The sequence below is a fragment of the Dendrobates tinctorius genome, unplaced genomic scaffold (assembly GCF_039654945.1).
Source record: "Dendrobates tinctorius isolate UK_male_01 unplaced genomic scaffold, ASM3965494v1 ptg000230l, whole genome shotgun sequence".
Lineage (NCBI taxonomy): Eukaryota > Metazoa > Chordata > Amphibia > Anura > Dendrobatidae > Dendrobates > Dendrobates tinctorius.
In genome coordinates, this window is record NW_027361897.1 from 12,441,363 (window position 1) to 12,556,357 (window position 114,995).

Sequence of the window (114,995 nt, forward strand, 5' to 3'; positions counted from 1 at the left end):
TTTTTAAACTATTTTTGTTACCTAAAATGTTCCATATTGTACACGTTTCTTATATTTTGATAATTGAATTTGGAATGGTTTTGTAACATCGAAAAAGGAGGATAAGAGAGATACCGGGTATTCAAGGCATAGCAAAGGGGATGCAGAGGAACCCTTCGGAGCCGGACTCTGGTGCCTGAAGGGTCCCAAAGATCCCTTTAGAACATAAATGAATGCATAGTTGGGGTCTCTGTTACAGATTGTTTTTCAGGGCTTTACGATACGCCTTTAAGTGATAGCAAAGAGACTGGTGGGCTGGCAGCTTTTGGCATGGAATGGAAACAGTCAATGGTCCTGTACATATGGTCACATGTTTATAACAGTAAAACATTATTGGAAATAAACCCGAAATGGGAAGAACCCATGAGGGTCTCAGTTCTGATGCAATAATTACACTTATGAGATTTTCTTGGTGATACAATGCAGACCCGATCATTCACAATAACTACACTACCCCTATAAAAAGGTTGTCCGGGTTTGGCCCAAAAGCCCGCAATCAATCTATGTGACTGCAGACTTATGAATCCTGTCAGCGCGTACGGCGCACACTGTCAGGATTCTCCGGTGCCGGGAGCAGGCAGTCATGTGACCGCTATTCTATGATATGCATACTCCTGGCCACATTCCAACTAGACGGGTGTGGCCTCACTCAATATAGTGTTTTGAGCAAAGCCTCACCTGTCTAGTCAGATTGTGGCTGGAAATATGCATATCACATTCTAGCGGTCACTTATCCACCTAATCTCTACGCCAGCGCTGGAGAATCGTGTCATCGCGCACGGGGGGCCCTGTTAGATTTCATAAGTCTGCAGTCACACAGAATGACTGCAGACTTTTGTGCCAATCTTGGACAACCACATAACTCAAGAGTTAAATGTCCTTTGGCCTATCTTGCCAACTCTCTTCTGTCTATGTGATACACAAAGCTTTGATATAACAGAGGTAATCTGGCCATACCTGGGTAAGACATCGTGGCATTTGTAGATGCCAAATCTTCAATGGCTTCTCCAAATAAAATGCTGAATCATTCTCTCTTATAATAGATTTTAAAGGGATTGTCCCACAATAAAATAATTATATTGTTATGGAATAAATAAAAAGAAACTCCTAGCGCCATTGTTGTTGTTTCACACTTGCTATTGCGCCCTCTGCTGTTCTTTAGATTCTCTTTCAGATCGGCCACCTAATGTGTCCTAAGCTGGTAAGAAAACAGCCATTTTAGTGCCCTGAGTCTTTATAGCTGGCCTGTACAACCCCTGCGGAGATCCAGTGGGTGACACTGAGATACTTGGCACACATGTTCACTGTCACTGATGTTCTGAAGTCAAGTATTTATCGTAATCCAAGTATAAGCCCCCTTATCTAGACATGTCAACATTTCTCTTTAATTATCTTACTTGAAAATTGTTTGCTTGATCTAACACTGCAATGTTATAATTAATTATGGGACAACTCCTTTAAAGGACCTCTGTCAATAGGATCAATCCTCCTAAGCCGCCTATATGGGGATGTAGATCATAGGAAGCTGAATAAAGTAATACCTTGATATCTGTGATTCAATGTCTTAATCCAGATAAATCAAGTTTTTTCATATGTAAATGAGCTGTTAAGATCTAGGGGCTAGACACTGATCTCCCTGAAAATCTGCCTCCAGAGCTTAGTTTAATTGAAAAGAGGTGTTACCAGTGTGAAGTAATGATTGACAGTTCACTCTCATAATCACACACAGCTCTGCAGTGAGATCAGAATTAACACAGTACAGCAGAAGTGAGCTTTGTCTCATTACAAATATTTGCAGCAGCACTATTATTCTTATAGTGCTGTCAGCTTTGCTACAGAGCTGTGCCTGATTATAACTAACACAGTACAGCAGAGATGAAAATTGTCTCATTTCAAACACATTTGCAGTGATGTCAGCTCTGCTATACTTCTTGCTCCCACCCCCATACTGGCAGACTGTAAGGTGGAAGCTGAAGCACTATGAGAGGATATCTGCAGTGCAAATGTATTAGAACAACAGAAGTGAACTTTGTCTCATCACAGTGTTAGCTCTGCTGTACTGTGTAAGTTCTGATCTCACTGTGGAGCTGCGTTTCACGAGAGCCAAATGTCAGTCATTACATGTCTCACACTCGTAACGCCCCCATTCATTTAAAATAATTTGCGGAGGAGATTATCAGGGAGATCTATGTTCAGTCCTTAGATAATTTGCATATGAGACAAACGTGTATTTTTCTGATATAAGACATTGGACCACAGATATCAGAGTATAAGTTTATTCAATTTTCTATTACCTGTATGCCCATCTAGACAGCTTAGGTGAGTTGATCCTACTGACAGATTCCCTTTAAAGGTTGATTAGGGGAAAAAAATTGAAATTGTAATAATATGGATTAGACTAAGGGGCATTGGGTATGATTTTATGTGATTTCAGTTTAAAATTAGGCTACTTTCACACATCCGATGTGTGGGGTCCGGCGGCGTGCGGCGAAAAGCCGGGCTGCCGGATCCGGCCTGCAGCCGTGACACCGGATGTGTGTGCGGCGAGAGATACAGCTCAGACATTATTTAAAGGAGCCGCAGGACGAGGTGGACAGAGGCAGCCGATGAGAGACAGCTGCTGAAAGGGAGGTGAGGGGAGGGGATGATAGGTGAGGATAGGAGAGGGGAGGGGAGGCTAGGGGAGAGGGGGGGTGGAGAGAGAGAGACATGGGGGGTTAACACTTAGTGTCCAGGCGAGAGAATATCTCTCTCTTGCCGGGCACTTGTGGGGTTAACATTCACAGAGTCCGGGCATGCGCTGTGGAAAAAGCCGGTCCGGCGCTGACAAAAAACGTTGCAGGGAACGTTTTTTGCAGATGCCGGACGGCTAATTTATGCCGTGTCCGGCAACAACCGGACACGATGCATAACCATCCAAAACAAGAGATAGGGGCACCACCGTCTATGAGTAGCACAGTAGGATCCAACCCAGCCCATTCAAAGAACAATACAAAACACAACCAAAGAACAGGGATGGGCTATGCAAGGGGGATCACCACAGACAATTGGTTGGCGTTTAAATAGACAGTATTTTATTTTTATTTAGACATGTATAAACCACACAAAAGATAAAAACATTAAAAAGTCACACATGTGACTTAGCAAACACATAACTGGCTCGCAATAGAGCCTTCACCCTAGAGGTATACTCCACAGAGGACCTGCCTGTATAAACAGCATACCAAAAGGTCCCTACATGGCCAATGATAATATTGTGTCTCTCCCTTTCTCTCCCTTTCAGATCAAGACTACATCTTATTTTAATTGCAGATCACGCTTTGTTATCTATGCGCTTATATGCCCGTGTCCAAAGGTTTACGTGGGTCAGACCTCTCAAGAATTGAGGAGGCGGATGCAGCAACACTTTTCAAATATCACTACGGCTAAAAAGGATCGAGAAAAGGGCAACACGCTTACATCAGTTGCCTCACATTACCTTGTGACACACAACTCACAATGGCATGGAACAAGAATTCTAGGATTGGAATCTGTGCAACCAGACATCAGGGGTGGTGACATCACATTGGAGCTCCTTAGACGAGAATCCAAATGGATCTTTAATTTGAACTCTTTAGCCCCTGTCGGCTTAAACGAAGATCTGTTATTCACAGGATTCTATAAGCAGAATTGACTTCTTCTTTCAAGAGTGTTACACTTGAGGACTGTCGGATTATTTGAAGTATTGGGTATTGCTCTACCTTTTGGTGTTCTTTTTTGGGGTGTTTTGTGTACCTCATGATTTTTTTCACACCTATATAAACAGCATACCAGCTTTGTTCATACATTTTCTTGTATTGTTGTATTTTAAGATTATTTTACCATCCATCGCCTCAGGTCACTTCTTGGTTACTCTTACATTGTGTACAATCCACCCTTTGTCCCCGGCTTTATCGGTGTACTTTGTGTAGTAGTGCCCTGGTTATCTGGATCACTGGGGTGCATCCCCTGCGCTGTGGACCCACCACAGGCCACTATACACTGCGACCATGCCTCTGTATCTATATCAACCTCCTATGGTTATGAGTTTTTTTGAGGCATTCAAAAACCAAAAATTTATCAAATGGAAACCAGTTCAGGAAATGTTCCATTTTGGTACGTTTTTATATGAGGTTTTCCAATCTTGAAGAGTTTTCAAAGAGTTTTTCTGTCTCAAGTGTGTGTTGCAGCTTTTGATTGGACAGTGCCTAGTTTGGAGAGTTTTTCATGCATTAAGTGTTTCTATGCAAACATTGTCTAAGAGTTCTTGATATAATTGTTGATTTGAAAGTGCAGATTTTTCAAAAATAACATTCTTCTGCTTGCAAACCTTGCAGGTCCATGGTGTGAATGGTGCAGAATGGCAGGAAATGAGTAGACCAACAGGTATCAGTCATCAGATCAAACAGGAGAGCAGGGCAACATTAAGAGAAAGTAGAGTTTTTAAGAACACCCAAAAAGTTGATGTTTTTGACCTGAAGAAGAATATGTCACCTGAAACATCTCATTACAGGCAGCAAAAAATGAAGCGTAGCCTCAGTTATATATACAATGATGACTACTCTATGGTCAAAGAATATAAGGTTGCTCAATTCTGAGGGGTAGTTTGCCGCATTGTAACATTTGCGGGAGAGGGTCCAGTTTTGCCATCATATCAATCTGAGCTTAGTACTTAGAAAACTCATGAAACTTAAGAGCAACAATGGGATGCAATATTCTTATTTTCTAGAGTACTTTTCTGCAAGACATTTATTTGCTATCCATTGTACCATTCTGATTGCCATTCCGTTTATTTGTGGTCTCTGTGTCCACATTGTCCTCAGGGTTTCCGCAAAATAGGACCCTCCACCACTTCTGTTTGAGTAAATTGATGTTGTACAGAATTGGATTTACTATTGAATTGCAAAATGTAAACAGCAGAATCCAGAAGAAAACCGTCTCCGATAAGATGAACTTCTTTGTTAGGTTATGAACAAGAAGCAAAAGGACAATTATAAATACGGGTGTCCACATGATAAAAAAAGAGATCATAAGAGTGAAGAGAGTTCTGAACAGTTTGTAGTCTCGCTGAGATACGCGGTACTGGTGGACTTCAGAATAAGCCGTACTGCTGATCATCCGCTCCCTGATATCCTTTGTGATCTTCAAAAAAATACAAAATTTATCAATTTGTTAATTGTAATATAAATGTATACAGTTCCATGGCAATATGGGCATCCATTCCCCTTTTAATTCATCCCATGATCATTAGTCACAGTGATAGTGTGACACAACAATGTCATGCAATCCCCAGGACAGCCAGCGCTGACAAACCAGGAACGGCGCCGACACAGCAGTTGAGTATAGGGATTATTTTTTTTCTGGGGAAAAACATAGGGATTGAGATGGGGCTGTCCAAGCAGTGGCCAACACCTTTACTCCAACTGCTTGGCGCAGAAAAGTGACTATACATTTGTCATGTGACCTCTTTTTGCCTCCTGCAGCTTCCTTCAAAAGAGACTGGCATTTCAGTCCTCCTGCCTGCATGATGGCCACCGCAATGGCTTAGGAAGCAACTGAGTCTAATTTTTGCCTCCATAGCACAGGAAAGGTAGAGGAGGTAAGGTTCAGGCTTACCACTATTCTCCCTTCTTGACTGTGTTGGTCATCTTGACTGCAGGAGAATTAGAACACTGGTGTTAGTGGAGGCAAAGGAAGGACACCAGTTAAGATGACTATACAAATTTAGCACAACATCTATGCTGATTTAAAGCAATTGAGCTGTCACTAAAGCAGGAGGAGGTGGCACTGGTTAGAGAATAGAGCCGAAGTGACGGAGGCTCCAGAATTACAAATAGGTCTTCAACCTCATCAATTCAGATGCTGATTTCTCAGTAATGGAGGACCAGACTGGCCATGTAACGTTATTGCTGGACTTGTCTTTGAAAGTATGCACATATAAATAGTTTTCAGTGTGAAATCTTGTTGACAGGTTTTCTTTAAGTGCTTTGCAATCTACTGTATAGAGAACATCTCCCGCTGCTCTAAAACATACACAATCTAATAGGCTTCCCAAAAAATTGCCCACTCTGATAGCATTTATGCATAAGCTTTATAACTTTAAATTTCCAAAAGTAGTTATAAATAAAAATATTAACAATTTCCTTACCTTGAAGATCTTTGTGTAGCTGACAATAATACTTAATCCTGGTATCAAGAAGTCCAAAAATATGAATGAAATATCCCATGCAATTTCTTCTGCAACTGTTGGCCAAATAAGAGTACAGACATGGACATCCTGATGGGCACAAAATAATATGAGAGAATTGTAGATCAAGTACTATTCTCATTAGGTTGTACAAGTGAACATACATAGGTTCTCTAATAATGGCAGCTTCGAATACATGTTTGATGGCCAAACCGTTATCAACATGACTTTTTTTCTAGATATACTATGACAATTGAGGTTTGCAAAGTGTAGCCATCATGCACAATTAGGGAAGGTGCAGACGACTGTTCATTCTCACATCTGAAAGAATCGGGTCAATTATGGGGTCATAGTGTGATCTGATTTGCTCAGATGAAGAGAAGACAGAGAAAAAAATGTCTCCATTCTGTCAATCCGTGGAAATCGGACTGTTCTCAGATGTCAGTCTCATGGTTTCCATGGACTCATTGACTTGCATGGTCAAGTGCAATCCAAATATCGGATCAGACTTGGGCATGCCGCGATTTTTTACTTAGACCGACTTGATCTGAGGAATAAAATCTGACATGTGCTCGGCCCCATATAATAGTCCAGTGATTGGTTGCAGCATTGTTGATGTGATTTCACCGCTGCCACTGGTAAGCAATCACCAGTGCTGAGGCATATACGTAGCACTGGACCGAGAAGGGAGAGTAGAGTCTGATTTTATTATATCTAATGCAGGCACGTAGATGGCGTGCAGAAGGGTGAAGCTGGAAAACCAATTTAAATAGTTAATGGCATTTTCCTTATAAATGTGGGTCCCATTTATCTCTAGACACCCATCCCGCCACATTCAGGTAGATAATGAATGGGAGGTGCCTGTGCTTGCACATGCCTCTCTCCATTCCGGGCATGCTTACCATAACTACTAAATATGTGTGTGCCCAAAATAGTTATAATAGGAATATTCTAATCTCTAAGATTGAAGAAGCATTGCTACTGGAGAAGAAAACGTTACGACACCAAGACACCATATATCAGCCTTGGGAGTGTTTATACAAAGCAGTGGTTGCTCTATATGGGTCACCTTGAGGACTTTCTTTCTAATCGACCATTTTTGATAGGTGAAAGTCAAACATAGGTCAAAGGTTTCAAACTAATTTTTAGAACCTAAAATGATCAAAAAAGTTTTCATTCTTGGTTACGTGACAAAAGATCTTACTTCAGTGAAAGCTACTAAGCAAACCCCATATTTATCTCTGTTTATGTTACTCTGGTCATTGTGGGCCTGGAGACCTACAAGAGGAGAATCACAAAGCCGATAATGAGTTTACAGGAAACCAGAGCTGAATAGCAGGCTGATTACCGGGAGCTGTGCGCTCAATGAGACTTGTGGTTACTGCGGACTACAGCTGTATTTCTTACTCTAAGATAATTAACCCACAATGTCCACAGAGCTTGTGACATATCATTTAGATACCAAAAATATAAGATATGAGTCATTTCAAGGTTCCCCCAAAAAAGTACCTAGTACTGGATTCCTCATTTTTATTTCTTGAAGTTGAAAGTGATTCAGAAATCTTATCCTAAAAAGAACCAGAGCTACCTAATCCTGCAGCCATACGTCCATGTGTCCCTGGCTCTAATGTACAAAATTAATGTGTAAAATGGTAATGGAAGCTGGAGCAGGTTCAGCTGAGACATCACCTACTGTAATTGGTGAATCGTGTATTATCAGGTGCTACCTGTCATTGTTATCCTGCCTCTGCTGATGAGGAGCCTGCTGAAAACTACAGGAAGTCCAAAGTGGCCCTAGTGGCCACAGTGAAAATTGCAAGATTATTATATGAGGTCATACTGTATATATATGTATATAGAAAGGTAATTGTCTATTCTTTGAATTAAGACCCCGATTCATTATTTGCGTTTTCTAAATCACTTTTCTTTTTTGTGTTGTGGTATTAGTTTTTTGCCTTTTTTTTGTAGCCAAATTCATCAAAAAAAAACAAAACACACAGTTCATGAATATTATGCAAAGTAAAAAATTGTCGTCTTTAATTGTTTTTCCAATTCTTCAGCGCAAAAGTCACACCTACTGCAAAATGGCACAAAAATCACACCCCAAATACCTGCTTATTCAAAAACACTGAAGAGGGGGGGGGACTGGAATATATTTGTGCCAAATTTTGTACAGGGATTTTGAACAAGTACACAGCAGCGAACAACAGCAGAGAATCATGATTAGGAGACCTGACATGAAAGCTGTAGAGCTGGTGATTTATAACTGCATCTCTTCAGAAGATGAAAGGGTGATAAGCAGCTAACTGCTGTATAGAAATCAGTGGGCAGGAGAGAACTGCTTGGGTTGTTAAGTGGTAACTCCACTCCTAGAATTTAGCTACTGTGCACTCTTGGCCAGGGTCTTGAAGGCCAAGCGCCATGGAAACAAGCTGTACACTATAAAAGATAAAAGCTCTCACTGCAAGAGAATGACAGTAAATAGAATAAGTAAGACAAAGACTAAGCCTATTTTAGTGCATAACATCAATCGTGCTAGAGAACCTTCGCTAAAAGCAATAGCAAAAAGTTGCAAATATGGCACGCAGCTTTTTTTTACTCAACTTTTTGCAGACAAAACATTATTGAAAATGCCTTGATACATTCCTCAAATTGAAGCATGGAGACTTCATAAAGCTTTGTTAACAAAGAGACTGGAACACAGAGAGACACAGTACAACAATCGTGAAAAAATACTCTGCTGTAAAAAAAATTCCAACAATGAAGAGCAAGTGCTAGTGAAAAGATGATAACAAAACAGGGTATTTAGTTCATACATTTTTTGCAAAAAATGTACGTTAAGCCGCTCCACCACCGCCAAGGTATACCCATCAGAGCAGTCCTATCCAATGTATTTAAAACCTGATCGTGTGAACAGTACCTATATGAGCAGGATTCAGAGAGGCAATGTCGGATGTGGGCTTGCTGTGTGAGATGGCTTTATAAGTGCATGGCTCACATGGGAGGGGTGGAAACCTCCCAAAGACTCGCAAAAGCAAGAAAACAATTGAATAAAAACGAACGCATGGGCCATGCACATGCAGTGAATCTTTGTTAACAAAGATTAGCAGAAAAACACAAATAAATGTCTAGACTAAAGTGAATCTCTAAAAGGTGATCTAGTTTTAGGGAAGTCTAGGCCACATCTAGGTCAATGACTAAGTTATTTTTTTTCCCCCAGACATAGAATAATTACATTCCTCAACACTGAAATTGCAATATTAAGAAGGAAAAGTAGTGAAATTATGAAATCACAGAATCGATAGACACGTTACTGTTATACAAATTATGAAAAAATAGAAGCAAAAGTTTAAAAATATCTTGATTTATTCAGTATGAGGGCCATGTGCAGAAATGTCCACACTTACAACCTTGGCTGCTATCAATGAGGTTATTATTGGTTGGCCGAAGTATATTCTGCTACGTTCAATGCACTTTAGCACAGAAATTATCAAGATCCGCTGCTGGCTGCTCCCTTTGCAATGGTCACCCAATAACGCCCCAGATGTGCTCAATGGGAGACAAGTCAGGAGACTCTGCGGGCCATGGTAGCACGTTTAGGCCACGCAGGCTGCTCACATGCCATGTTGAGAAACAACTCCTGGGACACTTTCACACTTCCTTGTGACACGTGGTCTCAAGACCAATCTCTGACTATCATTGTGTCCAAGACAAAATCAGGACTTATCGCTAAAGAGAATATACATCCATTCCAGCCTTCATTGCTGTCTTTCCCTGCACCATGATAGCCAATGTGAGGTCAATGGACACCTGTACATCTAGCTTGTAGCCAGTGTCATGTGAACGCCTTCTGATTGTGTGTAGACATTGTTTGATGCTTAAGGCTTTGTATGTGACGTCTAATTTCACTTGCTGTACAGAATAGATCACTATGCTCCATTCTTCGAATCTGACAAGTCCACGTGGACAACACCATGAAGAGGCCTCTATTTGGGAAGGTCACACCAGTCCTACTCCTGGGATTATGATGAAGGGTGGTTAAATGTATGGTAGCCAGACCCCTCTAGTCGTCATTCCAGGTACACTAACAGCTCGGTGTTACATTGATTATATCATGGAACCAGTGGTGCCACCATTTCTCCAGTTTTCCAGCATCTGTTTTTCAAAAAGGCAATGCCAAGCCACATGTAGGTCTCGCCTACATGGCCTTATTGTGCTACAATGACCTACAGAGTCTCCAGACTTGTCTATCTTGAAGCACATGTGGAATGTTATTGGTCGGCAATTGCAAGGGAAGCTGCCAACAGCGGATTTTGATGATTTGCCCAAGTGCATTTAGGGTGGCAGAACATTCCTCAAACAACCATTATTAACCTCAAGGATAGCAACCCCAGCATATTAGTGCGTGTGTTTCTGCTCATGGTGCTTATAGAGTCAATACCGAATAAATCAAGATGTTCTGAAAATTTTGATTCCATTTTTTCATTGATCGAGTGATTTTTATAATTCTATAACTTTTCCTACTTTAGGAATGATTTTAGAGAGCATCAGTCATCTGACAGCTAAATATTTTAGGGTAAACATTAGATTCCCTTTTTTAGGGATCAGTTGTGGTCCAGACACCTTCGAACCAACCTCATTATCAGGGAGAGGATACAATCCATGGCTGGTCAGATGCTTCCAAGTATCTAGGAGGGCTCAAGCAGACTCATTTTTATAGATGCCCCAATATAGAATATGAAGTATCAGATGTTTCTTAAAAGTGTCAGCAAGTTAGCAGAATTGTAGGTTCCAAGACAGGAAAGTCAGGATATAGATTTCAAGATAGGAGGATCCTTTCAACGTTTACAAAACATCTAATATCTCAGAATAAAATAAACTCAACAGCCAAATAGCAAGATGTAAAGTGTCTCAGTACAAACAGTAGATTGGAATTCAGTAATTTAGCAGCTTTTGTTGATTTGTGTACAGGAGGGTTGAAAAACATTTTGTTAAAAAAGATTTTTTAAAAATTAGGCTCATTAGAATTCTTTTCAACAGATCAGGTAGTCCTAGTAGCTACTTTCAATAATGTGAAAACCTCCTTAATGAGCTTTAATTAGTTCTGTGGCCAGATTCACTTAGAATGCGACATGTTCTATTAGTTATCGAACATTCCACAAATGATGTGTTAGGCAACCAGGAAGTGTGCACGGTAGGGAAAAGGGCCTTTTCTGTAATTGGTAGGAGTTAAAACAAAAACTAAGGCATGGTTGCCGGAGTCAGGAATGAAGGGTGAAGAACAGGAAGGAGGTGTCATTCAATGCACTGCTGAAGAAAGCTTGAGGTCAAGGTGAAATCAATAGTATTTAATTGTAGAAGTTTGCAGGTCTATGCATTTCAAGGCCTCACACGACCTCTTCATCAGGACAAAAACCTAAAACAGGTTATCCTGACATCATGTTTGATATTACACTTGCCACGAAAGGTCCAGGCAAACATATGCCGAAGAAGTATACCTTTTCAATAATGCTGGGTATGGAGAAAAAAGGACATCTCTATGGGATGTTTAGCTATGAAATGGACACAACAACATATGCTCCCTCAAAGGAATGTGCACAAGAGATCCAACCATTGCTCTTACCACCGTTCGACCCACCTTCCCTGTGTGTCCTCTGGCAATTTAATGCCTACATAAGAAAATATAACAATTTATGTGAAAGGGAAGTGTTTACTCTTTTGCTTTATGGCCTTTTCCCATGTGATATGACCTTTCAGGTGATTTATATAGAAGATGTTATCATGCTAAGTTAAAGAGAACTGATTAGAAGATACAACAGAAGCTCGGCACACAGTCCAGCTCTTCCGGCATGTGGGTAATGCCTGCAACTGTGAAATCTAAAGATCTGTGTGACGAATGTGGAAGAAAAATAACGCTAAAATAAACCCATTTTTCATGAGTCATTATTGAGAGCTTCTGGACCTGTAAATGGATTTATATGTCTTGTATGTGTACTGGGAGTGCAACTCCTTACTAAGCAAATAAACGTTCTGAAAAGGAGAACCCTCAAGCTGTGTGTGACTTGGCACCATGACAGAGTTTCGTGCATGTCGGTATCAGTGAATATGTCTTGTTTCCTGAAATCCGACATATTGGTAATCCAAGTGGCATGAAGAGCGCCAGCACTTACGGTAACTGTTTTAGGAATTTCATTAAGTTTACCGTCCACATCAGGGAAACTGCACAAAGGAGTAGAGTATCCCGTAGATGTGGCCACACACAACCCATATTGAAAGTTGAAAGGTGCCTACAATGAGATGATGTCATAGGATCCGTATTTAACTGATGAAAATGATGGAGTGGTGATGTAGAAGAAGAATTATAAACTCTAGGTACCCAGAACAGTATCCATCAGGTCTGTTTTATGGTAAAATCTGTAGAATCCAATGTTCTAGAGCTTGTCTTGTTTCTGACAAACCCTCTTACAATTAAAGTCATCAGAGAGATTGGCTGATCGCTGGAGATCTGACTTCAAGTAATCATGGGAATCTGCTACTGGTCATACATTAGATGATGATGATCATTCAAAATGGTGGAATATCAATACATGGGCAAGCTAGATCATCGAGAATCCACTAATGACCCTATGCAGCCCTTCGTAAGTCATAAAAAGTCCAGACCAGACAAAAATTCTGTGTGGATAGATCGTTCGGTGAGCATATACTATCACCGTTATCGGCAGCACATCTCCTGCTTACATGGTGCAATGTGCTATCGACAATGATGATTTTAATGCTGGCATGAACTATTCAATAACGCTTGTTTTTTGGGCGATTGCCTACATGTTTATACAATCTTATAATCAGGAACCAGAGTTCTGATGGTCTGAACAAGCTTTTACTGTCCCGCTACTTAGAGGCTCTTTGGAAAACAATTTTACTGCTTCAGTGCATCTAAAATGAACTGTGAAGTAACATCACAAATGGTATTGGAAAAAAAATGTTGCTTTTATGAATATCTATGGTCTCCGTGGTTATAGACTACATAACTCTTTGTGTAGGCTGATCCCACAGTCATTGTCATTCACACGCTCTGTTTTTCTCTCTCTATGTACAAGAAGGAAAAATTGCAGAAAGCACCAAGAATAAGTTTGTTTTATGAAGTTTAAGTAATAAATAATACATCACGGCCAAGACTTTCGGCTCAGTGGAGTGGCTTTTTTTCTGGAAGTACTTTAATGGCTCCCAAATTATTAGTTGGATAACATTACTGTATTTTATGCCCAACGTTAAGCTTTATCTCAACAGAACGTACTCCCCATTTGTTTCCGAATGAGGCCGTGATGCCCCCTATCTCCATTATTGTTTTCAGGGGCTATATCTGCATTAGACAGGATAGACTTTATTCCGTTATTATAATAGGCCAAAATAATAACAAATTAGGTATGTATAATGGTTGGACATACCATTCCAGCAACCTGTATAGGGGTCTAAGATGTAAGGGGGCTCGCCACCATCTGAAAAAGAGGTGGAATTTTGCATTGTGAGGAGCAATTGGACTGCAAAGGGCCCATATAAAGTTCTTGTACAGGGGTCTTCTACTGTCTGTCACCACTCCTGGTACGTATGCTGATGACTTTATTTTATTATAAGATCCTTCTTCTTCCTTAACCCGTGTTATTAACAGGATTTCAGGTTTACGCAAAAAGGGCAACATTTTCACTAATAGGAAAGGAGTAAAAGAATTGATAGCCCAGGTAAACTATGCGAAGTAATCTAGGCAGGAAGAATAATGTTTTCCTATGGAATAATACTATTACTCATCTCCAATGAACCATGCAGAGTATATGCATTTATCTGACTCTGTGTTTGTTTGGTCCTTGGTCGGATGTAATTCATGCATATATCTCGTCAAAACATGTCGATCTACGTTCTGTTTCCTGCATCATTTTACTATGAAAGTTTGTGGTCGATTATCCTGTAAACAGTCTTCAAAGTCCATTTCTTTCCATGCGTCCATCTGCTTGACTATTTTGACAGTTTAGTACTCTATGTGCAGCAGTGCCCTCAGTCCAGTCTATAAGATACATCTGTATTCTTTGTGATCTTTGGTCATTCCGGTCCATGTAGACATAATATACGTAGTACTTTACAGATGTGATGGCTGTACTCTAGTGCACATGTCTAGCAGACTCTCCTTATATAATGCTTAGTCAGTATTAGAGCTAGACTGTATACTGAAAAAACCATCCCAATACCGTTACATCAACCTAAATTGAACGTGCCAGCTGCTTCATGCTGCCCGACACATGGGCAGCAGGAATCAGAGACTGGCTCCTGCATTATGGTGACTTTCAGAGAAAACCAGCTGGAAGCTTGGCAGGGGACGAGATAGCATGTCCAAGAGGAAAGTCCCATTGATTTCTCCCTGTCCACTTAGTTAGACTGACAGCTCTCTCCCTAGGTGTGTATAGGAACAACACATTGCATGAGAGATCTGGGCATGGATTTTTGTGGGGAGGTTGTATTGATTTGCAGTTATCCACAACTGTCCACTTATCCACAAGTCCATAAAGTTCAACCTATAATCCAACACGTTGATCCAGAGGAAGGCAAAAAACCCATGAAGTAAATCCTAATTTAACCATCTTAGGGGAAAAATTCCTTGCAGACTTCACATCACCTTCTAAATCACATATAGAACGTATATATGCAAATTGCCTCTTCAGAGAGGAAGAGGACTAGAACTCTATAGCGCCACCTGTTTGCCTTGCAATATGACTTAGAATAAAAGCTAAATCAGAATCTCAATTAGCAGACAGTGTTTTGGTGTATTGCCTCTCAGCAGTGCAAAGCATGAGATCTGATTTGGCTAGGTGAGGCTCTGGACTGAGGTCTTAGGGGTTACGCTTCTTCTTTTGGAGAGTGACGTACCGGCCCTGGCATGCCAATGTAAGGAGGCTTATTCGCCATGTAATGCTCCTCTGGGAAATTATATTAAAATTGCCTCTTTAGAGAGAAAGAGGACTAAAACTCTATGGCGCCATCCATTGGAAACAGCAATCCTACAATGGCTGGTACGTCACTCTCCCTCTTAGATCTCAGTCCAGAGCCTTTAAGGCAAATCAGAGCTCATACTTTGCACTGACGATGGTCAATACCCTGAAACACTGTGTCTGCAAACTGATATTTTGATTTGGCTTTTATCCTAAGTCATATTGAAAGACTTGTTAATGGGTCGATAGTGACTTTAGGATTGCTGCTTCCAGCAGGTGGCGCTATAAAGTTCTAGTCCTCTTACTCTCTGAAGAGGCAATTTCCATATTTAATATCCTAGAGGAGCAATGTACGCCGAATAAACCTCCTTACATTGGCATGACAGGTCCAGTATGTCACTCTCCACAAGAAGAAATAATACCTATATGGAAGGTACTGTAAAAAAGGAACTATTTTTTTTCTATACCTTCATTACTGTCACGTGTCAGGTACATTTACTTATATGCAAATAGAAATGTCTTTTTGCCTTACGGTGGAACCAGATTTGTATATAGGTAACAGATCTTTACATATTGGTCTGGACATCTGAGTAGACATGTTACCAAAATGCAAACTTAGAAGACCGGCTCCTCATAACAAATGTGCTAATAGATTATGGTCAGTGGAAATCTAAGTAAAAACAGGGGTAGTACAGAGAAAATTTAGGAAAATCACATAATGCATATTGTGGAGACATCTAACATGTCTACTTCATACCACGCAAAGTGAAAACAACTTCTATAAATAGGAAGTAAACAAAAAGTCGCCTTCCAGAGTATGGATGTATAAGAAAAACAAAAATTCTAACCAAAAAATAGATGCATAATATACAAGTGCTTCTCACTAAATTAGATCATCAAAAAGTAAATTTATTTCAGTTCTCCAATCCAAAAAGTGAAACTCGTATATTATATAGAGCAGATCTGGGCAAAGTGTGGCCACGGGTCACATCCGGCCCTCTGGCTGTATATGTCCGGCCCGCGGACCGAGACAGCAGTGGGGCTGGAAGCCTGAGGTCCGCGGGCCGCACGATGCCCGCCCGCTCGCTGTCTCCCACAGTCAGCATTGGTGGAGGAGGGGCCTCTGGCCATTTCCTCCACCAATCAGCGTGTGAAACAGCTGATGCGATGACATCATCTCATCACTTCAGCTGTGTACCACCGGAGAGTCAGAGCTCCAGAGGCAAAAGCAGGGCACCTGGGAACGGGACCAAGGTGAGTATGTGGTATTTTTTTTCTTTCATGTGTATGAATATGTGGGTGACTATGGGGATTCTATGTGGGTGAATATGGGGATTCTATGGGGGTGAACATTGGGATTCTTTGGGGGTGACATGCAGCACATGGGGATTCTATGGGGGTGACATGCAGCACATGGGGATTCTATGGGGGTGACATGCAGCACATGGGGATTCTATGGGGGTGACATGCAGCACATGGGGAGGCTATGGGAAGGCTGTATACTGTCATGCAGTATATAGGGAGGCCATGTGGGGCTCATGCAATATATAGGGAGGCTGTGTGGGGCCTCATTCAGTATATGGAGAGACTGTAGGGCTCATGCTGTATATAAGAAGGCTGTGTGGGGCTCATGCAGTATATAGGGAGGCTATGTGAGGCTCATGCTGTATAAGGAGCTGTGGGGGGGTTTAAAGATATATAGGGGGTGCCAGCATACTTAATTCTGCTCAATATTAAGTGATACAATTAATATTAATAAATTAATATTGAGTAGAATTAATTTCAAGCTATTCGTTTGGCCCTCCACAACAGTCATGGTCCCTCATGTGGCCCCTCAGGAAAATTAATTGCCCACCCCTGATATAGAGTTCTTACAATCAGAGTGATCTATTTCGAGTGTTTATTTCTGTTAATGTTGATGAATGTTGCTTACAGCTAATGAAAACCCAAAAGTCATTATCTCAGTAAATTAGAAAACTTTATAACACCAGCTTGAAAAGTGATTTTAAAATCCGAAATGTTGGCCTACTGAAATGTATGTTCAGTAAATGCACTCAATACTTGGTCGGGTCTCCTTTTGCATCAATTACTGCATCAATGCGGCGTGGCAAGGAGGCGATCAGCCTGTGGCACTGCTGAGGGGTTATGGAAGCCCAGGTTGCTTTTATAGCAGCCTTCAGCTCGTCTGCATTGTTGGGTCTGGTGTCTCTCATCTTCCTCTTGACAATACCCCATAGATTCTCTGTCGGATTAAGGTCAGGCAAGTTTGCTGCCAATCAAGCACAGTGATACTGTTGTTTTTACACCAGGTATTGGTACTTTTTACAGTGTGGACAGGAATCAAGTCCTGCTGGAGAATCAAATTTACATCTCCAAAAAGTTTGTCGGCAGAGGGAAGCATGAAGTGCTCTAAAATTTCCTGGTAGACGGCTGCACTGAGTTTGGTCTTCACAAAACACAGTGGACCCATACTAGCAGATGACATGGCTCCCCAAACCATGACTGATTGTGGAAACTTCAAACTAGACCTCAAGCAGCTTGGATTGTGGCCTCTCCACTCTTCCTCCAGACTCTGGGACCTTGATTTCCAAATGAAAAGCAAAATTTACTTTCATCTGAGAACAACACCTTGGACCCCTGAGCAACAGTCCAGTTCTTTTTCTCCTTCGCCCAGGTAAGACGCTTCTGGCGTAGCCTATTGGTCATGAGTGGCTTGACACAAGGAATGTGACACTTGTAGCCCATGTCCTGGATACGTCTGTGTGTGGTGGCACTTGAAGCAATGCCTCCAGCAGCAGTCCACTCCTTGTGAATCTCCCCCACATTTTTAAATGGCCTTTCTTTAACAATCCTTTCAAGGCTGCGGTTATCCCGGTTGCTTGTGCAACTTTTTCTACCACACATTTTCCTTCCACTCAACTTTCCATTAATATGCTTGGATACAGCACTCTGAATAGCCGGCTTCTTTAGCAATGACCTTTTGTGGCTTACCCTCCTTGTGGAGTGTGTCACTGATTGCCTTCTGGACATCTGTCAAGTCAGCAGTCTTCCCCATGATTGTGGAGCTACTGAAACAGACTAAGCAACCTTTTTAAACGCTAAGGAAGCATTTGCAGGTGTTTCTTTGTTAATTATTCTAATCTACTGAGGTAATGACTTTTTGGTTTTCATTGGCTGTAAGCCATAATCATCAACATTAGCAGAAATAAACACTTGGAATAGATCACTCTGTGTGTAATGACTCTATATAATATATGAGTTTCACTTTTTGCACTGAAAAACTGAAATAAATTAACTTTTTGACGATATTCTAATTTAGTGAGAAGCACTTGTAATAGAAACTAACTTGTGAATTTTCCTTATGTGACAAGGTCAGGAGCAGTACAAATTCCAAAGAATTCCATCCGCAATAATTTTGTCATCCTTCATAATATGGGCCATTGTTGAGCCTTTCATTGCAGGATGATGTCTAATCTACTCTGCATAATGACCTTTCTACACATTCAGTTGGCCTCATTTTCTGGTGAATGCTGGTGCAATGTCTGTCCCAGGTAGGCTTTAAGATTGGAGGGATGGAGCAGAAACAACTAGGTACAACTTGTACCTACTTGAGATAGTCTAGCAATGGTGTCTATAAACTATACAAGTGCTGAGGGCCCCGTTACACATAGCAATCTCGCTAGCGAGATCGCTGCTGAGTCACAACTTTTGTGACACAACAGCGATCTCACCAGCGACATCGCTGTGTGTGACAGCGATCAGCGACCGGCCCCCCTGCCGGTATCGCTGACCTCTGCAAGAAACCTCTGGACATATTTTTCGTCGCTGATCTCCCGCTGGCCAGCACGCATCGATGCGTGTGACAGGCTGGAGACCAGCGATCAGCTGTAAAATAATGAAAAAAAATATTGTTGTTATTCTCACTTTTCGACGTCCCGCGCAGTCTTCCCGCCTCTCTCCACGCTCCCGGTCCCAGTAATCCATTGCAAGAATGACCGCAAGACTTCGCGATCCCGCGAGAACGGACGTCATGGCGGTAATTCTCGCAAAGGATTACTGGGACCGGAGCGTGGAGAGAGGCGGGAATGCTGCACAGGACATCGGAAGGTGAGAATAACAATATTTTTTTATTTTAATTCTATTTTTGACATGAATATGGCATCAGGGCTAACGAACACAGCGATGCCGCACGCGCGGCGTCGCTGTGCTAATCGCTGGTGAAGCTGTCTGTGTGACAGCTCAGCAGCTATCACATAGCGACTTACCAGCGATCCTGACACGTTGATATCGCTGTCGGGATCGCTGGTGAGTCGCTATGTGTGACTCCAGCTTGAGGGTACAGATCTATCTCAGATAAAAAAAATTATGGGAAGCTACAGTCAAAGTAAATAGATGGGAAGATTAAAGCCGTGCCAAAAACTACTGATGATAATGAATAGATTGTGATCGTCCAGGAATAAAAAAAAAAAGTTAAAGAGTTTTAACATAATTGAGTTTTGATCTGCAAGTGATTAAGATTCTAGTGGAAGAGAACTTTACATTTACGTGTAACAGGTCCATCAGTAAGAAGATCAGCCTGCCGGACCATACATTACCGAGACAAACTCGTTATAAGTCAAGCCACCCTACACTGCCAAAGTAATGGAGGTCAAAAACAGATTATGTCAATATGAGATACATGTAGTGAAAAGACAACAATTTGAACCAAAATCAAAGTCACATCGTACATTCTGGTGGTCACCTAAATAATAAATAGTGACATCAAAATAACAGGTTACTACACTGTCAACAGGTCCTACAACCTAAAAAAATTGTCATTCAACTGTACTGGTATTTGCAAATAAAAACAATAAGGTATTGCAGGAAACAATTTTGGGATAGTGTAACACAGGAATATGAAAACCTGATGGTCCTGAAATCTAAGGCTATAACCACAAAGATTTTTTTTTTCTTTTTAACAGATCTATATTAAAAATCTCTTAAAAATTCTCTTTAAAAATGCTTGTAAAAACTCTTCCTATTCCTTTCTATAGGAAATCCACTTTGCTATTTGTATGAGGTTTTTTTAACATTATTTTCCTGAAGAGCTTTTGAAAAAAAAACGCATATCACTCCTTTGAAGAAGATCCTGGAGGAATCCACTCCAAACTAGGCACCCTTCAGTGAAAAGGCTGCACAAAGTACGTCAGAAAAAAAACTCTCCCAAAATGTCTTCAGAAAAATAAAAACTCCCACAAAAATGACTGAAGCGGTTTCTGCTTGAAAATCTCATTGTTTTTTGAACACTTCAAAAAAACTGTCATCATAGTGAAAGTGTGGTAAGGATTAGGCTAGATTCGACTGAAGGTGGATTTGCCATTCAGGCATTCCTAAAAGCAATATGATATGAATTAATGGAGCTTTTAGTGGATTTTATGCGCTGCTTAACATGACACACAATCACTCGTACATCAAGAGATCGCTGCTTTATTCATATTCCAACGCATTTCAAAGTGAAAATCACTTCTTCAGGGTAAATCATCCCCTGAGGAAGAAGTGGTTTTCACTTTGAAACGCGTTGGGAATATGAATAAAGCAGCGATCTTTTGATGTACGAGTGATTGTGTGTCATGTTAAGCAGCGCATAAAATCCACTAAAAGCTCCATTAATTCATATGTTTCTGCGGTCACTGGTTTGACCTGTGGATGTGAGGCAGCTGACTGACAATTCCATGCACTATACCTCTCCTATACCAGGTGAGTAGAATTTTAGTACTGTTCGTACCCTGTTTATCACATAAGACCCTATTTGCGCTTTCTCCGTTCCTACAGTGTGGAATCAGTAAAAGCAATATGATGTCAGCCAACTGGACGCTGGTGGACGCCCAGATTTTTGGAAACAAAAAAAATGTAAAAATTAATCAACCTGATAATAGAGGAAAACTCAAGTATTTATATTAAACAGGTTTTCAAACCCATTCAATATTGAAGGCAGATCAAAAGGGGTATATACGGCTATCATATTATGATGAATATGGCAAGGTTATGAATTACTTTATGATCAGCGAGGATCCAAGTTCTTGCAACCCCACCAATCCTGAAAATAAAAGGGCTGCAGTCCTTGCAAGTCTTTCTTTCCAGGGTCCCACTGCCCAGAAAACCTGAAGCAAAGCTCTATTCAAGTACGATAAATGGGGCTGGATGCTATACCAGGCATAGTCCGGTGGCCGCTGTGTAGGAAAATCAGCGATGCATCCCATTCTTTTAAACCCATTCAATTCTGATTTTTTTTTTTTGTAAAGTCAAATATCTTAAGATTTTGTATTTTAAAAATGGAATAATCATTCTTAAGGTGACTTACCCTATTATTCACCTCCTGCGTTATTACTTTGAAGAAGAGACACATGGGTATGGCCGTCATGGCTGAGAAGACCCAAATGGTCAGAATTCCTACTGCCACCACCTTAACATTACAGGTGGTGGCCTGGGCCAGCTTCATGATACAGATCATCCTCTCCAGACTCACTGCAGACAGGGAAAGGAGGATAACACAACCACTGAGGCAGATGATATAAAAAAGTAGGTGGCAGAAGAAATCACCCAAGATCCAAACCTCCGTCCATCGAATGACCAAGATGAGCGGTATCATGCTGATGAACAGCAAGTCCGAACAGAAGAGGTTCAGAACAAAGCAATTGGCAGTTACCAGTTTCTTCTTTCTGACAAGCAAGACAATGGCGCTGACATTTACAAAGCATGAGAACATGAACACCACGGAGAGGAATATGGTCTCCAACACCTTCATCTGCAGGCTCTTGTCAAACTCGGAGTAAAAATTAAAAAAGGTGAAGTTGCAAATTTCTTCAGACTGACATGATACAATCATGTAGCCCATGATAGATCAGAGGCTAAGACTCACAATAAAAAAAATGATGCACATGAAGAGCGATTACATCCAGCGATGGTCAGGAGGTCTCAGGTATGAAGACCTTCCTATGTCCAAGGCATGGCTAAGGGATAAGGCAGCAGTGGAGTGATGAGCTCCTGCTCTGTGTGGCTTTCTTTAGTCCTCTGGTGCAGCCAGTCGTTTCTCTCTGTGATTTGTAACAAGGAAGTTGCACAGCATTCTTGTAAATATCCACCCATCTAAAACAAAGATGAAGGTGTCGTGGTTCTAGGATGTCTGCTCTCGTATTAGCAAATAATACCCGTGGTTTATAATGTCCTGAGCACAATTTCCACACTGTGACTGTCTCGTAAAAATTGCTTGCGTTCACAAGATAAGAAGATTCTGTGCTTCTATTTCTGATATTGTATCTGCACTTGTCCAATCCACTAACAAACGACTGCTTGGAGGGTTGTGCTTTTAGTAAATATTTTAGCAATTGTCCAAAAAATGAAAAAAATTAAAATTAGCCAACAAAGGCATAGACAAAATACGAATACTTCACCAGCACAAAGTTTACACCGAATTCAGTAGAGATCAGCCACATATCTCCCAACCCAAACTCAACCGCCCTGTAGGCATGTATGAGACTGTTCAGTTTGGGTCAGGAGACCCGCAAGCTAGACTAGACATCAGGGCTAATTCTTGCACTATGTTTCACGGATATCTAAATGTATTCATTATAGTTTTCAATAATTGTGTAAAGTTCACTCTTTTCAGCTGAGGAAGACCACCAATCAACATAATTGCTCATTGAGGGAACCATGAATGCCAACACGTACTCTGACACACTGAAGCAGCGCATGATCCCCTCCTCAGAAACCGGACCGTAGGGCAGTATTCCAACATGATAAATAAATAAACTGAGGGTAAAGGTCCTGGACTGGCCAAGTATGTCTCCAGACCCCTATTAAGCACTTGTGGGGCATCCTCAAATGGAAAGTGGAGGAGCGCAAGGTCTCTGACATCCAGCAACTCCATCATGTAGTCATGGAAGGATTCCAGTGGCACCCTGTGAAGCTCGAATGACCTCCATGCCCAAGACAGTGAAGGCAATGCTGGAAAGCAATGGTAGTCATACAAAATTTTGACACTTTGGGCACAATTTGGCATTTTCACTTAGAGGTGTATTGACTTTTGTTGCCAGTGGTTTAGACATTAATGGCTGTGTGTTGAGTTATATAGAGGGCACCAAATTTACTGACTACTTTACATTGTATCAAAGTGTCAGAGCTTCAGTGTTGTGCCATGAAAAAATATAGGCTACAGTTAGGTCCATATAAATTTGGACAGAGACAACATTTTTCTAATTTTGGTTCAAGACATTACCACAATGAATTTTAAACAAAACAATTCAGATGCTGTTGAAGTTCAGACTTTCAGCTTTCATTTGAGGGTATCCACATTAAAATTGGATGAAGGGTTTAGGAGTTTCAGCTCCTTAACATGTGCCACCCTGTCTTTAAAGGGACCAAAAGTAATTGGACAGATTAAATAATTGTAAATCAAATGTTCATTTCTAGTACTTCGTTGAAAACCCTTTGTTGACAATGACTGCCTGAAGTCTTGAACTCATGGACATCGCCAGACGCTGTGTTTCCTACTTTTTGATGCTACGCCAGGCCTTCACTGCGGTGGTTTTCAGTTGCTGTTTGTTTGTGGGCCTTTCTGTCTGAAGTTTAGTCTTTAACAAGTGAAATGCATGCTCAATTGGGTTGAGATCAGATGACTAACTTGGCCATTCAAGAATATTTCACTTCTTTGCTTTAATAAACTCCTGGGTTGCTTTGGCTTTATGTTTTGGGTCATTGTCCATCTGTAGTATGAAACGATGACCAATCAGTTTGGCTGCATTTGGCTGGATCTGAGCACACAGTATGGCTCTGAATACCTCAGAATTCATTCGGCTGCTTCTGTCCTGTGTCACATCATCAATAAACACTAGTGACCCAGTGCCACTGGCAGCCATGCATGCCCAAGCCATCACATTGCCTCCGCCGTGTTTTAAAGATGATGTGGTATGCTTTGGATCATGAGCTGTACCACGCCTTCGCCATACTTTTCTCTTTCCATCATTCTGGTGGAGGTTGATCTTGGTTTCATCTGTTCAAAGAATGTTCTTCCAGAACTGTGCTGGCTTTTTTTAGATGTTTTTTAGCAAAGTCCAGTCGAGCCTTTTTATTCTTGATGCTTATGAGTGACTTGCACTGTGCAGTGAACCCTCTGTATTTACTTTCATGCAGTCTTCTCTTTATGGTAGATTTGGATATTGATATGCCTACCTCCCGGAGAGTGTTGTTCAATTGGTTGGCTGTTGTGAAGGGGTTTCGCTTCACCATGGAGATTATTCTGCGATCATCCACCACTGTTGTCTTCCGTGGGCGTCCAGGTCTTTTTGCATTGATGAGTTCACCAGTGATTTCTTTCTTTCTCAGGATGTACCAAACTGTAGATTTTGCCACTCCTAATGTTGTAGCAATTTCTCGGATGGGTTTTTTCTGTTTTTGCAGCTTAAGGATGGCTTGTTTCATCTACATGGAGAGCTCCTTTGACCGCATGTTTCCTTCACAGCAAAACCTTCCAAATGCAAGCATCACACCTCAAATCAACTGCAGGCCTTTTATCAGCTTGAGAATGACATAACAAAGGGATTGCCCACACCTGTCCATGAAATAGCCTTGGAGTCAATTGTCCAATTACTTTTGGTCCCTTTAAAAACAGGGTGGCACATATTAAGGAGCTGAAACTCCTAAACCCTTCATCCAATGTTAATGTGGATAACCTCCTCAAATGAAAGCTGAAAGTCTGAACTTCAACTGCATCTGAATTGTTTTGTTTAAAATTCATTGTGGTAATGTCTAGAACCAAAATTAGAAAAATGTTGTCTCTGTCCAAATATATATGGACCTAACTGTATGTATATATCTGTATTACCAAGGAGTTGGTCTACCATATGAACTCATCACTTATTGACAGGACAGGGCCCTGCAGTGCCCATCTGAATGGAGCAATGGTCGAGAAGACAGATGGAAGTACATAGCCACGTACAGCGATGGTGCTGAATTGGGAACAGAGACTATAACTGACAACACATATCATGGTCAGAAAAAAAAGGTGGCACTCACCATCCGGTAAAATATTCCTGTATTTAGTCCATAACATGGGTACAGCGGGAGAGGAGCGGATATCTTCTGTGGACGATGGCAGTTTTGCGCTAGCTGCGCTTCAACGGGTCCTATGCTAACAGGAAATGACAGGGCATCCTGATATAGAGAATGAATCACTGGTGATTCAAACCAAATAGGTCTGGAACACTAAGTCACTCCTCCCAGCAAAACAGAAAAGAAATCACAGAAAATGAACCACAAAACATTTAAAAACATATGTGCCAATATACCTTTAAATAAAAACATATCATGGTCATTGGGGGAGTCCAGGATCGGCGCCATGCAATCACAGGGTCAGGAGAGAAGCTTGCATTCCAGACATCACTGTCCCGTACTAGGACAGTAAGTGTTAAACAAGTCAAAACAGCCATAAAAGCAGAATAATTGGTGATTAAAAAATCTGTGCTGATATAAAGTATAATTTGTGATAAAAAAAAAAAAATCACAGAATTACTTGGATGAGTAAAAGCATTTAAAGGTTATTTTCAAATTGGCTCATATCTTGGAATAATAATAAACTCCACAATTGGAGGTGTTAAAATAAAAATGTTCCTGTGCTGTGATAATCTTATAAATGTACCCCTGCTGTGTACTGTGTAATGGCTGTGTCTCACCGCACAGGGACATAGTCTGGTCATACCACAGCTCCTGGGCAGGGGAGGACGCAAAAGAGAGCATACAGACAGGACAGCGCGGGGATCACAGTTGATTCTTTTTGTGAGGCAAAACTATTCCCTGCTGGTTTTTAAACAATGTTTTACATCAAACTAAGAATACTTTGTGATCCCCTGCTGTAATGTCTGTAGTTTTTTTTTTTCCTCCCCTGCCCAGGAGATGTGCTATGTTCAGAACATAATCCTGTATGGTCAGACACAGCCATTACACAGTACACTGCAGGGGCACAGTTAGTCAGGGCAGGAGTCAGGTAACCCACACTCTGCTCTCCCTTTTATCCATGTGCTTTATTCCTATCCTCCTATGTTCTCTTGTAATCCACTTTCACCGACCAATCCCCCCTCCATCACGACTCATATTCATCAGCTCCTCTCTCTTTCCTTCTCCCATGTACAGCTCCCATGCACTTCTCACCTTCTTGAAAAACCTCAGCCCATCTTGCCCAAACACACTGCACAAACAATCTTCAAACAATTCCAAAAACTACTTGCTCTTTATCTTCCTGCTCCTACTAATTTCAAGGGACATCTCCCCCAACCCCGGTCCACCATCCCCCAACCTCAACCCCTACCCTACCTCACATCGAAACCTTAATAATATTACTAATATTATTTGCACTCCTTCATCTCCTTTTAATTGTACCCTTTGGAATCCACGGTCTGTATGCAACAAGCTTCCTTTCCTACACAATTACTTTCTGAAAAACTCTCTGAATCTGTTGGCCCTCACGGAAACCTGGATTCAGGATTCTGACACTGTCTCTCCTGCTGCCATTTCCCATGGAGGCTTACAATTCTCCCATTCCCCGAGACCGACAAACAGACCTGGTGGTGGAGTCGGCATACTCCTGTCCCCACAATGCTCTTTCCAGGTCATCCCCCCAGTTCCATCACTCTCATTCCCTTCTTTTGAAGTCCACACCATCAGGCTCTTTCGTCCCCTCTCCCTCAGAGTAGCGGTCATATACCGGCCCCCAGGCTCACCCACCCACTTCCTGGACCATTTCTCTGCCTGGCTGCCGCACTTCATGTCCTCAGAACTACCAACCCTTATCCTGGGAGACTTCAACATCCCCATTAACAGCCCCACTTCCACAACTGCATCCCAGCTTCTATCACTAACCACTTCTCTAGGACTCTCACAGCTCTCAACCTCTGAAACACACAAAGATGGTAACACCCTGGACCTGGTTTTCGCCCGGCTCTGCTCAATCTCCTACCTAGATAACGCACCGCTTCCCCTCTCTGACCACAACATTCTCTCCTTTACACTCACAAATCCTCGCTCACCCCAGCACCCTCCTACCTACCATTCAGTCCGAAATCTACAAGCCATTAACCCTCATACACTTTCAGACTCCCTACACTCATCATTGTCCCCAATCTCTTCTTTGTCCTGTCCTGATCTAGCTGTACATCACTTCAATGACACTCTTAGAAGCACCCTTGACCAAGTAGCTCCCCTCACCCTCAGAACCTCCAAACACAGAGTGAAACAGCCCTGGCTCACATCACAAACCCGATTTCTCCAGCGTTGCTCTAGGTGTGCTGAACGCTTATGGAGGAAAACACGCACACCAGAAAACTTCATACACTTCAAATTTATGTTAAGGACATTTAACTCTGCCCTTCACCTCGCCAAACAGACCTACTTCACCACCCTGATCTCCTCACTATCCAACAACCCCAAGAAACTTTTTGACCTTTCACTCCCTCCTCAGGCCAAAAGCACAAGCCCCTATCACAGACATTTGTGCTGATGACCTGGCCTCCCACTTTATAAAGAAAATAGACAATATCCGCCAGGAAATCCGCTCCCAATCACCAAGTTCAGTGACTCCCATCCCTCCCTGCATTTCCCCTGGCTCACTCTCCACATTCGATCCCATCACAGAAGTCGTCTCCAGGCTCCTCTCCTCTTCTCGCCCGACTACATGCACAACCAACCCCATTCCCTCACATCTCCTCCAGTCTCTCTCTCCAGTCGTCACAACTCACCTAACTACAATCTTTAATCTCTCCCTCTCCTCTGACATTTTCTGCTCCTCCTTCACTCTATCATTACTCCATTACTAAAGAAACCCACCCTTGAACCATCCTGCACAAACAACTACAGACCAGTCTCCAATCTCCCCTTCATCTCTAAACTCTTGGAGCGCCTGATATACTCCTGCCTCACCCGTTACCTCCACTCACTCCCTCCTAGACACTTCACAGTCCGGTTTCCGCCCCCTACATTCGACAGAAACTGCACTCAAAGTGACCAATGACCTTCTGACCGCAAAACGTAACAGTGACCACTCTCTGCTCATTCTTCTCGAACTTTCTGCAGCTTTCGACACTGTTGACCACCCTCTCCTACTCTCTAGGCTCCAGTCACAAGGCATTAAGGACACTGCTCTCTCCTGGTTCTCCTCCTATCTTTCTGACCGCTCCTTCAGTGTTCTGTTCTCTGGCTCCACTTCATCTCCTCTTCCTCTCACTGTCGGGTTACCTCAGGACTCAGTCCTTGGCCCCCATCTCTCTCTACACAGCCCCAATTGGACAGACCATCAGCAGATTTGGCTTTCAGTACCATCTTTATGCTGATGACACACAACTATACACATCATCCCCTGACCTTACCCCCGCTGTACTACAGAACGCCACTGACTGTCTGCAGTCTCCAACATCATGTCTGCTCTCTATCTGAAACTCAACCTCTCCAAAACTGAACTTCTTCTGCTCCCGCTATCTACTAACCTCCCTAAATCTGACATTTCCTTCTCCGTGGGTGGCACCATAATAACATCCCAACAGCAGGCGCGCTGTCTGGCTGTTATGTTTGACTCCGATCTCTCCTTCACCTCCCATATACAATCTCTTGCCTGCTCGTGCCGCTTACACCTAAAGAACATCTCTAGAATCCGCCCTTTTCTCACCATGGAAACAAAACCATCACTGTCGCCCTGATCCACTCCCGCCTGGACTACTGTAACGCTCTATTAATTGGCCTCCCCCTCACTCGACTCTCCCCTCTCCAGTCCATCCTTAATGCAGCAGCCAGGGTTGTCCATGTGGCTAATCGTTTCTCGGACGCGTCCACTCTTCGCCAGTCGTTACACTGGCTGCCCATTCATTACAGGATACATTTCAAAGTACTTGCTCTCACCCACAAAGCTATCCACAGTGCGGCACCCCCTTATATCTCCTCCCTCAATTCTGTCTATCGGCCTAACCGACCACTGCGCTCCGAAAATTACTTTCGACTAACCTCTGCCCTAATCCGTACCTCTCACTCCCGACTCCAAGACTTCTCCCGTGCTGCGCCAATCCTCTGGAATGCTCTACCCCAAGATATTAGGACCCATCTACAATTTGCATAGTTTTAGGCGCTCGCTCAAAACACATTTGTTCAGAGCGGCCTATCACATTCAGTAATCAAAGTCATTTTATGCTTGTGTGTGTGTAGTCCATTCACTATCTCCATCTATCCCCCACCCCCTGAAGATGGCTGGACCATCATTGTAAATACATCATTGTAAATACAAACCTGTGCTTTGTATCGCCCCCACCTCATTGTAGATTGTAAGCTCCCACTAGCAGGGTCGTCTTATTTCGCTTTAATTATTGTATTGTTAACGTTATTACTTATGACTGTTGTGTTTGAAACTGTTCAACTGTACAGCCCTACGGAATATGTTGGCGCTATATAAAGATTATTATTATTATCATTCTAAGATTATCTCAGCACAGGAACATTTTATTTAAAACACATCCAATTATGTAAATTACTATTATTCCAAGGTCTATTGATTAATATGAACTTTAGTTCTTGGGAAAACCCCTTTAAAGTCCAGATGCTGGTTAAAAGGAACCTGTCAGCAGGATTGTGCACAGTAACCTACAGACAGTGTCAGGTCGGCACCATTATACAGATTAAAATGATACCTTGGTTGATGAAATCCGTTTTGTGGTTGTTTAATCTTTATTTTCAGTTTTGAGTTAAAGATATGGCCATCCTCTGGAGTGGCCTGTCGGGGTGGGGGTCTTCATGTGGTGTTCTGCTTAGCTATTCATAATGCAGCCTGCTGACAGGTCACTGATCCCTCACTGAAGTGCCCCCTAGTTTACATAATGAATATACTGCATGTACATAATGGGAAAAAAAAACCCTTCTGCAGGCAGGTGCTAGCCGTGGCACCTGCGCTGCCGCATAATCGCATGTGTACTGTGTTAATAATAAAGGCGTTTGAGGTTATCCTGAAAGTATATAAAAGAAAAAAAAAATTCATTTGAAAATTGCACCGGCCGTACCTGTGCAGTAGCAGCTATTGGTGTACATAGAGGTGATCTGATAGCTGCTATTGTGCAGGCCCCTGCTGCACCATCTTGCTAGTGAATAAAAATTTCCTCCTCCAAGATGGTGCTGCCCGCACCTGCGCAATAGCACCTATTGGCGATCACCCATAGCTGCTATTGCACAGGCGGAGCCATCTTGGAGAATATTTTTTTTTCTCTAGCAAGATGGCGCCGCCGGAGTCTCAGCAATAGCAGCCATCAGATCACCTCTATATACACCGAAAGCTGTATATTTTTTTTTCAGTAAGTACATATAATATTCATTATGTAAACTAGGGTGCAGGTCAGTGAGGGATCAATGATCTGTCAGCACTCTGCATTGTGAATAGCTAATCAAAGCACCACATGAAAACCCCCCACAACAGGCCACCCCAGAGCACGTGCATAACATTAACTAAAAACTGAAAATAGAATTAGACTTACCGGTAATTCGGTTTCTAGTAAACCACCATGACAGCACACCTGGAGGATGATCCCCTTTCCTAATAGGAACAGGAAATGGCAAAGAGGTTAAATAACCCCTCCCAAATCCTCCCCCTCAGTGTTATTATAAAGGACCACAGGAGAAGGAATGCTTCAAATTATATTTATTCTCTTTAAAGAACTTAAATTAAGCAAAGGGAGGGATTACTCCTGCTGTCGTGGTGGGTTACTAGAAACCAAATTATCGGTAAGTCTAATACTATTTTCTCTAGTAACCATCCATGAAAGCACACCTGGAGCAGTACCCAAGAGTAATATTTAGGGAGGGGTTATAGCTTGAAGGACTTTTCTTCCGAAGGCCAAGTCCTCTTTTGACATCAGGTCTAGCCTGTAATGTTTATAAAATGTGTTGACCGAGGACCAGGTAGCGGCTCTGCATATCTGCTTGATGGAAGCACTGTCTTTCTCAGCCCAGGAGACAGATGTTGCTCTCGTAGAGTGAGCTGTAAATTTCTCTGGTGGTGGAAGGCCCTGTACATGATATGCCTCCAAGATTGCTCTCTTGATCCAGTTGGCAATTGTGGATCTGGAAGTCTTCTTCCCCTTTTTTGGACCTTGAAGGTGAATGAACAGGTTTTGATCCTTCCTAATTTTCTCTGTCACCTGGAGATAATGGAGCACAGTTCTTCGAACATCCAAGGTGTGGAATTGTTCCTCCTTTTTATCTTTCAGTTCTTGAAAAGAGAGAATAATCTCTTGAGACTTGTGAAACTGAGACGACTTTAGGAAGAAATGACGGATCCAATAGAAGAATAAGACTGTCCTGTAAGATTTTCATGTAGGGATCACTGATAGAGAAAGCCTGCATTTCAGCCACTCTCCTGGCTGCTACCAGGAATGTTGTTTTCCAGGACAGTCTGTTTACGTCTATTGATGATAGGGGCTCAAAAGGTGGTAGTGGGAGCCCCTTCAAGACCACATTGAGGTCCCAGGATGGAACCAAGCTCAAAGTCGTTAGACATATGCGTGATGCTGCTGTCATAAACCTTCTAATCCATCGGTGATTGGCTAATGCTTTGTCAAAGTATGAGCTTAGGGCCGCCACCTGGACTTTGAGGGTGCTAGGTCAGAGCCCTTTCTCTATCCCTTCCTGCAGAAAATTCAGAATCCGGGCTAAGTTCAGCTGGTGTGGGTTAGGTCGTTCTGTTGCACTCCATGCAATAAATGTTTTCCATATTTTTTAGTAAATGGAGTTGGTCACTGCCTTTCAGCTTTTCTGCAGCATCTTAATGACCCTCTCTGATAATACTCTGGTCTTCAAGATTGAGAATTCAGAAGCCAGGCCTTCAGATGCAACCTCTCGGGATCCGGATGAAATATTGGTCCCTGATACAGAAGGTTCTAGACCTAGGGTAATTCTATCGGTCATTCTACCCTTCGATTGACAAGTGTCCCGAACCAGCTTCTTTTGGGCAAGAATGGAGCCACCAAGATTACCTTGACCCTTTCCCTCATTTTTTGTAGAACTTTTAGAAGAATTGTAGTGGAGGGAAGGCATAAGCCAATCTGAATGTCCATGGGTGGGCCAACGCATCTACCCCTAGGCAGGGGGGGGGAATCGGCTGGGTTTAGTGGATAATATTGATCCACTTTTGTGTTCTGAGCATTTGCAAATAGGTCCACCTTCTGGTCAATAACTGAAACACCTCGGTGTCTAGACTCCCCCCCAGGATGGATCCTTGTCCTACTCAGAAAGTTGGCCTGTATGTTTACCACACCCTTTATGTGCAGAGCGGGCAGGCAGAGATGTACTTCTGCCCAAGAAAATATTCTGGTCGATATTGCCTTCAAATCCTCATGTCTTCCCTGATGGCGAAGGTGGTGGGCAACTGTTGTCATGTTGTCTGAATATATTTTCACGTGGGTACCCTGAACTAAGTTTACGGCGGTCTTGAGAACTTACTCTACGGCCTTGAGTTCCCTGAATCGGAGGACATTGGCTTATCTTGTTTGACCAGGACCCCTGTAATACATGTTGGGATACCATGGCTTCCCATCATTTCCCGCTGGTGTCTACTTTATAGTGACTGCTGGGTCTTGTGTCCAGGGAACCCCTCTGCTTAAATTCTCTTTATTTAGCCACCATGTCATTGAGAATTTTACACAAAGTGGTATCCGGATCTTCCTGTCAAAGGACTCTGGGGAACCATCCCAGTTTGCCAGGATATGGGTTTGAAGTGTCCTGGTGTGCGCTTGCGCCCATGCTACCATCTGGATACAGGATGTCATCGATCTGAGAACTGACATGGCCCATCTTAATGATACCATCTCCTTGCTCTGTAATATCATTATCTTTGCTTTTAGTAAGATCTGTTTCGGTTTGGGCAGGCAGGACATCTGGTTGTGTGAGTCTAATAGGACTCCTAGGAATGTCTTTGTTATTGCAGGAACCAGGTCTGATTTCTTGAGTTTCACTATCTAGCCTAGAGACGATAAGATTTGGGTTGTCATCTGTAGGTGTTCTTGTAGCATGGGTATCAAAGGAGCCACCAAGAGGTCGTCAAGGTATGGGACTATGCATATGTGCTGGCTTCTTATGTAAGCCATGACCTCTGACATGATCTTTGTGAAAATCCTTGGGGCTGAAGATAGTCCAAACGGGAGGACATTGAATTGATAATGATCTGTGTTCCCTTTTGCGATTGCGAACCTTAGGAATCTTCGATAGGTTGGATGGATCGGAATGTGATAATATGCAACTTGTAGGTCTATCGTCACCATAACGAAATCCTGCCGAATCTGAGGTACGGTTGACTTGACGGATTCCATCTTGAATCTTCTGTATGCTACATATTGATTCAATGGTTTTAGATTTATTATCCAGTAAGACCCGTTAGGTTTTTTATGAGGAACAAGTTTGAGTAATGTCCCCTGTTCCTTTCTCTTTCTGGGACCCTGGAGACTACCCCTGTGACTAATAGGTCTTTGACTGCCACGATCAGGGTGGACTAAAGGTCCCGTTACATTTAGCGATGCACCAGCGATGCCGACGATACGACCCGGTTAGGATCGCTGGTGCATAAATGGTTGCTAGTGAGCTGCCAAACAGGCAGATCTCACCAACGATGCAGCAGCGGTCGGCGGTCATCACTTACCTGTCACACGCAGCGAGGGTGACGTCTTCCGTCCATTGAGTCGCTCGTCGGCGCCACCAGGAAGCCGACGACGAGAAATGGACCATCTCGTTCTCGCGCGATCAGCGATATCCAGCGGGGAGCCGGGTTGAAGATAAGTGTCACAGGTAGTGAGTTCGCTACCGATATCGCTGTTGCATCACAAAATCGGTGACGCTTTAGAGAGATCACTAGCGATATCGCTATGTGTGAAGGGGGCTTAACTCTGGAGGAGAGCTGCTTTGTCTTTATTGTCTTTTGAGGATATGAGAATCTCTATCTTTATTCCTTCCCAGACTGCTTTTAGAGTCCATTGATCTGAGCAGATCTTGTGCCACTGCAAAAAGAAGTTTGAAATGCAACCTCCCACCGTGATGGCGTCATTGCTTCTTTTGTCTTTGGGAGTGGGGAAGAAAAAGATTCTTGGCTTTTCCCTTTCGGTAGCTCCAGCACCCAGACTTGCCCTTCCCCTTATACTGAGGTGTATGCTTTTGTTGTGAGCGGAAGGGTAATTTCCTAGTGTTCCTAGGTTCTGGTAAGGTCTTTTTATCTGAAGCCTTTTCCAACAGTTCATCGAGGGCAGGACCAAACATGTATCTGCCCTTGAAGGGGATAGAACACAGCTTCATTTTTAAAGTCATGTCCCGCTCCAGGATCTCAGACAGAGTGCTCTTTTCACAGCATTTGATAATCCTGATGATCTTGCTGCCATTCTCACAGATTCCGCAGAGGCAACTGGCTGCCTTCTGGAGCAGAGGCAGAGAAGCTATGATGTCCTCTATCGGGGTGTCTGTGGCCAGGTGTTCCTCCAGCTGCCCCAGCCAACGGTACATCGATCGGGCCACACAAGTAGATACGGCATTGATATTCAACAAGGATGCTGAGGTTTCCCATGACTTCCTCAGTAGCCCATCCATCTTGCATTCCAGAGGATCCTTCAACTGTGAGGCATCCTCAAATGGTAGTGTGGTTTTCTTAGCTACCCTAGCAATCTGGAAGTCGACTTTCGGAATTTCTGACCAGCATGATGCCGTCTCATCGTCTACAGGGAATCTGTTCTTCATTTCTGCTGGAATGGTCAGTCTCTTCTCTGGGGATTCCCACTCTTATAGGACTAGAACATGGATATTATAAAAGGGGAATACTTGTTTCTTCTTAGAACGTAGCTCCCCAAACATTTCTTCCTGTACTGTCTGGGCAGTCTTCTCAATTTCCATGGTCTTCCTCACTGCAGTGAGGAGTTCCTCTATATCCCCTGAGATGTAATATCTCTCCTGTTGGGAGACCTCTGGGTCCAGGAATAATTCGCCTTCTTCCAGAGGCTCGTCTGGAATCGACGCTTCATCCAGAGAGTCACCATTCCCTTCTTCCTCTAGATTAAGCTTCCTCTTTTTAGCTTATGGATATGGCACTGGGAGAGGAAGTGGGTTGGGAAAAGGCAGCCAGGGAGGTTTTAATCTCCTGTTAGATTAAGCCCCTAATTTCTTCCATCATGGCTGGTTGTTCTTCCCTGAGTACCTTCTCCGTGCACTCCTAGCATTTTTTTTTTTATGTGAAGAGGCCAATTTTTTGTATAGACTGCACATCTTCTCCATAAAGTCTGAGACTTGCTTCCTGGTGCAGGTTCCTTGTCCCCCTACAAGAAAGGGGAGAAGGAACCGTAAGATTCTAAACCTGCACACAGGGAATGGACACCCAGTGCAAGAGTACTTTCTGGGATCGGGAGGGTGCTGGGATCTGCAGATGCAGAGCTAGAGGAACCTAACATCCCCATGCTGTTTCTCCACACAATGGTCCTACCTTAGATGTCTTCCTTGTCCAGGGCTCTTATATGGGGAACCAGACCCAGTACCTGCCCTCCGATTAGAAGACCTCCTAATTCCGAAGTCCAGGTGTGGGGGTGGGGGGGGGATATGGCCCGCCAACACCATCTGCGCTGTAATACCGATATGTGTTCCAGCATGGAAAGCAAAAGATCTTTTCCTCGTGGTGAAGCTGGCCGGCGTGTGATGTCATTCTGCCGCTGGCTTCAGACCCGGAATTTGGCTCACGTGAGCACCCTACTGCAAAACACCGGAGGAGAGAGGCTGGAGAGCTCCAAGAGGCCTCCAGAAGAATACCCCCAGACCTTGCTCGAAGGTGCGGAATGGGGGGGGTCCGAGTCCAAGTGGAGACAGGAGCAGCGCTCGGGGAGGAGAGGTAAGTCTGCTCCCCGGTCAGTTTTTTTCCCCCCCGATGACCGCTGCCGGCACAGTACACCAAGGATGATACCTTCATCCCTAGTAGGGACAGGAAAGAACACGGAGGGGGAAGTGGAGGGGCTATTAAACCTCTTTGTAATTTCCTGACCCTATTAGGAAAGGGGAACATCCTCCAGGTGTGCTATCGTGGGGGGTTACTAGAGAAAATAAAGATTAAACAACAACCACAAGATGGATCTCATCAACCAAGGTGTCATTTTAATCAGTATAACAGCGCCGACGTGACACTGTCTGTAAGTTACTGAGCACAATCCTGCTGACAGGTTCCCCTTAAGGGAGATTGAGATTAAACACAACTGGTAACGTAACAGTAGCTGGGATGTTAGAAGTTATATCCTCTCCTGGAATATAACTACTGAGCCCACTGGCTCTATCCATGGAAACCAGCTGCATACTATGTAAGATCTCTATGAAGTTCTCATTATAGGACAATGATAGAAAGAGATCGTCAATTGCAAACTTGCTTATTTTCATGTGCTCTTCTTGATTAAAGCAAATTAGTAACTGGAGAATACCTCTGTAAAGAGTTACAAAGTGGCATGCCGGTTGTGAAAAACTGTCATAAAAGGCCAAAACTGGATATATTTGTGACCACCACACAAAGACATCACCATTAGATAAACTTTATTATATCCCATTTCTCATAGCCTCAATCTCTATTCTACAGTTCAGAGCAATGAATACAGTTCAGAGCAATGAATACTACTAGCACAGAAATTAAAATACAGCAAAAAAAAAAAAAAAAAAAAGACAACTGAAAAATAAAAGTGCAATTTTATAAGTTAAGCAGACAGTTTATCATATTACATATATCAAAGACGAATATATCGACTGAAATCAGTGCATCAGAAGAGAAACTTGTACTTTCAAGCCTGGCTGTTATAAATGGGTTTGCTTTATTAGGTCTTAGTGCAAAATGGCAGCCGGGCCTTATTTATGTCAGTTCAATTAACCCCAGATTTGCCAAGGCAGATCAACCAGTGTAGACTGTACATTTAAAAAAAAAAAAAAAACTGTTGCAATATTACAACGAATGATGTTGATGACCAACCCAAGCTGGATAATCTCAACAGTACAACATGTGATGCAATGCATGAATGGCCATGACCTATTGGTAAGATCTTCGTGACTGCAGGTGTAACATATACATCAAATAAAAATACACCACACGTAATTTTATAATTTTATAAAAAGGAGTGTATAAGAGATGAACCCTCCATCATACGTTGGTCAGGTCAGTTGTAACAGTAGAATTTCTTCAGCTGGTGCAGAAATCGATGTGTGCCAGGAGCTCCCGATGCTGGCTGGTGGGGTACATCACGCGACATCTGGGGCACTCTAGGAAGCTTTCATCCAAGAGACCTTTATGTTTGGGTGATGGCTGCTTGTCTCGCAGGGTCAGCTTGTCATTGAAGTCAGAAGGAAAGGTGCAGGATGAGTCCACAAAATAGATGTCCCTTTTCTGTCGGTTAGAGATCACACATTTTAGCATTGCATGCAAGACATTTGTTTATTGCTACCGTTTGGACTGTAAAGGCTCATATTCAGATGTCCATGTACATCGGTCCGAGATCAGGAATCAATGCATGGACTGGCCACAGCTCCCCGACCTGAGTGAGACAGCCACATAGAAATACATGAAGCGGTGACGTCCGGGTCAGGAGACCCGCGGCCAGTCCATGCATCAGCAGAGCAATCTTTGACCATCTGAATGAGTCCTTAGAATGACATTTTACACCTATAAATCTCAACCCACTGTGTTGGCAGAAACAAACATTGACAGAGAACCTATAAAGGAGTTATCGTATTTTTCAGACTATAAGTTACATTTTTTAATAAGAAAAAAATCTTGTTAAAAAGTGTGTGCGCTTTAGAATGCGGAGGCAGCTTCCAGTGATGGAGGAGACCGCCGACACTGTGTCCTTCCTGATCACATAGAGCAGCCCACTCTTCTCCTGCGCTGCACTGATCTACGTGATTGGTGCAGAGCAAGAGATGAAGCTACTGGGAATGAATGGAAGCTGCAGGACCTTCTGCACGAGTAATCCCCAGACATTTCAGGTCATATTCCGGAAAAAACGTCTACCGGTAAGTAACCTTGTTTTCTCTTCACTCAAGAACGCACACCTGAAAGATTTATGGAGAAATTAAAACTCCTCAGGGAAGGACCACAGATTGCAGCATGCTTCTACCATAGGTTAAGTCAGTGGAGGAGAATAGATCCAGTCAGTAGTGCTTAAAGAAAGTAGAGAGTGTGAGGACCAGGTTGCAGCCTTACATATCTGATCAATAGATACCTCAGCTTTCTCTGCACAGGAGCCTGCAACAGTTCTGGTGGAGTGAGCCTTGAAGCCCTCAGGAACCGGAGCACCATTAGCAGAGTAGACTAGACTAATGGAATCCTTGATCCACCTTATGCTCCTTTCTGCTACCCTTAGGGGTATGTGCACATGCTGCGGATTCTGCTGGGGATCCGCAGCGGATGTGGCCCTGCGGATCCGCAGAAGAATCTGCTGCTTTGTACAGTACCATTATAACCTATAGAAAATGGAAACCGCAGTGCACACGGTGCAGAATTTTCCGCACGGTTTTTGCTGCGGTTTCCAATCCGCAGAAAGAATTTACATGTCATTCTTTTCTGCGGATTCCGTTGCGGTTTGCCATCTCCTCCATTGTAGAGTTGATAAACCGCAGGGCAAACCCGCAGGCTAATCCACAGGTCTTCTGACCTGCGGATTTTGCAAAATCCGCACGGAAAAATCCGCAGCGTGTGCACATAGCCTAAAGGCTACAAACAAGGACTGGATTTTCCTCCAATGACTAGTTTATAGACATATACTCTAACCGGGTTTTTCTTCTGAATTCCTAGGATTATTACAGAAGGAGGGCGGGACAATCTCTCGACGACTATGAAATTTTAAGGATACTTTGGGAAGGTAGGCCTGATCAGGTCTTCATATAATCCTGTCCTCATATACCCGCGTATAAGTAGGATTTAATGAAAGGGCCTTGATATCACTCACCCTATGGGCCAAGGTTAGTTCTACCAATATAATTGTTTTTACGGTAAGATAAGCAACCATTCATTCCTGTAAGGCTGTGTGCCCACGATCGGGAAGTAGCAGCGCTTTGGACGCAGAGTATTTTCGCAGGTAAATCCGCATGTGTTCACTGAACCAATGCAGATTTACCACATTCAATACATTCTATTGATTGTATTTCTGTTGTGGAGATAAGAGTCTCTGCAAGAGAAATTGACATTCTGCGATCCTCATGTGATCCGCAGGCACACATACACACATAGTGGACATGGATTTCTAGAATTCTCATCCACTAAGCTGTAACATCTGGCCGCATAAATATGCAGCTTCAAAACTGTAGCAATTTATGATCGTGGGCACGTACACTAAAGGTTCGAATGGATCCTTGGTCAATGCCTCTTGAACTAAATTTAGATCCAATGGAGGAGCCCTTGGAATTGGGACCAGTCTGGATCTGACACAGGATTTTCTAAACCTCTATATCAATTTATTAGCTGCAAGATAGCAATTGTATAATATGCCTAAGGCTGAAACCTGAACCTTGAAGGTACTAGTAGCTAAGTTTAGCGCAAACCCCCTCTGCAGAAACTCTAGGCTGGAACTGACTGGAGCCTCTTCTTCCCCAAATATTTCCCTGAAAACTCCCCAAAAAATTCCACACCCTGCAGTAAATTTTTGTTATAGGTTTTTCACTCTTCAATAAAGTGGAAACTGACCCTGCAGAAAAACCTTTCCGACTCAACATTGCCCTCTCAAATTCCATGCTGTTCGATGGAAGCCAGCCATTCACTTGAGAGTGGCATACTGGACTTTGAGTGAGAAGGTCTGGGATCTCCGGCAGGATCCATGGATCTGACACGGACATTCTCAATAGGGAAAACTATGGTCTTTTTGGCCAGAATGGAGCAATCAAAGTCACCTTTACCTGATTCTCCCTGATCTTCTTCAAGACTGCTGGGATCATAACTGTTGGAGAAAAGGCATATGCAATCCTGAAGTTTCAAGGGTTCTGAAGGGCATAAACCGTATAAGGGTTTCCCTTGGGTGTAGCGAACAGAACATTTCTCCTTTTATGTTCCATTATTTCTGGCAATCCCTACAAGTGAACTAGAGCTAAAACTAGAACTTTACATACACCATATAAAAAGACACATTTGCATGTTTTTCTCAATATCTGACATGAAATCAGAATAAACCTTTCCCTTTTTAGATTCATTAGGATTACCATAATTTGTCAAATGCCAGAATAATGAAAGAGAATGTTTTAAGGCATTTTTATCACTTACTGCAAAGTCAAAGGTTTATACATTTCATTAGTATTTGGTAGCATTGCCCTTCAACTGAACGACTTGGGTCAAACGTTTGGGATATCCATCCACAAGCTTCTCACAATAGTTGGTCAAAATTAGTGCCCGCTGGAGGTGAGGGGTGACGATAATCTACAAACATCAGTTGCTAGAATGCTCTTTATTGCTAGGAAACTAATAGCGTATCACTGGATCTCGGCTAAAGTCCCCACACGGAAAGAAAATGTAAATAAGCTTAACCTTACATTGTGCAGAGAGAAGGCCATTTATCTTACATGAAGAAGGCCGGCGATGTTTGAAAAAATCTGGGCAGGATGGCTGAACATTCCAGGTTTGTCATCTGTAAATGTGTTATCGTAACATGTTCATGATACTCTGAATATGATTTATGATCATACTATGCGCCTTAGGATGTATGCCTTATCTATGTATGCTTTGCATCTATTTTGGTATAACTTAGCATTGGACCAGGGAACGGGATGGGGGGGTGGTAGGTAATGTGGTAAGGAATGTGGGGTACTTTGAAATAAGTGATGTTATGTTTTAAAAATTTCAATAAAAAATATCTGATTAAAAAAAAAAAAAAAATTAGTGCCCGTTCTTCCTGACAAAACTGGAGTAACTGATCCAGGTTTGTAAGTTGCCTTGCTCACACCAGCCTCTTCAGCTTTACCCATAAATTTTCAATAGGACTGAGATCAGGACTTTGTGATGGCCACTCCAAAACATTGACTCTGTTATCCTTAAGCCACTGTGTTACCATTTTGGCAGTATGCTTCAGGTCATTGTTCATTTGGAAGACCCATTTCCGCCCAAGCTTTAACTTCCTGGCTGGCTGATATCTTGAGATGTTGCTTGAGTATTGCCACATAATCTTCGTTTCTCATGATGCCATCTATTTTATGAAGTGCACCAGTCCCTCCTGCAGCAAAACAACCCCACAACATGATGCTGCCACCCCCGTGTTTCACAGTTGGGATGATGTTCTTAGGCTTCTAAGCGTATCCCTTTTTCTTCCAAACGTAACAATGGTCAATATGCCCAAAAAGTAAAATTTTAGTTTCATCAGACCACAGGACATGTCTCCAAAAATTAAGGTTTTTGTTCCTGTGTGCATTAATCTGGTTTTTAAAGGTTTCTTTTGTAGTAATGGCTTCTTCTTGGCAGAGTAAGCTTTCAGCCCATGTTGATACAGTACTCATTTCACTGTGGATATTGACACAATCTCACCAGCTTCCGCCATCATCTTCACAAGGTCTATTGCTTTAGTCCTTGGGTTGATATGCACAGGTTGGACCAAAGCATGCTCATCTGTGGGACACAGCACCCATCTCCTTCCTGAGCAGTATGATAGCTGGACATTCCCATCTTGTTTGTACTTGTACATAGTTGTTGGCACAAATGAACGAGGGACCTTCAGGCATCTTGAAATTGTACCCAAGAATGAGCCAGACCTGTGCAAGTCCACAATTCTCTTCCTGATATCTTGGCTGATTTCTTTAAACTTTCCCATGATGCTACACAAAGATGCAGTGTGTTCCAGGTGTGCATTAAAATACATCCACAGGTGTGTCTCTAACTCAGATGTCGCCAAAAAAACAGACTCATCCAAACACATGACATCATCAAATGGGCTGACCAAAATTGTTTAAAGGCATAGTAATCTTAGTGTATGTAAACTTTTGACTTAGCAGTAAGTAATAAAAATGCCTTAAAACATTCTCTCGCTCATTCTGGCATTTGGCAAATATTAAAAATTATAGTAATCCTGGGCATCTCTGGTTGACCCACGGAACCTGGGGGCCCTCCTTCCACTGACTAAGCACTCCCTGTCTAATTGGCTTCAGATTCACTCCTCCACTCAGACACACATCCCTGCATTGCCTCTGGAGGCACCTTTAGAACTTCTGGAGGTGTTATCAGAGGACCTTGACCTGTACCATTGGAAGATAGGCGGGATCACGGTATTAAGCGATATAGTTGAAGATTGCACTCTTACCTTTTGCCCAGTTGAAAAACAGGTTTGGCTTGACCTTTAAAGACCATTTCTCATATCTCCGGGTACAATATATTTTAAAGAAATATCTAATCTTCCCATATAGGGTTAATAGTGATATTATTAGGACCCTCTCATCTTCCTCATCCCTAGATATGGGCTTGAGACCCCTTTATGATTCCTTGGGACATAAGAGCAGATTGGTAAAATCTATACCCTTCATATCTTGGGGAAAAAGACCTTGGTAAAGCCATACCTGACCAGGACTGGTTAAGAGCAATTAAATTGGCAGGACGGACGTTTAGATGTGCGTCCCACTTTGAATCACACTTGAAGCTGATACTCCGCTGGTATTTTACTCCCGTGAAGTGCCATTCCATGTTTCCCCAACACCTCACACCTATGTTGGCGAAACTAATCAGGTGGGGTCCTTATATCATATATTTTGGGATTGTCCACTTATAACTTCTCTGTGGGATCACGCCTTTAGGCTGTGTGCACACGATGCGGATATCCAGCGGATCCGCAGCGGATTTTTCCGGGCAGAAACGCTGCATATCCGCATTGTGATTTACAGTAGCATTTAAATCAATGAAAAAAAAAAAACCGCTGGGCAGACACTGCGGATTTTTCCGCGCGGTTTTCCTGCGGTACAAAATCCGCAGCATGCTACTTTTGTGCGGATTTCCACCTCCCCAGTCTCCAAATCCGCAGGGGGAAATCCGCAGTGGAAAACCGCACAAAAAACGCAAGAAAACCGCATTAAAAAAGGAAGAAATCCGCAGGAAAAATGCAGGTCATTTGACCTGCGGATTTCTTCAATTCTGCACGGAAAAATCCGCAGGGCAAAAAAGTATGTCTGCATTCAGCCTTAGACTTATTTCACTGGTAGTTGGAAAGACCGTCCAGCCGACTCCCGAGGTGGCGCTCCTCCTGTTAAACATACATGCATTCCCCCCGTGCTCTAGAGTGGTAACGGCTCATTGTGTTAACGACAAGACTCCTATTAGCTAAACAGTGGAAAAAAGATGTTATTCCTAAGAAAGAGGCCATAGCTCAAGCAGTTAATAATACCACGGTTTTTTTTTTTTAAAAATGCTAGCCCACAAAAATAACGCCTTACAGAAGTTCACCAGGGATTGGCAGGCTTGGGAAGCCACACAGTTAGCGAGTCACAATTGAACCAGTCAAATAAAGGTTGGGGAAGGGCCCTGGGTGGAAGAGGGTTAAGACCGGAGCTCTTTGTTTATACTGCAATGGTTGCATAATCACACATTTATATTACTTTGACCTGTGTTGTACATTTGTGATAATGTTGTATTATAGTATTTTCAATAAAAAACGAATTTAAAAAAAAAAATTATAGTAATCCTAATTGACCTAAAATGGGAAAGGTTTACTATGATTTCATGTCAGATGATAAAGACATGCATATGTGCCATTTTATATAATGTATGTAAACTTCTGGTTTCAACTATCTGCTGAAACACCTGGGAGCGTAAGGTCCTTTCCCATTATGTCAGTCTGTTGCGGCTTAGGAAGTCTGGCTTGGTGTTCTCTGTCCCCTTTATGTGAATTGCTTTTAGGGACAAACTGTGTTGCTCTGCTATCCCTGGTGCTATCCCTCGTGGTTGATATATACACCACCGTATCCAGACTGTCTGACATCATGAAGGTGGCGACCAAGGAGGGGAGAAAGCCCTTTACCGCTCTTTCTACTGCCCACAACTCCTTCAGGTTTGACCCCTCTCGAAGAGTGACCAAGAACCCTGAATTGTCTGACCCTTCAGGTGTGCCCCCAACCTGAATTGCTTGCATCTGTTGTGATCAAGTCGCTCACCGACTTCATTCATTGGACGCCTGATGCTAGGTTTGCCCTGTCTCTCCACCGTAAGGCTGTGTGCACACGCTGCGGATTTTGCTGCGGTTCCGCAGCGGTTTTGGCCGCTGCGGACCCGCAGCAGTTTTTGCTGCGGTGTACAGTACAATGATTCCCTATGGGAATCAAAAACCGCAGTGCAGACGGTGCGGAATTTTCCGCGCGGATTAGCTGCGGTTTTCAATCCGCAGAAAGAATTGACATGTCAATTCTTTCTGCGGATTCCCCTGCGGTTTGCCATCTCCTCCATTGAGGAGACGAAAAACCGCAGGGCCAAACCGCAGAGCAATCCGCAGGTAAAACCGCAGGTATTTTGACCTGCGGATTTTACAAAATCCGCGCGGAAGAATCCGCACCTAATCCGCAGCGTGTGCACACAGCCTAAGAGGGAATTTCTGGCTTCTAAAGAAAGTTTTTCCTTTCCTTCTAAATGCCCTGATAGCAACCTTTGTGCAGGTAATTTCCCACTTAAGCTGTCTCGTGTGGAGCTGGGCCCACATCACCACTGGCATGCAGGATGTTAGAGTTGCCAATAGGGACATTGTCTTTCTTAGGGTCATCTTTAAAACTTCCATTGCTGCCAAGGCAAGGGCCATTGCCTTGTCCATTTTCTTCTCAGGTAAAAGACAAGCTTGAAGCTCAGAGTTTAGAATGAGGCCCAGGAATGACTGTATTTTTATTGGATTTAGCTTTTACTTGTGAGTGCTTATAATGAAGCCAAGATCATCTAAGATGACTCTTACATCTTCCAGTTGTGTTGCAGTGCTCCTCTGACTTCCCCATGATCAGGAAGTCATCTAGGTAAGGAACTATAATGGTGATCCAGATGCCAAGGTAGGCAGTCATCAACTATTACCTTTGTGAAGATCCTTGGAAGCCACAGACAAACCAAATGGAAGAGCTATGATTTGTTAAGGTCTCATTTCTCCCTGTATATACAGTTAGGTCCATACATATTTGGACAGAGACAACATTTTTCTAATTTTGGTTCTAGACATTACCACAATGAATTTTAAACAAAACAATTCAGATGCAGTTGAAGTTCAGACTTTCAGCTTTCATTTGAGGGTATCCACATTAAAATTAGATGAAGGGTTTAGGAGTTTCAGCTCCTTAATATGTGCCACCCTGTTTTTAAAGGGACCAAAAGTAATTGGACAATTGACTCCAAGGCTATTTCATGGACAGGCGTGGGCAATCCCTTCGCTATGTCATTCTCAATTAAGCAGATAAAGGCCTGGAGTTGATTTGAGGTGTGGTGCTTGCATTTGGAAGGTTTTGCTGTGAAGGAAACATGCGGTCAAAGGAGCTCTCCATGCAGGTGAAACAAGCCATCCTTAAGCTAGAATCAAAAGGCTAGACTGGACTTTGCTAAAAAATCCTCTAAAAAAGCCAGCACAGTTCAGGAAGAACATTCTTTGGACAGATGAAACCAAGATCAACCTCTACCAGAATGATGGAAAGAGAAAAGTATGGCGAAGGCGTGGTACAGCTCATGATCCAAAAGCATACCACATCATCTGTAAAACACGGCGGAGGCAGTGTGATGGCTTGGGCATGCATAGCTGCCAGTGGCACTGGGTCACTAGTGTTTATTGATGATGTGACACAGGACAGAAGCAGCCGAATGAATTCTAAGGTATTCAGAGCCATACTGTGTGCTCAGATCCAGCCAAATGCAGCCAAACTGATTGTCAATCTGTAGTATGAAACGACGACCAATGACCCAAAACATAAAGCCAAAGCAACCCAGGAGTTTATTAAAGCAAAGAAGTGAAATATTCTTGAATGGCCAAGTCAGTCACCTGATCTCAACCCAATTGAGCATGCATTTCACTTGTTAAAGACTAAACTTCAGACAGAAAGGCCCACAAACAAACAGCAACTGAAAACCACCGCAGTGAAGGCCTGGCGTAGCATCAAAAAGGAGAAACACAGCGTCTGGTGATGGCCATGAGTTCAAGACTTCAGGCAGTCATTGCCAACAAAGGGTTTTCAACCAAGTACTAGAAATGAACATTTTATTTACAATTATTTAATCTGTCCAATTACTTTTGGTCCCTTTAAAGACAGGGTGGCACATGTCAAGGAGCTGAAACTCCTAAACCCTTCATCCAATTTTAATGTGGATACCCTGAAATGAAAGCTGGAAATCTGAACTTCAACTGCATCTGAATTGTTTTGTGTAAAATTCATTGTGGTAATGTCTAGACCCAAAATAAGAAAAATGTTGTCTCTGTCCAAATATATATGGACCTAACTGTATAAAGCAACTCAAGTATACTTGATGGTTTAGATGAATCTGGATGTAAAAATCAGCATCCTTTAGGTCTATAACCACCATGAAACAATTGTGAAATAGTAGCTTTCTAGCCATGCTTATCAATTCCATTTTGAAGGTCTAATGTTTTATCCATCGGTTTAGGCTATTCAGATTGATGATGGTTTTGAATGAAGAGTTTAAAAAAATAAATAAATAAATAAAAAAAAAAAGGGGGGGGGGGGGGAATAAAATCCCCTTCCCTTTTCCTTATCAAGCCATAGACATCTGTCTCTAGGGCTATGTGTTTTTCTGATGACGTCCTGGGGGTGTCCAGATGAGTTAGTTGATCATCTATTTTTAAACCTATTAGGTCCCGAATCCAGCTGCTGGAAAACATGTTCTCTCAAGCCTGGATGAAGAGCGAAAGCCTTCCCCCTACTTGTGGCCTGGAGTCATTGAGAAGATTTCTTAGGCTAGTTTCACACTAGCGTTTTTGCCTGCAGCGCACAGCGCTGCTAAGCCCCGCCCCCTGCCGTGCTCCCTCCGGTCATCTCCGCCTAGTGTCGCACATCGTTGCATGCGATCTGCACACCCTATCTTTAGCATAGGGTGCGCAGACCGTGCGCTGGGCGTGCGTTAGTAGGATTTTGCGTGCTCTGTGCCCTTTTGACAGTGCTCAGAGCGCACCAAAATGCAACATGGTGCGTTCGGCTCACATCGGCGCACCGTCAAAAGGGCGCAGCGCACGCAAAATCCTAATAGCGTACGGCCAGCGCACAGTCTGCGCACCCTATGCTAAAGATAGGGTGTGCAGATCGTATGCAACGATGTGCGACACTAGGCGGAGATGTCCGGAGGGGGCGGGGCTTAGCAGCGCCGTGTGCTGCGGGCCAAAACGCTAGTGTGAAACTAGCCTTAGTTCCTGAAGAGGGACCTCCAAACGTAAATATGGGTTCTTTACTACTCCTGAACTCCCACTTTCTTCTCTCTCCCGAAGGATTCCTCTATTATATCTTTTCCCCCCAAAGGGAATGTTTTCTCTTATCTGCTGTGGAAAAAAAAAAAACGGGAAAGTCCTTTTATCACTGGCTTTTTTTTAAATATCATACAATTTCTGCCCAAACAAGAATTGGCCATAGTACAGGATAGAGCCCAGTTTGTTTTTAGACAGAAGGTCCCTGGACAGCCTTTAAGCCACAACACCTGTCAAGCCGCATTAGACAAGCCAGCAGAACTACCTGCTATCCTTACAGAATATGCTGATTTATCTGCTAGAAACGCTGTGACTCCTGGTAATGGCAGGTTATTCAAAATCGCTCAAAAGTACAACTCGTCCCGCAAAAAACAAGCCCTCACATGTCCATATTGACAGAAAAAAAAATATTATATTATATAATATGTAATGTATATAATATATATGTCCTTGATGTTTGCTAAATGCCATGAAAATTGCTGCAAAACTCTGTATGTGAATCCAGTCTCGACAAGATCTACATACCGTATATACTCGAATATAAGCAGAGATTTTTCAGCCTATTTTTTTGGGCGGAAAGCCCAGCCCCCCCCCGGCTTATACTCGAGTCATATGCCAGGGGGTCGGTGGGGGTGTCAGGTCATCCTTACCCCCTCCTGATGCGTCTCAGCAGCCGACCCCGTTTCTCCACGGTCTCCCTTCCTTCCTTCAGCAGTCACATGGCACCGCTCATTAAACTCATGAATATGCGCAAATTCATGGAGTTTAATGAGCGGTACCACATGACCGCTTAAGGCAGGAAGGGAGAACAGGGCTGCGGAGACCGTGCCAGGGCGGGGTAAGTATAGGCTATATTCACCTGTCCCCGGTCCATCGCTGCTTGCTGCTGTCTGATGTGTCCTCTGTCACTGACATTCAGACAGCAGAGTGCGCGGTGACGTGGTTAGTGTGCACCGTGCCCTCTGCTGCCTGAACATCACTGACAGATGATGTGGCAGATAGCGGTGAGCAGCGGTGGACCCAGGACAGATGAATATCTCAGGTGCCGGGTCCAGCGACATCTGCACCTGGCCCCCAGCGACGGAGAGGTGAGTAGGTCATTTTTTTTTTATTTATTTGAAGCAGCATATGGGGGCATAATATATGGAGCATCTTATGGGGTATAATATATGGAGCATCTTATGGGGGCATAATATATGGAGCATCTTATGGGGGCAGCATATGGGAGCATAATCTATGGAGCACATATGGGGGTATAATCTATGGAGCAGCATATGGGGGAATAATCTATGGAGCATCTTATGAGGCCATAACCTTTATGGAGCAGCATATGGGGCATATTATTCTATGGAGCATCTTATGGGGCCATTATTAACCTTTGTGCAGCATCATTTGGGGTGTATTTTGTATGGAGCATCGTATGGGGCCATCATGAACTGTATGAACCATTATATGGGGCTCCTGATTCAATATGGCTATTCAAAAACATTTATCCTACTGATGTCTCAATTAAATTTACTTTGATTGGTATCTATTATTTTTTAAATTTACCAGTAGCTGCTGCATTTCCCACCCTAGGCTTATACTTGAGTCAATAAGTTTTCCCAGTTTTTTGTGGCAAAACTAGGGGGGTTCGGCTTATACTCGAGTATATACGGTACTCCTAGCATATACAATAGTGTTCAAAATAAGTGTGTTCCAAAAACTTGAGTTAATCACAAAATCTTTACACTAGTTTTTAGCTCCAGCATTGGGAACATTGCACACTTTTTCAATTCAAAACATGATGAGAAATGTAGATAAAGTTTTTAACCACTTTACAGAAAAAAATGAACCTTGTTCTGTTCTAAAAAAAAAAAAAAAAATAGCAGTGTCTTTACAAACTGACAATATATACTATTTTTATGACGATTTATAATTTCTTTGAATCACTAACCTAATATTTAGTTGTTACCCACAGTTTTTTTAGAACTGCTTCACATCTATGTTGCACAGAGTCAACCAACTTCTGGCAGCTGTCATCTGTTATTCCAGTCCAGGATGCTTACACTACATCCCACAATATTTTGACATTTGTTGGCTTTACCTCAGAAACGGCATTTTTGATGTCACCCCACAAGTGTTCTATAGGATTAAGGTCTGGGGATTGGGCTGCTCACTTCATTACCTCAATTTTGTTGGACTCGAACAAAGATTCCGCTCATTTACTGGTGTGTTTAGGGTCATTGTCTTGTTGAAACTCCCATTTCAAGGGCATATCCTCTTCAGCGTAAGGCAACATGACCTCTTCAAGTATTTTAATATATGCAAACTAGTCCATGATCCCTGGTATGTGGTAAATAGGACCGGCTTATAGTAAGAGAAACATGCCCATATCATGATTCTTGCACCACCATGCTTCACTGTCTTCAGAGTGTACTGTGGCTTGAATGCAGAGTTTAGGGGTCTGTTATGATTGGGTCACCGAGGAGGAGAGCAGGCCCAGGATAAGCCACAAAAAAACAGAGAGGTTGGTAACTAAGGAGATTGCAGACCCCTGATCCTATCCACACAACTAGCAGTAGCCGTGTAGCGTACCTACGATGATCCTAGACGCCTCGGCACAGCCGGAGAGCTAAGTAAGCCTAAAGCAAGAAAGGGGAAATCTAAACTGCCCCAGAGCAGACCCCAAATGAATAGATAGCTCCAAACATATATTGTCGGTGAGACAAGATGAAAACACAAATGCAGGCAGGAAAATAGACTGAGCAAATGATGGGGCCCACACTGACTAGACAGGCCAGGAAACGAAAGACGCTGTCTGCAATCACGCAAAAAACCCTGCAAAAAGTCCAACACGTCTGATGCAAAAAACACTGAAGTCGCACGACTTCGCCCACTATATCAGCACTCTGGTATATTCTGAAAGCAGAGCAAAAAGAGGCCAATCTAATAAGGGACAAAAACAAACTGGCACAAGCAGTAACATATGGACGGTGATTCAACACAGCCCCAGCCAGAGCTGGCTGATCCGCACAAAACTGAGATAGACAAAACCAGATCAAATGCAAACAGAATAGCAAATGAACACTTAGCTGAACATGCAGGGGACTGAGCTGGAAACATCAGACCTCAGGAGGCAAGAAGAAAATCACCAGCAGGGTTAGAGGGAGTCGGCTGTCTTAAATCCCAATCTGAAACCCTAGATCTCCAATCAACGTCCTCATTATCAGGTGGCAAGCCTCTGTTAATCAGATCAGCTCCATTACCTCCAGTAACCATCAGAGGGAGCCCAGAAAGCGAATTCACAACAGGGGTCCGTCTGACGCACTGTCTGTGGCCCTTGAATCCAAAAAGAACAATTTTAGTTTCATCAGTCCAAAAATGTTTCTCCATTTCTCTTTAAGCCAGTTGATGTGTTCTTTGGCAAATTGTATTCTCTTCAGTACAATTTTTTGTCTTTTTTTTTTTTTTTTATTAACAGTGGGACTTTGCGGGGACTTCTTGCTAAGAGATTAGCATCACACAGGCGTCTAACTGTCACAGTCCTCACAGGTAACTTGAGACTGTCTCTGATCATTCTGGAGCTGACCACTGGCTGAGCCTTTCCCATTATAGCTATTCTTCCATCCATTTGAATTTTAGTCTTCCATTTTCTTCCTCGTCTCTCTGGTTTGACTTTCCATTTTAAAGCTTTGGAGATCATTTTAGCTGAAGATCCTATCATTGTCTCCAGATCTTTAAAAAGTTTTACCCTCTCCAATCAACTTTTCAAAGTATGCTGCTCTTCTGAAAAATGTCCAGAATGACTCATATTTCTCAGGCTTTAAAGGAGAAATGCATGTACAAAATCTCCTGGCTTCACCCTTAAATAAGGCCCACCTGATTCACACCTGTTTCCTCACAGAATGATTGACCTCACTAATTGAACTCCACACTTCTATAATTTTGAACACTCCCCCTTCAATTAATTATTCTAATACACAGACTCAAAAACATGCAGATCATGAATGCGGGGTCTTGTTTTTTCTTAGAATCTACTGCACCAACTGGTAAATTGTTTGACATGTGGTGATATAATTTATACCACAAACAGTGATTAATCCGGTCATATTGGACTGCTATTATTTTGAAAACTGCTGTAAATATTGGCCTTACCGCCGGCTCCAGCTTCGTGATCTGCTCCTGGGTTTTCCTCAGTTCTTTCAGTACTTTATTCAGCTGCTGTTGTACATTTTGTTGGTCGATCTTCCCATTTTCTAAATCAGAAGTGCACCGCTGAATCTGAGAACACAAGGTAGCGAGAACTTTGTAATATTCGTTACCAATAAAAGATGACTGGAGTGACAAACTTATAATATGTTTGTAGATACTGAACTCTTCTCACAAACAACAAGAGTCGTCGCTTCAACTATAGTTTTAATGCCCTAGTTTAATGCAGAGAAGACTGCTGAAGTTACAGGCCGATAGCCTGACTGGTGTGACTCTCTGACCATTCAACGTTTGTACCATGAAAGATTCACATTTGGACTATGCAAGGATGTGAATTTATGTCCATACAGGCTGGACTGGGAACGCAGCTACAAGGGTCTGGCCTGAGCAGTGTTTTATCAGCAGGAGATCATCGGCATAACCCCTCCCCCACCACCGATTAGCAGCTTTCTGCCTATGCACACGGAAATCTGCCAATCACTGGTGTGGGCGGGGTTATACAGAGAACTGGTAGATCTATAGCAGATAAAACAGGGATTTTATCAAAACTGCACCAAGTAGCCTAGAAAGTGACACTGCAGGAATCAGGGTCTCTGTCCCTACATTATGCCACTTTCAGATTACATAGAAACCACCTGGTGCTAGATTCTATGTACATCATAAGCCGTCTCCCTGCCTTTGATGTGAGCTCGCACGCCAAGCCTGCAGCTTTCCTGGCAGATGATGGGCCGTGGCTGTTAACCTATTATATACCGCTGTCAACGTATGACAGAGGAATTTAAAATGCGCTGGCAGGGGGTTGTGCTATTCCAACCCCCCATCAGCGTGACTGTGACACCAATGTGTTGTCATGACAGCCAGGGGTCTTCTGCACCAGAATTGCAGTTTATCTACTGTACACTGCAACAGAAGAAAAAAAAAAAAAAAAAAGTAATAAAAGGCCATCAAAACATTCTATACAGACCAAAACTATATGTCAAAACAATGACTCGGGGCACAAAAAAAAGAAAACACAACAAGCCCTCACAGCCCCATATTGCTAAAATTGAAATCGTTAGAGGTCCAAGAAAATTGCGATAGAAACAAAAAAAATTATATTTAATTTTTTTTATTTATTTATTTATTTTTTTTTATAAATTTCTGAATTATTTTTCACCACTTAAATAAAACAAAAACTATACATGTTTGGTATCTGGGTAATTGCATTGACCTGGATAAAGCATACTGTCAGGTCAGTTTTAACATAAAATAAATGCTGTAACTAAAAAACCCAAAAACAATTGACGAACTGCGCTTTTTTTGCCATTTCGCCACACTTTGAATTTTTTTATGGTGTCATTCAAAAGTACAACTCTTCCCACTAAAGAAAATAATCCCTCTCACAGCTAAATCAATGGGAAAAAAAAGATTAAGTAGAGGAAAAAAAATGAAAGCTCAAAAATGAAAAAAATCGACCAATCCTTAAGGGTTTAAAAAAAAACAAAAAAACACTGAGTATCTCTTTGGACATGCCCATTTTAGCAGTTCTTGGAATTTCCAATAAAATATTAATTCTTACAACTCTTTGTGATGTGGCCCTTTCATTCCTCTTGGAAAATTAGGAATAATGACTAATTGCAAGTTTCGGACAATGGTAATATATTTGTCAGCTTCTTCATCCATTTCCAGGAGAAATAACAGACAGTAAAACTCTCTAGGAATATTATTTTATGGTCAATGTTAAAGGGTCCTTATATTTTCCAGGAGCACACCGCCCCCTAAACTTCCTGCTTAATAGAAAGTATGAAAGGATTATTATTAAGCAGTAAATTGCCACGTTGCTTGTTTTTTTTACAAGCACTAGAGATGAGCAAACCTTTCAAGGTTCGGTTCAGCGAACATCCCGATGTTCAAACATGTTTCGACGAACATAACCGAACCCCATTGACTTCAATGGGAGGCAAAGCCAAACCCATAGACAACACCTTAACGGGGGATATAAAGCTGCCAAAACAGCTAAAATTAGGGGCAGACACCAGGAAAATTGGCATCAACTGAATATAAATAAAATTTAAAAAAAAAAAAATATTGACTTTTTCCTCACTGTGCTAGCGGTGATCTCACCAAGGTCACCGCAGTTCAGGGGCCAGGCTGGGAACGAAGCCTCAGTGACCGCAGGTAACCTCGATGACGTCAACGCTAGTCACTGAGGCTGCACTCACAGCTGCTCATTCCTCAGTATGGACGGTTGAATCTTGGCACTGTCCAGGTTGAAAACGGTTTACCCCCAAGACATATATTACGGCGTGAGACAGAACAATGGACAGGTGAGGGATATTATTGTTTTTTAATTTTGTTTTATTACAGAAAACAAAGGATTCAATGGAATGGGCATTGAGTATAAATGTGCATGTTAATTTTACATAAAAAAAGGAAAAAGTGTGTTTTGTTTTTATTTCAAATAAATAGACTTTAGGCTATGTGTACACGTTGCGGAATTGCCGCAGAAATTTCCGCAATTCCCACCGTGGGTAAAACGCATGCGTTTTTCCCGCTAAAAACAAGCGTTTTTCACTTACAGAATGCTTGCGCATTCCAAGTGATTTCAAGCATCGCTTGGAAATGTGATTGACAGGTTGGTCACACTTATCAAACATAGTGTTTGACAAGTGTGACCAACTTTTTACTATTGAGGCTGCCCATGCAGCATCAGCAGTAAAAGATAGGATGTAAAAAATAAAAAAAGATTGTTATTCTCACCTTCCGACGGTCGCCGATCTTCTTCGCTCCTCTCTCCACGCTCCCAGCATCTTCCGGACCCAGTAATGCCTAGCGCGATTGACTGCGATGACGTCGCGGCTTCGCGAGACCACGATGACGTCGCGGTCATTCGCGCTAGGCATTACTGGGACCAGAAGATGCCGGGAGCGTGGAGAGAGGCGTGAAGAAGATCGGCGGCTGTCGGAAGGTGAATATAACAATCTTTTTTTATTTTTTTTTTATTTTAATTCTTTCTTTACAGGGATATGGTACCCACAGCCCGAAGGACAGTCTCCTATCCTCCAGACCGTGGGTACCAACCGCACATGTTCTGCTTAATTTTCGCATGGTGTGCACAGCCACATGTGGAAAGTAAGCTGAACAATACATTCCTATGTGGGTGGAATCGCCACGATTCCGCAAAATAATGAGCATGCTGCGTATTTTTTCGAGATGCGATTCCGCCGTGGGAAAATCCACAGCATTAACACAGCATTGCGGAATCCCATAGGAATGCATGGGATGCTGTTTGTTTTGCGTTTTCGCGGCAAAATCGCGCGTTAAAAACCGCCACGAAAAAAAGCGACGTGTGAACGCAGCCTAATTCTGGCTGTGTGTTCATTTACAATGGATAGTGGATAGGTGTCTTATTACTATTACTTCATTCCTAAGCCGTGAGCTTGATGTCGACAATAAAAAGGTGACATCAACCCCACAAATATGAACCCCACTTGCCACTGGAGAGGCTGCGGGCTGCTATTTTTAGGCTGGGGTGTTTAATGTCCATGGCCCCTTAACAGCCTGATAATACCAGCCCCCAGCTCTCTGTTTTAGTTGGCTGGCTTTCAAAAAAATGGGGGGACCCCACATTTTTTTTTTTTTTTTATAAATAATTTATTGAAAAAAATTAAAAAATACAGCATGGGGACCCCTCTATCCTTGATAACCAGCCTAGCTTAAGCTGAGGTTTGCAGCCCACAGCTGTCAGTTTTTCCTGGCTGGTTATCAAAAATACTGAGGAACCCCACATCATTTGTTTTTTTTTTTTTTAAATTATTTATTTATAGCACAGGCTGATGAATACTCCCACCTGCTCTCGCTGTTAACAGTTGAATACAACTCCCAACCTCAAGCTGTATTCACTTCAGCACCTGACGCCGGGGAACAGCACAAACAGTATTGCCGCGATTCCCAGGCACCAGTATATGTCACACTAATGACACAGTGATGGCATTCGTGTGTCATTAGTGTGCATGTGTGGGGAACATTTTGCGGCCCGTGCTGCTACAGGAAACACAGACATCTTAAAGAGCACTTAGTGAACGCTGTCATTTACTGAACTTTGACCGACTTTCAGATTTTTAGGAAAAAAAGCTCGGGAATCCAAATGTGCAACCTTCATATCGAATTTGAGATGAACAAATTAGTTTGGAAAATGTTTGTCAATCTCTAACAAGCAATTTACAATTTTACCCCCTAAGGAACAAGAGACAACCCAATCCCGGTAATATTTACTAAAGCAAGTTTGGAGAGTTGACAAAAAAAAAAAAAAAGAAACTTTAGTGGCTGATACAACAGTACAACCGATGTCTAAAACTACTACTGCAAATTTCTTGAGCCTCGGCAAGAGTATTGCCCAATTTTCTAAACATGTATTTCGCCATCAGATTTTAACATCCAGAGAAAAGATTTGTACCTGATTAGAAAGATCCCAGTTTATCTTCTTTTCCTCTTCATACTTCTCACGATACAAATCAAGTTCGTCTTTTATCCTTTGCATTTTTTCCTTAAACTTTCTCCGCTCTTCCTCTCGATGTCCCTTCTCGCTTTCTCGTAGGGCTTTTAAGGTGGCGGATACATTTTCAAGCTCTTTGTTCTTCTCCTCTTGCTGCATTCTCACCGCAGAAAGCTCAGAATTGAGCTGGGCCGTTATCTGTCGTTCTCCTTCAAGGTCCTTTTTCGCAGCGAGCAGAAGCCGGTCATAGTATTTCTGCTTATCTTCTTTTGATGAAATCAACACACACAAAAAAAAAAAAAAAAAAAAAAAGATTACATACATTATAAAAGAGGGGTCTGAGGACGTAACATGAATGAATACGATGATAAATGTTTTATGATGTGTTAGAGTTCATGCAATAAACACAATGCCAATAAGGCATTATAAAGTGAAGAAAATGGAGTCACTCTAAACTAAAACAAGACCTCATAACACTATGTAAACAGACTTTCTTTATCGCTTCATTTGGGGGACACAGGTAACCATGGGTGTATGCTGCTGTTGCTAAGAGGCTGACACTAGGCAAAAAAAGGAAAAATAGCTCCTTCTCAGTAGTATACACCCACCGACAGGAACCAAGTACCTCCGTTTAAGCTTAGTATCTGAAGGAGGCGGACATGGATCTGATCCCAGATCCACAGTTTTTTTCCTTTTCAGGTCACCTGTTGTATTTTATTAATCTTTTTCCTTTGTTTTTCAGGTGCTTCATCTTTAGGGATACAGGGTGTAATGTCTCACTCTGTTTTCCCACATTCATGCGATCGAGAGCAGTGTGGTGTCACCAACGGCGCCCACTCTTGGACCTGCAGGCAGTTAAGGCTCCTGTTGTCCCGACCTTTTACCTCCTGCCCAAGGTTCATGAAGATTCCATCTCACCCCTAGGGCATCCCATTGTCTCTGGCATTGGAGGGCTATGCAACCCAATTTGTAAACTTATTGAATATTACTTACAACCACAAGTGGAGGTGCTGCCCTCCTTTGTCAGAGACACCACGGACGTCCTGAGGCGACACGATGGTCTGTCCCTCGATCTTGACATGTTCTTGGTGGTGTCCGATGTAGAATCACTCTACACTAGTAACCACCATACTGATGGACTAGAAGCTTAGGAATTTTATCTGGAAGCCAGCAATTTGGATCCAGATCTTCGTGAGCCGATTTTGGACCTGTTGCGCTTCATTCTCACCCATAATTTTTTTTTTTTTTTTTTTTCTTTTACACATTCAAGGATCGTTTTCATTTACAAAAACGTGGCACAGCAATGGGGGCGGCTTGTGTGCCCTCCTATGCTAACATCTTTTTCGGTTACTGGGAGAGGGGTTTGCTCTTGGATGGCGCAGAAGCCGCTCCCCAAATCCTTGGATGGTATCGTTATATCGACGATATTTTGTTCATTTGGCAGGGTTCCATTCAAGATCTTGATAACTTTATGGTGGGTCTGAACCGCAACAGGTCCAATATCAGACTCACTTATATGTATGATCGTAGGGTGGTTTCATTTTTGGATGTGGAGATCAGGGTGCGCGGTGATGGTCATATTGAGACCAATTTACATCGGAAAAAGACATCTGTAAATTTCTTTTTACACGCATTATCTGCGGACCCTATATCGACTATTAATGCCATCCGTACAGGCCAATTCCTTCGGGCTCGGAGGATTTGCACTATGGACGTGTTATCTGAGGGACAGGCCAGTGACCTTGGGCGGAGGTTTAGGGAACGGGGTTACAGCAACAGGAGCATTAAAAAAGGTTATTTAAGAGCGAAAAACACCAAGGGGTGACCTTCTGGCTTCACAAAATAACAAGAGTAAGGAAAAAGGAAAAAATTTGGAGATACGATATATATCCACATATAATCAGCAATGGAACATGATGCGGACAATATTATAAAAACACTGGCCGGTTTTGATGACTGACCCCCTCCTTGAATATTTGTCTCCTCATCCACTGATGACAGCAAGACGGGTACGAAACTTAAGAGATACGTTAGTCTCTAGTCATTATGTCTCCAAATCTAGATTCCTTTTCAATGGGAGGGGGGAGAATGACTGGATTCTTCCCTTGTGGAAAGTGACATGCCTGCAGGAACCAAGTAAGATCCACATCCTTCGCGTCATCGGACGGCCTCAAGGTATATGATATAAGGGAATTCATTACATGCTCTACTACGCATGTAGTTTACTATGCTACATGTAGTTGTAATCTCATCTACATAGGTTTGCCTTCCCGTGAACTACGCATTAGAACACGTGAGCACATTCGGGACATTGAGGCCGCCCGTGACGTGGACGATTCCCGGACATTTTAGGTTAAAACATCAGGGGAAGCGTTCATTGCGCTCATTATATGCGCCGCCTATGGTGTCTACATGCGGGGTATTTAAGGCAGCTATGAGGGGCACTAGCTACATCTAGGCCCCCCAAGGAAGCGACCGCGAAACGCGCGTAGGGGCGAGTGCCTACATATGGATAAGAACATGGGTAAGGAAAACTCAATTATACTCCTTTATAGTTCCCTGTTTTCCTCCTATCTCTGGGTCTACATTAACCCCTTCCTGCCATCCGACGTACTATCCCGTCCACGGTACCCGGGTCCGTATGACCGGGGACGGGATAGTACGTCGGCGCCGCTGATCGCTGCCGGGTGTCAGCTGATTATCACAGCCGACACCCGGCACAATGTGTCAGGGGCGGTCACGGAGCGCCCCCGACACGTTAACCCCTTGCACACCGCGATCAAACACGATCGCGGTGTACCGGGGGTTAAAGGGAAGCATCGGCAGGGAGGGGGCTCCCTCCGTGCTTCCCTGAGCCCCCCACGGCAGCGCAATGTGCAGCGCTGCTGCGGGGGACTCCCTTCCTCCAGGCCCCCGAATCCAAGATGGCGACGGGGGCCTTCGGAAGCTGGCTTCCTCAGTGCCTGCAAAGCGCAGGCATGAGGAAGCCTTCTGCAGTGCCTGTGTCAGATCGCTGATCTGTCACAGTGATCTGTGATGTGACAGATCAGCGATCTGTCACAGGACAGTGATGTCCCACCTGGGACTATTTAATAAAGAAAAAAAAAAAAAAAAAGTGTAAAAATAATTTAAAAAAAAAAAAAAATCGCCAAATAAATTAGAAAAAAAAAAAAAAAAATATTCCCCCAATAAATCCATTTTTTGGAAATAATAAAAAAAAACAAACAATAAAAGTACACATTAGGTATCGCCGCGTCCGTAACGACCCGCCCTATAAAACTGTCCCATTAGTTAACCCCTTTAGCGAACCCCTTAAAAAATAAAAATAAAAAACGAAGCAAAAAATAATGATTTATTATCATACCGCCAAACAAAAAGTGTAATAACGCGCGATCAAAAAGACGCATATAAATAGCCATGGTACCGCTGAAAACGTCATCTTGTCCCGCAAAAAACGAGCCGCCACACAGCATCATCAGCGAAAAAAATAAAAAAAGTTATAGCTCGCTGAATAAAGCGATGCAAAAATAATTATTTTTTATATAAAATAGTTTTCATTGCATAAAACCGACAAAAACATAAAAAACGACCTAAATGAGGTATCGCTGTAACCGTACTGACCCGAAGAATAAAACCGCTTTATCAATTTTACCGCACGCGGAACGGTGTAAACGCACCCCCCCCAAAAGAAATTCATGAAACGCTGGTTTTTGTTCATTCTGCGTCCCAAAAATCGGAATAAAAAGCGATCAAAAAATTTCACGTGCCCGAAAATGGTACCAATAAAAACGTCAACTTGTCCCGCAAAAAATAAGACCTCACATGACTCGGTGGGTCAAAATACGAAAAAATTATAGCTCTCAATATGTGGTGATGCAAAAACTATTTTTACAATAAAAAGCGTCTTTTAGCATGCGACAGCCGCCAAACATAAAAACCGCCATAAATAGTAAATCAAACCCCCCGTTATCACCCCCTTAGTTAGGGAAAAATAATAAAATTAAAAAAATGTATTTATTTCCATTTTTCCATTAGGGTTAGGGCTAGGGTTAGGGGCGTGTTGGGGTTCGGGTTGGAGTTAGAATTGGGGGTTTCCACTGTTTGGGCACATCAGGGGCTCTCCAAATGCAACATGGCGTCTGATCTCAATTCCAGCCAATTCCGAGTTGAAAAAGTCAAATGGTGCTCCTTCCCTTCCAAGCTCTGCTATGCGCCCAAACAGTGTTTTACCCCCACATGTAGGGTATCAGCCTACTCAGGACAAATTGCAAAACAATTTTTGGGGTCCAATTTCTCCTGTTACCCTTAGGAAAATAAAAAATTGGGGACAAAAATATCATTTTTGTGAAAAAAAATGATTTCTTTATTTTCACGTCCGAGTGTTATAAACTTCTGTGAAGCACTTGGGGGTTCAAAGTGCTCACCACACATCTAGATACGTTCCTTAGTGGGTCTAGTGTCCAAAATGGGGTCACTTGTGGGGAGTTTCAATAGTTTAGGTACATTAGGGGCTCTCCAAAGGCAACATGACACCCGCAGACCATTCCATCAAAGTCTGCATTCCAAAACGTCACTACTTCCCTTCCGAGCCCCGACGTGTGCCCATACAGTAGTTTTCTCCCACATATGGGGTATCAGCATACTCAGGACAAATTGGACAACAACTTTTGGGGTCCAATTTCTCCTGGTACCCTTGGGAAAATAAAAAAATGGTGATTAAAAGATCATGTTTGTGGAAAAAATACGAATTTTTTATTTTCACACCCGGGCGTTGTAAACTTCTGTGAAGCACTGGGGGGTTCAAAGTGCTCACCACACATCTAGATAAGTTCCTTGGGGGGTCTAGTATACAAAATGGTGTCATTTGTGGGGGGTTTCCACTGTTTTGGTACATCAGAGGTTTTCCAAACGCGACATCGTGTCCGATCTCAATTCCAGCCAACAACGTCAAATGGCGCTGCTTCCCTTCCGAGCTCTGCCATGCGCCCAAATAGTGGTTTACCCCCACATGTGGGGTATCAGCGTACGCAGGACAAATTGCACAATAACTTTTAGGGTCCTGTTACCCTTGGAAAAATAAAAATTGGGGTGAAAAGATCATTTTTGTGTAAAAAATATGATTTTTTAATTGTACCGCTGTACGTTATAAACTTCTGTAAAGCCCTTGTGGGTTCAAAGTTCTCACCACATATCTAGATAAGTTCCTTGGGGGGTCTAGTTTCCAAAATGGGGTCACTTGTAGGGGGTTTCCACTGTTTAGGTACATCAGGGACTCTCCAAACGTGACATGGCGTCCAATCTGAATTCCAGCCAATTTTAGCATTGAAAAAGTCAAACGGCGCTCCTTCCATTCTGAGCTCTGCCATGCGCCGAAACAGTCGTTCCCCCCCACATGTCAGGTATCTGTGTACTCAGGACAAATTGCACAATAACTTTTGCAGTTCAATTTCTCCTGTTACCCTTGGTAAAATAAAAAAAATTGAACCTGAAGTATTTTTTTTATGAAAAAAAGTTAGATGTTCATTTTTTTTTAAATATTCAAAAAAATTCCTGTGACGCACCTAAAGGGTTAATAAACTTCTTGAATGTGGTTTTGAGCACCTTAAGGGGTGCAGTTTTTAGAATGGTGTCACTTTTGGGTATTTTCTATCATATAGACCCCTCAAAGTGGCTTCAAATGTGATGTGGTCCGTAAAAATAAAATGGTGTTGTAAAAATGAGAAATCGCTGGTCAACTTTTAACCCTTATAACTTCCTAACAAAAAAAAATTTTGGTTCCAAAATTGTGCTGATGTAAAGTAAACATGTGGGAAATGTTAGTTATCAAGTTTTTTGTGTGCCATATCTCTGTGATTTAAGGGCATAAAAATTCAAAGTTGAAAAATCGCGAAATTTTCAAAATTTTCGCCAAATTTCCGTTTTTCTCACAAATAAACGCAAGTTATTTGAATGAAATTTTACCACTAACATGAAGTACAATATGTCACGAGAAAACAATGTCAGAATCACCGGGATCCATGGAAGCGTTCCAGAGTTATGACCTCATAAAGGTACAGTGGTCAGAATTGTAAAAATTGGCCCGGTCATGAACGTGCAAACCACCCTTGGGGGTGAAGGGGTTAAATACAAGAAAGAGTGGTGGCATTATAGAGGATTAGTTTGTTAGGAGAATGGGGGGGGGGGTTCTTTGGCACTTCTCTCTCCGACGGTACACGCCCCCTGGCAATTCCACCAATCGGAAGAGTACTTTCGCTTCCCTCACTGGCCGGCTTTTTAGGCATGCACAATGCAGTGTCGCACTTACCTGGGCCCAGCAGTCAATGCTCCGTTACAGCACTGTGCCTCTGCAGACAGGCAGTATACGGAGCTCCCTGCCAGTTTTTTTTTCAGCCTATCGGGGGGGGGGGGGGTTTCTTCCACTTCTCACTGGCTGACTTTTCAGGCACGCCCTCCGCAGTGCGTTGTGCTTACTGGGGCTCAGCACAGCTGATGCTCCGCTTTTAGCTTGTGCCTCGGCAGATAGGATTTCACCTGCACTACTCGCCGGAGACTCTTCACCCCTGCTACAGGGGGGGGGATACAGGCAGCAACAGGATCACTGCTGGTCATTCCTGATATAGGTAGGATCCATCTCTCCTTTTCTCTCTCTCTTTCTGTTGCCCTTCCCAGCAGATTTATGCTTCTCGTTCCCCTCTAAGCCAACTGTGATCCACTACGCCTGTGCCCTCTGCAAAAGAAAGTGGTCTTCAGGTCCACTTTCCCCTTTCTGCACAGTTCTGCCCCACAGGATCACTCTAACGCCCGGGATGAGAGCACACCCCTCCCTCCAGAGTGGGCTGTTGCCATGTCAGGATGCCCTCCTCACCCCAGAGCCCCTCCTTGGAGGCGGCTTTTGGGTCGGATGCGAATTCCCAATCTGAGTCCGATTCGGACCAAGTCTCAAAGACACAGGATATGGTCAATAGCCTTATCTTGGCAATTACCCAAACCCTGAATCTGAAGGAGAACGAGGCACCTGTTCAGGGGCACTCCGTTTCGTTCAAGCGGGCAAAACGTTCCTCCCAGACTTTCCCCTATTACAGGGAATTTCAGCTATTGTGGCTAAACTCAGGGAACATCCTGAAAAGCGCTTCCCGGGAAAGAAGCAGCTAGATTCTATCCTTTTTTCCCCTGACCTCCTTGGTAGATTGACAGAGCCCCCTAAGGAGTACTTGCCGGTTTCCCGCCTGTCTTCCATGGCAAAGTCCATGTCTGCCTGGGCAAGAATGCTTCCCCAGGGCATCCTAGCGGCTGCTTCTCTGGGTGAGATGGCAGATTTGGCATACCAGATTGCCCATGCCGGCAAATATCGTCTGACCTCATCTTTGGATGCGGCCAGTTGCTCCGCTGGGGAAAACAGCAGCACCATTGCTATATGATGCATCCTCTGGCTGAAGGTGTGGATTACAGATCCACCCTCAAAAAAAGTCTCACTAACCTTACCTTTCCAGGCTCTAGGTTTTTCAGATCCAAACTGGATCAGATAATTTTGGATGCTACCGGTGGAAAAAAGCTCCCCTCTTCCCAGGCCAGTCAATACGAAGAGGTCGTGTCATTTTCGTTCCTTTCTGCCCTTCTCTTCTTCAGGGACTTCCTCTCAGCAGGATGGCTCTTCCCCCCAAGGGGAGGGAAAGAAGCCTTCCTTCAAACATGAATCCCAATGGTGGCCACAGGGTCGCTCCTCCAAGCCCTCTGGGTCCCGCACCAACAGGTTCTCTTCAATGTGACGGGTCACCCCCCCACCCGGGAATCTTACAGGGTGGAAAGACGGCCTCTTCAATTCCGGGATGCTGGTTTGTTAGTGGTCGACGTTGCCTGGCTTCCCTCCCATGAGGACGTTCTTTCTGTTTCGCCAGCTAAGACATCCGTCGCAGGCTCCAGGGGTTCTTCAGGTCGTCTCTTCTCTGCTACCCTCAGGGGTAATCGTATTCGTTTCCCGGAACAGTTTTCAGGGTTCTACTCTAATCTTTTCGTAGTCCAGAAGAAAGACAGATCTCTCCGTCCGATTTTAGATCTCAAACGATTGAACCATCATGTTTGGATCCGTCATTTCAGGATGGAGGCCCGCTGAGACTGCCACCAGAGTCTTCAGATCACCTAAGACACTTTGGCCTGTCTCGGCTGGATTATCTAGAGAGAAGTCCTCCCTTACCCCAGCTCAGTGCCTGGTGTTTCTGGGAATGAGGTTTGACATGGCACAAGCCCATGTCTTCTTTCCAAAGGAGAAGTTCTTATCCATCTGCCGAGGGATCCGCACTCTAAAGCGACCAGCTTCTCTCCCCCTACGGTACGGTGTGAGAGTGCTGGGGAAGATAATTACTACCATGGAGACATCCCCCTTTGCCCAGTTCCATATCCGTCCCCTTCAGCTAGCCCTCTTGTTGGCATGGGACAGGAGGACCGCTTTCCTGGACCGGCCCATTTTACCAACGCCAGTCTCCTCCATTAGGGAGTCGTCTTTCTTCACTGTTCAGCGCAGGGTCGCTGGAATGCCCAAAGTAGACACTCTCCCCATCTATCTCCTGGAGATCGGGGCAATTTTTTCTTGCCCTTGACTGCTGGCAGCCCTTCCTAGCAGGCCAGCAGGTATGTATTAAAAAAAAAACAAAAAAAAAAAAAAACACACAACAATGCCACTGCCATGGCTTACTTAAACTATGAAGGAGGGACTTGTATCAAACAGGTGATCGCAAAGCTAACAAGGATTCTGCGATGGGCAGAGCGTCTCATTCCCACCATATCAGCCGTACACACTCCCCAGGTGGAAAATTGGGCAGCAGATTTTCTGAGTCTTCAGGGTCTCACATCGGGCGAGTGGTCTCTTAATCCCTCCATTTTCAATCAAATATGCCAGAGATGGGGCTTACCGGACGCTGTCCTGATGGTTTTTCGAATGAACCACAAGGTTCCTCAGTTTTTAGCCAGGTCCCGGGATCCTCTAGTCATCGGTTGTGATGTGCTAGTGACCCCGTGGTCTCAGTTCCAGCTGCCTTATCTTTTTCCGCCTCCCCCCTTTATTCCGAGAGTCGTGAAAAGGATAAATGCGGAAGGAATTTCTATAATCTTAGTAGCTCCAGACTGGCCAAGAAAGTCCTGGTATGCGGAAGCTGGTGAACATGCTCATGAAGGTTTCCTGAAAGTCCAGCTCTACCACCAGAGTTCTCAGTCTCTGAATTCAACAGTATGGCCATTGAGGCCGCAGTCCTGACGGAGACCGGTCTTTCCCAACAGGTCACTGAGACCATGATTAGGGCAAGGAAACCAGCATCCTCGCCTATGTATCACGGATAGTGGAAGGTCTTCTTTCAATGGAGTGTGGACAACCAATTGGTCAATACCCTTAAGGGTCAAGTTTCCACTGTCAATCCTCTTTTTTTTTTTTAATCAGATACATTTTTATTAATGATAACAATTATAACATATGACATCAAGCAATTGTTCACATATAATCATATTTTTATGAACAAAACTCCCCCCCCCCTCCGAGACCCCCTCAGTGTCTTCCTCATTTCTATTCCGGTACTCTTTCCCACATTCATATATAACTGTTTATTATGAACATCATCTATATCATAATACATCTTCCCCACAAATCTAACTCCATTCTACCCATGGCTGCCATATGTTTTGAAATACATAGAGTTTATTTCTCTTAGTATAAATACTTTTTTCCAATGAAATCATATGCTCCGCCTGCGTAAGAAAGTCTCGTCTAGTCTGAGGCTCTTCTCTGATCCAGAACCGAGCAATCAACGTCCTTGCTATGAACAACAGTCTAGCAATCGCCAGTTTGACCATGAATACCGCTACTAATTCTTCCACATAACCTAATATACAGACCAAAGGGTCTCTGGAGATTACACACCTATATATCAATTCAATCCGATTCAATACAACTGTCCAGTAGGTAGACAATCTAGGGCAATGCCACAGCATGTGCAGCATGTCTGCCCGTTCCTGCGAACATCGTGGACACTCGGAATCGGACCTCAAACCCATCTTGAACAGTCTATCGGGAGTTCTGTAAGCTCTATGAATTACGTATAGCTGAGACATCCTCCCAGGTTCGCTCATAGAGATCTTAGGCACATATTCTAAAATAGATTACCATCTATCGTCATTTATCTCTCCCAATTCAACTTCCCATTTCACTCTAGACTTGATGGGATGTTTGACTAGAAAGGTAAATAATAAATCTCTATACACTTCTGAGATTGCCCCCCTTGTCACGCTGTTCTCCAAAATAGAGGCCAGCGTGATATCAATCTGGATCTCAATAAGTTTTCTCCGACATTGCGACCGATACGCATGCTGAATTCTTTTATAATGATATAAATTTGAATGTGATAGCTGGAATTCTGATTGTAGCTCCACAAATGACTTAAGTCTCCCCTGACTCATTAGCTGACCCATCCTTCTGATTCCTGCCTCTCTCCAGGGCCCAAATCCTTCCATTTGCTTGAATTCTTGCAAATTTATATTATCCCACACAGGAGAGTATTTGGTAAGGCCCGTGACACCCCTAATCTGTTTAACTTTTTCCCATACCTTATGAATTAGGAGAACAGTAGGAAACCGAGAGCCTAATTTTAAAAACTGCCCCCCTTCCAAACTCTCCCCCCAGAGGCCATTTTCCAAACAAATATCTCAAACTACTGGGCGATTGTCCCTGTCCCGTCTCCACCCCCCATCCTCCAATATGCTGGCATCGTGCTGATAAAAAATATACCCAGGGGTTAGAAAGCGCCAAACCTCCTTCCTCCTTTGCAAAGTTTCTTGTTTATACCGTGGGCTCCCCCCCCCCCATATTAGTTCGCCAAACAGCGATTTAATTTTGCGGAACCTACCCTGCGAGATCCAAATTGGAGAGTTATGCGGTACATATAACAGCTGTGTCATCAGAATCATTTTTTAAAAGGTTCACCCTTCCAATTACCGAAAGATGTAATTTATTCCATGCCGAAATTTTGGAACGAATTTTTTGTAACAAAGGGCTTAGATTAAGTTCTTCAAACCTAGTCAAAGGAAGGGCGATTTGTATCCCCAAATATTTAAATCTCGAAACTACCCTCAGTTTTGCTGACCTTTCCACCTCCCCCATATCCCTATCTACCTCATCAATGGGCATAATGCACGATTTGTCCCAATTGATTTTGAGTCCAGAAAATTACCCGAATTCCTCAATTAATGCCACCGCGTTATCCAAATTCTCCCCCGAGTCCTCCAAAAATAACAAAATATCGTCGGCATACAAAGACACCTTCTCCTCCTTCACTCCATAGACAAATCCTTTTATCTCTTGTGCATCCCTTATTTTAGTGGCCAGGGGCTCCACGGCGAGGGCAAACAGCAACGGAGACAATGGGCATCCCTGCCTCGTACCCCTATGTAATGAGAAACTATCAGATAATTCATTATTTACTCTAATTTTTGCCGTTGGAGAGGAGTATAGCAACCCCACCCAAGATATAAACTTAGGCCCGAACCCAAGGCCCAACAAAACCGACCACAAGTACTTCCATTCTACACAAAGGCCTTATGGGCATCCAAAGACACTACTACTCTCTTTCCAGCACTTTCGGCTGGAATTTGCATATTTAAATATAGCCTCCTTAAATGGATTGCTGTAGATTTATTGGGCATAAATCCCGATTGATCTGGGTGGATTACTTTATCAATCACGTGGTTCAGTCTGTTGGCCAAGGCCTTCGCCAAAATCTTTACATCTGCCGTAAGGAGTGAAATTGGTCTGTAGGACTCCGGATTATCAGCTTTAGGAATGACCACAACAATGGCCTCTCTCATAGATGTAGGTAACATTCCCCTCTCCAACGACTCATGAAATACCTTCTCCAATTTAGTTATTACTTCATTAAAAATTTTATACACCTCTGCCGGAATGCCATCCGCCCCCGGGGCCTTATTACCCGCCACGTCCGCCAGTGCCACCCTCAACTCCTCCGCTGCAGGCGGCCTATCCATCCATTCTCTGTCTTCCTTCCCTAATCTAGGAAGCTTAATCACCCTCAGATACCTGTCCATCTCCTCTTGACCTTTATGTATCTTTGAGGAGTATAGCTCACTATAAAATTGTTTAAATACATCCAAAATTTGATCCCCCTGTGTAACCACATTACCGTCCTTAGTTTTAATTGCATACACATGTGAGGATTCCCGTTGTGCCGAAGCCATCACAGAGCAGGTGCCCCACTTTTTCACCCTCCGCATAGAATGCCTCGTTCTGAAATGCCTGCCGTCTCTCTGCCTTACGGATGTGAAGTTTATTAACTTCCGACTGGGCCACTCATGTGGGTCTGTGTAGCTTTTGAACACTGCGCACCCAATGCTTCCTCCGCCGCCCTTAATTCCTCCATCACTGCTTTGTCTAGATTTTGAGACCTAGTCTTATATCGAGACACTTCTCTGAATAAAATCCCTCTCAAAAACGCCTTCATAGTATCCCAGACTATATGACCCTCTGCACTACCTTCGTTTGTCCTAAAGAATTCTCCCAGTTCCTCTCCTATCTTTCCCATATCCAGCAACCGTAACCAAAAGGGGTGAATTTTCCATCCCAAACCTGTCAACCTCCCCCGTTCTCCCAATTGTAGAGATACCACCAGTGGACAATGATCTGATAGGACTCTGGGCAAATATTCCACTTCCTGTACCAAGTTATTCATCCCCTCATTTCCCAAAGCCACATCAATGCGAGACAGGGATCCATACGTCGCCGAGTAGCACGAGTAAGTGTAATTCTCCATATTCCGAACTCTCCACAAGTCTATCCAACCAATTTCCCTCATGTAGTTTCCAAAAGGTGTCACATTCCCTCCCTCTCTGCTCCCTATATGTTTACCCTTATCCCAATGATGATTTGCAGTATTATTCACATCACCTATTACAAGCAACGGGACCCCAGTCCATTTCCCGGATAAGTCCAGAATTTCCTGTAGCTTTTTTCCAGAAAATGGTGGAGGGATATACAAAGACAATACATAATCTATTCAATATCCTACATACAATAAACACGAATTGCCCATCCTTGTCTATTATAGCCTCCACTTCTTCATATGGAGTAGAAGTGTGGATTAACACCGACACTCCCCTAGCATAGGCTGAGTACGTCGAGTGATAAGCCTTCCTCACCCATCTTTTTTGTAACATAGCTACTTTGTCTTTTACCAGATGTGTTTCTTGGAGGCAAATCACTGAGGGCCTCAGCTTCAGCAGATATTGTAAAATTGCGGCCCGTTTTGAGACGTTAGAGAGGCCCCTAACGTTCCAGCTTAGAATTTTAATTCTACCCCCATGATATGTTGCAATACCAAACATTTGACACGTTATAACTGAAATCTCGGTCCTCCCTCCCATCCCTCCCCCCCACCCCTTCTTACATAAGGTGGTCTCTACACTTCACATTAATGAAGAAATTGTCCTTCTCTCTCCATGTCCCTCTCCAGTTCAAGCCCTGAAGAAGTTCCTCCACAAGTTAGATCTGTTCGGAGCTATCCGAAGATATCTCTCAAGGATGGCTTCCTTTCGCCTCTCTGATGCCCTAAGTTAACATCTCTGAAGGTCGTCGTAAGGGACTCCCTGCCTCTAGGTCCACTATTGCCCGTTTGGTTCGGCAATATTGGAGGCATACCTCTTTCAGGACTAACAATCTCCTCCGAGCGTAAAGGCCCACTCCACCCAGGCGGTGGGCGCAGCCTGGGCAGTTCGTCTTTACAGATTGTAAAGCTGCAACCTGTTTTTTTTCTTTTAAACTTTTTATTAAAGGATTCCACAACATAGTATATCAAACATAGAACATTACAATATAGAGTCAGAGTTACTCATAGTGACATAACCATATCATCATATTTCAGTAATAAGAAACAAAACAGTTACAACAGAATATTCTTACTCAGTACAGTATGCCATTCGTTGCATCTTTTAGCTTACAGGGTCTATTTAGGATCCTTGAGCTCGTATCAGGTCGGATTATAGAAGATTCACATTCTAAAATTCACATAAAATCAAAGCTTGCATGGTCTAGAAGCGATACACATCATGGACCAGCTCTCGAAATTGAAGAGACCATATCATTAGGAGCCAAGTGTGTCAAAGGGGAGTCACACCACCTTTCCCAAATCCTACGGAACTTCTGGGGACATTTTCTGTTTTTATATATGTTCTCGTAAGGAATTATGTCATTTACCAATTTCTTCCATTGATTAAATCGAAGGGGATCTCCCTCCCATCCATCTCAACACCACTGCCTACTGCCTTCCTAGCCATAAATAAAATCTCTCAAAGAAATATTCTATCATAATGAACCCACATCTCTTCATCCACAACACCCAGGAGACATAAATTCAGGAGTGCATTCAATCGGTATTCCCAATATTTGTTCTAACATATACATGACATCACTCCAATACCCCCGTATACTACCACAGCTCTAGATAAAGTGCCAAAAATCCGCCCGTTTCCCCACATCTATGGCATTCATCCATTACTCTTCTACCGAATTTATGAAGTCTGCTTGGGGTCAAATACGACTGGTAAAGAATATACAATTGGATTAATTTATTGTTTGCAGCTGGTGACACCATCGTATGTGCCTCCAGGGCGTCATTCCACTGTTCATCAGTGATAGAAGGTATCAAGTGGCGCCACTTACTTTCTAGAACGAGCTGAGTGGATGCAATCTTAGAGTTCAATAAAAAGGTGTAGAGAGGAAATCATCCCCGTAGGCCCCTGAGATGATAATATTCCTATCAATGGGTACTTAGATATTCTCATTCTAGAATACGGGAATTGATACATTATGGCGTGTCTCAGCTGCAGATATCTATAAAATTCTCTGTAAGAGACTCCAAATCTCACATGCATTTGTTCAAACGATAATAAAATTCCATTTTCAAAAATTTGACTAAGTGTTATTCCATCCTGTTTCCAAGATTTTGGATCTTGTAAGTTCTGAAGGTGTGGGTATTCGGGATTATGCCATATCTGAACATCCCCAATCTGATCAGTGAATTTCACAATACGCTTACTTTCTTGCCAAATTTCTATCGCTACATTATGTGCAAATAACAATCCCTGTGGGGGGGGGGGGGTCTGTGAGCTTTCCAATATTGCCCACGGTGTATGTCCATCCAGAAAGTGCACGAGATGTGCCTCTGCATTACTGAGCCCCGTTCCAATTAACCAGTGTTTTAAATGACGCAATTCAGCAGCTAAATAGTATAAATACAGGTCCGGGAGAGCATAACCACCCTGATTTTTGGGCCTCTGCAGAGATCCAATACTCAATCTAGATCTAGACGATCCGCATACAAACGGTGCCATGATACTATTTATTTGTTTAAAGAAACCCTTATTGATATGTGTTCCAGCATATATAAACATTTGGGAAGGATTATCATTTTGATTAACCCAATTCTACCCGCAACAGATAGGGGAAGTCGGGACTATGTCTCAAATTTTCTCCTGATCATATCTCCCAGGGGGTAGATATTATCTTTAAGGTCGTCTGTGACCTGGTTTTCATTGCACACTTTCACGAGGTTTTAAAAGGTTCATACCCATGCCTCATCTGTTGCAGGCCTGGGAAGGCAGGTGCTACAGGCGGCGGTTACGCCCCGGCTGACTTAGGTCTCTTTCTTTGCATCTTTCTGTTTCCCACCCTTGGGACTGCTTTGGGATGTCCCATGGTTACCTGTGTCCCCCAGTGAAGCGATAAAGAAAGAAGGATTTTTGGAACTCACCGTAAAATCTCTTTCTTGGAGCCTTCATTGGGGGACACAGCACCCTCCCTAATTGTTTGTACCGCTTTTTGGGCCTACTTGCCTTTTGTTGTTGGGTTGGTACAGATGTTGACTTTTTGGTTGCTTCTCCTACTGTTTTAACACTAACTGAGGTACTTGGTTTCTGTCAGTGGGTGTGTACTACTGGGGAGGAGCTATTTTCCTTTTTTTGCCTAGTGTCAGCAGCATACACCCATGGTTACCCGTTTCCCCCAATGAAGGCTCCAAGAAAGATTTTACGGCGAGTACCAAAAATCCTTTTTTTTTGCCAGTTTTTTTTTCTCTTCCCTTTCAAAACCCCCCCCAAGAGCCATAAACCTGTCTTCAGGATTACTAGGCTAAAGGGGTTCTGACTGTTCTTATGCCAAGTCTGAAGATCTTTTACTCTGTATAAAATAACAATTCAGTAGCACAATACAGAGATATCTGTTTTTCCCACCAGTAGTTGTACAAATCAGACAGACGAGTGCTGGCAACGCAAGTGCACTTTATAGTCTCAGGAGAAAAGTTGATGCCCCAACAGACAAGAAGTCAGCGAACATGTTAACGACCGCAGTTTTTGTTATATTTCTTTGATATGTGAAAAGCTTGCAAATGGAAACCTGTCACCAGAAAAAAGGTATTAACCTGCCCTGCGTCCGCACTAAGCCAAATACTGCGGGGAGAAAATTAACTTTATTCCCTCTGCAGCGTTCAGTTTTCGATCGGGGGGGGGGGGGCACCGCCGGTTGTTACCGCTCCCCCGGCCCTGATTGACAGCCGGCGCCAATGTATGGTGTCAGTCAGGGCTGGAGGCGACAATACAGACGCCGCTCTGAATACTCAGAGCCATGACTGAACCCCGAAGGCTGCCGGGGGGAATAAAGTACATTTTCTGTTGTGAATTCTCTTTCTGGGCTCCCTCCGGTAGTTACTGGAGGTAGTGGAGCTGGTCAGATTGACAGAGGCTTGCCATCTGATAATGATGACGACGATTGGAGATCTGGAATTTCTGACTGGAGTATTTAAGACAGCTGACTTCCTTCAGTCCATGCTTGTGATTTTCTTCCTGTGCCTTCTGAGGTCTTATGTCTCATGCTCTGTTCCTGCATGGTTCAGCTAAGTCGTTCATTTGCTAATCTTTTTGCATTTGATCTGGTTTTGTCTATCTCTGCTTTCTGCGGGTCAGCTTGCTCCTGCTGGGGCTGTGCTGGATCACCGTCCATATGTTACTGCTTGTGTCAGTTTGTTCTATCCCCTGTTATATTGGTCTCTTTTTGCTTGGCTTTCAGTATATACCAGAGTGCTGATATAGTGGGTGCGAAGTCGTGTGACTTCAGTGTTTTCTTGTGCATCAGACGTGTTGGTTTTTTCAGGGTTTTTTGCGTGATTGCAGACAGTGTCTTTCCTGTCTAGTCAGTTTGGGCCCCATCATTTGCTCAGTCTATTTTTCTGCCAGCGTTTGTGTTTTTATCTTGTCTCACCGACAATATATGTTTGGGGGCCATCTATTCCTTTGGGGTCTGCTCCGGGACAGTTTAGATTTCACCTTTCTTGCTTTAGGCTTTGTTAGCTCTCCGGCTGTGCCGAGGCATCTAGGGCATCGTAGGTACGCTCCACAGCTACTGCTAGTTGTGTGGATAGGATCAGGGGTCTGCAATCCGCTTAGTTACCAACCTCTCTGGTTTTCTGGTGGCTTAGCCTGGTCGTGCTCGGTGACCTATTCATAACAATTTTCTCTCTGCAGCGTTCAACTAAGTGTGGGCGCCTGGCAGGTTAATAAGGTTATTACCATGCAGATTAACCACATATGAGCATGTTAATAGCATTTTTTCTGGTGACAGGTTCCCTTTAAGGACAATTAAATACATATTCCCCTTGCTTTGCACAAATACTAAAATAAAGCAAAAAAAACAAACAAAAAACAAAAAAACAACTGTCTTCGCCATCTGAGACACGAATGACTAGTCCATAAGTTTTTGATAGGCACCTTCCTCCCCCTCCACCCAATTGTATAGATCAGGGGTTCCAAAATATAGGTAACGTTCACAGAAGGGAGGTAAAGACCCTAACTAAAATACAGGAAATATGCCCCCTAGATTGTATATAAAATATATGGTGTGAGTGGAGCACAGATGTAGGGTACGGAGAGAAGAAAATCAAACATGCACCCTCCTACCTTCTGAGTTGCTTTCTTCGGCTTGCTGAGCATTTGCCACTTGCTGCTCCAGATCAACCATGCGGGCCATTAACCCTTGTACGTACGCCTCTCGCTGCTGGTCGTATACCAACCATTGCCGATTCTTTTCCAGGGCCTACAAAAAAAAAAAAAAAAAGCCAAATATTAATAAGTTATTCTTACTCTAAAGACACTTTCTAGACAAAAAAAAAAAAAAAATATATATATATATATATATATATATATATATATACATACATACACACACACACACAATAGTGTGCATAGATGATACACAGGACCTCAAAAAGACAGAGTTAAAGGATATATAGAGACCAGTGATAGCATTAGGCGTGCCAATGCTTCTCTGCACTATATGGTTCTCCTTGAGGGCTATATAGTGTGCAAACAATAAAGCAGAAGTGGTAGTAAAGCAGGGCCAAGTTTTCCAAGCTTCTAAATAAGAAGCTTGATTGGCTTCATGCACAAATCTCAGTCCTAACAAGAGTATAAAGTTTCCTTTACACTAAGCTTGTATCCGTGGCCTAAAGGGCCGTTTACGTGGGCCAATAGTGGAGAAAACACAGCAGTCCAACCGCAAATAGAGATTTGCTTGTCTCATTTTGTTGACACAAAGAAAAAAAAAATAATTTCTCAGCAGCGCTACCCATTGTATAAGCAGGGGATGTGTTGCACAGGAGAGGAATCGCTCAAGGGAGAAAAAAAAAAAAAAAAAGAAGATGACCAACAATGTAAATGATAGCAAACAAGTGCCGATCGATCTTCTATATTAGCAATTGGCGCTTGTTATGGAGAATTTACAGTGTAAATGTAAGCGTTCATTGCAATCACAGAATATAGCGTCCGAGCTGCACTATTAGCCAGCCATTAGCGGGGTAGGACTGAGCCGGCAACAGCTGGACGGCTTATCACAAGTCTTTATATTACCGGGAATATGAACAAACAAGACAGTGATACGTCGTATAGGATAATCCAGCTCTATAATGAGCTGCAGAGATCACATGATGAATAGTAATAGCCCATTATTGGCACTTGTCCATGACGCTCAGTGTTTATACAGAGCATCTGGTGTGTATGCAGAAATGTGAGCGCAGAGCGGACAGGACGCAGCTAATGGACGCATTACAATGGCACAATTACATTGTGCAAATAGGATTATGCAAAAAGTATTGGAGGGTGGTAAAGCTGCCCGACTGCACCACGAGCATCTACGGGGAAAGAGAAAACACGGCTCTGTACACCAATTCATGTACTACAAAAAAAAAAAAAAAAATGTATTGGTAGAAAAGCTTTTAAAGTGAATCTGTCGACAGGTTTTTGCTACGTGTAATTGGAAATCAGACTGATGTAGGAGCCCAGAGCCTGATTCCAGTGATGTGTCACTTACTGGGCTCCTTAGTGCAGTTTTGCTAGAATCTCTGTTTTCTCGCTGTAAAATTATCAGTGCTCAGAATGCTGAGCCTTATATAACCCCGCCCACAACACTGATTGGCAGCTTGCGGACAATGTACCGTGTACACAGGAGGCAGCCAATCAGTGGTGGGGGCGGAATTTTACCAAAACATATCCAAGATAGTTATATAATCAACATGGTCTTAAGCTCCTTTTACAGATAGCGATATCGCTAAAGCGTCACCAATTTTGTGACGCAGCAGCGATAACGGTACCGATCCCACTACATGTGACACTCACCTCCGACCGCCCCCCCCCCCCCCCCGGCTATCGCTGATCGCGCGAGATCGGCCTGGTCCATTTCTCGTCATCGGCTTCCTGCTGGCACAGACGAGCGAGCCATGGACGCGGGCGGAAGACGGTCATCATTGCTGCGTCTGACAGGTGAGTAACAACCACCGAGCATCGCTGCGCCGCTGGTGAGATCTGCCTGTTTGGCAGCTCACTAGCAACCATTTAGCGATGCATCAGCGATCCTGACCGGGTCGTATCGTGGTCGGGATCGCTGGTGCATCGCTAAATTTAACGGGGCCTTTAGAGTTCAGTCTCCCAGCTTTAATTTGAGGGTATTCACATCCTAATTGGAGTAAGGAATTAGGAATTGCAGCTCTTTCATTTGTAGATACCTCTTATTAAAAGGGACCAAAACTAATTGCACAATCATCTCAAAAGCCCTTTAATGGGCTATCAATTAAGCAAGCAAATGTTCCGGAGCTGATTCTAGGTGTGGCATTTGCATTTGGATGCTATTGCTGTGAACCCAAGCTGTATATACATAAGAATTTGACTGGTTTATGGTGTACTGTGACTAGATATTGTACTAGTCACATATTACCGTGTACAACACCTGATATCGTGTATACAAAAATAATATGCTATAGGCTCAGACAGAAGACTGGTATAAGTTACACTAAGGCTGCAGAACATCATATATCTTGTATACCATATATCATGTGATGTTCTGTAGTCAGTATATCATACACCAATCGCACATCATTGCGTACTCTGATCATAATATACCGTGCACACATCAGATGGTACACAAGGCATAGCAAATGAAGTACAGTAGAGTGTATTTACCAGTCATATCTTGTATAGACCGTCTGATGTCTTTAGTTACAGTATATCCTATACTGTATAATTCCTGCCCGCCCCCCCCCCCGCATGATGCCCGCCCCCTTGCACTCATGGCATGCTTCCCACCCCACCCCCCGCACTCATGGCATGCGGCCCGCCCTTCCGCATTCATGGCATGCTTCCCACCCCACCCCCCGCACTCATGGCATGCGGCCCGCCCTTCCGCACTCATGGCATGCGCCCCCCCCCCGCACTCATGGCATCCAAATTCCGTCTAGCCTTATGAAATTAATAGATTGTTGTTTGCTCGTCACCAATACTCACATCTTTTAATTGGGCATCCAGGATGTGGGCACGTTTAATATCTTCTGTCTTGGGTGGATGCTGAAAAAAATTGAAATATAGAAAATTACAAAGTAACAGTTAGTAAGGCTGAAAAAAGCCATTTGTCCATCCAGTTCAGCCTATATTCCTTCAGAATAAATCCCCAGATCTGAGTCCTTCTAAAGAACCTAATCACTGTAAGATACAATATTGTTACGCTCCAGGAAGACATCCAGGCCTCTCTTGAACCTCGACTGAGTTCGCCATCACCACCTCCTCTGGCAGGGAATTCCAGATTCTCACTGCCCTAACAGTAAAGAATCCTTTTCTATGTTGGTGGAAAAACCTTCTCTCCTCCAGACGCAGAGAATGCCCCCTTGTGACCGTCACCTTCCTTGGCATAAACAGATCCGCAGAGAGATATTTATATTGTCCACTTATATTCTTATACATGGTTATTAGATCGCCCCTCAGTCTTTTTTCTAGACTAAAAAAATCTTAATTTTGGTAATCTCTCTGGGTATCGTAATTCTCCCATCCCCTTTATTAATTTTGTTGTCCTCCTTTGTACTCGCTCTTGTTCCATTGTATCCTTCCTTCTCAGCCATCATATATTGGGTATTAACACAAAGAAAAAAAGGAGAGGGAGTCTCTGCCAGGAGGCAATGAGAGTTGACAAATATCAAACCTCCATGGTCATAGACCACATAGCAAAGCTGAAGGTAATATTAATTATTAAAGACTTAACTAGAAAGAAAAAAAAAAGAAGCGCTTTCTTACATCCAGATAAGACTAGGATATTCCTCTCTTGGTCACATTGGAGAGTGATTACAAGGAGGATCCCTTCCTCTGGTGGACCTGTCCTATGGCAGTCCACTGATGTGAATGGGCACTTTGTCATGCCTAAATTCCCCTGTGGTGGCGCTGCAGAAAAACTGAAGAATTAGTGCCAGGTTTCTCCGCAGATTACAGCAGATCACTGAGGGTCTGAGGAAGTGGAAACTTTGTGACCTTGCTAATAAATTGGGATTGTCCAAAGAGAATAAAAAAAATTATATAATTTTCCCTACTATAGCAATTTCTGGCGCACACATACAACAAGCAGTCACTGTGCCCATCATTACATAGTCTCTGTACTCCGGGCCCCAAGATCAAAGATAGTGAAATGTCGCCATCTGGTGGAATCAGTGATGTCTTTCACACCAGACATGCACGTTGCACACAGGCCAATACTGTGCAGATGCACTAAATGATGTACATACAAAATTTTATTAATCCTTTCTAGGGGAGAGCAGAGAATAATAATAGTTTAAAAAAAAAATCTATATCTATAAACTGCCGATGTTATCCAGGGCCCCCCCACACGTAAACTTTGTTGTCCGTCATTTTGTACAATAAGAACATTTTTACCGTAAGTGGAAAAGAACATTTTGTATTTGAAACACATACTGTAACTTTTGTCATGGTCAATCAGTGCAGCTAAATGGGGGCTTGTTTTTCACGGGATAGGAAGGAAAACATTATATAGATAGGTGGTGGGGCTTTATTTCCCCATTAACTAATTATATGATCAGAGACCAAATTTACTGGGCTCGGATTAGCGTCTGACACCCAAGTCCAATAGCAGTATAAACGTCATTGCTCCTTCGCCTCATTGGGGGACACAGGACCAGGTGTTGTGAATTCGCTTTCTGGCCTACCTCTGGTTACTACTGAAGGTAGTGGAGCTGGTCAAATTGACAGAGGGGTTGCGCGTTCTCTTTCTGGGCTCCCTCTGGTGGTTACTGGAGGTAATGGAGATGATCTGATTAATAGAGGCTTGCCACCTGATGAGGATGACGATTGGAGATCTGGGGTTTCAGACTGGATTTAAGACAGCCGACTCCCTCTATCCCTGCTGGTGATTTTCTTCCTGCCTCCTGAGGTCTTAGCTGAACATGCAGGGACTGAGCTGGAAACTAAGTGTTCATTTGCTATTCTTTTTACATTTGATCTGGTTTTGTCTATTTCAGTTTTGTGTGGGTCAGCCAGCTCCGGCTGGGGCTGTGCTGAATCACCGCCCATATGTTACTGCTTGTGCCAGTTTGTTTTTGTCCCTTATTAGATTGGTATATTCTGAAAGCAGAGCAAAAAGAGGCCAGAGCGCTGATATAGTGGGCGAAGTCGTGCGACTTCAGTATTTTTTGCATCAGACGTGTTGGACTTTTTTGCAGGGTTTTTTGCATGATTGCAGACAATGTCTTTCCTTTCCTGTTGAGTCAGTGTGGTCCCCATCGTTTGCTCAGTCTATTTTCCTACCTGCATTTGTGTTTTCATCTTGTCTCACCGACAATATATGTTTGGGGGCTATCTATTCCTTTGGGGTCTGCTCTGGGGCAGTTTAGATTTCCCCTTTCTTGCTTTAGGCTTAGTTAGCTCTCCGGCTGTGCCAAGGCGTCTAGGATCATCGTAGGCACGCTCCACGGCTACTGCTAGTTGTGTGGATAGGATCAGGGGTCTGCAATCCGCTTAGTTACCAACCTCTCTGGTTTTCTGTGGCTTAGCTAGGGCTTGCTCCCTTCCTCGGTGACCCAATCATAACAACCATGGGTGTTATGCTGCTGCCACTAGGAGGACTCTAAGCAAATACACAAGAAAATTGGCTCCTCCTCCGCAGTATACACCCTCCGCTGGCTCTATCCTGAACCAGTTCTTGCTAGCACGACTCAGAATATGAGTCTGATGTGGCCGTAGTCCCGAACTCGCTAGACTACCAGTAGTCTCTAAATTCTATCATTGATGCGGTTAATAAAATCCTGAAAGTAGACGCAGCAGTCCGGACCACACCGTGTCTTTCTAGGACCAAGTGTCCTCACAGGGTATTTTGCCAACCACCCTGAGTTTACGGACATTGTTCAGAGGCATAGGAGTTGTCCAGACAAGCGACTCCCAGGGCAAAATCCGCTGGAAGCCAGGTACCCTTTTGCACTTACTTTAAGAAAGGCGTGGACTCAGTCCCCCGCAGTGGCTCCACCCATATCACTGCTCGCTTCCAAATTTCTCCCGTCTCTGACTGACGGCTCTTCCATTAAAACCCCACTGACAGACAGACAATCTTGCTCGGTCAGTCTTTGAGGCTGCCGGGGCAGCATTCTTCCGTTCCTTTGCAGCCCACTGGTGGCCAGACCTGGTAGAAGCTCTAGCTAAGTCTGGTCAAGACATTAACCTACCTCCCTAGGCGGTCAGTCTCGCTTACCAGATAGCCGCATCTAGGGAGGCATGCACAGCATAATCCCTGGCTGAGGCAAACTGTCGCTCTTGCAGCTGCTAACGTCGTTACCATCAGGAGAGCCTAGGGGCTCCGGGAGTGGCAAGCAGACTCCGCTTCCAGGAAATCTCTAATTTCCCCGCACAGGGATAGGGATTCTCAAATTGTATTCAAGCCCACATTCCTGGAGACACAGACCCTCTCGGTCCAGAGCCAAGGGTCCCCTTTCCCGCATGTTTTCTGTGCTATGACTCATTCCGGTATCCGGAAGACACAGGCAGGGTAGGCGGCTGTCTACTCTTCTTTCGACAGGTCCCACTGGCGGTTGTTCAAGACCAAAGGGGTCAGAGACCTGGTGTCCTCCAGACACACAATAGAGTTCGCGTCTTCACCGCCAACACGCTTCTCCCAGTCGCGTCTTCCAAGGACAGATGCGCGTGCAGTTCCATTTTATCAAGGACGAGGTAGCCGAGTGGTTAAGGCAATGGACTGCTAATCCATTGTGCTTTGCACGTGTGGGTTCGAATAAATCTGAACCGTGCGCACGGTCCTAGACCTAAAGCTGTTTGACAAGTGTGTCAAAGTGTGTCTTTTCAGAATCGAATCTCTCCCTTCTGTTATCACCTCGTTGGAAACAGGGGAATAACTTGCGTCTGTGAACATCAGGGACGCGTATTCACATTCCAATCTTCTCAGGCCAATCAGAGACTGACATTTTCAGTTTACGGCCTTGCCCTTCGGTCTCTCCACTGCCCCAGAGTGTTCACCAGGGTCATAGCTGCTGTCATGTCCATTCTGCACTCTCTTGGCGTGGCGATTCTACCCTACCTAGACGACCTCCTCATCAAGGGATCGTCTCTGCAGGACTGCGCGGAAGGTGTCGGTGTCACGGTGGAAACTCTCTCGCCTGGGTTGGCTAGTGAACCTAGACAAGTCCTTTTCAGTCCCATCCCAGCAAATCTCCTTTTTGGGGATGATCATGGACTCTTCCCCGAGGGATGGTATTTCTCCCTCCAGGAAAGATCTCAATGCGGATCAGGGGAGCCTGGAAGTTTTCCCTTGCCCGCCCCCCCACTACCTGCGGAACTATGCAGGTCCTGGGGGAAACTGGAGGCGTCGATCGAGGCAGTACCGTTTATCCAACTTCATCTCTGTCCTCTACAGCAGGCATTGCCGTCGGCTTGGGACATTACCCCAGCCCCCATGGAACGCCAGTTTCGCCTGTTCCCCTGGATTAAGCGTTCAGGCGGTGGACCTTAACATCCTCACTGGGTCAAGGAACGTCATTTCTTCTGGTCCACTGGTTGGGGTGCATTTTTCCGTCCCACACTGCCAAGGGACGGTGGTCCATTCAGGAATCGCGTCTCCCGATCAATATCGTCGAGATTCGGGCAATCAGGGTGGCCCTTCATTGTTTCCATCGACTTTTGGCCGGCCGTCCCATTCGGATCCAGTCAGACAACGCCACAGCGGTGGCATACATTAATAGCAAGGGGGCAACATGGAGCAGTAGAGTGATGCTCGAAGTAGCGTACATTCTGTGGTGGGTCAAGACTCACCATTCAGCAATGTCAGCTGTTCATATCCTGGAAGTAGAGAATTGGGCGGCAGATTCGCTCAGCAGTCAAGGTCTGGCCTAGGGAGCGTGGTCCCTTCATCCGGAAGTTTTTCAGCACATTTGTCAGTGCTGGGGTACTCCGGATATGGATCTCATGGCCTTCAGGCTAAACACCGAAGTTCCAGCATTTGTTGCTTGCTCCTGAGACCCATTAGCCAGCGGATCAGAAGCTCTGGTGCTTCAGTGCATCACCTTCGCGCAACTAGTGCATCTAGTCGCCGACATTCCCTGGTGGTTACCGGACCGCCCAGACCTCCACTCTCAGGGGCCCATCTACCGCCAGGAATCCAGAGTGCTGAGCTCAACAGCCTGGGCATTGAACGCGACAAGTAGCGTCCACCATCATCAACGTCCGGAAATTTTCCTTCATGCGCATTTACCATCATATTTGAGAAAGATCTTTTTCTCTTGGTGTAAAAAAATAAATAAATAAATAAAAAAAAACAAAAAAAAAAAAAACCACACGGATGTTCCCCACTTGTGTTTGCTAATTCGTCCATGTTGGAGTTTCTCCAAGCAGGATTCGATTCAAGCCTGGCACTGTCTTCTCTCAAATGCTATCCATCCTGTTCCAGCGAAAAATGCCTTCCAAATCTCAGGTTAAGACATTCTTACAAGGAATGCCGCACCTTGTTCCTCCCTACAAGATGCCTTCGGAGCCTTGGGATCTTAATCTGCTCTCAGGTGCCTTACAAATGGCCCCCTTCAAACTCCTGCAGGACATCTCACTCACCCTTCTTTCTTTCTTGGGACGTTGCCTTTGTCGTTGCAGTAACATCCAGTAGGCGGGTTTCGGAATTGGCGCCTTTGTCCTGCAAACCTCCATTTCTGGTTATTCACCAGGCCAAGGTGGTGTTAAGGACGTCTCCGGTCTGCTTGACTAAGGTCGTTTCTTCTTTTCACCTGTATGAAGACACAGTCTTGCCCTCGTTCTGCCCAGCTCCGGGTAATCATACTGAGAAGGCTCTCCACACTTTGGATTTGGTGAAAGTATTCAGGAAATACATTTCCAGAACAGCGCCTTTCCGCAAATCAGATTCCTTCTTTGTATTTCCAGAGCGACATAGAAAACGCCTACCTGCTTAAAAATGCTAGAATAGCCAGATAGATCCGCTCTGCACTTCAGAGGTCAGTCTATCCGGAGGGGCTCATGGCAAAATCCATTCTGTCAGTGGGGGCTACCTGGGCCTTTCGGCTCCAGGCGCTAGTACAGCAAGTCTGCAAGGCTGAAACTTGGTCCAGTCTACACACGTTAATTAAGTATTACAACATTCATTCTCAAGCCTTTTCAGATCCTGCCCTTGGCAGACAGGTTCTGCAATCAACAGTAGCGCATTTGTAGGCCAGATTAATCGCTGGGTAGTTAAGGTATTAGCTGTTGTGCTGTTTCTCACCCAGAGACTGCTTTAGGACGTCCCATGGTCCTGTGTCCTCCAATGAGTCGAAGGAGAAACCGGGATTTTTGTGTGTACTTACCGTAAAATCCTTTTCTCCGAGCCAATCATTGGGGGACACAGCACCCACCCTGTTGGCTTGTGGATGTCCTTTGTCTTTGACATGTTGCATTCTTTGTTAGCAATCTGTGCACTCCTACTGCTTTAGCACCGAATTGGTTCAGGATAGAGCCAGCAGAGGGTGTATACTGTGGAGGAGCCAATTTTCTTGTATATTTGCTTAGTGTCCTCCTAGTGGCAGCAGCATAACACCCATGGTCCTGTGTCCCCCCCAAGGATTGGCTCGGAGAAAAGGATTTTACAGTGAGTACACAAAAATCCCTGTTTTGAAACACTGCAACACAAGAAAAGTCACCTAGAAACTCTTTACAGTGGAGGTTAAAAGGGGTGGTCTTAGGGAAAGTATTGCTCAAAACGCAATAGAGCGTGTGAGAAGAATAGTATTTGCAATCTATATTAAAAGTGTTGGACAGTATTATAAATTCACTATATTTTCATCTGTATTAATGCCTCATGCTATTTATCCTGTGGCTGGCGTGAAGGTCCACCTTCAATTGTGGCCACGCATGCCCAGTGACAAGTCTGCGAGGGATTGCAGAGGCCGTGTGAGAGACCACTTTCTCGGCAGATCTGGGGAGGCAGACAGGACATGAGTTAGCAGATGCAGACTGCAATCCACTCACTCCTAGGAGATGTTGGCTTAAGCTTTGTTTTACACAAGGCGGTGTGACAGTAAAAAAACAAAAAAAAAAAAAAAAAAAAAAAAAGTATAACTATTATCTGGCCTACAAATGACAGTTAGCTTTCTGACTGAGCACTCCGCCCTTCATCAAGCTGTGATTTTAATTACATCAAATCACTTTTTGGTTGCTATCTTCCTATAAATACAGGCTTTATCGTGTTATTAGCCAGTAGTTCACGAGGCAGTTAGAATAGGGACCCGTTCAATGAGATAACCTTGACGTTGGTGAATGGGCTCACATCTTTTGGCCAAATTTTGTGCTAAGTATCTCATATGTTTCTTCTAAATTCCAAAAGCCATTATGCTATTCACATTTCATATATTTCATATTTGATATGCCTTAATGCAATTGAGTACAACCATTTCCTTAGGTTGATATTATCTGGCCTAATTTCCAACAAGCGTTTCCACAACATATTCAGCATATTTGCTTCTGTGTAACAAATCACTACAGAAGAATCTCCCCCACAATTAGGCTAAGTGCACATGTAGCAGAAAATTTCTGCTCAAAAACCTGACTCCCTTCCCAGAAACGCGCCTTTTTTGTCTTCACGTTTTCCTCGCGGTTTTGATGCGTTTTTTCCAGCGCGTTTTCAAAACGCATTGAACTAGCCAGAAACGCGGAAAAAAACGCGAAACTAATTAGCATGCTGCGTTTACCGCGATGCGGTTTTTTCGTGGTAAAAAACGCATCAATGTGCACAAAGTGCTAAATGCATAGAAATGAATGGGAAGCTTTTTCGCGGTTTTCCCACGGATTTTTTGGCAAATCCGCGGGAACAACCGCAAAAAAAAAACGCTGTGTGTGAACACAGCCTTAGGGATTGATTGTGTAAATATGTTACAATTATTTAAAGGGAACCTTGCAGGCTACATTCACACATCTGGGTGAAGTGCCCATGTGTGGTCTTAGATTTTTCTTTGACAGCGCATGATCCTTTAATCCTTTAGTTTCAAAGACCTACACACACACACACACACACACACACACACACACATCAGTGAAAACCAAGGATCCGTGCACGAGATCTGTGAGTTTTAAAGTACTGTAGGTGGCATTTCGATCCCTGATTGGAAGTCACACTCAGCCATACTAGTCATTGATGACCAGTAAAACACAGATGAAACTGCAATGTTTATGAATCACAGAGATCTGTGGCTTAATGATAAAATTGAGTAGTATAATTGATTATAACAAAAAAAAAAAAAAAAAAAAAAAACAACTAGGGGTCCAGTTAATGAATTGGGAATAAACCTCTCTTTTTTAGTGAAGAAAAAAAAAACCCTGATAATGATTGTAGCCATAGACTGTCCACCGGTTTTACAACAGTCACCTGAGAAGCAATAACAGAACTGCAGACAAATTACATAAAATTACATAGTCACCCGCACTTCTGACCACGTCTATATCTCTAATAAAAGTCTATGGGGAAGTGAATGAAGTATTTTAAATAGTGATGAGCGAATGTGCTCGGGTAAAGTATTATCCAAGCATGCTCTTGTGCTAACTGAATGACTTTGGCGTGATCAAATACATTCCAGACCCTGCACATATCGCGGTTGTTAGACAATCCCTGCATGTGTTTCAGCTGCTGAACATTCGCGAGACGTGCAGACGCATTGACGCAAAGATATTTTTCAAGCACGCCAAAGACACTAGATTAACACCTTATCCGAGCACGTTCGCTCATCACTAGTGTTTATACTTCAGGACAGGTACAAAAACTAGACTCGTATCACAGGACAGTGTTGGGAATACCTGGACATCCGCAGACGGCCAATCTTTCCAGCGAATCTTACAAGGTCGGAGCAGTTTCTGGATCCCTGTGGAGATTTCTTCTAGGCTCTTGGCTTCCTTCTCTACCAGGAGGACCTGTCCATTATTCCTATCATTAAGGGCTTCACTGAAATTCTCTATTACTTCACCTTGTCTGGCCCTATCATTACTGTCTTTTACGTTTTGGGTTTCCAGGTCGAGAATTTTCTGCACCCAGGGAATAAAATTTTGCACCCATTACTTACAATGCAAATAACACTGACCGAATAATCATGAATACAGATTCTCTAACTTCATATAGAACAACTTTATCAAAACCACATATATCTGCATATCCTGTCACATTTACAGTCATAAGTAAAAGTTTGGGCACCCCTATTAATGTTAACCTTTTTTCTTTATAACAATTTTGGTTTTTGCAACAGGTATTTCAGTTTCATATATCTAATAACTGATGGACTCAGTTATATTTCTGGATTCAAATGAGGTTTATTGTACTAACAGAAAATGTGCAATCTGCATTTAAACAAAATTTGACCGGTGCAAAAGTATGGGCACCCTTATCATTTTCTTGATTTGAACACTCCTAACTACTTTTTACTGACTTCCTGAAGCACTAAATTGGTTTTGTAACCTCATTGAGCTTTGAACTTCATAGCCAGGTGTATCAAATCATGAGAAAAGGTATTTAAAGTGGCCACTTGCAAGTAGTTCTCCAATTTGATTCTCCTATGAAGAGTGGCATCATGGGCTCCTCAAAACAACTCTCAAATGATCTGAAAACAAAGATTATTCAACATAGCTTTTCAGGGGAAGGATGCAAAAAGTTGTCTCAGATATTTAACCAGTCAGTTTCCACTGTGAGGAACATAGTAAGGAAATGGAAGAACACAGGTACAGTTCTTGTTAAGCCCAGAAGTGGCAGGCAAAGAAAAATATCAGAAAGGCAGAGAAGAAGAATAGTGAGAACAGTCAAGGACAATCCACAGAACACCTCCAAAGACCTGCAGCATCATCTTGCTGCAGATGGTGTCACTGTGCATCGGTCAACAATACAGTGCACTTTGCACAAGGAGAAGCTATATGGGAGAGTGATGCGAAAGAAGCCGTTTCTGCAAGCACGCCACAAACAGAGTTGCCTGAGGTATGCAAAAGCACATTTGGACAAGCCAGTTACATTTTGGAAGAAGGTCCTGTGAACTGATGAAACAAAGATTGAGTTGTTTGGTCATACAAAAAGGCGTTATGCATGCGCTGTATTGTTGACCGATGCACAGTGACACCATCTGCAGCAAGATGATGCTGCAGGTCTTTGGAGGTGGTCTGTGGATTGTCCTTGACTGTTCTCACCATTCTTCTTCTCTGCCTTTCTGATATTTTTCTTGGCCTGCCACTTCTGGGCTTAACAAGAACTGTACCTGTGTTCTTCCATTTCCATACTATGTTCCTCACAGTGGAAACTGACTGGTTAAATCTCTGAGACAACTTTTTGTATCCTTCCCCTGAAAAGCTATGTTGAATAATCTTTGTTTTCAGATCATTTGAGAGTTGTTTTGAGGAGCCCATGATGCCACTCTTCATAGGAGAATCAAATAGGAGAACTACTTGCAAGTGGCCACTTTAAATACCTTTTCTCATGATTTGATACACCTGGCTATGAAGTTCAAAGCTCAATGAGGTTACAAAACCAATTTAGTGCTTCAGGAAGTCAGTAAAAAGTAGTTAGGAGTGTTCAAATCAAGAAAATGATAAGGGTGCCCATACTTTTGCACCGGTCAAATTTTGTTTAAATGCAGATTGCACATTTTCTGTTAGTACAATAAACCTCATTTGAATCCAGAAATATAACTGAGTCCATCAGTTATTAGATATATGAAACTGAAATACTTGTTGCAAAAACCAAAATTGTTATAAAGAAAAAAGGTTAACATTAATAGGGGTGCCCAAACTTCTACATATGACTGTATATAGTGTTTAACAACACTAAAAAATAAAAATGCAGAATAAATCCCTTATACTTATGTTCTTAGGTCTATTTTACATATTTATAGTTTTTTTTCTTTGCTTGTGCAAGTATATCCCCCTCCGACTCCCCCTGTCCTGCATGTGCCTGCAAGAACACTGGCTGCAGCAGGAGACTCCCCCCTATGCCCAGTCGTTACACACTTTGGCACACTCCTGGGCTAAGTTCTAGCCGGGCAAGAGCTGAAGATTGCACCGATTAGGAGACTAAGCCATTTATTCTCTACAGGATTTCTACAAGACCTGATGTTATGTTTCGGGATCATGCAGAAAATGCTGCAGACTGACCAAACAGGAGCATAACTATAATTTTTGCTTAATTCAGACATTTATTTGTAGGTTCACCGTTCTTCTCACAACCTGAAGGAAACAAATTACCTCTCTCCCTTGCTGCAAAAGGGGACACAGCGCACCAAGAATAATGAATGGTTTTAGATCATCAAAGGCTGATTTCCAAGGCCGACTAAACAAGAGGAACAATGACCACCACTAGTTTATTAAATATGTACACCTTCAGAGTAATATATTTTTTCCTCCACAACTAAGTGCACGTATCTTTGGGTAAAGTCATGCTTCACTACATGAAGCTTCACCTAACTGTTTTCTGAATGGCCCTGATAAAGGTCATCTTGACCGTAACGTTGGCCAGTTGCAGGTTTCCTGTTACATTAATAAATGACATGTGTTTCACCTGCAAATATTTCAGTGTTGTGGTATTTATAAGATATAAAACCTCTGTAGCAAGGCACCGACCTAGATTAGGGCACGAGGATTTTTTTTATACACAGCTTTGGCAGTGATAAAGCTTATCCTATGTAATAGTAATACAGAAGACAGACTCACATGGATTTGTGTCTCTACTTACTGTGAGATATATCAAGGTCTCACCTGTGTATGTGTGGCGCCCCCAGGAGTAAGGTCACCACACTGGCTTTGCCTTCCTCCATGGGAGGGTAATGCCAGGCTTGGAGGCATTGAAGAGTCTCTCTCTCGCAGTTTACCTAAGCATGCAAGACAGTTCCACTCCAGGCCAGCATGGGGAACTCTGAACCGAAATTAAGGGGAGGAGTGCTCCTTGAGGGTCGAGAGGAAGGAGGGGTTAGTCTGCGGCGGGTGAAGTGTGCAGACATGTAGAGAGAAGCTGGAGATTGAGCTAAGGAAGGAGAGCTCCCTCACAGCGAGAGCGCATGAACTGGAGCCTGGTCTCCACGGTTGTACGGATACTAACGGTCCTGCAACAGATACCAGAGGAGTAGGAGGCTCTAAATGCCCTACCCCCACCTAAGACTCGGAGGCACAACAGCACGCAGTGAGCCAAGAGAGGAATAGCGGCTACAGCTGTCTGCCATACGAGGAGTGAGAGTAGAAGAGAATTGAGAGGAACTTCAGTGTAACTCAGTACTAGGAGTACTTCATTCAAATAAGCGCTAGGAAGGAGACTGCACAGCCCTTCTGCTGAGAGAGAATCCTGAGCTGCTTCCAGGCCAGCCTGCTCCGTTACCATCTGTAATCAGGAACCTCGACTGCAATTATCAAGTAAAGGTACAGAAATTGCACCCCGCTGTGTCTTGTCTGCTTCCTACCTTTCTGGCACTGCTACATTCCCGTGCCAATCACATCTACACTGCCCTGGGACTACAGCTTCACCTGTGGGAAGCTTTTACATCTCTGCTGCACCCTACCATCAGTCCCAGCGGATCTGCATGCAGCGTCGGCTTAACACCTCCCTTGCCGAGCACCACAGGTGGCGTCATGAACTATTCATCTAACTACATTCCACCATTACATTCCCCCATTACTTTGGCGCCCAGGGCCACCGACCGGGTCACCGCTGCTGTGACACATCCCGCTGACACCGGCCCGGTACCGAGTACCCCACAGCCCTGGGAGGGCGACCCATATAATTGACAAATAGTGATGAGTGAGCGTACTCTGATACAGTTAGGTCCATATATATTTGGACAGAGACAACATTTTTCTAATTGTGGTTCTAGACATTACCACAATGAATTTTAAACAAAACAATTCAGATGCAGTTGAAGTTCAGACTTTCAGCTTTCATTTGAGGGTATCCATATTAAAATTGGATGAAGGGTTTAGGAGTTTCAGCTCCTTAACATGTGCCACCCTGTTTTTAAAGGGACCAAAAGTAATTGGACAGAATAACTGTAAATAAAATGTTCATTTCTAGTACTTGGTTGAAAACCCTTTCTTGGCAATGACTGCCTGAAGTTTTGAACTCATGGACATCACCAGACGCTGTGTTTCCTCCTTTTTGATGCTCTGCCAAGTCTTCACTGCGGTGGTTTTCAGTTGCTGTTTGTTTTTGGGCCTGTCTGAAGTTTAGTCTTTAACAAGTGAAATGCATGCTCAATTGGGTTGAGATCAGGTGACTGACTTGGCCATTCAAGAATATTCCGTCTTTGCTTTAATAAACTCCTGGGTTGCTTTGGCTTTATGTTTTGGGTCATTGTCCATCTGTAGTATGAAACGACGACCAATCAGTTTGGCTGCATTTGGCTGGATCTGAGCACACCGTATGGCTCTGAATACCTCAGAATTCATTCGGCTGCTTCTGTCCTGTGTCATCATCAATAAACACTAGTGACCCAGTGCCACTGGCAGCCATGCATGCCCAAGCCATCACACTGCCTCCGCCGTGTTTCACAGATGATATGGTATGCTTTGGATCATGAGCTGTACCTCACCTTCGCCATACTTTTCTCTTTCCATCATTCTGGTAGAGGTTGATCTTGGTTTCATCTGTCCAAAGAATGTTCTTCCAGAACTGTGCTGGCTTTTTTAGATGTCTTCTCTTTATGGTAGATTTGGATATTGATACGCCTACCTCCTGGAGAGTGTTGTTCACTTGGTTGGCTGTTGTGAAGGGGTTTATCTTCACCATGGAGATTATTCTGCGATCATCCACCACTGTAGTCTTCCGTGGGCACCCAGGTCTTTTTGCATTGATGAGCTCACCAGTGCTTTCTTTCTTTCTCAGGATATACCAAACTGTAGATTTTGCTACTCCTAATGTAGTAGCAATTTCTCAGATGGGTTTTTTCTGTTTTTGCAGCTTAAGGATGGCTTGTTTCACCTGCATGGAGAGCTCCTTTGACCGAATGTTTCCTTCACAGCAAAACTTTCCAAATGCAAGCACCACACCTCAAATCAACTGCAGGCCTTTTATCTGCTTAATTGAGAATGATATAACGAAGGGATTGCCCACACCTGTCCATGAAATAGCCTTGGAGTCAATTGTCCAATTACTTTTGGTCCCTTTAAAAACAGCGTAACACATGATAAGGAGCAGAAACTCCTAAACCCTTCATCCAATGTTAATGTGGATACCCTCAAATGAAAGCTGAAAGTCTGAACTTCAACTGCATCTGAATTGTTTTGTTTAAAATTCATTGTGGTAAAATTAGAAAAATGTTGTCTGTTCAAATATATATGGACCTACAGTTGTAGCCAAAAGTATTGACACCCCTGCAATTCTGTCAGATAATACTCAGTTTCTTCCTGAAAATTATTGCAAACACAAATTTTTTTGTATTATTATCTTCATTTAATTTGTCTTAAATGAAAAAACACAAAGAATTGTCCTAAAGCCAAATTGGATATAATTCCACCCCAAACATAAAAAAAGAGGGTGGACAAAAGTATTGGCACTGTTCGAAAAATCATGTGATGCTTCTCTAATTTGTGTAATTAACAGCACCTGTAACTTACCTGTGGCACCTAACAGGTGTTGGCAATAACTAAATCACACTTGCAGCCAGTTGACACGGATTAAAGTTGACTCGACCTCAGTCCTGTGTCCTTGTGTGTACCACATTGAGCATGGAGAAAAGAAAGAAGACCAAAGAACTGTCTGAGGACTTGAGAAACCAAATTGTGAGGAAGCATGAGCAATCTCAAGGCTACAAGTCCATCTCCAAAGACCTGAATGTTCCTGTGTCTACCGCGCGCAGTGTCATCAAGAGGTTTAAAGCCCGTGGCACTGTGGCTAACCTCCCTAGATGTGGCCGGAAAAGAAAAATTGACAAGAGATTTCAACACAAGATTGTGCGGATGTTGGATAAAGAACCTCGACTAACATCCAAACAAGTTCAAGCTGCCCTGCAGTCCGAGGGTACAACAGTGTCAACCCATACTATCCGTCGGCGTCTGAATGAAAAGGGACTGTATGGTAGGAGACCCAGGAAGACCCCACTTCTTACCCCGAGACATAAAAAAGCCAGGCTGGAGTTTGCCAAAACTTACCTGAAAAAGCCTAAAACGTTTTGGAAGAATGTTCTCTGGTCAGATGAGACAAAAGTAGAGCTTTTTGGGCAAAGGCATCAACATAGAGTTTACAGGTGAAAAAAGAGGCATTCAAAGAAAAGAACACGGTCCCTACAGTCAAACATGGTGAAGGTTCCCTGATGTTTTTGGGGTTGCTTTGCTGCCTCTGGCACTGGACTGCTTGACCGTGTGCATGGCATTATGAAGTCTGAAGACTACCAACAAATTTTGCAGCTTAATGTAGGGCCCAGTGTGAGAAAGCTGGGTCTCCCTCAGAGGTCATGGGTCTTCCAGCAGGACAATGACCCAAAACACACTTCAAAAAGCACTAGAAAATGGTTTGAGAGAAAGCACTGGAGGCTTCTAAGGTGGCCAGCAATGAGTCCAGACCTGAATCCCATAGAACACCTGTGGAGAGATCTAAAAATGGCAGTTTGGAGAAGGCACCCTTCTAATATCAGGGACCTGGAGCAGTTTGCCAAAGAAGAATGGTTCAAAATTCTAGTAGAGCATTGTAAGAAACTCATTGATGGTTACCGGAAGCGGTTGGTCGCAGTTATTTTGGCTAAAGGTTGTGCAACCAAGTATTAGGCTGAGGGTGCCAAAACTTTTGTCTGGCCCATTTTTGGAGCTTTGTGTGAAATGATCAATGTTTTGCTTCATTCTCTTTTGTGTTTTTTCCATTTAAGACAAATTAAATGAAGATAATAATATCAAAGAATTTGTGTTTGCAATCATTTTCAGGAAGAAACTGAGTATTATCTGTCAGAATTGCAGGGGTGTCAATACTTTTGGCCACAACTGTAACTGTAAGTTGTCCGAGCAGGCTGGTGTCCTAAATGAGTATTTTTGGCGTGCTCGAGTCCCTGCGGCTGTTGGACAGCTGCAACACATGCAGGTATTGCCTAATAGGTCATCCCTGCATGTGTTGCGACTGTAAAACCACCGCAAGACATGCAGCCGTGGAGACTCGAGCATTTTTTTCAACTACACCGTAAATATTCATTTAAGACATGAGCATGCTTTGATAACGCCTTATCTGAGCACGCTCACTCATCATCGACATGTTTTCTGATCAGGCATGTCATGGTATAACTTGTGTATAACCACCACCACAGATACAGATTGCTATGATTCACGTAAAGCCTTGCGTGACATTTCTGCTACTGGCACGTTCTGACTGTGGGATAATGATTACTGCATACCTGTTTAGTGAGCCCTGCCAATTTTGCAGACCTTCTGATCCCCCACTATAAAGGAACTTAGGTCAATGTCTCAGATGAGAATATCCATTTAAAAAAGTGAGACCACTACAAACAAACACCCATATTACTGTACTTCTTATTCTGGACACAAACATTGCATATACTATATTGTTACATAGTACATATAAGCGGGTATATTTAGGCTTTGAGCATACAGATCATGTCCGATGATTATGCTCGGTCTGGTACACCAGCAACAGCTCTCTTACCTCCAATAGTCTGTTCCTCTCATCACCTGACAGTTTGGATTTAGAGGACTCTTCCAATTTCTTCCTCAAGATTGCATTTTCCTTCTTGAGTTTTTCTAAATCATCGCCTGTTTTCGACACAGCAATTTTAAGACCCGGCTTGCTATTTCCGTTTTTGGAATTCATTTTTTTTTTTCTCTTAAGATTTTCTAAAAAAGAAAAGAAAAAAAAAAAAAAAAAAAAAAAAAAAAACACAGAAAGAAGTTTATGATACGAAAGCACAAACATACATCAGGTAGCAAACCGATCATATAACAAACCAAAGCAGATGTATATTGGGTGTGATTAAGCTCTTAAACCAAAAAGAAAAACAACCCTTTAAATTTAACTTTTAATATTTAGTATTATTAAAAATATTCACAATTCTCTAGAAAATATAAACGTAAACCGCAAGTAATTCCCAGTTGACACTAAAATCAATGGGCTCTGTAGGTAATGTGCTACCAGGGAATATAATGGACAGCAAAGTCTAGAGAAGAGCATCTACAGACAGTAGTGAAGCATGGTGGATGATCCTTGCAATTTTTGGGCAGCATTTCAGTAAATTAAGTTGGAGGATTTGGCCAGGATTAGAGATAAGCGGACCCGTGGAAGTTCGGGTCCATCAGAACTTTGGTCCAAAGTTCGGTTCGGGTACCAGAACTTGATTTCGGACCTGAAGCCCATACAAGTTAATAGGGACCGGAACGTCAGTGTTATAAAATGGTCGTAGTAACAGCTAGGGGGCTGAAAAAGGAAGCAAAATAGGGATAAGAACAGGACAATTGCACTGCAAACAAATGTGGATAGAAAAATGACTCTGAATAAAAAAAATAAATAATTTTCAACCAGGAGGCGGAGGTCCAAGTGGAGCAGTGCCTTGTGTGTGTAGTTTACTGTATATGTTAATAACCAAAAAAAAAAAAACAAAAAAAAAAAACAACAACACACAATACAACAATGCGAGGCCATCCTATTTTTTTTTAAGCAGCCAAGGTAAAGCAGAATGCTGTAAGCTGGTCTTAGGCCGGGGTCACACTGGCGAGGAATACGGCCAAGTGAGAGGCGCTAAAAGCACGCATTAGACACTGATCAATGATTCTCTATGGGGTCCCTCGCACTAGCCGTATATTTCTCATCCGTATTCTACGGTCCTTGCCAATCGCAGCATGCTGCGATTGTCAGCGCACTACGCCCGTAGTACGCCAATGCAAGTCTATGGGTGCGCAAAAAATACGGCTTACACACGGACCATACATGTGACTTGCGAGAAATACGCACCAGGTGTCTTTTAGCAAAGCCGGCAATTCAGTGCGCTATACAGTAAACTCACACTGACAGGTTTAATAAAGAAACGAATGAATAGATATATACACATAGAAGACACACACACATATATATATATATATATATATATATATATATATATATATATATATGCATTCTATGTGTCTATATCTATTCTTTGGTTTCTGTTAGAAACCCTGTCATAGGGCTTCATTATATGTCCATTTTGCAAGCATGCGAGAAAATCTCGCCATACGGATGCTTACATGCGCAAAATACGCGACCACACCTTGATTACGGATGACATACGGAGCACTGTTTAGGGGCCATTCATCCGTATTACGCATGTAAAATACTGACCGTATTTTGCGTCGGTTAGTGTGACCCCGGCCTTATGCCGGAAAAGGGCCAATACCAGTAGACCTGCCCAGCCTATTAATATCAGCCCCTAGCTGTCCGCTTTGCCTCAGCTGATTAAAAATGGGAAGACCCTAAAAAAAAAATGACATGAGAGTCCCCCTATTTTTAATAATCAGCAAAGGCTAAGCAGACAGCTGTAGGGTTATATTAATAGGCTAGGAAAGGTCATGGATATTGACTCCTTCCCAGCCTACTAAGACCAGCCCTCAGCCCCCCAGAAATGGCGCATCCACTACATGCGCCAAGTCCAGAGCTTAGCAACGGTTCTTTCCGATTGACACTGCTCCAGGGCAATCAAGGTAATGGGAATGTGGGGCTGATGTCAGCTGTGTAATGTTCGCAGATATCAAGACCACGGGTTAAGGGCCTGTCACACTAAGCGATATCGCTAGCAATATCGCTATAACGTCACTGGTTATTGTGATGTTATAGCGATATTGCTAGCGATATCGCCATGTCTGATACTTACCTCCGACCGCTCCTCCACTGGTTATCGCTGATCGCGCGAGAACGTCCTGGACCGTTTCTCGTTGTCAGCTTCCTGCTGTGGAGACGAGCGACGCGTGAACACGGGCGGGAGGACGTCAGGATCGCCTCGTCTGACAGGTAAGTAGCGACCCCCGACCCCTGCGATGTCGCTGGTGAGATCTGCCTGTGTGGCAGCTCACTAGCGACCACTTAGGCCGGTTTCACACTAGCGCATTTTCAACGCGCGCACGGCCGGGGGTAGCTCCGCCCCCGATCCGGCTCTCTGCCCGGCGTGCCCGCCCCTTCCTTGTAGCGCCGCCTCCTAGCGGACAGCGGCGCCTGCGATCGGCGCACCCTATCTTTAGCATAGGGTGCGCCGATCGTGCGCAGGCCGTGCGCTAGTTGCGCTTTGACCTGCGCTGCGCACTTTTGACGGTGCGCCGTGCGCGCCAAAATCAAACTTTTCGGATTTTGGCGCGCACGGCGCACCGTCAAAAGTGCGCAGCGCAGGTCAAAGCGCAACTAGCGCACGGCCTGCGCACGATCGGCGCACCCTATGCTAAAGATAGGGTGCGCCGATCGCAGGCGCCGCTGTCCGCTAGGAGGCGGCGCTACAAGGAAGGGGCGGGCACGCCGGGCAGAGAGCCGGATCGGGGGCGGAGCTACCCCCGGTCGTGCGCGCGTTGAAAATGCGCTAGTGTGAAACCGGCCTTAGTGATGCACCAGCGATCCTGACCGCGTCATATCGCTGGTCGGGATCACTGGTGCATCGCCAATTGTGACAGTACCTTTAGTAATGGAAAGGTGTCTATCAGACACCCCCATTACTAACCCAGTAAGTAAAAAGAAAAAAAAAAAAAGACAGAAAAAAAAAAATCTTTATTTAAAAACACAAAAAAAAAAAACAACTCAACAATTTAACTATTTATTAAATGAAAACAAAAACCATACAAGCCCGCCAAGTCCTAAGACATTCCTCGTCTTCCAGCGTATGGAGCCCCGTTTAGAGAACAGGCCTCCATAGACCGCAGCAGCATCCACTGCTCATCATTCCGGCTCTCATGCTGTACTCTGCATGACCTAGTGGAGTACAGCGTTGAGACATGGCAGTGGCTGCTGCTCCAGTCTATGGAGCCCGTTCCAACCCGTACGCTGACTTTAAGCCCACAATACACAGCTGAAATCAACCCCACAATCCCATTACCCCAAATCCCATCGAACCAGGGCAGTCGGGAAGAGCCGAGGCAAAGCACCAGAAATGGCACATCTAATGAATGAACCCATTTCTGGGGCAGCTGAGGGGGGACCACATGTAATTTTTTTTAGGGTCTCCCCAATTTTAATAACCAGCAAAGGCAAAGCAGACAGCTGGAGATATTAATAGGCTGGGAAGGTCCATAGATATTGGCGCATTCCCAGCATAATAAGACCAGCTCACATCTGTCTCCTTTGGATGGTTATTAAAAATAGAGAGGAACACACGTAGTTTTTTTTATTTAAATTATTAATTTTACACTGTCAAGCCACATCACGTGGTGTACAGGCCAATTACAGCTATGCCATTACTTGGTATGGCTGTGATGGCTCCGGAAGTGCCCACAGCCTTAAAGCTAGTTGAATGGCTGAGCTGCAGCCTTTCAACAAGCTTTATTAGACTGCCGAAACGGAACAGTAACACGGACGTAGAGTAACAAGGTGTCCAGTATGAACCCCGAACTTAACAATTCAAGTCTGCTCATCCCTAGTCAGGATTAATGGTGTCCTCAATGCTGAAAAATACAGGCAGATACTTATCCATCAGGTAATACCAACAGGGAGGAGTCTGGTTCAAAATTAATTCTTCAGCAGGACATACAGCCCATGTCAATAAGAACTATCTTCAGTGTAAAGAAGAACAGCGAGTCCTAGAAGTGGCCCCAACAGAGCTCTGATATCAACCTCATCCAGCCTGTGTGGGATCACATGAGGAGACAAGGACAAGAAGGATAAGTGCAAGCGACATCCACAAAAGCTCTCCAGCATGTTTAAAACAAACTCCCTGACGAGTTCCTGCAAAAAACTGTGTGCAAGTAACAAGGAAAACTTGTTTTGTTTTGACTAGCAAAATGTTATCACACCCACGTACTGATGTGATTTAGATTTCACTTTTTATCAAACTATTAATACATCTGTTTTAATAACATTACTTTGCAGCTTTTACACGTAGCCAAAATTTTTTGCACTACTGTATATAAAGATTTGAATCACTCCACTTTTCCTAGATCAAAAGTTGAGAAAAAAAGATAAAAAAAACAAATATTGGCTCAAAGCATCTGTGAGGCTATGTGCCCACGCTGCGCTTAAGCAGAATCGCACACCCTGTTCCCATGAAAACGCATGCGGTTTTTGACGCAATTTTTTAAGCGTTTGTCAAGCTTTTTCACAAGCGTTTTCCCATACGTTTTTGGCAATACAATTGAAGGTATGCGGAATCGCACGCGATTCCGCAAAATTAATGACTATGCTGCGTGTTTTTACCGCTAAGCGATTCCGCAGCGGTAAAAAACGCACCATTGGCACAACATGTGCGGAATCAATTAGGATTGCATGGAATGCTTTACTTAAGCGTTTCCGCTGCAGAATCGCGCATTTAAAATCGCTGCGGAAACGCTTAAAAAAACGCAACGTGGGCACACAGCCTGAAAGTCTAATTCATGGAAATATAACATTAATTACCCACATGGTTACCACTGTAAAGAGGAGGAAATAAAATCTAAAAACGCCAGCATGTGCGGGGTATTTGTTCTAGAGGTCACATTTCATGCAATTAAAAGTGATCAAAAGATTGTATGTTCCCCAAAACGGTACAGTGAAGAGTGTCAGCTGTCTGCACAAAAAGCACACGAGCGCCAATGGAAAAATGATAAAAAAAAAAAAAAGTTGCACCCTTTACAAGTTTGGTATCGCCATAACAGTACTGTCTGGGAGAATCATCGCCATAACAGTACTGTCTGGGAGAATCATGTTGCCGGGTTAGTTTTACTATAAAAACAAAGAACCTAAAATATATTTTTAATACTTAAAAAAAAAACATTTGGACGTGCAAAGGGGGGAAAAAATATATATATACAAAGAAAGAAAAAGAGGGGAAAAAAAGGAGAAAAAGAAAAAAAAAAGAGAAAGAATAAGAGAAATGAAAAATGGCAGTAACTTAGGGATAAGCAGTCTGTCTGTGCCTGTCTCTCTCGGCAGCTGTACCGCCCACTGCACATAATGCCGGCACACGCCCCAGGAGCAGCAGCCCGAACACTACCAGACACGACCCCCGGCCACACTGTGGCTCCAGCCCCGCTGCCTCACACAGGGAAGAACCGGACCCCGGTACCGACCTGACACCGAGCAGCGGAGACACCTGCAGCCGGGAAACCCCGCATCACAACAACAACACTCACTTCCGGACGATTTGAAAAACGCGCTGTACGCGGTGACGTCATCGGAGCAGGCAGCCTCCACGCACACAGACGCTTGCCGGCAGTGACAGGACGGGCTGCGGAGAGGGACAGTTGCAGACGTTTGCGTTCTCTGCTGTGAACGGACTGCACGTTGCGCTGTGTTGTACAGAGACTCAGGAGCATTTATCATCTGAGGTTTTATGTTATTAGGAAAATAACGAGTCTTCTAGATGCCCATGGGGAGCAGCTTGTTCCTCTATCAGTGTCCTCAGGTGACCCAGGAACATGTGAAGAAATCATAAGTCATTGAGGAATAGGAAAACGCAATTCATTCAGGAGACGTCAATGCAAGGCTGGTGTCAGCTCATGGCGAACCAGGGCCCCACTGCATCAGGGTTCCACTGGATCAGTGGTCCTCTGCTTATAGTGATCCACTGCATCTGGGGTCCACTGTGTTTAGTGACCGACTGCATGTGTCGTCTACTGCATATACTGAGTGTGTATAGCAAGATACTGCAACTGGGGTACAATGTAAATATAGTGCGCTTCTGTATCTGGGGTCCACTGTGTATAGCGATTGACTGCATGTGTCGTCTACTGCATATACTGATCCACTGTGTATAGTTATAGTAAGCCACTGCATCTGGGGTCCACTGTATACTGATCCACTGTGTATAGTTATAGTAAGCCACTGCATCTGGGGTCCACTGTATACTGATCCACTGTGTATAGTTATAGTAAGCCACTGCATCTGGGGTCCACTGTATACTGATCCACTGTGTATAGTTATAGTAAGCCACTGCATCTGGGGTCCACTGTATACTGATCCACTGTGTATAGTTATAGTAAGCCACTGCATCTGGGGTCCACTGTATACTGATCCACTGTGTATAGTTATAGTAAGCCACTGCATCTGGGGTCCACTGTGTATACTGATCCACTGTGTATAGTTATAGTAAGCCACTGCATCTGGGGTCCACTGTATACTGATCCACTGTGTATAGTTATAGTAAGCCACTGCATCTGGGGTCCACTGTATACTGATCCACTGTGTATAGTTATAGTAAGCCACTGCATCTGGGGTCCACTGTATACTGATCCACTGTGTATAGTTATAGTAAGCCACTGCATCTGGGGTCCACTGTATACTGATCCACTGTGTATAGTTATAGTAAGCCACTGCATCTGGGGTCCACTGTGTATACTGATCCACTGTGTATAGTTATAGTAAGCCACTGCATCTGGGGTCCACTGTATACTGATCCACTGTGTATAGTTATAGTAAGCCACTGCATCTGGGGTCCACTGTATACTGATCCACTGTGTATAGTTATAGTAAGCCACTGCATCTGGGGTCCACTGTGTATACTGATCCACTGTGTATAGTTATAGTAAGCCACTGCATCTGGGGTCCACTGTATACTGATCCACTGTGTATAGTTATAGTAAGCCACTGCATCTGGGGTCCACTGTATACTGATCCACTGTGTATAGTTATAGTAAGCCACTGCATCTGGGGTCCACTGTATACTGATCCACTGTGTATAGTTATAGTAAGCCACTGCATCTGGGGTCCACTGTGTATACTGATCCACTGTGTATAGTTATAGTAAGCCACTGCATCTGGGGTCCACTGTGTATACTGATCCACTGTGTATAGTTATAGTAAGCCACTGCATCTGGGGTCCACTGTATACTGATCCACTGTGTATAGTTATAGTAAGCCACTGCATCTGGGGTCCACTGTGTATACTGATCCACTGTGTATAGTTATAGTAAGCCACTGCATCTGGGGTCCACTGTGTATACTGATCCACTGTGTATAAGCCACTGCATCTGGAATCCAGTGCGTATTATGACCACTGCATCTGGGGTCCACTGTGTATAGTGATCCACTGTATCTGGTGTCCACTGCGCATAGTGAGCCACTGCATGTGTGGTCTACTGCATATACCGAGTTACTGTGTATAGCAAGATACTGCAACTGTTGTACACTATGTATAGTGAGCTTCTGTATGTGTGGTCTACTGCATATACTAATCCACTGTGTATAGTTATAGTAAGCCACAGCATCTGGGGTCCACTGTGAATACTGATCCACTGTGTATAGTAAGCCACTGCTTCTAGAGTTGAATTCTTATAGTGATCCACTGAATCTGGCATTTATTGCATCTTGGGATCCACTGAGTCTGAAGGTCCAATGGATCTGGGGTCCATTGTGTATAGTAAGACACTGCATCTGGAGTCCACTGCATATAGTAAGCCACTGCATCTAGGGGTCACTGTGTATAGTGAGCCAAGGCATCTGTGATCCACTGCATCTGAGGTCCACTGTGTATAGTGAGCCACTGCTTCTGGGGTCCACTGTATGTAGTGATTGACTGCATCTGGGGTCCACTGTGTATCCACTACGTTTGAGGTCCACTCTGTATACTGAGCCGGTGCATCTAGGGTTCACTGTGCATCGTGAGCCACTGCAGCTGGGGTCCACAATGTACAGTAAGCCAGTGCATCTGGGTCCGCTGCATATGGTGATCCACTGAATCTGAGGTCCACTGCGTATGAAGGTCCTTACATTTCTATGGGCACTGTGGTTAGGATCCAGGTAGAAGTTATGAATAAATGCTTCTACCGGTGGGCTGAAAGAAGAGATTGTAAGCAAGAAAAATCACTAAACTAAATTTTGATCAGTATTGAGGTCTGAGAATGAAAGGAGTATTCTAGTTACAACCTCCACGGACCCCAGTACAGCTGCCGCTGTTGCATATGCAGTATCCTGTCCACCCTGCTTAGGTAATGGGCACTATATGAAGGGGTGATACATAACATTAGAGGGCGGCAGACAGAGACAGGTAAGTACCAGGTCTGAAGTGTAGCGGGATAAGATGGGATTGTTCATTAAAGGGATTGTCCGGCCTTAGGCTACAAGTCTGCAGTCACTCTATGTGAATTCAGACTTGTGAATCCTTATATCTCACACAATGAAGATTCTCTGGGAGTGGGCGGTCATGTGACTGCATGTTACATTCCGACTAGACTACACTTGCATTGAGCGAGTCCGCACATGTCTAGTCGGCATGTGACTGTATGTATTCAATCACATACTTGCAGTCATGTGCTGCCACTCCCAGCACTGGAAAATCCTCATAGTACGCACGATGTGAGGATTTACATTTCTCTAGTCACATCTGAGTATGATGTACAGTGGTGATGAAGCAGAAGCATAGACCAGCAAATGTTCGCGAACTGCTAAATGTCTCAGATTTCCCAGGACTGTCCCGAATTTGCAGACACAAAGTCGGCAAGCTAGGGGCACTCTGAACAAAAGGTGAGTTTTATGTAAACCCTTCTCAAAAGAGGGTGTTCCAGCGTGGGTCAAGAACATTTCTGGAAGGGTAGGGGGCACTCCCTGGCTGGCATGGACTTAAAGAGAACCTGTCACCACCTCCAGGCGTTTTTAAGTAGAAGAGCCACCTTGTGCAGCTCTAATGCTGCATTCTGTTAAGGTGGCTCTTTTATTTAGCGTCCCTTCCCCGGTGAAAGGGACGCTAAGTAAAAGAGCCACCTTGACAGAATGCAGCATTAGAGCTGCACAAGGTGGCTCTTCTACTTAAAAACGCCTGGAGGGGGTGACAGGTTCCCTTTAAGGGTATGTGCACACGTTGCGGATTCTGCTGCGGATTTTTCCGCTCGGATTTTGCTAAATCCGCAGGTAAAATGACCTGCGTTTTACCTGCGGATTTTCTGCAGTTTTGTGCGGATTTAACTTGCGTTATTACACCTGCAGATTCCTATAATGGAAGAGGGGTAAAAGCGCTGTGTAATCTGCACAAAAAATTGACATGCTGCAGATTCAAAACCGTTGCGTTTCGGCACGTATTTTTCCGTAGAATGTGCACAGTGTTTTTTATTTTACATTGAATATAATGGTACTGTACACCGCAGGAGAATCTGCTGTGGATCCACAGCGTGTGCACAGACCTTAAAGGGAAAAGCCGGGACTTTAAAAAAAAATATGTGCCTAAGCACTAACAGGCATGTAGTTGCTAACAGAGGCAACTACCTGCCTGTTGTACCCGGCGCGGGTCATTGACTACTCCAGCCAGAGATTCAGCTCCCTACAGGTGTCATGCTGATTGACACTCGGCTTCCCCAATTAGGCAGTGTGAGTCTATCAATCAGCATGACACCAGTAGTCTTGCCCTGTCAACATGAAGAGAACATGCCGCTCTGCTGACGTGACGTCAGCAGAGGTCTGTGACTGCACTTTTTTTTTTTTAAGTCCCAGATATCCCCCTTTAAAGGGGTGACTCAATATCTAATATAATGTCTTCACATCCTGTTCCCTCCAGATGTGTCCGGATCCCAGAATTCCAAGCAGCGGAAGTTCACCGACCGCCATATTGGGACACCCAAGTGATGGGTGTCTCAATCTGAAAACTGCTGGTGGTGCCAGCCTCTTGCGCGGTACCACCAGCGGAAGACCGTCACACCACACACACTCTATGCACCACACACACACTCTATACACCGTATGCACCACACACAAAGACACACTGTATATGCCGTACCTACCACACACACTGTATACACCGTATGCAGCCTCTTGCGCGGTACCACCAGCGGAACACCTTCACGAACACGCTGCCGCCGGGATCAGCCGTATGATTCACTGACCGCAGCCATCTTTGTACAGGAGGAGCGCATGCACAATTTTAATGTGACCACCGCTATCTGTCTGCACAAAGATGGCGGCGGTCTGATTTACTGCGCCTGAGTGAATTCAGCGCAGGCGCAGTGAATCATTCGGCTGATCCCAGAGGCAGATGCGCGACGTGTCTACAGGCAGAGGAAGCCGGTCACATTAAAGGGGTTTTCTCACGAATGAAAGTTTATTTTAAAAATTGTCTGTGTCTGACCGTACGGAGCATACCACATCTCCTGGACAGGGGAGGAAGCAAAAGACCATACTGACATTACAGCAGGAGATCACAGAGGATTCATTTTGTGAGGTAAAATATTTCACTGACTGTTTTTAAACAATATTTTACCTCACAAAATGTATCCTCTGCGATCTCCTGCTGTAATGTCAGTATTGTCTTTTGCTTCCTCCCCTGCCCAGGAGATGTGGTATGTTCTGTACATGGTCAGACACAGGAAAGAGGACACACAGGGGGGAGACAGCTCAAACAAGAGAACACATGAAGGAAGATGACAGCACAGTGCTGGAGAGAGAGAGCAGACAAGGGGGATAGCACATGCGGTAGATAGGTCAAAGAAAACATGACATAAGAGGAGAAGACGGCAGATGGGGGAGAGAGAAAGAGCACAGGGAGGAGACAGCTCAAACGGGACAGCACATGAGGGGAGAGCACAGGAAGGAGAGAGACAGCAGTTGAGGGGGATAGCACATGGGGTAGACAGGTCAAAGAAGAGAGCACAGACGGGAGAAGTCAGAACATGGGGAAAGAGAGAGTGGATAGGTGGGTGAGCACATGGGGGAGGAGAGATTCTCAAAGCTGCAAAGCCTGCCCCCATCGTGACATTACCGCCCTCCCGATGCCATAACATCAGGGCTCCATCTAGTGTTAAATAATTAAACATTCAAAGTGCTTATAAAGACATGCAACTTTGAAATTTTCTTATTAAATATCTTAAAAACATCTCACAGAACAGGACGAAAATTCAAAAACTATCACAGAAAATAAACCAGCCATACCAACATCAGGTCAGATTACCAATGCACTAGCAGGATGCAGCGGAACCCCATGATAAAGGCGGGGGCAGCACAGGTGCAAAATACTGATACAAACAGCCACTCACAGCAGCCACATTCTGCTAGTTCATTGGTCATCTGACCTGGAATTGGTAAGGTTGGTCTCTTTTCTTTTATGATTTATTAAATATCTTCTCCGTTCTGAAGAACAAAGAGATTTTGAAATAATAGAAATTATAGCCAGCTCACCCAGTCTGTCATCTTTAGGAGATCCACTTGCTGAAAGGGAAGCCACATGGAGTTGAAATGGGAGAGACACACCCATGATGCAATAGCCACAGGAAACAACAAATAATTCCAGCGGATTCTTCCTACTTGGCAATTAAAATCGATTTTTTTTATTTCATCTTTAAAAAATATTCCATCTAGCAGAAATCCTTGTTATACACAGGGGGGGATAAAAAAAAAGGGCACACTGCTGCTTTGTGCGTGCAGACAACGCGTTTCGACCTTCTTAGGTCTTCTAGGTCTTAAGTGTGAGCAGTGTCCAAGACAGTAATATACCCTGCTCCCAGGAACTCAGTCCAATTATCAACACTGAGCTTGTGAAAGACTGAACCTGTATTGCTCCAGAGCAGGCAGCTCCCCGCAAATGTATGGACTGTGTTACAGCATTTTTTGTTGTTATTCTTTTCCTGTTTTGCCTGAAGGGCTGTGTTTTACTTTTCCCTTAATGTTGGTTTATACCGCTATATAATAACCAACAGAAGATTTAAAGAGACAGTGTTCCTGTTTTCTACCTCGGTGTACCACTGAGTGAGTTGAACTGATGCAAAAGGAAGGGGTTAGCATAGCAAAATCCAAAGTAAAGCCAAAATTAGATTAAATAAGGTACTAGAATGTAGTATTGGGGTATATGAGAGGCCAAAACTTCATATATTATTCACATATGTATGGGAAAAGTTCCGGATAGTCTATATATATAAGTGACCCCTGTGTCTGCCCTTACACGACAACAGAAGCTGGCACCCTGATAAGTGCAACAGGGCCCCACATCTCAAAATAAGCTGACCATATTATCTTAGCTCACACTAAATCACTAAATAGTAGTAAATGGCCAGAATAAGCTAAAAAAAATATGAAAAACTATGTGAGTGAACATACTATAGACAAAAATGCCCCAAGTGCAAATAGTAAACATATCTATAGTAGGGAGGACTCACAGATAATGAGAACGTACCCCAAAATAATGCATTTATTAGTTGTCCTATACATCTTTTAGCTCACGAGTAGTGGACAAACCCTTCAACAAATCTGATGTTCAAGCTTCCAGACATTAAATGACCTTCAACTATTTGGGCCACTAGGTGGCATCTGTACTATTTTCTAATGGGCTACATGCGTAAGGCCTGTTTCACACATCCGTTTGTCACCATCAGTCAAAATGCGCCGATTTGCAAAAAAAACGGATCCGCTATTTATCTTGGCGGATCCATTTTTTTCCCCATTGACTTTCATTATCGGCGGATTTTGACTATCGTCCGTTGCATCCGTATTTCTGCGTATCCACCAAAATTTTGGCGTCGCTGAGATCACCAAACGGACAATGCAACGTTTTTTTGTTGTCCGGATCCGTATTTTCCTCTTTTGCTACATGTTTAACCCTAAATCCAATCTGGCTGCTGGATAAAAAATCTCTCTCTCTCTCTCCTCCACTCACCGCCTCATCGCCCGAGATCTCGCCTCATCGCCCGAGATCTCGCCTCCACTCACCGCAACATCGCCTGAGATCTCGCCTCCTCTGACCACTACATCGCTGATAGTCATTTTTTCTTTTCAGCCGCGGTTCCTTTAAAATTCCGAAATCGGCGGATCCTGGCGCACCAACGGTCCGGTGGCGCCCGTTGGTGTTTCATCGCCCACGGATCCGTTATCCGCCATTTTAGCGGCTGCCAACGCACAGGAAAAATGTAAGTGTGAAACAGGCCTAACAACGCAGATGCTTAGGAAAAAAAACTCCAGGAATTTCTGCTAAAAAAAAGAATTAAAATCCATTTTTTTAAGCATTTATAAAATCATCTGAATATGCAGATACCAGAGCCTAGAAGTTAAAAGTCAAAATACTTGTTCACTATTATTGTTTTGCAAATTTTTTGATGCCAGAAAACTTTTCTAACTGGATGGTAAATCCCATTATGCTTTTTAGAGATATAAGTGCTAAGTGTAATAATGTAGGTCTGTTGTTTTTAGTGTTATCATTTTCTAAACAGAATTTCCTTAAAGGGGTTGTCCAAGCTTGGGGTTCAAGTCTGATGATCCTCACAACGCGCACACCATCAGGATTCTTTAGTGCTGGCAGCAGGCGGGCGTATGTGATTTGCATACATGCGATCACATGCTAACTAGACATGCACAACCTCACTCATTGCAAGCGAATTAAGCGAGGCTGGACACCTCTAGTTGGAATGTGGCTGGAAGTAGGCAAATTTCATACGGTCATATGAGTGCAGACAACAGAGAATCCTGACAGCGTTCAGTGGTCGCACTGTGAGGATTCACCAATCAGCAGTCACCTGTGATTGCAGACTTTTACTCCAAGCCTGGACAACCCCTGTAATCAACTTCCTAAAGGCATAAATAATAATAATCATAATAATAATCTTTATTTATATAGCTCCAACATATTCCGCAGCGCTTTACAGTTTAACAGTTTCAAAACACACGTCATAAGTAACAACGTTAACAATACAATAATTAAAGCAAAATAAGACGACCCTGCTCGTGAGAGCTTACAATCTACAATGAGGTGGGGGAGATACAGAGTACAGGTGTGTATTTACAACGGTGTATTTACAATGATGGTCCAGCCATCTTGAGGGAGTGAGGGATGGATGGAGATAGTGAATGGGCTACACACGCACACTTACACATAGAATAACTTTAATTAGTGAGCATGATAGGCCACTCTGAACAAATGAGTTTTGAGGGAGCGCCTGAAACTATGTGGATAGTCCTGATTTCTTGGTGTAGAGCATTCCAGAGGATTGGCGCAGCGCGGGAGAAGTCTTGGAGTCGGGAGTGGGTGGTACGGATTAGTGCAGAGGTTAGTTGAAAGTCGTTTGCAGAGCGCAGCGGTCGGTTAGGCCGATGGACAGAAATGAGGGAGGAGATGTAGGGGGGTGCTGCACTGTGGAGACCTTTGTGGGTGAGAACACGTATTTTGAATTGGATCCTATAATGAATGGGCAGCCAATGTAAGGACTGGCGAAGAGCGGACGTGTCCGAGTACCGATTAGTCAGATAGATGATCCTGACTGCTGCATTAAGTATGGACTGGAGAGGGGATAGTCGAGTGACGGGGAGGCCAATTAATAGAGCGTTACAGTAATCCAGGCGGGAGTGGATCAATGCTACAGTGAGGGTTTTTGTTGTTTCCATGGTGAGAAAAGGGCGGATTCTAGAAATGTTCTTTAGGTGTAAGTGGCAAGAGGGGGTGTTATGAATGAGTCACCGAAGGAGGAAAAAACAAAAATACAAGCTAAGTCCAGAAAACCGGAGAGGTTGGTAGCTATCGGATTGCAGACCCCTGATCCTATCCACTACAACTAACAGTAGCCATGGGGGGTTCCTACGATGCCCTAGACCCCTCGATCACAGCTGGAGAACTAAATAGGCCTAAAGAAAGAAAGGGGAAATCTAAACTGCCCCAGAGCAGACCCCCAAAGCAATAGGCAGCCCCCAACATATAATGACGGTGAAGCAAGATGAAAATACTAACACATAGAAAGATAGGTTGAGCAAACGATGGGGCCCAAGCTAACTAAAAAGGACAGGATAGAAAAGCTGCTGTCTGCAATCCGTAAAAAACCCTACCAAAAAATGTCCCAACCGTCTGATAGGAAAAACAGGCCCTGAAGTCGCTAGGACTTCAAAATGACTATATCAGCACTCAGGTAAATTCTGAAGACAGAGCAAAGAGACAAACTAATCAGAGACAAAAATGGAACTCAGCACACCCCTGGCCGGGGATGGCTGAACTCCAAAAAACAAGGTAAACAAAACTAATAAGTTCAATAGCAGAGCAAAAACTTATCTTTGGGAAGCAGGAATCAGACTGGTCTCCAAGAATCCAGCAGAGAAATCACCAGCGACTCAGAAGGGCGTCGGCTGCCTTATATCCAGTCAGCAGTTCCTGTTACCCAGTCATCATCTACCAGACCAGGTGTTTGGTAATCAGCCTCACTACCTTCCTTCACCAGAAGAGGGAGTTCATCAGACATTGACGGTGAAGGGGAAAATGAACTCACAACAGTACCTCCCCCTTGAGGAGGGGTCACCGAACCCTCATCCACGCCACCAGGGCGAACAGGATGGGCCCGATGAAAGGCACGAACCAATCTTTCAGCATGAATATCGGATGCAGGGACCCAAGAATTATCCTCCTGGCCATAACCCTTCCATTTAACCAAATACTGGAGTCTCCGTCCGTGTAGCCAGGCGAGAATCCAGTATCTTCTCAACCTCATATTCCACATTACCTTCAACCAATACCGGGTCAGGAGGTGCCACCACAGGAACTACTGGCTCAACAAACCTCTTTAACAGAGACTTATGAAACATGTTATGGATCTTAAATGTAACAGGAAGAGCCAATCGAAAAGAGACTGGATTAAGAATCTCCAAAATCTTGTAAGGTCCAATAAATCTAGGTTTAAACTTTGGAGAAGCCACCTTCATAGCGATATTCTTTGATGACTTCCAACCCATATCACCCACCTTAAACTGGGGACCAATGGTCCTATGCCGGTTGGAAAACCGCTGGGCCTTTTCCTGGGAGAGAGACAACTTATCCACCACTTGGTCCCAGATCTGGTGCATTCTCTCCACCACAGTGTCAACACCTGGGCAGGCAGAAGGCTCCACCTGTCCTGAAGAGAATCGAGGATGAAACGCAAAGTTACAAAAAAAAGGTGACATCAAAGTGGCAGAACTAGCTCTATTATTTAAAGCAAATTCTGCCAAGGGCAAAAATGAAACCCAATCATCCTGATCAGCAGAAATAAAACATCTCAAATACGACTCCAAAGTCTGGTTTGTTCTCTCCGTCTGCACATTGGTCTGAGGGTGAAACGCAGAGGAGAAGGACAACTGAATTCCCAGCTTGGAACAGAAAGTCCTCCAAAATCTAGACACAAACTGAACTCCTCTGTCAGATACAATGTTCTCAGGAATCCCGTGCAAGCGAACCACCTGTTGCAAAAACAAGGGCACCAACTCTGAGGAAGATGGCAACTTAGGGAGTGGTACAAGATGGACCATCTTATAGAATCTATCACAAATCACCCAAATAACAGTCATTCTCTGAGAGACAGGCATATCAGAGATAAAATCCATTGAAATATGGGTCCATGGCCTCCTGGGCACCGGCAAAGGCATCAACAACCCACTAGAGCGAGAACAAGGTTTAGACCGAGAGCAAGTCCCACAGGACTGAACAAAATTCCTGACATCACGAGACAAGGCGGGCCACCAAAAAGACCGACTCACCAAATCTCTAGTACCAAAAATACCTGGATGACCAGCCAATGCAGAGCAATGAACTTCAGACATCACTCTCTTCCTCCACTGGTCAGGAACATACAATTTTCCAATGGGACAACGCTCAGGTTTGTCCTCCTGAAACTCTTCCAGAGCATGTCTCAAATCGGGCGAGATGGCAGAAAGAACTACCCCCTCACCTAAGATGGTAGCAGGCTTGGTCACAACAGGAGAATCAGCAAAGAAACTCCTAGAGAGAGCGTCTGCCTTGACATTCTTAGTGCCCGGAAGAAAAGAGACCACAAAATCAAAATGTGTGGAAAAACAAGGCCCACCTAGCCTGTCTAGGACTCAAGCGTTTGGCCGACTCCAGGTAAATCAAATTCTTGTGGTCAGTAAGGATCACGACTTGATGTTTAGCTCCCTCCAACCAATGTCTCCACTCCTCAAATGCCCATTTCATGGCTAACATTTCCCGATTCCCCACATCATAGTTACGTTCGGATGGGGAGAACTTTCAGGAAAAGAAAGCACAGGGATTCATTTTAGATGTTACAGGATCTTTTTGGGACAAAACAGCTCCTGCACCAATCTCAGAAGCGTCCACCTCTACCTGAAACGGGAGTGAGACATCAGGTTGCCGCAAAACCGGAGCAGAAGTGAACCTTCGCTTCAGCTCCTGAAAGGAAGAAACAGCCTCCGGAGACCAATTCAGCACATCAGCACCCTTCTTAGTCAAATCAGTCAATGGTTTGGCAATACCAGAAAAATTAGCTATAAATTTCCGATAAAAATTAGCAAAACCCAAAAACTTCTGGAGGGCCTTCAAAGAAGTGGGCTGAACCCAATCATAAATGGCCTGTACCTTGACCGGGTCCATTTCAATAGTTGACGGAGACAAAATAAATCCCAAAAATGAAATCCTCTGTACACCAAAAAGGCATTTCGATCCCTTGACATACAGGGAATTCTCCCTCAAAATCCGGAACACAGTCCGAACATGTTCCACATGAGAGTCCCAATCCTTGGAAAAGATCAAAATATCATCCAGATAGATGATCAAAAATTTATCCACCAAGTCTCGGAAAATATCATTCATGACGCACTGGAAGACAGAAAGGGCATTAGTGAGCCCAAAAGGCATCACCAGGTACTCAAAATGTCCCTCCGGAGTATTAAACGCCGTATTCCATTCATCCCCATGCTTAATGCTTATAAGATTATACGCCCCCCTGAGGTCAAGCTTTGTAAACCAGCAAGCACCTTTAACTCTGGAGAATAGATCAGAAATCAGGGGTAACGGATACTGATATTTAACAGTAATTTTGTTGAGGGAACGATAGTCAATACAAGGCCTTAATGACCCATCCTTCTTAGCCACAAAAAAAACCCCAGCACCTAAGGATGAAGAGGATGGTCTAATATGACCCTTCTCCAATGACTCCTTAATATAGGATCGCATAGCCTCGTGCTCGGGTACAGATAAATTGAAAAGTCGACCCTTGGGAAATTTACACCCAGGGCTCAGCTCAATTGCACAGTCATAACTCCTATTAGGAGGCAAACACGCAGACTCATTCTCACTAAATACATCATAAAAATCAGCCAAATAGTCAGGAACATCATGCGACTGGGGAGAGGTGGAGAAAACAGTAGCATCACTAAGGGCACACCGACAACCCCAACTCACCACAGACACAGATTTCCAATCCAAAACTGGATTATGGATTTGCAACCAGGGAAACCCCAGAACAATGGTATCATGCAAATTATGCAACACCAAAAATCTGCAATTCTCTTGATGGTCTGGGGCGACCCGCATTACCACCTGGGTCCAAAACTGAGGTTTATTCTTTGCCAAAGGAGTAGCATCAATACCCCTCAAAGGGATAGGCGTCCGCAGAGGTGTCATAGGAAATCCACAACGTTTAGCAAAATCCAAGTCCATCAGGTTCAGAGCTGCTCCCGAATCCACAAAAGCCTTAGCAGAAAATGTGGACAGGGAGCAGATCAGAGTAATTGCCAGAAGAAACTTAGGTTGAACACCACCCACAGCAAATGTATGTGTGCAAAACGTTTCTCTCGTTTAGGGCAGACAGAAATGATATGCGAGGCATCACCACAGAAGAAACACAGCTTATTACGCCTTCTGAACTCCTGACGCTGCGCCCCAGACAAAACTATCACATTGCATAGGTTCAGACATTTGTTCAACAGGTGGCAACACTTCTCGTGCGGTTTTGCGTTCACGCAAACGCCGATCAACCTGAATGGCTAATGACATAGAATTGTCAAGACCAGAGGGAACAGGAAATCCCACCATAGTATCTTTTACGGTTTCTGACAAACCCTTCTGAAAGAGAGCTGCCAAGGCACCATCATTCCAGGTAGTAAGGACCGCCCACTTTCGGAATTTTTGACAGTACAACTCTGCAGAATCCTGGCTCAATGCCAACAGGGCCTTTTCAGCCTGATCAATAGCATTAGGTTCATCATACAACAACCCCAAGGCTTGAAAAAATGCGTTCACATTAGTAAGAATAGGATCATCAGGTTTCAAAGAAAACGCCCAATCCTGGGGATCGCCGCGCAGCAAAGAGATGACAATTTTAACCTGCTGCGCGGAGCTCCCCGACGAGTTAGGCTTCAAGGCAAAAAATAATTTACAATTCTTAAAATTCAAAAATTTAGACCGATCCCCAAAAAACACATCAGGAGTAGGGATCTTTGGTTCAGCAGCATGTGAATGAGCAAGATAGGCGCAAATTCCCCGCACTTTAGCAGTGAGCTGCTCCACACGATCAGACAATTGCTTCATCTCCATTGAGAAAGAAAGAAAAATTCCCCCTGCGGCCTCAGAGACATAGAGGAAAAAATATACACGAAAAAAAAAATCTATATATATTCTGACATTCTTTTTTCTTTTTTTTTTTTACAATCCTCTCCTGCTATTGAGTACCCTAGGATCTGCGGTATGGCTGGTGATTCTGTTATGAATGAGTCACCGAAGGAGGAAAAAACAAAAATACAAGCTAAGTCCAGAAAACCGGAGAGGTTGGTAGCTATCGGATTGCAGACCCCTGATCCTATCCACAACAACTAACAGTAGCCGTGGGGGGTTCCTACGATGCCCTAGACCCCTCGATCACAGCCGAACTAAATAGGCCTAAAGAAAGAGAGGGGAAATCTAAACTGCCCCAGAGCAGACCCCCAAAGCAATAGGCAGCCCCCAACATATAATGACGGTGAAGCAAGATGAAAACACTAACACAGATAGAAAGATAGTTTGAGCAAACGATGGGGCCCAAGCTAACTAAAAAGGACAGGATAGAAAATCTGCTGTCTGCAATCCGTAAAAAACCCTACCAAAAAATGTCCCAACCGTCTGATAGGAAAAACAGGCCCTGAAGTCGCTAGGACTTCAAAATGACTATATCAGCACTCAGGTAAATTCTGAAGACAGAGCAAAGAGACAAACTAATCAGAGACAAAAATGGAACTCAGCACACCCCCGGCCGGGGATGGCTGAACTCCAAAAAACAAGGTAAACAAAACAAAACTAATAAGTTCAATAGCAGAGCAAAAACTTATCTTTGGGAAGCAGGAATCAGACTGGTCTCCAAGAATCCAGCAGAGAAATCACCAGCGACTCAGAAGGGCGTCGGCTGCCTTATATCCAGTCAGAAGTTCCTGTTACCCAGTCATCATCTACCAGACCAGGTGTTTGGTAATCAGCCTCACTACCTTCCTTCACCAGAAGAGGGAGTTCATCAGACATCGACGGTGAAGGGGAAAATGAACTCACAAGGGGGCAAGAGATTGTATATGGGATGTGAAGGAGAGATTGGTGTCAAACATAACACCCAGACAGCACGCCTGCAGCCGGGGTGTTAATGTGGTACCACCCACGGAGAGGGAAATGTCAGGGAGGTTAGTAGATGGCGGGAGCAGAAGAAGTTCAGTTTTGGAGAGGTTGAGTTTCAGACAGAGAGCGGACATGATGTTGGAGACTGCGGACAGACAGTCACTGGCGTTCTGTAGTACAGCAGGGGTAAGGTCGGGGGAAGACGTATATAGTTGTGTGTCATCAGCATAAAGATCGTACTGAAAGCCAAATCTGCTGATGGTCTGCCCAATTGGGGCCGTGTAGAGAGAGAAAAGAAGGGGGCCAAGGACTGAGCCCTGAGGTACCCCGACAGCAAGAGGAAGAGGAGATGACGTGGAGCCAGCGAACAAAACACTGAAAGAGCGGTCAGAGAGATAGGAAGAGAACCAGGAGAGAGCAGTGTCCTTAATGCCTAGTGACTGGAGCCTAGAGAGT

The 114,995-nt window shown here is 43.7% G+C and overlaps 2 protein-coding genes across 7 annotated transcripts; both read right to left on the reverse strand.

Annotated features, from left to right (window-relative positions):
- Nucleotides 1–3,099: 3,099 nt before the first annotated feature.
- Nucleotides 3,100–22,209, reverse strand: FFAR4 (free fatty acid receptor 4). Its single transcript, XM_073555836.1, has 4 exons — nt 21,572–22,209; nt 14,869–14,871; nt 6,206–6,334; nt 3,100–5,199 (listed from the first exon to the last, which is right to left on the reverse strand). The coding sequence occupies exons 1-4, from the start codon at nt 22,091–22,093 to the stop codon at nt 4,807–4,809; spliced, it is 1,047 nt and encodes a 348-aa protein (XP_073411937.1). The 5' UTR covers nt 22,094–22,209; the 3' UTR covers nt 3,100–4,806.
- A 14,581-nt stretch (nt 22,210–36,790) lies between these two features.
- CEP55 (centrosomal protein 55) lies at nt 36,791–99,625 on the reverse strand. 6 transcript variants are annotated; one of them, XM_073555839.1, is made up of 8 exons: nt 99,421–99,625; nt 93,797–93,984; nt 85,996–86,220; nt 77,176–77,235; nt 74,302–74,437; nt 56,269–56,573; nt 51,780–51,905; nt 36,791–37,645 (listed from the first exon to the last, which is right to left on the reverse strand). In XM_073555839.1, exons 1-8 carry the CDS (start codon nt 99,608–99,610, stop codon nt 37,442–37,444), a joined length of 1,434 nt encoding a protein of 477 aa, XP_073411940.1. In that variant the 5' UTR covers nt 99,611–99,625; the 3' UTR covers nt 36,791–37,441. The 6 variants fall into 6 exon arrangements, with proteins under 6 accessions (XP_073411940.1, XP_073411939.1, XP_073411938.1 ...); XM_073555838.1 differs by having other exon boundaries at nt 56,269–56,570; nt 99,358–99,625; XM_073555837.1 differs by having other exon boundaries at nt 99,358–99,625.
- Nucleotides 99,626–114,995: the final 15,370 nt, after the last annotated feature.

Bases quoted from the DNA above. Each gene is read 5' to 3' on its own strand.
- FFAR4 (XM_073555836.1), bottom strand. From the start codon at position 22,093: ATGGGCTACATGATTGTATCATGTCAGTCTGAAGAAATTTGCAACTTC. The intron at 5,200-6,205 runs GTAAGGAAATTG...ATTTTTTTGAAG, and splicing joins GCTACACAAAGATCTTCAAG to ATCACAAAGGATATCAGGGA.
- CEP55 (XM_073555837.1), bottom strand. From the start codon at position 99,610: ATGATAAATGCTCCTGAGTCTCTGTACAACACAGCGCAACGTGCAGTC. The intron at 74,438-77,175 runs GTGAGTATTGGT...TTTTTTTTGTAG, and splicing joins TGGATGCCCAATTAAAAGAT to GCCCTGGAAAAGAATCGGCA. The intron at 37,646-51,779 runs GTAAGGCCAATA...TCTAACCGACAG, and splicing joins TCACGAAGCTGGAGCCGGCG to AAAAGGGACATCTATTTTGT.